This window comes from Vipera ursinii (genome assembly GCF_947247035.1).
Source record: "Vipera ursinii genome assembly, chromosome: 2".
Taxonomy (NCBI): Eukaryota; Metazoa; Chordata; class Lepidosauria; order Squamata; family Viperidae; genus Vipera; species Vipera ursinii.
The window spans coordinates 267,893,063-268,037,241 of NC_139513.1; the positions used below are offsets into that span (position 1 = coordinate 267,893,063).

At 40.5% G+C, this 144,179-nt stretch overlaps 3 protein-coding genes across 8 annotated transcripts in view; all 3 read left to right on the plus strand.

Annotated features, from left to right (window-relative positions):
• The first annotated feature begins 7,014 nt into the window (after positions 1–7,014).
• On the plus strand, positions 7,015–56,393 carry ELOVL7 (ELOVL fatty acid elongase 7). 2 transcript variants are annotated; one of them, XM_083356308.1, is made up of 8 exons: positions 7,015–7,072; positions 30,123–30,246; positions 36,822–37,012; positions 39,208–39,288; positions 39,723–39,779; positions 40,813–40,918; positions 54,294–54,430; positions 55,766–56,393. In XM_083356308.1, the coding sequence occupies exons 2-8, from the start codon at positions 30,183–30,185 to the stop codon at positions 55,973–55,975; spliced, it is 846 nt and encodes a 281-aa protein (XP_083212434.1). In that variant the 5' UTR covers positions 7,015–7,072; positions 30,123–30,182; the 3' UTR covers positions 55,976–56,393. The 2 variants fall into 2 exon arrangements, with proteins under 2 accessions (XP_083212434.1, XP_083212435.1); XM_083356309.1 differs by lacking the exons at positions 7,015–7,072; positions 30,123–30,246 and adding an exon at positions 31,611–31,771.
• Positions 56,394–57,683: 1,290 nt separating this feature from the next.
• On the plus strand, positions 57,684–98,288 carry DEPDC1B (DEP domain containing 1B; the record flags this gene model as incomplete). The annotated part of the gene is made up of 10 exons (XM_083355120.1): positions 57,684–57,731; positions 65,869–66,134; positions 78,454–78,586; positions 78,861–78,988; positions 80,495–80,625; positions 81,969–82,016; positions 82,945–83,085; positions 89,479–89,645; positions 90,337–90,513; positions 98,130–98,288. The coding sequence occupies 10 exons, from the start codon at positions 57,684–57,686 to the stop codon at positions 98,286–98,288; spliced, it is 1,398 nt and encodes a 465-aa protein (XP_083211246.1).
• A 29,213-nt stretch (positions 98,289–127,501) lies between these two features.
• Positions 127,502–144,179, plus strand: part of PDE4D (phosphodiesterase 4D) — a gene marked incomplete at its 5' end in the record, with an annotated part of 752,990 nt that continues 736,312 nt past the window's right edge. For 4 of the 5 annotated variants that reach the window (XM_083356285.1, XM_083356282.1, XM_083356286.1 and 1 more), the window contains one exon: positions 127,527–127,827. Of the gene's footprint in view, positions 127,828–144,179 lie in introns of all 5 variants that reach the window. The other variant, XM_083356283.1, reaches the window with a different exon arrangement.

A 144,179-nucleotide genomic window follows, 5' to 3' on the forward strand; every position in this document is an offset into this window, starting at 1 on the left:
GACCATGAGGATGTCGCAATGGTTGTAAGTATGAAAAATAGTCATAAGTCACTTTTTTTCAGTGCTGTTGTAACTTTTATGACCACTACATCAACCGTTGTAAGTTGAGGACTACCTGTATTCAGCTGAGCAAATCCAGGAGAAAGTCATGCTGCGCTGATCATGCTAGAGTAAACCCAGCTAGTTCCTTTCTTTTCCCTCTCTCCTAATGAGCCCTTAAAGGAGGGAGAGAAGTAGAAAGAAAAAGGGAGGAAGCAGGAGAGCTAAAAAGGGATAGTGTTTAGGAGAGAGACTTAGAAAATCTTATACTGGGCAAACAGTATTTTTTTTTTAATCCCATTTATATCCCGACCTTCTCCGAAGACTCAGGGCAGCTTACAATTTAAGCACAAACCAATGTGCTTAGCAGTAGCCTTCATTCTATGTATATGCCTGCTTATTAGGGGTTTCGCCCCCCCCCCCCAGTGGCATTATTACAAAGTCAGCTTATTGCCCCCAACAATCTGGGTCCTCATTTTACCTACCTCGGAAGGATGGAAGGCTGAGTCAACCTTGAGCCTGGTGGGACTCGAACCTCCACTAATTGCAGGCAGCTGGTGTTACTTAAGGAGGCATTAGCCCACTGCTCCACCAAGGCGGAGTATATAACAGTATATAAACACCAGCTGTAAATAAGTTTACAGTAAAAAGCATAAAAGCTTCTACTGTCTTTCTGTGTCAATTACTACTCTTGCAAAGCAAAAATACACCTTGACTGAATAGATAAAAAGGTATTCACTGTTGCTCTTTCCTTTGCCAACCTGGAGTCCATCTCATTCACCATCTTCTGTCCACACACTAGCTTTCTTTGCTTGTCTACAGGATTTATGAGAGAACAATGGCTGCTGTAGGGCTCTCATTCCAAGCTTAACATGACTGATTCTAGAAAAATCTTTGTCACTCACACCAATTTAGCATTCTTTGGCATTTTCTATTATTAAGCATGAATCAGCAATAAACTTTCTTGTTTATTCTCTTTTTCTGAAACCAGTTTAAAGGTTTTGCATTTCATTTTCCATTTAGGGTCCAAATATACTTTCGGTGACTGTAAGCAATAAAATAATTTATTTATTTATTTTATTAAATTTATATGCCGCCCTTCTCCCTAAGGACTCAGGGCGGCGCACAACAATAAAAATTAAAAACATAAAATAGAAAATTTAAAAAAGAATTAAACAATAAATGCAATAATTATATGACAATTTAAAAACCAGTAAAAAGCTAATTAAAACCGTAGTCAGTCCAGGCCCGCTTGTTGGAACAACCACGTCTTCAGGTCACGGCGGAAGGACCGAAGGTCAGGGGTCATCTGCAGCTCCAGGGGCAATTCATTCCAGAGGGTCGGCACGCCCACAGAGAAGGCTCTCCCCCTGGGGCTCATCAGCTGGCATTGCCTGGCCGATGGCACCCTGAGGAGGCCGACTCTGTGGGAGCAAACCGGGCAATGGGAGGTTGACAATGGCAGCAAGTGGTCTCACAAGTACCCTGGGCCTAAGCCATGTAGGGCTTTAAAGGAGACAGGACGGTAGTTATTCAACGAGGCAGGGTCCAGGGCAGGCTTCTTGAGGAGGGGCCTCACCACCGCCTCTTTCAAGGCAGAGGGGAAGACACCCTCTGTCAAAGAAGCGTTGACCACTGCCTGGAGCCAGCCCCCTGTCACCTTCCAGGCGGCCGAAACCAGCCAGGAGGGACATGGGTCCAATAAACAAGTGGTAGTGCTCAGTTAACGCATGATCCTGTCCACATCATCCAGAGTCACAGGGTCAAACTCACCCCAAATGGTATAAGCAAGGCCTGCCCTCTCCACTCCGCCGGACTCTGCCCAGTCAGAGTCCAAGCCAGTTCGGATCTGAGCAATTTTGTCCTGCTGATACTGCACAAATTCCTCAGCCCTACCCTGCAAGGGGTCATCCCTTGGTCCCTGGTTAAACAGGGAGCGGGTCACTCTAAACAGGGCAGCTGGGCGCTTATCTGTGGATGCAATGAGAGTGGAAAAGTAAACATGCTTTGCCGCTTCCATCGCCACTAGGTAAGACTTAAGGTAAGTTCTTAGCTGTGTTCAATCAGATTTGGATCCGCTGGACTTCCAACAGCTCTCTAGGCATCTTTTCTGGCGCTTCATCTCTCAGAGCCCCTCGGTAAACCAGGGGGCCACCCAGGGTCTGCGCCGGGTCAGAGGCCGCAAAGGCACAACTCGATCCAAGGCCCCAGCAGCTGCCCTCTCCCAGGCTTCTACTAGGGCCTCGGCAGAGTTGTGGGCAAGGGAAGCAGGAAATGTCCTAAGCTCCGTCTGGAACCTCTCAGGGTCCATCAGGCACCTGGGGTGGAACCACCTGGTCGGTTCCACCTCCCAGCGGCGGGGGGTGGTGAACTGAAAGTCTAGCCAAAGAAGAAAATGATCAGACCATGACAGGGGTTGGACAGTTAAATCCCCCCTACCCAGATCATTAATCCACTGCCCAGAGATAAAAACCAGGTCGAGTGTGTGACCTCCATTATGGGTCGGGCCCTGAATTATTTGAGTCAGGTCCATGGCCGACATGGAAGCCATGAACTCCTGGGCCAACTCAGATGCCTCACCCACGGAAGGTAGATTGAAGTCCCCCAGAACTATAAGAAGACCCTTCTTCCTCGGAGCTGCATCCCCCTCCAACTCTGTACTCCCCCCACCATGATCATCCGATGGTCTGGACTGCTGTCCAGGTCAAACTCCCCCAAGTTCACTCTGGATCCCTTGAGCCTCCCCCCCGGATCCCCTTAAAATTTTATTTAAAAATCTTAATAAAAAACCCCTCAAACTCCTCTTTGCGGCATAACAACTCTCGGGGTCCCCAACGCATCATCAAGGGAGATCTTCCATAAAAAAGATGGTCGCTCCTGCGAGAGGGGGGAATCTCGCAGGGAGTAAAGTTCTGCTGCAGTATACGCACGCATACAAAAAGGGAAATGATAACATCAAACAATGAAGGGTGCCAGCAGTTGGAAGCAGTAAGAAAGTTCAGTCAGCCAGTGGCAGATCCCAAAGCCACAGTCATGATAACGATGGTATGGTCGACAGCGAACAGCAGAAGCCATAATAAGAGTGGCGATGACAGCTCCAAAAAAGGGGCACAGCCCCAATGACAGAAACGACGACCCATCACGGGGAACCAAAAACCCAAAACAACGGGTTCAACCACAATGGCAGGAACAGCTGCAGCCTCCGCAGAGGCAAGAGTGAAGGGGGAGCGCTACAGCAGGCACCATAGCCACAGCAATAGGGCCACCAGGTCCACCGCAAATGTAGAGCCAGGCTCGCTGAGTGGCAGAGGGGGGGAGGAGCCACGATAACACGATAACAAAAGCCCCTTTCCACACACACCCCCGCCACAACCCAAAAATACATAACAAAACACACAGGCAGCGTTTGGCTCTGGTTCCAATCCACTCAACTCAGCTCCATTCGACTCAGCTCAGAAAAAGAACAGTCGAGTTGGTCGGCCCCGCCCAGCTGCCAGCGTCCTCTCACCAGTATGTTTGAGTGTCCGGCTTCTCCTCCTCCATCCTCTGCCATTTCCAGGCATATCCCGACAGGGGAGGGCACTAACACTCCACTGATAGTTCAGCTGACTGAATGGGGACCAGACAATGATAAAAAAGGTCCCATGGCCACCTAACAAAGCCGAAATCCGTTTCCTCCCAAGACGCTCAGAAACAGCAGACAGCCATCATGGTCATGCACAGAAGGTTAATAATAACTGACTACTCATTCAGGTTTGAGCAATAGTGTAAATCTTGTACAAATCAGAAATTAAGTCAAAGGGCCACACAGGAGTTGTTTTAATGGTGGAGCTCATTAATCAACAGTTAGGTTTTAGTGTATCATATTAAGTGTAAATATACAATGGCAGAAGTTCACATATTGTGCTAAACCATAATAATCTCTGCTCTGATTTAGCATGCTGTGTAAACCTTAACATAAAGTATGGTTTATGTTTTATTTTGTTTTATTTTAATCAATTTATGATAAAACAAGCCATAATTTATGCAATATATTAACCAAGTTTAATAAATCACAGTTGGCTGGATTCATATAAAATGCTTCAAATCATGATTTGCAAGGCACATTTTAGCTCAGCAGAACATGTGAACTTCAGCAGAGCTATGTAGAGAGCACCAGCAAAGTGCTGGAGTTAGGTGTTTATGACATACAGAAAGAAAGATATGTAACAATTGATCCTTTTATTTTGCAAGTCCTGAAGAGCAGGATTCATCTACTTCTTCTGCCAACCCTGTGGGAGGACAACCTAAACATTTTGATTTAACATTTAATCTCTAATTTTGAGATTAAGAGTAACTCTGAATAAGAGTTAAAGCAAACAGGAAGTATCACATAGCGTAGGACTAAATAGCTATTTGGTGTGCTTGAGGCAGTCATCATTTTCCTTGATAATATGCGTCAGATTGTCTTGTGGAGGTCTGGAGATATGTCATTTCCTTCAGGTTGCCTTGTCACCTCAATCAGCATGTCTAATGGAAAAGGTCCAGAAATAAGACCAAACAAAGCATCGTGCATACTTTGCTTCTAGAAGGCAGGCGGCCACATTACGAACCATTAACAAGGCAACTCCACAAAGCTTCATGTGGGCAAAAAACAATTCTAAATCTAGGACTGTTCTCATCCAACATAGGAAACTATAATTTATAACCATGGTTTAATGAATGGGTTTACAATTAATTACACTATCAGTCACATCATATCATTAACAAATGATAGCTGGATTTGCAATATACAATACTGTATGCTGTGAAACAACAAAAGGAAGCAGATTCCGTTCTTTAAAACTGATTTTGTTAAATGATATGAACCTTGGGGTCATCTAACAGAATGATTAAAATTCCTAAGAGTTTTTTTGTCCTGAATCATTGCCATAGTACCTTCCTCCTTGTTACTTTTTACCCTACCTTGTGCTTATACATAAGTACTCCTACCTGGAGAGTAACACATTAAAGGAAATGGTGATACTCCATAACTAGAAGTTACAAAAATGAGGTTCATTTTCAATATTGATTTCTCTGACTAGACTATACAGTTGGAGTCATACAAATCCAGGCTAAAATGTGTTGACTCTAGTGGGCTGTACAGGTAGCCCTCAACTTATGACTGCAATGGAGCCTGCCCATCACAGTTGTAAATCATGACAGTCATAAAGCAGATCACCCATTTGACCGGCTCAATTTTATGAACTTTTTTTGCAGTGGTCATTAAGTGAATGGCACAATCATTAACGTAAATGTCAGTTTTAGGCAAAAATGTGGTAAAACACAGTCATGTGATTGTGGGATGCATTAAATGGCTTTAAATGTAAACCCCTAGTTGCTGAGCATCTGAAATGCAGTCATGTGCAGTGGGGTGGGGGGCGGGAGGCAACAATCAAAACTGGATTGTAAGTACCCTCAGGGGAAGTCTGTTGTGATTTTCAATGGTTGCTAAGCTACCAGTCATACGTCTATGACTACCCGTATTCTTCCCTAAAAGCAATACTTCAAATGAATCTTATGTCAACTACAACATGGTCTTCAGACAGGTTTTATTTGATCCATTCATTACATGTGTTTTAAAATCAACTCTCATTTGACTAGAATTGATCAGAAGCAATAAGGGAGGCACTGCTACATGAAACAACTGGGAATGATTGTCAGGGCCTGTGGAAGTGGGTGTCATTACAGTGAGGAACCTTCTCCTCTCCAAACCCATCAGATGTACTGGGCAGTGTGGTTGCTCCTCCCTGGCCCAGGCTACAGATTGTACGAGGTACAAGAGATCAAAACTGAGTCCAGACAACTTGTCATTGGGAGACATCTCATCCATTTCCCAGAACAGGACAGTTTTGTTTTGTAGATCCGTTTTGTTTGGGAATCTCCTGTACAGTCCCCGAGTTCAAAGGTAAAGAGTCCCTATGTCCTTTACACATAATTTCCCAGTTGTCAGGATTTTAGCTACCACAATCCATGTGTTAGTTATTTCTGGTTTAATTTTATTTATTTTTCACATTTTTGAACTGCCCATTTCCCTCAGAGAGGGATGGGGGGGGATGTACAATAAAAATCCTGCTATATGGTCTATATGGGGATGCGCCATGAATTAGATTTGGAAGTTACTCATATCCTGCTGGAAATATATCACATCTGTTATAGCTTAGCTCATTGATTTCCAACAGATTTCAGAGTTAAATTCAAAGTGCCTGAATAACATAAGAGCACCCTGAGTGGCTCTTGGGCATTTACTTTGGAGAGAAGGTTTTCTCCATATATACCCATAGTAGTTTAGGAACTGGAAGCTGTGTTCATTGGACAAAGAGACCTGTTAAGTGAGCCACCCTGTGGTTTGATCTGAATTTTCTAGAGCCTGGGACTTTTCAGTGGCAGCATCAATATTATGGAATTTTCTCCCACCCTCCATTCCATTAACTTGTGGATTGGTTGGATTTTAAATATTTTAAATAATTTTTTAAAAAAACTGCCTTTTGGTCATTCCACCAAATGTGGCAGTCATTCTGTTTAACCTGCCAAAGGGTTTTTTTTTCTCCTGTCTTTATGCTGCATATTTATTATATATTATTGATAGTTTTTTTTACAAAATTCGCATTTCTTCACGAGGTACGCTACACGATGGTTCGGAGTAGACCGCAACTTATTTTGGCAGCCGCGTGAATAGCGGAGGGAGGAAAAATACAACGTATCGAAACAATCGCTTAAAAAACTTCGGCGCCCAAAGCTTCCCCTTCTGCCACCTGCCCGAGAGGCCTGAGGCGAGGCTGCTGGTTGCTTGACGTCCAAGAAACACGTGCGGAGGCGACTGAGGTAAAGTAAGCAGAAGGAAAAAAAAAAGAGTCACAACTCACTCCGGCCAAGCCCAATGGGCGGATTCTGCGAGGCAGCGAAAGGCTGGGCTGCGCCAGAGCGGGAAGCACCTCTCCCTCTCTCAGTTGCTGGTTGCCTTCTGGTGCGCCGGGCGCGGGAAGGAGACGTCCGTCTCCTCCAGGGCGGCTAAGTGAGTACAGCGCCTCAATGTTTCAGATCCAGCGTAAACCTTTCGGAACTTGGTGGCAGGTGTCCTTTTCAAGGAGAGCGGGGCGCTGCTAGATTAATTCTTCTCGTTACTTAGGGCGAGACGAGGCAGGCTGTAAAGCGCCGAGTTTCAGGCTGTTCTTCCGAATGCCCAGCTGTTTTTCAGCGTCGGGAGCGCATCGGTGGGACGGTCCTTGTACAAATAAATCAATAAATCAGCCAGCCAGTAGGATGCTGGATCTATGGAGCAGGTGGCAAAAGCCTGGGAGAAGTGAGAGCACAAGGGGTGGGTTCGTTGAATTAGGTTTGGCTCAGTCAGGCACAACTAACTGGATTCTCTTAATAGGCGAAGCCTTAAGTCAACAATCCGCTCTCAAACGAAGGTGATGGCTTAACCTGGTGTGCGGGCTACGTCCCTGACTTGGGGACGCGGGGAGGGGAGACGGAGCTGCTGTGGGATTGAGGGACGTCAGGAAATAGGGATGTGCGCGCTGCCCTGTCCCGGAACCGCTTTCGCGGTACCGTTAGCAAAGCTTTCCTGGCGCTGGTGTCTCCAGGTGTTGCTTTTGCTTCCAGGCTGTTGTTAAAACTGGAGGATGCTAAGAGAAAGACTGGCCCTTACGAGTAACTTAGCGGGTAGAAAAGACACCCTTTTGGGGGGGGGAGAAATTCAGGTTCCAGTGGAGTATTGGGTCTGGCCTCGTTGGTACTGTTGACATGTAAATGATGGAGTCCGGTTGGCCCGGTATGAGCCCTCATTCCTCTCCGCAGGAGAGTGACATTTTGCCTGGATTTACACGGCACGCTAGACTAGGCTATAATGGATAGTTTGTGTTTAAAGGGGTTGCGGCAACCAGGCCTCTTCGTCAGGCAGTAACTTGGTTTAGTGGGGCACAGCGCTCAATCTGCACGCGACAAGTGTGTTTGTTAATCCGTATTTAGTAATTTGCGTGAACTATTGGAAAAAGAATTCGCTGCCTCAAGGCTTCCTGGCGCTGGGCATTATAATCCCAAAGGGACTCCTTTGGAGAGGTTTTTTTTTCCTTTTTTTTTCTCCTTTGGCTCGTGAAATCGCTCGTGCCTTAGGTCAGCGTTTCCCAACCTTAGGAACTTGAAGATGCGTGGACTTCAACTCCCAGAATTCCCCAGCCAGCTATGCTGGCTGGGGAATTCTGGGAGTTGAAGTCCACGCATCTTCAAGTTCCTAAGGTTGGGAAACGCTGCCTTAGGTGCTTTAAATAGTTGTGTGGCCGTTGCTTGGGACCAGCTACTCACACACGACTTGCCCTGACCGGATCAAGAACGTGGCGGCTGCGCTCCCGGGGAAGGGACGCCGCGAGTTCCCCAACCGAGCCGAGCGCTTCGCCGTTATTCCTGCCTGCTAAGGATTGTTCGCCTGTCCGGGAAAGGCGACGAGAGAAACGGGCAGAATTTGCTTGCTTGCTTGCTAGTGGGAGAGCCCCGTTTACGAACGGCGTCCTTTCCTCCTCCAGTTCCTCCAGCCTTGTTTCTTCTGGATCCGTGAGTACCTGGGCTTGTTTTGCGGGAGCCCCGTGCGCCGTGTGAAGGATGACTTTAAAGACGCGCCTCTGCTATCCTAGACTTCCCCGGTGAAGCTTTTGGCCGCGGTCTGCTTCACCTTTTTCTGTACTGGCGTCTCCGGGTTTTAGGTTTTGTCATCTCCCGCTAGGGCGGGAAAAACATCTTTCTGAAACGTTGCTTAGTAAGTGCTGTGTTGGATGACTCAAAGATATGATTCAGTCAAAAGCAGTTTCCTTTCTTTCCTCCTCTTCTTGTCGTGGAGGATGAACCGGTGATGGGGTATTATTTTCTGCATTGCACAAAGATTTCAATGCATGTGATGTTATCTGGTGAGAATTGGGTGGCTCGTTTCACTCCATATCTGTGAAGCATGTCACCTGGGATTTTTGTTGCACTTAGCCAATCAGATACGAGCCAGATGTCACACTAAGGTTGAACTTTAATTAAAAATAATGAAATCTTCTGGAATATTAAAAGGTAATGTGTTTCACTTATTTTTATTGCTGCAGTCTAAAACAACTTTCAGGAAACTAACTTTATTGCCTTTGTGCATACTCTCGTGGTCAGCTCTTCTGTTAGTTCTAAGATTTGCTCAGAAAACTACTAAGGGTTAATTTTTTGTGCCTTCACGAGATTCCACCCATTGTAAATGAAAGTGTGTACTGTATGGGGAGGGGTGAAAACTCTGGCCTGACTAGTTGAGTTACAAGAGAGGAAAATTTTTTAATGAAACAGGTTTGACAAATTCCCCTAGAATTTGTCCTGCTAATGGACAGTTTGAAAAACTCTGCACCTAGCTGAAAGTCTAATTACAAAATTAAAAGAATAATAAAATTGACCAACAAATGTAGTTTGTTCATCTGCTGCTCTTTGTCTTCAGATATTCAGATAAACACTCAGAATTATGCTGGCTGTTAATTCTGGGAGTTGCAATCCCAAGACATCAGGTTTCCCATTTCCCACCCCCCCCACCCCAAATTGTTTCTAATCTAATCTTTGCATCTGCTTTTTTATTATCTACAAAATGCTAGTATGATCTGTTGTTTTGTAACACTTGGTTTTAATTAACTAAGTTAGCCGTGAACTTATCTCATGGTAGGCAAGTCCTCTAATTCCTTCTCACAATGTTTAATAGAAGATATGATTTGATCATGTGGTGTAACTCTTTAGCTAAAGGTTAATGAACAAATTCAAGCTCTTTGAGTAAAACCTGCGCATGTTTTTAAAGACAGGTTCATTATGTGCAATTTATAATTAGAGCAAAAAGTGAGACAATGCCTTCAGTGTACGTCACAAGCCACAGGGGATGATGATTTTTCATTTGGGAGGCAAGCAAGGCAAAGTGGATGCATTGTTTTCCTTGTCACTATTTATATTAAATTCATAATTGAGGGAATGACGAAGTAAATAGAGTGACACAACCTCTGGATTATTGCTACAAGGCTGGAAGTGATACATAGAAAGGCCAAAGGATCACATATTTCAGCAACATTCCTTGTGGCAACTTGCAGTCACAATTGGGACTAGAATCTTGGTCTTTGATGAGAGATGGGAGTTCCAGGTAAAAACTGTGAGGTGCTTGGGGGGAAGGACCTGGAAAGCTCCGGGTGGTGGTGGTGGATCTTTCATTGGGCTGCAGGAACAGGGCTAAAACCCCTGTCCTCTTGGGGGAAATCCTTTGTTGGGTAGCAGGAATGTTTATAAATATTTTGTGTTTTGACACATAATTTCAGTATAGCATACAGATAGTCCGTTCACTTTTTTTTTAAAAGACAAAAGTAGTGATGGGGATGGTTCCTGTTGAAACTCTGCCTACAATGTTGATTCAAAGCCATTTTTGACATTTTATTTCTAGTGGTCTGAACCTTATGAATCATTTTGTCAGGAAAGAAGGGCTGATATTTTTCCCATCAAAGGTTTTTTTTCCACCATATGCAAGCTCTGTCAGAATGGTATAAAGAGCTCACCTTCTCTTAAAGTCTCAGAATGGAATGATGCAGATGTTATATTATGTCATGCCCTCATGTACAATTTTACATGACCATCAAACTCTGCAAGGGGGGGGATTTCTCTATTTTTATATATCCAGTGGTGTTCCCACTTAAGTGACCACCAGGAGGCACCACATAACTAGATTCATCCTTATTGGGAATCTAAAGACAGAGGTAGCCAGATGTTATTCTGTGGGGTTCAAGCCCCTAACGGGAATTGAATTCACAGAGCTTTGAACTTTAGATGGCTATATGCAGTGCAATAGCTTTATCTCAGAGAAAAACTGGGCAAAATATGAAATATTTGGAGGAAGGTTTTTGAAGTTTCATAAAATCAGTCAGATTTACCCCTCTGCTTGTCTCTACCAGGCTGATGTTTCTGCCTTAGTTTCTTAACTGTGAGAGGAATTCCACAATGGAATTAGTGCATATACTTTCCTTCACTGTACCATCTTTCAAACAGAAACTGGAAAACCATTGGTTAGAGATGGTCTATTTCTGGTTTTCTGCATCAAGTCTGGGAATCAACTAAAAGGCCTATATAAGATCTGATCTGATCTTCTGTTAATGGTCCTGATGTACCAGGACTTAGAATTAGTAATCTTATTTGTATTGTTTTCCTAGGGAGAAGAAAATTCAGCTGAAATATCGGTGGGTGTGGAAATCTTGGCCTTATCTTGCTTATCACACAGCCATGTGGGAAGTCTTTTCTTACCATATTATTTTTCCTGTAATCTCAGCCTGTCTGGGTTTCTGTGATTTAAATTAGGGAGCAAATTCTTGAACGTTTGGGAGAACTTCCACCTCTTGAATTTCTGGATGCCCATAGAAGATTTTCTGTGTCATAATGTCAGCAGAAAGGATGAAAAAGTTCAGACTATTCTTCTTTCAGAGACAGACAAGCAGACAAATTGCCCCCATTCATTCTTCAAAGCTCTAAAATGCCCTGGTGGCCCAAATAATGACAACTGAGGACTGTTTTTCTGTTGGTTAGAAGTGGAGTTTTAATCCTAAAGAAGTGCTGAAAAATTGCAGGGCTGAGATTCAGTGACAAAGAATGCTGGGATATTCCATGGGTTGTTCTCTCAAATTAATCCTAGTGGAACCCAACATATGGGAGCTATTTTGAATTAAGGCTTTTTCAAATGAGACAAGTATCCAAAATAACAGCAGCAGCAGTAGCAGCAACAACAACAACATCAAAAACCATAGGAGCATCAGTAATAAAGCTAAAATGTTCCTACAAATATGATTTTACCTTTGAGTATTTTGGATTGTCCAGGATTAATTTCAGCTCAGATCCAAATTGGCTGTTAGTCTAGGATTAGATGTGATGAGTGGGACATAATTAGATTAGGTAATCTTACAACAAGATGGTGCTACATATTACAGTTAAGGTCCGCCAGCTTGATGATAACCTTGATTAAAATTCCAATTCAGTGTCAAGGGACTAAGGGGAAAACATGTCTCCAAAAGAGCCTTGGTGGAGCAGTGGGCTAATGCCTCCTTAAATAACACCAGCTGCCTGCAATTAGTGCAGGTTCGAGTCCCACCAGGCTCAAGGTTGACTCAGCCTTCCATCCTTCCGAGGTAGGTAAAATGAGAACCCAGATTGTTGGGAGCAATAAGCTGACTTTGTAAAAATGCCGCTGGGGGGGGGGCGCGAAAGGCCTAATAAGCAGGCATATACATAGAATGAAGGCTATTGCTAAGCACATTGATTTGTGCTTCTTAGATTGTAAGCTGCCCTGAGTCTTCGGAGAAGGGCAGGATATAAATGGGGTTAAAAAAACAAAGGGACAGAGATTTAGTCTTTTGTAAAAAAAAAAAAAAAAGAGTCCCCTCCCCTCCTTAGGCTTATACAACCCATTCATGTCCTCATGAAAACTTACAGTTGTGTGGAACCAGTTTGAAGAAAACCACCCTAGACTGCAATGCCCAGAACTGGACACACCATTTCAAGCAAGACCTGACTATTAAACAGAATGGCATAATTATATTCAACTTGCTAAGCACATTGGTTTGTGCTTAAATTGTAAGCCGCCCTGAGTCTTCGGAGAAGGGCGGGATATAAATGGGATTAAAACAAAAAACAAAAAACTTGGGGGATAGTAGAACATGGCCGATATTTTTTCCTTCCACAGAAACTAGTACCAAGTTGGATCTCCCCACATCCTGTATTTATGCTTTTTATTTATTTTCCTCAGCTGAAAACCTTTATGTTACTCACTTTAAATCTTTATTTCAACTGGCTATTTAAGCCTGAAGAACTTTTTGAATCTTCTTTTTCTCTTCTAGCTACTACTTTGTGTAATTTGTGAAAGTAGTAAACATTTCTTCGTCCTTTTCATGAATAAGGTTGCCCCATAGCTAAGCAATAATCTACTCAATACTACTCTCCTACCTCCAGTTGTGTAGATCCACTTCTGAGTACTCTCTGGGTACAGTTATTTAGCCAGTTACACATGTATATAATAATCATCCGTCCCTAATAATGTTATTTTTATGGTCCTTGGAGTCTGTTTTAGAGACAATGTGAGGAGGTTAGCACAGTTTTCTTGGTAATATTTTCAAAGATGATTTGCCAGAAATGCCTTCTGAGATGTCACCTGACTTTCCTGTTTTAGGATTGAGAGACCATGGCTGGCCCAAAGTCACCAAGCTGACTTTCATTCCTAGGATAGAATCAGAATTTGGGTTTTCCTGCTCTAACTCAGCACCTTTAATCACAAGACCAAGTTGGGTTTTTCCTATATCAGATTATTTTCTTAATAAACATATCATGAAGTACTTTGTCAGAACCTTTGCTAAGGTCAAGGTACGTTATTTATTTATTTATTTTGTATACTGCCCTTCTCCCGAAGGACTCAGGGCGGTGAACAGGGCAATACATAATAAAAAACAAGATACAAAAATTAAAAAAAAAATTAAACAGCAATGCCTGTAATAAATTAGTACAGATTAAAAAGTTAAGACCGATTCATAAAACCAACCCCATCCCATCAGGCCAGGCCAGCATGTTCAAAAAGGTAGGTTTTAAGATCGCTCCGGAAGGAGCGGAGATCAGGCGCCATCCGGAGCTCGACCGGAAGATGGTTCCATAAATCCGGCGCGCCCACAGAGAACGCCCTCCCCCTGGGGGCCACCAGTCGGCATTCTTTGACCGGTGGCACCCTGAGGAGGCCCTCTCTGTGGGAGCGTACTGGGCGGAGGGAAGTTGACGCCGGCCGCAGGTGCTCCCCAAGGTATTCCGGACCCATGCCATGTAGGGCTTTGTAGGTCATTACTAACACCTTGAATCTCACCCGGAAGACAACTGGTAGCCAATGCAGCTCGCGGAGCAGAGGTGTGACATGGGAGTGTTGGGAAACTCCCAACACAACTCTCGCAGCTGCATTCTGTACCAGTTGGAGCCTCCGAGTGGTCTTCAAGGGTAGCCCCATGTAGAGAGCATTGCAGTAGTCCAGACGAGAGGTCACGAGCGCGTGAGTGACCGTACGTAAGGCATCCTGGTCTAGATAGGGCCGCAACTGGCGCACCAGGCAAACCTGGGCAAAGGCCCCCCTAGTCACAGCTACTATATGGTCTTCTAGGGAAAGCTGTGAATCTAGGAGGACTCCCAAGTTGCGAGCCCTATCTACGGGGGGTAATAACTCAACCCCCATAGAGAGTGGTGGAATATCCTGAATATCCCGAGATGCCGGTACGCACAGCCACTCAGTCTTGTCAGGGTTGAGTCGAAGCCTGTTCCTCCCCATCCAGACCCGAACCGCCTCCAGGCAACGGGACATCACGTCGAGGGCATCACTGGGGTGGTTTGGGGTCGAAATGAAAACCTGGGTATCATCAGCATACTGATGATACCCAACTCCAAAACCACGAATGATCTCACCCAGCGGTTTCATGTAGATGTTGAACAGGAGAGGCGAGAGGACCGACCCCTGAGGGACTCCACAAACGAGAGGCCTCGCGGTCGACCTCTGCCCCCCTGCCAACACCGACTGCGAGCGTCCCAGGAGATAGGAGGAGAACCACTGAAGGACCGTACCTCCCACTCCCAATCCCCTGAGGTGCCACAGCAGGATACCATGGTCGATGGTATTGAAAGCCGCTGAGAGGTCTAATAGAACTAGGACAGAGGAATCTCCCCTGTCCCGAGCCCTCCAGAGATCATTCACCAGCACGACCAATGCTGTCTTTGTGCTGTACCCGGGCCTGACGCCCGATTGGTACGGGTCTAGATAATCCGCTTCATCCAGAACTAGAGGGAGCTGATGCGCCACCACACTCTCAACAACCTTCGCAAGAAAGCGAAGGTTGGAGACCGGACGAAAGTTATTTAACACAGCTGGGTCCAAGGCAGGCTTCTTGAGGAGAGGTCTCATCACCGCCTCTTTAAAGGCGGCAGGGAAACTACCCTCACTCAAAGAGGCAGATATAACCGCCTGGAACCAGCCTCGTGTCCCCTCCCGGGCTGCATAAACCAGCCAGGAAGGGCACGGGTCCAATAAACATGTGGTGGAGCTCAGCCTCCCCATAATCCTGTCCACTTCCTCCGGAGTTACAGGATCGAACTCCTCCCAGATAACATTGACAAGACCGCCCGTGTCCTGATCATCCAACTCTGCCCAGTCGGAGTCCAAACCGGTTCAAATCCGAGCAATTTTGTCCAACAGATGTTGACTAAACTCCTCGGCATGCCCCTGCAAGGGTTCCTCACTCACCTCCTGATTAAGGAGGGAGCGGGTCACCCTAAATAGGGCGGCCGGGCGATTATCTGCGGACGCAATGAGGGTAGTGAAGTAATTAGACCTCGCCACCCTCATCGCTGCGAGATAAGACCTAATATGGGTTCTTAGTCGTTATGTCTGCATTATATCCCCAATTTGTGAAGCTAGTAATTCAATCAGAAAACTGAGAAAAGATTAATCTGGCATGACCTGTTTGAGATAAACCTAGGCTGGCCCCTGTTAATTGTTGCATTCCCATCCAAGTGCTCACAAATCTATTTAATAATCAGGTTTAGGTGCCAAGATAACAGACTTGTAATTTCATGGGTTGCCTTCTTTCCCCCTTTTAAAGATAGGAACAACATTTGCTCTCCTCCAGTCTTCTGGAGCTTTATCCTTTCTCCAGTCAGCAGCACTTCTGTCACCTCTGCTAGTTTCTTCAGTAACCTAGCACAGGGGTTCTCAACCTTTTCTTCACCATGGGCCACCTTTAAATACCTTTAGTGGCCATGGACCACCCAGACTTAACTCAAGATTTAAATCTTAACATTGCTTCAAGCCTTTGCAGAACCCCTCTGACTAAATCATGCCCCCCACCAAAGGTCCGCAGACCACAAGTTGAGAACCACTGAACTAGCATATAATTCATCTGGCACCGGAGACCTGAACTCATTAAAATAAGTTGAGTGTTTGTTAGTGTTTTATTCTTCTCCTCATCTGTCCTGAAATACAACTCTTCTTCTCCATTAATAACACAGTTATCGCCAGGTAAGGTTTCACATTCTTTTTAAAATAAGACAACTCCAAAATAAGAGTTAAGATGACCTGCCTCTCCACCCTTCCCATTACCAAATTACCAAGCAACCAAGGGCCACTAAGGGCAGCACAGTAATATAATAACATTAACTGATGTGGCAAGAGTAAAATTTGAGGAAGGGGCATTTAGCCATAATGGGTTCTGACAAAACAACATATGGAACAAAGTTACTGTCAGCAGTAATCATGTTCATAGCCCCTCCTTTCATGATTCAAAGGATTTCTTAACTCATTCTGAGTTTGAGCAAATATCACCTAAAGGTAAAGTAAAGGTAAAGGTTCCCCCACACATGCGTGCTAGTCGTTTCCAACTCTAGGGGCCGGTGCTCATCTTCGTTTCAAAGCCGAAGAGCCAGCGCTTGTCCGAGGACGTCTCCGTGGTCATGTGGCCGGCATGACTAGACGCCAAAGGCGCACGGAACGCTGTTACCTTCCCACCGGAGTGGTCCCTATTTTTCTACTTGCATTTTTACGTGCTTTCAAACTGCTAGGTTGGCAGAAGCTGGGACGAGTAACAGGAGCTCACTCTGTTATGCGGCACTCGGGATTCGACCCACCAAACTGCCGACCTTCTGATCAACAAGCTCAGCGTCCTAACCCACTGAGCCACCGCATCCCTCTGAAATATCACCTAGTAACTGTTAAAAAGACAATAAAACTGAGAAGGTAATATAGAAAGAAACCAAGGGAAAAACCTATTTCTCTTCACATCTGTAGCCTCTTTATCTTTGCCAAAAAAAAGCATTTGTTCTGGTTTCTGTTATAATCTGTATTTTCTGATGACTACTTTATATCTCTTTCTGATTATACTGCCCTGCTTTAATATAAGTGTGAAGAAAGAAAACACCCCCTTTTCTTTTCATTGTTTTGAGAAAGCTCTTTGTGTATCTTCCAAAGACAGGAGATATTTTTCCTTCTAGAATAGATTGTTTGCAGGTGTGCCATCTATATCTTGGATTGCAGGATAGTCATCCTTCCCTAACTTGTTTTTCTCCTTCAGGATTTCTCACCCTTGGATCATGCCTCTGTGTAGGCTTATCAAAATCTGATCTTCTTACATCCAGTATATCCAGTCTATTCTTTTTGACTTTGATAATCTGGTAATTTTCTTTATGTTGTAAAGTATTAGTGCAATAATAGCAGATCTCCACGTTCCTTGTTCTGCCTTTTGACAATTGGCATTGTTAGTAAGAGAAGACAAGAATTTGTTGGACCTTTTGGCACAGCAAGATTTCCACCACATGTCAGGCCAGCTAAATTCTTTCTGTTGTCATATATATCAGTGGGTTAGGACACTGAGCTTGTCGATCAGAAGGTCGGCAGTTTGGCGGATCGAATCCCGAGTGCCGCGTAGCAGAGTGAGCGCCTGTTACTCGTCCCAGCTTCTGCCAACCTAGCAGTTCTAAAGCACGTAAAAATGCAAGTAGAAAAATAGGGACCACTCCGGTGGGAAGGTAACAGCGTTCCGTGCGCCTTTGGCATCTAGTCATGCCGGCCACATGACCATGGAGACGTCCTCGGACAAACGCTGGCTCTTCGGCTTTGAAACAGAGATGAGCACCGGCCCCTAGAGTCGGAAAACGACTAGCACGCGTGTGCGGGGGAACCTTTACCTTTTTATGTATTTCTTTGAAAGCTATATTACTTGATGTGGAAAGACCTAATCCCCAACTTTTGTCTGCCTAGGTGACTTAGAACTTTTGTTTTGCTGTCCTTTTAGTCTTATTCAAACACTATCAACAGGATTTCCATGTTCAGTTGTGTGATTTGTATTAAGCATATATTTTCTTAACATACAGCACAATACTCCCCCCACACACCTTTTTTTGAATCTATTAAATTCTGGCCTTCCAGGACTATGTTCCAATCATGAGTGTCATGTCTATGGCTCTTTGCCCAATCCTTTGATTAAAGCATCTTTTAGACTATGTGGGTTGTTTTCCTTTATTCCCATCCAGTTTTGTCAATCTGCCGTCTTTACCCTTCTTTGTGCCTCTTGCTGTTTTTCTTCTTGTTAATGTAAATAATGTGTAAATCGTGAAGCATCAGTTTATTGATGTTGAGAATAAGGGATTAAAAATACCAAGACTTGAGTTAATGTGACTTGCCTATGGCAGATTACAAATTTTGTAAATAAATTATACTGTTAATTCAACATCTACATATAAAGGGCAATACTTATGTCTCATTTCACAATAATGTTAGCAAGGTCCAATAATGTTAAATCTGAGAAGAGAAAAAGAAAGTGGGGCATACATCACATACAGCAGGACTATGTGTCTAAATTTAAAACAGTAATTCTCTTCTCCCAGATAAAATGGTTAAGAAAAGATTGCCAAGAGTCACTCTATGAGGGTGAACAAACAAACAAACGAATAAGCAAACAAACAGTTTAAAATCCCTAAACTGAATGACTCAAATGTCTATCTTGATGCATTGTGTAACTTTTATTTTACTTCAGTTTGGGGGATTTGGAGGCTTTGAGTATTCTAGTTTTATTTTAAAAAAAATAATGTATCTGTCCATGTGAGGAGTAGGCCATCCTCTGTTTCTTTTAACTTTATGAATACATATTAATACATTAAACTTTATTAAATAAAATGTACACATATAAATTTAAATATTTCTCTTATAATTAAAAATTAACAAAATAGTAGCATCCTAAACTATATATGACTTCCATTCGTATTATTTTTACTTTATATATTTTTATTCTTTTCAGTAGCCATGGTCAGGTCATCAATAGAAGGCAGAGATATAGGTAAGATTTAGATCATACAAAGTTATACAAATTCATTGAGTAAATCTGGATGTGAGACCAATATTAGCTATTTCTTTCAGAGTCATTAGTTCACATAAGCAGACTTTCTCATTATGAAATTAAAAATGAGCTTGCAGGAAAAAGATTGATGCTTAGTACACTTGATTATTTATTGTTGTTCAATCACTAAGTCATGTCCAACTCTTCCTGACCCCATGGTCCATAACACGCTAAACCTCTTGTCCTCCCAGAGTTTACCAAAATTCATGCTTATTGCATCCATGACACCATCTAACCATCCTCTGTTGTCCCCTTTTTCTTTTGCCCTTAATTTTTCTAGGGTCTTTTCTAATGAGTCCTTCTTGCTAATTAAGACACTTGATTATACTGAGGAAGAATATACAGTTCATCTTTAAATTAATTCACAATTCAGATGTTGGGGAATTTATTTCTTAGTAGTTTTAATTTTAGCAATAGTAACTTCAATACTTGGCGATCTAGGAAATGTATTACTTACCTAGCCAATCAGTTCAACATAGGTTAACAAAATAATCATGTTTTAATAATCATGGGTCTTTGATTCCTTTTTAAAAGTTGATTTCTGACTTTTCATAGCTATTTGCACTGACATAAAGCTCAGCATCCTGGAAAACTCTTCTGAGACTTTTGTACCTGGGATTCAGAAGATTGTAAATATACATATGTATCCAGATTTACTCATATAACACAGTCTTACTATTTTAAAAAAATGTGAGAATGTAACTGAATATGAGAAGTGATAGCCTCCATTCTAACTGCATATTCTGTTCATAAAGGTGCACCTTGAAACTGGGTTAGAAATCCAAGTTTCTTGAATTGCTGTAAATGTTATTCTGTGCAGTACTTGTATGGGTAAAACCAGGGCTTTTTTTCTCATAGAACGCTCAGAATGGAGTTCCGGCACCTTTTTTGGATGGAACCTTGTAGGGTAGGCAAGGTGGGTTGTATGACGTGTGAGTTCCAGCACCTTTTTGTTTTACAAAAAAAGCACTGGGTAAAACTAATTCTTGGAGACAATAGCTTATTCCCCTTTCTGTTGCTTGATGATTGACAAATAGAAACTAGAAGTTCTACCATACTTCTTAGGGCCAGTTAGTCTTTATCAGAAACTTAACCTTTCAGCAAGCAGAGAAAGAGATAAGATGTTGCACAACCACTTGGTAGTAAGAGAAAACCATTTCTGTTTAAACAGTCTTATATGCTTTGCATATGCTCTTCGCATTTGCTCTCACACAGATTTGAGTACCTAAATAGTTTCCTGTATTTTATGTGCACAAAGGAAGAGCAAATTGCATCCAAGGTTTGTATTCTGGACAGATTATTCTGAAAAATATCAAGATTCCTCAGAATATATATATAGCTTAATCTTGATAAATCTTGCTAGTTTATTAATTATTTGGGGTTTGCATTTGGTAGTACTGTTTTTAATTATTTGGGGTTTGCATTTGGTACTACTGTTTTTCCATAGATGCATGTGTATACAGGTGTTTGGAAGCTATTTCGCTTGGCTGCAGTAGTGTAGTATGTAGTTAGACTTATTCCCAAGCATATAATCTGCATAATGAATTTGTGGACACTGAATTTGCACTAAATACAAACTAAAAATCCAAGGTTATTACAAATTAGCTTAACATAATTGAACTTATATTTGATGCATATAACTTATACATACTTGCTTTATTACTTCCTATTAAATTGTTGTTGTTGTTAGTTGCGAAGTCGTGTCCAACCCATCGTGACCCCATGGACAATGTTCCTCCAGGCCTTCCTGTCCTCTACCATATTATGGAGTCTATTTAGGCTCATGCCTAATGCTTCAGTGACTCCATCCAGTCACCTCATTCTCTGTCGTCCCTTTCTTCTCTTGCCCTCAACCTTTCCCAGCATTAGGCTCTTCTCCAGTGAGTCCTTACTTCTCATAAGGTGGCCAAAGTATTTGAGTTTCAACTTCAGGATCTGGTCTTCTAAAGAGCAGTCAGGGTTGATCTCCTCTAGGACTGACCGGTTTGATCGCCTTGCAGTCCAAGGGACTCACAGGAGTCTTCTCCAGCACCATAGTTCAAAGGCTTCAATTCTTTGGCGCTCAGCCTTTCTTATGGTCCAACTTTCACAGCCATACATTGCAACTGGGAAGACCATAGCCTTGACTATATGCACTTTTCTTGGCAAGGTGATGTCTTTGCTTTTTGGTGTGCTGTCTAGGTTTGCCATGGCTTTCCTCCCAAGGAGCAAGCGTCTTTTAATTTCTTGGCTACATTCTCCATCTGCAGTGATCTTGGAGCCCAGGAAAATAAAATCTGTCACTACCTCCATTTCTTCCCCATCTATTTGCCAGGATTTGAGAGGGCCAGATGCCATGATCTTGGTTTTCTTAATGTTCAGTTTCAACCCAACCTTTGCACTCTCCTTTTTCACTCGCAACAAGAGGCTCTTTAGTTCCTCTTCACTTTCTACCATTAGAGTGGTATCATCTGCATATCTTAGGTTGTTGATATTTCTCCCGGCAATCTTAATTCCAACTTTTGATTCACCTAGCCCTGCCTTTCTCATGATGTCCTCTGCATATAAGTTAAACAGGCAGGGCGACAGTATACAGCCTTGCCGGACTCCTTTCCCAGTTTTGAACCAATCAGTGGTTCTGTGTCCAGTTCTCACTGTTGCTTCTTGACCCGCATATAGGTTTCTCAAGAGACAAATAAGATGGTCTGGTACACCCATCTCTTTAAGAACTTGCCACAGTTTGTTATGATCCACACAATCAAAGGCTTTAGCATAGTCAATGAAGCAGAAATAGATGTTTTTCTGGAACTCTCTAGCTTTCTCCATGATCCAGCGTATGTTGGCAATTGGATCTCTAGTTCCTCTGCCTCTTCGAAATCCTGCCTGTACTTCTGGTAGTTCTTGATCCACATACTGCTGGAGTCTAGCTTGTAGGATTTTAAGCATGAGTTTACTAGCATGAGAAATGAGTGCAATGGTGCGATAGTTTGAACATTCTTTGGCACTGCCTTTCTTTGGAATTGGAATGTAAACTGATCTTTTCCAATCCTGTGGCCACTGTTGAGTTTGGCAAACTGAGTGTAGCACTTTTACTGCATTGTCTTTTAAGATTTTGAATAGCTCAGCTGGAATAGTGTCAGCTCCACTAGCTTTGTTATTGCTCAGCTTTCCTAAGGCCCACTTCACTTCACTTTCTAGGATGTCTGGCTCAAGGTCAATGACCACCTTATCATGGTTATCAGGGATATTAAGCTCATTCTTGTATAGTTCTTCTGTGTAATTTTTCCACCTCTTCTTAATCTCTTCTGCCTCTGTTAAGTCCCTGCCATTTTGGTCCTTTTTCATGCCTATTTTTGCATGAAACGTTCCCTTCATCTCTCCAATTTTCTTGAAAAGATCGCTGGTCCTGCCTATTCTATTGTTTTCTTCTATTTCTTTGCACTGTTCATTTAAGAAGGCATTCTTATCTCTTCTAGCTATTCTCTGGAATTCTGCATTCAATTGGGTTTATCTTTCTTTTTCTCCCTTGCCTTTTGCTTCCCTCCTGTCCTCAGCTATTTGCAAAGCTTCCTCAGCCAGCCATTTTGCTTTCTTGCATTTCTTTTTCTTTGGGATGGTTTTAGTTGCTTACTTGTGCAATGTTGCGAACTTCTGTCCATAGTTCTTCAGACACTCTGTCTATCAGATCTAATTCCTTAAATCTATTTGTCACCTCTACTGTGGATTCGTCAGGGATATGATTTAGTTCATACCTGAGTGGCCACTTGTTAACTGATTCACGTTTATAACAGTTGCAGTGTCCCGGGATCATGTGATCACCTTTTGTGACTTTCTGACAAGCAAAGTCAATGGGGGAGCCCTATTAATAACAATTGCCTGATTCACTTAACAACTGTGGCAAGAAGGTCGTAAAATGGAGCAAAACTCACTTAACAAATGTCTCACTTAGCAATATAAATTCTGGGCTCATTCGTGGTTATAAGTCAAGGACTACCTATACATAAAACATGCTTCCTCTAATATCATCTGACCATGCCTAAAATCTACCTAGAGAGGACCAGCTTCTTGTTTCATCTATAACAGCAGTGTTGTGTGGGGATACTACCCATGTGTTGCAAAAATCTAGACAACTATTAGAGATGGAGAAAATTCTTGTTCCTGGTAACATTATGAAACTCAGATACAAATTATAAATAACTTGGCAGGCCATACCTTGTTCCACATCAAGGTATGTATGTATGTATGTATGTATTTTTACAAAATTGTCAGTCGTTGATCTTTCGGCCTAGAGTATGCAGCAAGTTTCAAGGAATCTTTAAAGGGCCTGTTTAAAAACAATAGCTGGTTGACTTCATTTCTTTTGTTGACAGTTTAAATATTTGCTTGCTCCTTCCCCTTGGAAATTTGTCTATTACTTTCACATTTGAAAGTTGCTAGGTTATTGCCTGTTTTATCTGGGCTACTATTTTTTTTTAAAAAAAAATGGCATTATGTCAAGTGGATGGGCCCAGGCCGAGCAATGGCTTCCTTCTGGCCATCCTGGGGCCATCTCCACCCGTGCTGATGGGGCACCGTGGCCAGTTCGCCGTTATGCAGGACATCCAGCAGGCTGTGGCTGCTGATGGACACTGTCGGCCCCCATGTGCTCGCTGGCCTCTGTGTGTGGGGGCCTGTGGTGTCAGGCAGCAGATCCAGAAGTGAAGCAGTGCTGCCCATCCTCGTGTTGGTGAGGGCGGTGGCAGGGGTAGGCAGGATCTGGCGTGCACCCACCCTTTGCTGCTGCTGCCCCACATTGTCCTGCATGCACCTTTGGGATGTGCATGTGGGACAATGTGGGATGGCAGCAGGGAGGGGTGGGTGCGCGCCGTAGCTCACCTTCCCCTGCCACTGCCCCCACCAGCACGAGGATAGGCGGCAGAGCTTTACTTTCAGATCTGCTGCTGGCCAGGCTTGGCAATGCAGAGATCACTGCTGCCGCCTCCTGCTTCCCTATGTGTTTGGCCGGTCAAAGGGCTCGGAGCAGTAGGAGGAGAAGCAGCCACCACCTCCGTCAGAGCCACCGTGTAGAAAGGGCCCACACCAGGTGATGGCTCCTTTCCGGCTGTCCCGGGGTCATCTCTGCCCATGCCAATGGGGCTGCACTGAGGAAAGAAGATGGCGGCTCTGATTCCCCCCTGATGGCCACCCCCAGCCCCCTGCCTGGTGCCCCTTCTATGCAATCCTATGTGACTGTAGTGTGGATGAGAGGCTCGGCTGGTGGGGGGGCAGTTTTCCTCCATGGAGGCATCCTGGCCCTCCTGCTCCCCCTAGCCAGACTCCCTCATCTTCCCCCAGCCAGAACCTGATGACCCCCACCCTCCTGCCCCCATCCCAGCTGACCCCCAAGCAGCCCAGCCTGACCAAGACGGAGGGAAGGCGAGGAAGAGAACTGATTGTTAAATGATTTGAAACCTACCACTGGTTGCTTCCAAAGGCCGCTCACTCATTCTCCTGCCAAAAACTGCTCATTTTATAGGTTCCCTCACCCTGCCCAGCTCTTGCAGCTGTTCCTGGACTCTGTATGCATGGAAAGGGGGAGGGGAGGAGCCCGGCCCTGCGTCCCTCTGTCTGTGGCAATGGTGTGCGTGCCCACAGGGATGGCTCTGCGTGCCACCTGTGGCACGCGTGCCACAGGTTCGTCACCATGGGCTTAAACAATTGTTCCAACTTCACAAAGAGTTGTTCCAGCTCTAGTGGAAATGGGCCAATGCTATTGGAACAACTCCACATATGGTTTAAGTTAAGAATTCTTCTAGAATGATTAGAACATTTCCAGTAACATTGAAATAGCTGTTTTGAATTTAGAACAGAATATTTCAAAACTTGAAATGTTTCAAACTCAAAACATTGTGTACATCTCAGCATGGAAATATAAAAATGCAAGGTGAAACCAATAAGACCATCAGCAAATCAGTAGCAACACATCCTAAAAAAGAATTAAATGTCTAGATAAGAACGTGAAACCTGGGTATCATCCTTATCCCTTCCTAGCCAGCCATATAATGTTAGTACAGGGTTTTAACTCCAGAATGCAATTGCTCAATAAATTTCTTACATTTGCTTACACAGTGATCAAGGATAAAGACAAACACCACATCTTGCAGTCTTATTCTCCTGGGTTTGGTGTTAAGCATCCAAAGTATTTTTTTAAAGGAATGTTCCATTCTGGAACTTGCTAGTGGGGTTTTGTTAGATAAGAATAAACATAAGAAACAATTTAAAAGAGGCATTTTTCCATAACAGCATTAGATGTTACCTATCTTGTGAGCTATTTTATGTTTTCCACAGGAGCATGAGAATATATTAATATGTCACATTTCTTTGTCTCTTTAGTTATTATATGCAAAGTATAATATTTTCTGCAAAGGTTTTCATTTTCTGTGTGCTTTATGAAAAAATACATTTTTACTAAAATATATGCTCTCACTTATTTAGGAAAATAATAAGGAAGGGAAACACCACCAAATTGTGCTGCTGTCTCAGCAGTCCTATGGAATTTTTGAAGCCTATGATTTGGAGACAATACAAAATGTATATTAATAACTGAATTAGTTTCTTGGGAAGAATAGTTTAAATGTTTGGTTTTTCTATTTCAACATAATGAAAAGTTCTATAGCACCTGTTGAAACCCATTTTCATTACTTGTTCAACTAAATTATCTCAAGTTGTTGAGAGAATGAAATTGGGGAAGTGCAGGTAAGTTAAAAACCATACATATCACTGTAACTTTCTTGAAAATTGTTTTCTAACAAAGAGAAGAAGCCATTTCTGAAGATTATAGGATTGTACTCCAAAACTGTGTTTGAATAAGTGCATAACACTGCATTATTGCAATCTTTCAATGTATACAGTCTTATATCTTTAAACCCATAGCTGGTTTAAAAACTCAAGCAGAGTATTATGAGCTTATGAAAATACATTTCTAGTGAGAATCCAATAGAAGACTCATTCAGCTAATGAACAAACCTCTGAGCATTTTGTTATAATCATTTGTCTATGTAAACAGTTGTTCCCTGAAAGATCACAGTGCTCTTTTTGAGCATTATAGCCCTGTCCATTCCCTGTATACCTTAAACTGCCTAAGGGTATAGTGCAACCTAAACAAGAAGAACTGCCTATTTAATTCCTCTTAAAATTCCACATGATTCTTAAGCAAAGCAAAACTTTCTGACTTGAACAACAAGTTTCTAACTTGAACAAAATACTTTACACATTCTGAAGTGTTGTATATATGTTACTAATAATAACATACTGCTTGCAGTAAGCAATGCTATTCTGTAAAGAATCATTTGCTCCCCATTTTTGGAGTTTGGTAACTTCTTTATGTGCCCTCATTAAGATTCAAATATATTCACCAACATACTTTCTGAAAGTAAAGTAGATAAACATCAAGATGCTGACTAGGCAGTCTAAAGATTTTGTCCTGAAATTATGTCTGAAACCTAGCCTAATGTTGACAAGGATGCTTCTGTGAATTGATAGGATTCACCTACACTTGGTAAGAATGGTTCTTATATAAACTGATGATAAAATTAAATGACAATAAAATGGAAAGATTTTGCTAAATTGTAATCTGTGCATGATTATCTGTATGCAGAGCACTACTGTACAAAGTTACTGTGATAGTAATCTGTACTGGACAAACTGCCTAGACAAACTCCTGCAATTTTCTTTCTCAAGAAAGATTTCTCAAACATGATTTGCCAATTGCCACTCCTAGGCCTAAGAAAAAGACAATGATTCAAAGTCACCCAGCAGGCTTCATATCTAAGCCAGGTCTAGAACTCACAGTCTCCAGTTTCTAGTCTAATGCCTTAGCTGCTATACCAAATAGGCTCACAGAGACTACTACTGGATTTAAATTCTTATTTATCAATGAGTAGTAGACAAATCTCCTAGAAGAAGCTAGGATTGGTCACAGCTCATGGAAATGAAGATTTCCACCATGTTTATATTAATCTCAAACCTGCCTGGCATAGGTATATAAGTACATTTATACGCTAAATGTAAGATGTTAAATATTAAAGTTGTCTGGACACAGGTGTTCATCGAGAGAGCTCTGCCAGTTAAGTGACTTGAGGTGATAAAGTCATAATGGTCAGTAGAGTGCTTTTGAGAGAGTGCCATGCAAGATTTGGTCCATCACTGTTGTCCCAACACCTTATTAATATTGCAGAAGAACGTCCCATTGAAGATGAGATCTTTGGAGGGCTTGCCTTGATGACTCCCACAATAAAGTGGTGAGTGTTGGTGTGGATTGGACACCTTCCAAACTGCATTAACTTCACTTGGATCAAGGAGTTAGAAAGCAGAAACCAGATTTGTATGTATTCCTGGGCATACAGACACAGTAGAGGTTTGTGGAAAATTACTGAGGATTTGAAAATTATTGGAGTGCACAAGAATGAAGGTTGTATTTTGGACCAGGCTATAGAGCAGAGGTCTTCAAACTTGGCCCTTTTATGACTTGTGGACTTCAACTCCCAGAATTCCTCAGCCAGGCACACTGGCTGAGGAATTCTGGGAGTTGAAGTCCACAAGTCATAAAAGGGCCAAGTTTGAAGACCCCTGCTATAGAGCATATAATCAGTGGTGTGTCAAGGAGCCTGGCTTTTAAAGGCCTTGAGACAGGGTAACTAAGTTAAGGGAATCTGGTGACCTCAGGCAGGTCTATCATTACAATAACTCCAATTGTGAATGGAACCATAATAGTTGTCTTGGATGAGACAGAAAAATTTATTCATTTTAGGCATAGCCCAACTCCAAACTGATTCTGGGCAGCACACAGTCAGGACAGCAGAATAAAAATAGAATATAGTAATTATTACAAAAACAAAGAAGAACCAGCTAGCCACACCCACATACAATATGACAGGGAATTCAAAGCTGGGGGAGAATCACTAATGAGGGAACTGTAGCTGCATAGACTAGTGACTAGTTAATATGATTATTGGGTGGATTGGGAGTTTGTGGAGGTTGAAAAGTACTTAGTGATATTTGATTGAGTTGGGACGTCACATTTAGTTGTCATCACTAAATTGCTGGTTTCCAGTGGGGCTGGATGTGGCCCTACAATAATAGCCAGAAGAACTGTCAGGTTTAGAGTGTTGGATCATCTTTATTACTATAATAAAATTTAATATTTTACACTTACACTTCTTCTTATTGGCTTCCAGTGCTGCTTTTAACCCATACAGCCTAATACGATTTAACACTCAGGTAGCTGCAAGGCCATTTTCTCCAGTTAGAATCAGTCCAATTTGAGTATCCCAGATACTCCATGGTTTCTGTGTGGTGACACATGCTGAGGTTTGCAACAATTGTCTTGTTATGGATGCACCTTTCTTATGGAAAAGATTCCTTCTAAAAATTAATCTTGTCCCTGTTTCCCCCCCCCCTGCAAATTATGAAAAACAACTATTTGGGAGAGCTTATAATAAATAAGCATGTGCCAGCTGGGTTGGGAGTTTTAATTATTTGTTACAGCAGTGCTGATTTTAGTTTATCATTGATGTTTTAGTGAGCATTATGTTATTGTTGCATTTTGTTGTTGTTGTTAACCACTGAAAGGCCAGATGATTGCAATAGAATTTACAGTGAATGAAATGAGACGAAATACATACACTACCTTACTAGGAGAGCATGTACAGTGAATGGAAATTGTATAGCAACTTATGTGGACTGAGACAGTAGGGCAACTTGCTGGCAAATAGTGCAAAATCTTTAGTTCTCAGAGAATTGTTTTCCCAATAGTGGTAGTTTAAGTAAAAGTATAAAGTATGATACTTCAAAAGGTTTACGAATGAAAGGAGCAAGCTTCTTGTTCCTTATCAAAGCAATATGAAAACTTAGCATTTGCTAAATTGCAAGTGTGCATAAATATGACTAAAGTGTTAGTTTGGCCACATTTTTATGTATTGTGTGATTTTAATACATATTAATACTATAATATTTAATATTGTTTTAATATAATATATTGTAGACTGTGAAGTTAAGTAGCATTGAGATAGTCTATCAATTTCATCCTGTCAATAAACATACTACAGGAGCTTTCAATTTTAATCGCAGTTATGTTTCTGAGCATACTGTTTTACGTTTCGGTTTAATGTAAAAAAAATCAAATATAAGAAAAATGTTTAAATTTTTATAACCTCATTTTCCAACTTCTTTATAACTTCAGAGAAAATAGGAAAGTCAAATTTGATAAACATAGAAACTGCCTTCAGTGCATTGCAGCTGTAGAATTCTAGAATAGAATCAGAACAGAGGAGAACAGAACAGAATAACAGAGTTGGATGGGACGTTGGAGGTCTTCTGGTCCAAGCCCCTGCTCAGGCAGGAAACCCTATACCATTTCGGACAAATGGCTGTCCAGTCTCTTCTTAAAAACTTCCAGTGTTGGAGCACACACCACTTCTGGAGGCAGGTTGTTCCATTGGTTAATTGTTCTAACTGTCAGAAAATTTCTCCTTAGTTCTAGGTTGCTTCTCTCCTTCATTAGTATTAAGTCATGGGCTCTGATGAGCAGGAACGAGAACATGAATGAATGAAGGCTACTGCTAAGCTTGTAAGCTGCCCTGAGTCTTCGGAGAAGGGCGGGATATAAATGGAATTTAAAAAAAAAACATGCAGTGGAGTACAGACAAACACATACTTTATTTAAGCAGAAACTGTACTGAGAGATTGGAGTCACCCTGCCTCAATATATAGCCAGGCCCTATGGTATTAACTAATTGGATTGAAGCTATACTTGCCGCCCAAAGTTGCCCAATAGCAGGACTGGAGACGTCCTGTCTGAGTTACAGGAGAACCATTAGTTCTTCAGCAAAGCACATGGTGATATTCCAAAAGCCCAGTACATAACAATTAGTGTCCATTCATTCCTTCTTGCCCTGCCCTCAGGTGCTTCTAAGTAGCACTACTGGTAATAGTATTATCTGAATATTCAAATTGATCTTTGCTTTAGTTACAGTCTAGGTGCATAAGGACAGAACATAATGTGACTACATTACTTACATGGGGAATGTACTGTTTAAAGCAGAAAACAGTATTATGCAAATATTGTAAATCTGGTTTTCTAAATTCTGAAGACTACCACTCCTTTTTTTCTTACAGATTTCATAACATAAAGTATCCTATTTGCCTTCAGGAAGAATCCTACGTACTTCTGTGAAAATGGCATTTAACAATTTGACTTCGAAGGCTGCACTGATTTATGATGAATGGATTAAAGATGCTGGTATGCTCTTCTTGATAATGTTCCCTTAATTGTGTAATGTATTTCATTATAATTTAAACACTTGCCCATAGCAACGTATGCATAAATAATGCTTGAAGATATTTTTATGGAAACATGTAGACTGAGAGTAGTTGATAGACATTACTAAACTTGGGTCTTCACAAATTTCTTCATTCTTAATATAGTCTATTTTCATATAGTGTAATTTTTTTGAAGATGCTATTTTAGCATATACTTTTAACATTGCTTTTGAGAAAAGGGAGATGGAAATCATACATCTTTAAAAGATCTAGTTACTATAAGAATTGGCTTGTGCATTAAGAGGAACATGTAAGAATGATTAATGTAAGGATGATACAATGATCTAGCTGTCATGTTATAGCAATAGCAATAGAACTTAGATTTATATACGACCCCATAGTCCTTTATAGCAGGGCTTTTCAACCGGTGGTACGTGTACCACAAGTGGTACTTTGGCACGTGGCAGGTGGTATGCGACCCTCCTAGACAAGTGTAATGGAGGAGGGGAATGTGAGCTGAAGTGACCCAAGCCTGAGGGAGAGGCAGCTGGAGCTTCAGAACTGTCTGGGCTCGGCAGAAGACCCAGGAGCGCTGCAGGGCTCCAGCTGATTCCGTAGCTGGAGGTGAATTGAAGAGAAAAGGAGGGGGGAGGAGAGGATATAAAAGGAGATGGTTTGGGTGGGAAAGGGGACGGAGAAGGAACTGTGGAAGGAGAGCTCAGCAGGCAAGGAGGAAAAAGAGACCGGGAAGAAGAAGCTGCTGCTGGAAGAAAAGGTCCCGTGGTTAGTTTTCTCCAGCCAGCAGAATGCAATCAGCACTGATGAAATGAAATGAGCATGTCAGAAAGGAGGTGGGTTTATTTAGTTCTGGATCAGCTGGCAGCTTTATTGGGTCACCATAAGGATTTTTGTGCAGTTTTTACAGCATTTTGCAATTCAGAGGCTCAGTTTGTGTGCTTTGGTTATTGGAATATTTTAGTCTGTTTCAGAAAGGCTAGTAATGAGTCCAAAGTGTTGGCTTCCATAGGTTTAATCCCTTTAAACAAATGTAATGAGTTTTACCCCCTTATCTTGAGTCTGTCTATGGCTTTTAGCAAGATTTTTTTTTTGTAGGTAAGCAGGCTTAATTTAAGGTTATCGCTTTTTGCAATTGCCGCAGTCTTTCAGGTTCGGGTTGCAACATTGTGACACACCTGAGGCAGATTAAAGAACACCACCCACCCCCCTCGTATTTCAGTGTTTCTTTATTTTGTGAGGCTTTTGTGAGCCTTTCTTGCTTTGTGCTTGATTCCTGTGTCTTTAAGGGTACAGTGAAGGGACTGGGTGTGTCTGTGTGCATTCTTACTACACTGTGGAAGGAGAGGAGAGAGAGAGAGAGGAAGAAGGGCTGACCAGCCAGCTGCTAGTGGTTCATATTAATAAATACGGATAAATTCATCATACATTTGTCAGTGCAAAGGGAAAGTGATTCAGCAAAGGAACTGCCACCGAAGAAATTAAAACTGGTACTTTTTTTCCTTTTTTTCTACAGTTTGTAATGTTTTATTAGATTACAGAATAAAATGCAAAAATACAAAAGCAAATAGTAGGACACAGTGGGGAGGGAAAAGGGGGAAAAGTGTGGGGGAGAAGGGAAAAAGAAAAGAAAAGGCATTGACTTCCAACTTCCTTTGTTGCCCTAGAACAGGGGTCGGCAACCTCGGCTCTTTTATGACTCGTGGACTTCAACTCCCAGAATTCCTGAGCCAGCATAGCATAGCTGGCTCAGGAATTCTGGGAGTTGAAGTCCACGAGTCATAAAAGAGCCGAGGTTGCCGACCCCTGCCCTAGAAGGAAGCATTAACACTGAACCTCAATTTTTTCTTTTCCATAATATTATAAACTAGCCATTTCTATAAAAACAAATCAATCTAACCAGTAAAACCCCAAATCCTCTCCCCCCACTTTTTTTTAGTCATCAGGTTTTTGACACCTTGCTAAGCACTGGTGGTAGTCAAATACTGTCATGTCCTAAAAGTGGTACAATCTGTGAAAAGGTTGAAAAGCCCTGCTTTTATAGCACTTTCTGGGCAGTTTACAGAGTCAGCAATCCGGGTCCTTATTTTACCAGCCTCAGAAGGATGGAAGGCTGAGTCAACCTGGAGCCAATCAGGATCGACCTCCTGGATATGGACAGAATTAGCCTGCAATTCTGCATTCTAACCACTGTGCCATCAGGGCTCCCACTGTTATTCCAAGTGAATAAGATAAGGCAGTGTAATATTTGTCCTGTTTACTGTAAAGATAGCTAATGTCCAACAATCTTAAAGTGTTGACTTCTTTCTCATTTCTCACTAGATACCAATAGTATCCTTTAAAGAGCCACATCAAGATGCTGAATCTAATCTGGCATTTTCCAATAGTCTCCACTCATACCCCTCCACTAAACATTCATTCAGAAAATGAGAAAGATGACACAATGGAACAGGGAATTTTTATAACCAAAATATATGGTTTTGTGTTTGGAAGCATGGGGGTTCACATGTTTTAGCAAATAAAATAATGATTATGAATTCTGATATTCCTTGCTATTGTTTTTAAAAGCATCTATCAACTAAATATTGCAATGCTACTGTTGTAATACTTATGCATTATCATATTCTTTCACGAATCAGCCACTGAGTTGATGATTGTTGGTGCATTTGGGAAGGTGGGGATTGAAGTAACAGGTGACCCTCAGTAACTTATCAAAGTTTGTGAAAGAACTGAAAATAGAGAAGCTAATTACATATTGAGGACACATGGCAATTTTTCCCCCTGAACTAGTTTCAAGTCACAATGCAGAACTAAATGTTCCTGCTCATCAAAGGCTTTCTGTCATCGACACATAAAACTTCAAAGAGTAAAGTATTCTAATCTAATAAGCTTTATGGAAGAAACATTGTATATAGGAAAATGTGGTGGCGAACCTATGGCATGGATGCCAGAGGCGGCACTAAGAGCCCTCTCTGTGGGCACCCGCGCCATGCCCCAGAGGTGGCAACTGTCTTTCTTCAACCAGCCGCCTGCTAACTTGCCGAGGTCCCATGTGGCTGAATACATCCCTGCATGGCTGGTTTCCCTCCCCCCCATCCCGTCCCTCCTGGCCTTGCACGCTCTCCTTTTCCCAGGCACGACCCACTGCATTGCCTCCTCAGCTGTTGCTCAACCATCCATCTTGGAGGCAGCTTCTTTGAACTGCTGGCAACGGGCTGCGGAGCCCCAGAGTGCGCCGGTCGAGGGGCCGGCAGGCTGTGGCTACTGACGGACACTGTTGGCCCCCATGCTCTCACTGGCTTCTGAGTGCAGGGGCCAATGGTGTCAGGCAGCAGCTGCTCCAGCCCTTGTCTTGCCCCATGGCAATGGCACCCCCACCCTGCCTCGCCTCACCCCACAGGGTGAGTCTCCTGCCTACTGCCCCACCTGCCAGAGACCTCCTGGATCTCCCCCAACCCTGCCCACCCCCCACAGGTGTCCATCCCCACGAGCAACATTGAGGTGACCACACCCACCTTGGCCACACCCACCCAATCTTCCATGACCACCACAGCCATGCCGACCCAGTGGGCCACACCCACCTGGCACCCAGTGATAAATAAGTGGGTTTTGGGTTGCAGTTTGGGCACTCGGTTTCTATGTTTAAGATTTTCTTGTCCTTGTCCTGGTCATCTTTTCTCCCCTCTAATACCTGACTATTATTTAGGTTGGCTTTTTAAAAATTGCTATGAGCATTTGTATTGTTTACAAATAGTATTGGATTTGAACAGAATGTAGAATTTGTAGCAACTTTGATATCCCATAGTCTGTGTAAGTTAATATTTTCTTAAAATATTTCATTATGGACATTGGGCAGCATATAATTTAATATGGTGGGAAGATTCAGTATTTCCTTCCAAGATTTTCATTGCTCTGTCACAGTGGTGGCAGAGCAGTTGAAAACATGACTATCTGCCATATGATTTCATTTCTATCTACCTGATGTTCTTTAGCTTAATCTTCCATTGATTAAAACCATATTGGCTAGGACAGGCATGTCAAACTCGCAACGTGATGTGATGTTGCACGACATATTGTGACTTTTTCCCCATTGCTGGCAATAGGGAGGGCACGGTTTTGTCATGATGCATCCGGCCCGTTGGCTGGCAGTTTGACATGCCTGGGCTAGGAATTCTGGGATTTGAAATCTAACATATTTGGAGACTCAGCTAGCGAAACATTGGGCTATCCCTTTTCATTCAACATGCCTCCATGACAAACATTGACCTTTTTTTCAACATCTCCAGTATTGCTCTTTTTTACTCTTAAATTCATTTTTGTCTAGCTTGGCCATCTTTTATATGAAAGGAAATTATTAGAAGATTTTCTACAACTGATGACAATTTGTGGTCTGTCATTTACCACAATATAAATGGAGAGATAAAAGTCATGTTTTATTTGAATCTCATCCCAGCATCTATTAAACAGAAGTGAAATTATTTGTATTTTAACTGTTGATAACTTACCTATGCTAGAACACCTCATACATTGACGATATAAATGAATCATTTTTTCCAGTAAAAGAGATGTACCGTAGATTCTGGCATATAAGACAACTTTTTAATCCATGAAAATCTTCTCAAAAGTCAGGGGTCGTCTTATACGCCGGGTGCTGAAACTTTAGGGACAGGGCTGGCTGGAAAACCTGGAGCGAATCTTCCATTTAGTCTGTGCAGGGAAAGCGGGACCAATTGGAGTAGAAGCTGCAGTCTGTGATTTTTTACAGGCTGGGTTCTGGGCTTCTTTCCTTCTAAAGTTGAAGAGCAGCTGTAGGCAGGTGGGGAATGCAAGAGCAATTTGAAAGGCAGGTGGGGAATGCGTAGCAGAGCAGCAGCTTAGCTCTAAGGACACATTTGACTCAAGAACTGGGCAGGCTGGCTGGAAAACCTGGAGCGGATCTCCCATTTGGTCTTTTTTTTTAATCCCATTTATATCCCACCCTTCTCCGAAGACTCAGGGCGGCTTACAATTTAAAGCACAAATCAATGCGCTTAGCAATAGCCTTCATTCTATGTATATGCCTGCCTATTAGAGCTTTCACCCCCCCCCCCAAGCAGCATTATTACAAAGTCAGCTTATTGCTCCCAACAATCTGAGTCCTCATTTTACCTACCTCGGAAGGATGGAAGGCTGACTCAACCTTGAGCCTGGTGGGATGAGAACCTGCGCTAATTGCAGGCAGCTGGTGTTACATAAGGCTCTGCGCAGGGAAATCTTTAGAGTGAATTAGGAAAAGTGAAAAAGTGAATTAGGAAAATAGGAAACGGTTGCTGGAATTGGGTATGTGTAGTTTAACGAAGAGAAGGGTGAGGGGTGACACGATAGCAGTGATCCAATATCTCAGGGGCTGCCACAAAGAAGAGGGAGCCAAACTATTCTCCAAAGCACCTGAAAGCAGGACAAGAAGCAAGGGATGGAAACTAGTCAAGGAGAGAAGCAACCTAGAACTAAAGAGAAACTTCCTGACAGTTAGAACAATTAACCAGTGGAACAACCTGCCTCCAGAAGTGGTGAATGCTCCAACACTGGAAGTTTTTAAGAAGAGACTGGACAGCCATTTGTCTGAAATGGTATAGGGTTTCCTGCCTTAGCAGGGGGTTGGACTAGATGACCTCCAAGGTCCCTTCCAACTTCTTCTTCTTCTTCTTCTTCTTCTTCTTCTTCTTCTTCTTCTTCTTCTTCTTCTTCTTCTTCTTATTATTATTATTATTATTATTATTATTATTATTATTATTATTATTATTATGTTTAATCCACTTGCACTGTTTTATGTTTACATGTTTGATGACAAACAGCCTTATGTTTATAAGTGACAGTTTTCCTACTAAGTACCTGCATGTCATAAGCCTTTGAATTAAAATTACCATATTAAAATCAAATCTGATGTTTTTAAATTTTTATTTGGTGTGCATTGGAAGAGGGGTAGTCTTATACGGCGAGTACAGCCCAAACCCTATAATTTAACAGGAAATGTAGGGGGTCGTCTTATACGCCCAGTCGTCTTATACGCCGGAAAATACGGTAGTTCTTAATGTGCTGATAATGTTATCTAGTTGAGTAGTGAAATGTCTACAAGCAAACATCCAAGCTCAAAGCACACCACGAACACTATGAATTAGTCTTTGTGTTGAAAACTATTGATTAGGCAGAGATGAACTTTTACCTAGATCTTAAAGCAGGAAGCAAATATTGCTAAATTAATAGAATACATTTATGAGGGAAAATATTTAACTACTGTTTCTTCTACTTATAAATCTCATGAACATAGGTAATTTGTAGATTCATATAAATATTTTAATGTTACCAGATATGATTTTAGCTTTGGCATAAATGAAAAGCCTTTGTGTAATGTATGTGTGAAGCAAACAAGAAACTTAAGATAAAAAAAATATGTGCTCTTGAACAGATAAACACCCAGCTTAGGTAGGCAATCATTTAGGTTAAGAATATGCTTATCAAAATCTACAAATATTAAAATACTTTTTAATATCTCTTTTCCAGATCCACGAGTTGATGGCTACCTACTCATGTCTTCACCTTTTCCACAAACACTTATTATTGCAGCTTATATATATTTTGTCACTAATCTGGGGCCAAAGTTCATGAAGAACAGAAAGCCTTTTGATTTGAGGCAAATAATGTTTTTTTACAATTTTGGTGTAGTGGCTCTTTCAATTTATTTGTCATATGAGGTAAGTAGAAGATTGCTAATTTGTTCTAATAGTAAGAAATGTACAAAGGATTTCCTCAAAATATTAATGGCTTTATGATGTGAAGAGAAATGTAACCTAGGTATATAGAAGTACTTTTGAAATCAAAGACTACTTTTTAGTTTCCCAACTTTATAAAAACTTTTATTCATAAAATATGAAACTCAGTCAACTGAACACTCAAATTGACTGGCACTAATGGTTGACACAGGTTGCTGCCAGCATCCTAGGTATCAACCAGGTATCTCCTTAAAATGTAAGGTGTTCCAAGTAGCTGGAGTTATTGTAGGAAGCTGCAATTATTTGATGTATTTTGCAAAGTTTATTTATTTATTAAACATTATTATTATTATTATTATTATTATTATTATTATTATTATTAGTAGTAGTAGTAGTAGTAGTAGTAGTAGTATAGTGTGTGCTGCTATGCACAACCTCCTTGAGATATAATCAGGACTTATAAAATGAGTATTGCCTACTCTTTCTTCTATCACAGTTGTATAATAGGTGTTGTAGATAGCTTTGGGTGTAACATGCTGGGGACTACTCCCAAAAGCGAGGGATGGGACAAAATTTGATTTAATTTCTACCCGAATAAAAAATACAATTTAATGCAATTTATGGGATTCTAACCCAGTCATATAGTTAATTATTTCTCTTTATCAAAGTGATAATATTATACAAACTCTGGAATACCCATTGCTTATAAAGACCGTAAGCAAACTTGGGTCTTTGATATTCTAGGCCAGGGGTGTCAAACTGCTGGCCCATAGGCTGGTTGCATCATACAGAGGCTGCACCCATCCCAGCTCCGGCAATGCAAAAAAAGTCACGATACGTAGTGGCACGTCACATGACATGGCGAGTTTGACACCCATGTTCTAGGCCAGGGGTCAGCAACCTGAAACAGTGAAAGAGCCACTCGGAACCGGTTCCCTCACAAAAGGAAAAACTGGGAGCTGCAAAAAATGTGTGCCCATGTGCGTACATGCGCGCATGCGCAGAACAGGGTTTGACTGAAGAGTTGAGCCAAGGCGAGATATGCACCTACCCTGCATATTTGAATTGATTGGTTGAACTTTTTTAGTCCCACTTTTTTTTTTTTGGACTGCACATGGCAGAGGACTGGGAGCCGCAGGAGATGGCTGAAAGAGCCGCATGTGGCTCCGGAGCCGCGGGTTTCAGACCTGTGTTCTAGGCCAACCCCTTGGAAAAAATATTATGGGACATAACTTAGATAAAATTCTAAGTGTATGAACAATAAAGGTTCCCTAAACGTCTGCTGGCTATATCCATACATTTTCCTTGATAGCAATCTATTGCCTTCTTTTTAGCATTTTTTTTCAACTTCCCAGCTTAAAAAAGGCAAGGTGTCCCGCACCAGGAGCTGAAAGTTTGTTTAAGCAGGTTGCTAGGCAACTTGTTCACACTCGGCCTTCCTTACCCTCCCACTTTTGAATTAGCCCATACAGAATGCGTTTCCTTCTATTTGAGCCATCTGAAGACCCGTCGCTGTGATGCATTCTGCTGCTCTGCAATCTGGCTGCCTCTTTGGTGTGCTGCTGAGGAGAATTTGGCTCTCCGGAACAGTTTCCTTCAGCTTTTTGTGTGTATGTGTGCAAAAAAAGGTGCCGGAATGCGTTCTGAGCGTTCTATGGGAAAAAAAGCCCTGCTTTTAGCAATAAATTATAATAGTTATTTTAAAAAAACTTGGGTTTGTATAGCCATTTAATATGTTCTCTGCTCAGATGCTTCCAGAAATTAGGATACAGCATTACTGACTTGGCAAAGAGAAAGAAAGAGAAAGAGAGAGTATACCAGTTGGTGTCTACCAAGTGCTTTGGACTATAACTCCTGAATTCTCCAACCTGCTCACTATAAAGGCTGTGTTCGCTAGGAAGTTTTGAGAATTAAATTCTACACATTTTGAAGGCATTGTTTGTAAGAAAGTCAGCCTGCTTGTATACATTGAAGCAGTACACTTAGCAATTCAGGCTGAGTATACATGTCACACTAAGCCATGTATAGCTTATCAAATCTCAACATAAAAAGCATTTCCTTGGGGCTATGTAGCATTCATGAATGGTGTGCATGGTGTGGGTCCTCCTTACTGTAATTATGCAATCCAATGTTTTGTAAAAAAATAAATACATAAAATCCTTTTCTTCTCCTTCTAGTTCCTCATGTCTGGCTGGGTTAAAGGCTATACGTTTCGTTGTGATATAGTTGACTATTCCAGGTCACCTATGGCTCTCAGGGTGAGTATTGTAATGATACTATTGTAATCCTAATCAGAACTGTCACTAGTCATTCTACTACGTTGCTCATCCAAAAGTGTTCCAAGAGACTGAATTTTGTAAAACTGAACAATTAGTCATTACTCAAATTTAGTATAAAGCAAGAGATGACTTCTGTTTAGGCTTATGGAAATTTCTAAAAAATAAGTCATGATTGCTAGGAGTCAAAAATGACTTGATAGCACATTATCAGTTAATCAATTATGTAGTTGCTCTTTCCTTTTAGAGGCTTCTCTGTATTCTACTTCTGTCTCAGGAATAATGATATGGGGAAATTTCAGTTCTACAAAAGTGTTGAATGTCAGTTTGACACTGTATACAATATTCACTGTGCTTAATCAAATGGAGAATTTTCATACAGTACTAAGTTTAATCAATGTTTTTGCTGTTTATAGATGGTTCGTGTCTGCTGGTTGTATTATTTTTCCAAATTTATTGAGTTGCTAGACACTGTGAGTATGATTAAATAGTTTAATCAATATGTTCTGGTCTCTGTACATAATCAAATGATTAATAAATAATATCATATTTCAGGCATTCCTTTGTCTACTGAGAATTTTTCATCACTGGAAGAAATGTTAAGTTAATTCTACTGGATGAGTGAAAACTTTCTGAATATTATAGTCTAATTAGTATGGGAAATCAGACAGCTGAGTTTCTCACTTTCTCTCTCTCACTGAGAATGACCTTGTCAAGATCTGCTCATTACTTATTCATAATAATGGTGCTGTGTTTTACCCACATCTATAGATTTGATAGAAAGTTCAGTCCAGTCTTCAAACTTAGCTCTTCAGATATCCTTGGAATGCAAGTTCCACAATTGCAAGCTATGCTAGCTGAGATTTCTGGGAGCTGCATTTTTAATACCTCTAAAAATGATAAAGGAAAAGTACAATATAAAACTGAGATCCAAAGAGTTCCAGAAAACCCTGTGGCTCTTTGTTAGTGGAGACAATCTTCCAATTTTTATTTCCCAGTCCAGTTATCCAATCTTATGAAGTTGGTTTGAAATAGAGTTCTGTAAGATAGATTTATGATTCACATGCACTATTCAAGTGTTTTTAGGAGGACCTATGGCTCTTTAATACAGTATATGACTTACATAATGGACAGAGAATATACTTTATAGGTCAGCAAGAGAGTGGCCACAATTCCCAGTAGCTTCAATGACTGATTGGGGGAAATTCTAGGTATTGTAGATCAACAAAGTTGACGGTTTTTAATAGCTAGTACTGGGAATGACCTCTGCTAGAGATGGTAGAGATGATGATAAGGAGGAAACAATACTTGTTAGAGGGACCAGTAGCCTGACTTGGTCTAAATCAACTTCTTTTATTTTGAACCAATTACTTTGATTTTTGAAAGTGTGCTAAAGTTTTTAATTTATTTTCATCTCTAAAATGTAAATCAGATGACACAAGCTTTTAAATATACTGTATTGGCTTTTCTATTCACAATGCTCATTTTAAATATGATTCATTCCAGATCTTTTTTGTCCTTCGAAAAAAGAATTCCCAGGTGACATTCTTACATGTCTTTCATCATTCAATCATGCCGTGGACCTGGTGGTTTGGAGTCAAATTTGCTCCAGGTAGTCAAAACTTCAGTTTTCAAGTTGAAGGTTGCTTTTAAATAAAGACAGAGTTTTGTGGACAGGGGGAGTTATGTCAACAACTGGCCAAGTCACAAAACTAGTATTCTATTGCTTTGGTGCATTGGGTCTCTAGATAGCTTACTTAGCTGTTGAAAAAAAACCTGTCTTTTTCTTCTAGCTTGTGTCAGGTTATTCTGCAACACTTGAATTCTCTCAGGTGCAAGATCTACCATGAGCCAAATCAGAGCATCAGCAAACCCATAATTAAGCTGAGATCTATAAATCCTTGAAGGTCTCAATAGTGTTAGGGGGAAAAAATGAGAAGAGGACAAGGAACAGATAGGAAAAAAACAAAAACTGTGTGTGATCATACAACATCAAGACTGTTTGAAACCTGCTCTCTCCCCCCCCCATGTTAAACTCATGTGCAAACAAGGTGAACTTCATGTAATGATAATGAATGTTCTTAATGATACCACTGCTTTCTGTTATGAGGAAAGAGATTATTTGGAAGAAAAGATGAAACAAAGAATTACTATTTTCTTTTCATATAGAAGAACTGGAAGAGGCAATTCTGTTAGTCTACTGAAGAATCTATGAAAAATAAGGGAATGGGTGCCCAGCTAGAAAGCTCCTTGAGTTCCTGTCCTCCCTTCCCACTTTTTAATTCTGGCATTTTGAGGAAGGAAGGAAGGGAAAGAGAAAGAAAGAAAGAACTGAAATTAGGCAAGTCAGAAAAGATAATGTTTATGCCTTCCTTTTCCCTTATGGTTTGTCTGTAGTGAATAAAGAGGGGGGGGCTGGATCTTCATGATGCAAACACCAACTGCTACCTATAGAGCACTCCCCCATTCATGTCCCTTGTTCCTTCCTTCCTTTCATAATAGTATTATGATCCTATAGATTTCTAAGCCATTATTTTTGTATTAGCAAAACAGATTATGATATTCAGACAAGGGAATGAGAAAGGTTATTATTTGTTGCCTAAAAGACAATCAACTTGACTCAACTCATACTCTGTCTTTCCTTCAAAATAAATATCAAGTTTACCTTTCCTTATCAAAGCATATTCATATATTTTAATAACTAGTATGGAAAATTTTTGATTTGCAAATCTTTTTGATTGGGATTATGTCACTCAGTAAGCTATTATTTATCCATGGTTTATGAAATAAATCATACTTTAGATTTAACACAATATGAGACATCCACATTATGATACACAATTTCGTAGTGAAGGAAGCAAAGCTTAATGGAAGCAGAAAATCAAATTTATGCAATAAAACTAAAATCTTAAGCATCTTAATGAGTTTCATTTGAAATGTACTATATGAAACCAACACCCATCTTAACTTTAGAAAGCATTAGGCTGAATTAATCTGCCTGAATAAATAATTGTTTGTGGTCAGTAACCAATTAACAGCATAAAATTTAGAAAAGGCTGATATGAGGAAGAGATTGCTTTTAGTTTCTCATCTGTTATCTTGATTGTGATCAAAAACTCATTGAATATAAGTCATCTGAAACTTTATTTTACAGTACAAGGAAATTTAGTAGCATAGATTTTATTAGGAAAGGAATACAATGTATATTCTTTTTTCTACTAGGCAGTTTGAAGAGAGATAAAATTAACACTCTGGTAATAACATAATAAACAGTAGTGCTTCACTGAAAGTGTGGTGGAAACTTGAAACCAACTTCCAGTGCAGGTAGTGTTTAAACATACTTGGGATAAGCATTGGTCTATCAATAATAAAAACATTAAAAAAACAAAAAAAATTAAAATAAAATTAAAATTAAAAATTAATAACAATTAATTAAAGAGAAAACAAAAAAGCAGAACAAAATCTCAAGGGGTAGACTCAATGGACCACTGTGTCTTTTTCTGCCGTCAGTTTTCTATATTTTTCTGTTTTAACATGATCAAAAATGCAGTTTATGAATGCATGTAGCATAGGTTCAAAGTCTGGGGAGATGGCTTTTCAGCAGTATGAATTCTCTGAAACAGAAGCTAATAGCTCATAAATATTTATGGGACTCAGTTAATTAGCATGCCAATAAAGTACTAAATGCCAAACAAATAGAACGGATGTGAGTGTATTGGGTTTCCATTAGATGTGTTCTACAAATTCTGCCTCTGTCAGAGCTAATTAAACATATAAATGAGAGGTGATTATGTCTATATTTGATAATGCACAAAGTTCAGCCACAAAGCAGTAGTTGGCACTGTGGCAGCTGAAGCAGAAAAAAAATAGTGCCTAGACCAGTGATGGTGAAACTTTTAGAGATCGAGTGCCCAAACTGCAACCCAAAACCCACTTATGTATTGTTGGGTGCCGGGTGGGTGTTGCCCATTGGGTGGGTGTGGCCCATTGGGAGGGCGTGGCTGCAGTGGTAACAGCAGACTGGGTGGGACTGAAAAGTTCAATCAATCAATTCCAACTTTGTGAGATCTTTTTTTCCCTGTGAGAAGTTGAAATTGATTGATTGAACCTTTTTTTTTGCACACGGTGGTGGAGACCTAAAATGAAAAGGTTTTATAAAACCCAGCTGAAGGCCTAGGACTGGGGCAACGGCATGTGTGCCTACAGAGAGGGCTCTACATGCCACCTGTGGCATGCGTGTCACAGGTTTGCCACCATGGGCCTAGACTATGCACATTACAGATGTTTATTTCTACATATTTGTTGGGTTTCTAGAATATTGTGTGAACTTAGCTATGTGGCTTATTCAACAAACCATACTTAAGCCAACATGTCTAAATCAAACATCCATCAATAAAAATAATTATTTCATTTTTATATGTTAGTACTGTGAATCCACATTGTTACTCTCTTATAATGAATAAGAGATGTGTTTAACTTAACCTGGAAAAAGCTACAGTATAGTGTCCCAAAGGTGCTTTTTCAAAAGACAACTGGACATTTTTTTTCCTTGAAGACATTTTGCTTCTCATCCATCTTGAATGAGAAGTGAAACGTCTTCAAGGAAAAACAAAATCTACTTGCCTTTGGGGGGGAAAAACACCTTTGGAGCAACCTTGACTTGGATGACTGAGAATCTCCAGAGACAGCTTCAGAATAGTGCTAAACACTTCAAAGTAGCCAAACTATGTGCCTTTTATACCAGATTTCTAGAGGTGCACTTGAAGATGGTATCAAAGCCAGTATTGAAATGGCTACGATTATGTTTAATTTAGTGCAATACTCAGTCCATCCATACATTTTCTAGACTTATACTAGGAGCTAAGTCTCCTTTCTCCACTTTTTTTCCTGACAGATAAGTTGAGAGAGACTGACTGGTCCAAATACTCTCAGTGGGTTTTCATTGCAAACGTGGGCTTGAAGCTGTTTCCTTATTATATTTTAGTCCAGCAATTTAATCACTATACTGTGGTGTAGCATATTACAAAGTATGGCAAAAAGAAACCCATTGAATGCGTAAATTATTTGTAACATATGGCACAGAGGAAGCATTCAACAATGCCTATTTTATTTGACATAGAAGATCATAAAATTAAAAGAGACCTTAGAAATAATCTTCTAGGCCAACTCTTTGCCCAGCACAAGATTCACTAAAGGATCTTTAATGACCCTCCAGGTTTTGTTTGTAGTACTCTGCTTTATGTGGCAGTTTGTTGACTGACACTCAGAAAATTCCTCTTGGCATACAGCCTTGTTTACTTCCTTGTAACTATAACCCCCCCTTCATGGATTACTGCCTTGTCGTGGCAAAGGGGCTTGCATAATTCAATGAAGCTATGAGCTATGCCGTGCAGGGCCACCCAAGACGGACAGGTCATAGCTGAGAGTTCTGACAAAACGTGATCCACTGGAGAAGGAAATGGCAACCCACTCCAGTATCTTTGCCATGAAAACCCTATGGACAGTACCAAAAGGCAAAACGATATGACGCTGGAAGATGAGCCCCTCAGGTCGGAAGGCGTCCAATATGCTACTGGGGAAGAGCAGAGGGCTAGTACTAGTAGCGCCAGAAAGAATGAAGCGACTGGGCCAAAGCCGAAAGGACGCTCAGCTGTGGAGGTGTCTGGTGGTGAAAGGAAAGTCCGATGCTGTAAAGATTTTTTCTCCATAGGAACCTGGAATGTAAGATCCATGAATCAAGGAAAGCTGGACGTGGTCAAACAAGAGATGTCAAGACTGAACATCGACATCTTAGGTATCAGCGTACTAAAATGGACAGGAATGGGTGAATTTAATTCAGATGACCATCAGGTATACTACTGCGGGCTAGAATCCCTCAGAAGAAATGGAGTAGCCTTCATAGTCAATAAAAGAGTAGGAAAAGCAATACTGGGATACAATCCTCAAAATGACAGAATGATCTCAGTTCGAATCCAAGGCAAACCATTCAATATCACAGTAGTCCAAGTCTATGCCCCAACCACCAGTGCTGAAGAGGATGAAATTGACCGGTTCTATGAAGCCCTACAGCACCTTATAGAAGTAACACCCAAAAATGATGTCCTTATCATCATGGGGGATTGGAATGCTAAAGTAGGAAGCCAAAAGATAAGCGGAATAACAGGCAAGTTTGGCCTTGGAGTACAAAATGAAGCAGGGCACAGGCTGATAGAATTTTGTCAAGAGAATATGATGGTCATAGCAAACACTCTTTTCCAACAACCCAAGAGACGGCTCTACACATGGACATCACCAGACGGTCAACACAGAAATCAGATTGACTATATGCTCTGCAGCCAAAGATGGAGAAGCTCTATACAGTCAGTAAAAACAAGACCAGGAGCTGACTGTGGCTCAGACCATGAGCTTCTCCTTGCAAAGTTTAGGCTTAAACTGAAGAAAGTAGGGAAAAGCACTAGGCCACTCAGGTATGAATTAAATCATATCCCTGTTGAATATACAGTAGAGGTGACAAATAGATTTAAGGAATTAGATCTGATAGACAGAGTGCCTGAAGAACTATGGACAGAGGTTCGCGACATTGTACAACAGGTAGCAACCAAAACCATCCCAAATAAAAAGAAATGCAAGAAAGCAAAATGGCTGTCTGAGGAAGCTTTGCAAATAGCTGAGGAAAGGAGGAAAGCGAAAGGCAAGGGAGAAAAACATAGATATGCCCAATTGAATGCAGAATTCCAGAGAATAGCTAGAAGAGATAAGAATGCCTTCTTAAATGAACAGTGCAAAGAAATAGAAGAAAACAATAGAATAGGGAGGACCAGAGATCTTTTCAAGAAAATTGGAGAGATGAAGGGAACATTCCATGCAAAAATGGGCATGATAAAGGACCAAAATGGCAGGGACCTAACAGAGGCAGAAGAGATTAAGAAGAGGTGGCAAAATTACACAGAAGAACTATACAAGAATGAGCTTAACGTCCCAGATAATCACAATGAGGTGGTCACTGACCTCGAGCCAGACATCCTAGAATGTGAAGTGAAGTGGGCCTTAGAAAAGCTGAGCAACAACAAAGCTAGTGGAGGTGACAGTATTCCAGCTGAGCTATTCAAAATCTTAAAAGACGATGCAGTAAAAGTGCTACACTCAATTTGCCAGCAAATTTGGAAAACTCAACAGTGGCGACAGGATTGGAAAAGATCAGTTTACATTCCAATTCCAAAGAAAGGCAGTGCCAAAGAATGTTCAAACTATCACACCATTGCACTCATTTCTCATGCTAGTAAAGTCATGCTTAAAATCCTACAAGCTAGACTTCAGCAGTATGTGGATCGAGAACTACTAGAAGTACAGGCAGGATTTCGAAGAGGCAGAGGAACTAGAGATCAAATTGCCAACATACGCTGGATCATGGAGAAAGCTAGGGAGTTCCAGAAAAACATCTACTTCTGCTTCATTGATTATGCTAAAGCCTTTGATTGTGTGGATCATAACAAACTGTGGCAAGTTCTTAAAGAGATGGGAGTACCAGACCACCTTATTTGTCTCTTGAGAAACCTATATGCGGGCCAAGAAGCAACAGTGAGAACTGGACACGGAACCACTGATTGGTTCAAAATTGGGAAAGGAGTCCGGCAAGGCTGTATACTGTCGCCCTGCCTATTTAACTTATATGCAGAGCACATCATGAGAAAGGCAGGGCTAGATGAATCAAAAGTTGGAATTAAGATTGCTGGAAGAAATATCAACAACCTAAGATACGCAGATGATACCACTCTAATAGCAGAAAGTGAAGAAGAACTAAAGAGCCTCTTGTTGTGGGTGAAGAAGGAGAGTGCAAAACTTGGGTTGAAACTTAACATTAAGAAAACCAAGATCATGGCATCTGGCCCTCTCAATTCCTGGCAAATAGATCTGGAAGAAATGGAGGTAGTGACAGATTTTGTTTTCCTGGGCTCCAAGATCACTGCAGATGGGGACTGTAGCCAAGAAATTAAAAGACGCTTGCTCCTGGGAAGGAAAGCCATGGCAAATCTAGACAGCACACTAAAAAGCAGAGACATCACCCTGTCAACAAAAGTGTGTATAGTCAAGGCTATGGTCTTCCCAGTTGCAATGTATGGCAGTGAAAGTTGGACCATAAGAAAGGCTGAGCGCCAAAGAATTGAGGCCTTTGAACTGTGGTGCTGGAGAAGACTCCTGCGAGTCCCTTGGACTGCAAGGCGATCAAACCGGTCAGTCCTAGAGGAGATCAATCCTGACTGCTCTTTAGAAGGCCAGATCTTGAAGCTAAAACTCAAATACTTTGGCCACCTAATGAGAAGGAAGGACTCACTGGAGAAGAGCCTAATGCTGGGAAAGATCGAGGGCAATAGAAGAATGGGACGACAGAGAATGAGGTGGCTGGATGGAGTCACTGAAGCAGTAGGCGTGAGCTTAAATGGACTCCAGAAGATGGTGGAAGACAGGAAGGCCTGGAGGAACGTTGTCCATAGGGTCGCGATGAGTCGGACACGACTTCGCAGCTAACAACAACAACAAACTATAACCCATTGGTTCTGATTCTGCCCTTTAGGGCCATAGAGAATAAGTTTGTTCCGTTTTCTAAATGCAGTCCTTCATGTATTTAAAGATGGCTATCATATCTTGCCTCTGTTGTCTTTCCTGACTCCAGACCCTTTAACCATTGGGCTTGGTTTCCAGACCCTTCATCATCTTGGTAGCTCTCCTCTGAACTTGCTCCACCTTGTCTTCTGAACTATGGTGCCCAGAATTGTGCCAAGCAGAATCTGACCAGAGCAGAGTTTGATATTTATTCCCTGTGATCTATTCTTCTTAATACAGCCTAGGATAGAAATTGCCTTTTTTATTTGCTGAATCACATTGCTGGCTCATGTTTGACTTTGACATAGATTCTTAGATACCTTCATAAATGTTTCTGCCAAGCTGCTGCTAAGGTTGCTGCAGCAACCTTTTTTTAAAAAAAAGGGATCCTATGTGCCTTTCTTTCTAGTGGCCTTAAATCAGGGGAGTCAAACTATCGGTCTGTGGGCCAGTTGCATCATGCGGCGGCCGCGCCCAACCCAGCTCCAGCAATGTGAAAAAAGCCATGATATGTTGTGACACGTCACGTGATGTGGCGAGTTTGACACCCGTGCCTTAAATCCTTGTTTTAGCCAGCAAGCTGTTAAGCAATGAAAGAGTCTGACTAGAACAGTGGTAAATTTGTCTTTGCTGGAGGTTTTCAAACAGGCTGGTTAATTATCCACCAAGGATAATTAAATTGAATCCTGTACTGAATAGGGGGTTGGACTAGATGACCCAGAAGGTCCCTACCAACTTATATATTCTTTAATTCTTTGAACCCAATGCCTCCCCATCCAATACGTACACCTTTTATTATACCCATTTCTCCCCATTAAATTCTATTCTATTCATTTTAGTTCACAGCTGAAGTCTATTTAAAACATTTTTGCATTTCTTCTCTCTCCCCGCCTCCTGCTTTGTATTATCTGCAGATTTGATAAATCTCCCCTCCCATCTCTCCTCCATGACATTGATCAACATATTGAACAGTACAAGGCCCACTGACATTTCACTTTGGATACTTCCTTGCAAACTGAAGTGAAGCCTTTAATGAGCGCTCATTCAGCCACTTGTGAGTGCCTCTACTACTTTTACCACTGTAGCCCATAATTTACCATTTTACTAAGCAGAATATCATGCAACTTTGATGAAGGCTTTACAAAATGGCTGCAGCTTTTCCCTGACTGCTAAGCTAGAAAATCTGTGAAAGAGGGTCAGCTTCACAGCCTTGCAGGAGATAGTGACTCCTATGTTCCATGGAAGGAGGGGGCTCTACTAAGGCCCATGTATGGGGTTCCTGAAGCAAAGATATTTTGCGGAGTCCCTGCTCACAGTGGGCAGGGAATTCTGTAGGAGATGGCCTTCCAGGCTCAGAGCCACATAGGAGTGTAAAATTAATAACCAGCACTTTGAATTATGCCTGGAAAAGAACTAAGAACAATAATGAGTGTACATGGACGAATTTAGGGATATGTGCATCAAATTCTTTTTCTCTTTAGGTAGAATTCATCCTAAGCTGCTAAAGGCAGCATTCTCTGATGCCCATTAGAAAAAAACTCTCCAGGTGAGATTTGAAGATGCAACCTTGCTTATTCACTAAGAACACAATATAGGAAGTCCTCGACTTATGACCAGGGTTGAGCCCAAAATTTTTGTTGCTAAGTGAAACATTTGTTAAGTGAGTTTTCCTCTATTTTACAACCTTTCTTGCCACAGTGGCTAAGTGAATCACTGCAGGTGTTAAGTCAGTAACACGGTTGTTAAGTGAATCTGGCTTCCCCATTGACTTTGGTTGACAAAAGGTTGCAAAAGGGGATCATATAACCCCGGGAAACTGCAACCATCATAAATATGAGTCAGTTGCCAAATGTCTGAATTTTGATCACACGGCCATGGGGATGCTGCGATGGTCGTAAATGTGAAAAATGGTCATAAGTCACTTTTTTTCAGTGCCGTTGTAACTTTGAATGGTTACTAAATGAACTGTTGTAAATCGAGGACTACCTGTAATTAATTTATGTAATAGGAAATCATTTTCTTTCAATAAAAAAATAAAGCAAGTATGGTGATAAGCAGCTATTGCTCTCCTGTCGAGGGAGATACAGCCAAAACATACGGGCACTGTAATGTGGGCAGCTTCAGTGAGCACCAGTCCTTTTCATCATATTGCTATCCACAATCTGAAACAGATGGCAAAAATTAATTAAAATATGTGCCATAATAGGTTTGTTAGTGATTCAAGACTTTCTTAGGGATCGGGTACAAACAGTGAGGGTTGGGTCTGCTTTGTCCACCCCCCTGAAGCTTTGCACCGGCACGCCACAGGGCTGTGTGCTTAGCCCCTACCTGTACTCTTTATACACTTATGATTGTGTATCATCTGACCCATCCACTGCGATAATCAAGTTCGCAGATGATACAACTGTGGTGGGTCTTATTACAGGTGGGGATGAGACAGCATATAGGGTGGAGGTACAAAAACTATCCATATGGTGTAGTAACAACTTGCACCTAAACATCGGCAAGACAAAAGAGATGGTGTTAGACTTCTGGAGAAAAAAGGAGGAACCTGCCCCACTTTACATCGGGGAGGACTGTGTAGAGAGAGTTTCCTCTTTTAAATTTCTGGGAGTCTACCTCTGTGAAGATCTGACCTGGAAAGTTAATACAACCCAGGTGGCTAGAAAGGCCCAACAGAGGCTTCACTTTCTTAGGATCTTGCGGAAGAACAGGGTAGAACAACAGCTAATAACCCTCTTTTACCGGTCTACCATAGAGAGCGTCCTCTCGTATGGTATTGTGGTTTGGTATGCTGGTCTGACAGCCGCGGACAGGAAAGTATTACAGAGGGTAGTGAGCACAGCACAAGACATTGTGGGCTGTTCCCTGACACCACTGGATGACATCGCCAGGGCTCGTTGCCTTGGAAGAGTGAGGAAGATTCTCAGGGATGACTCACACCCTGGACGGTATCTCTTTACTCTACTACCATCCGGTAGGAGATACAGGAATATACTGTAGCCAGCCGTACCAACAGGCTGAAAAATAGCTTTTATCTGTGGGCTGTTAGGCTTTTAAATGGGACATAATCTTATGCAGAATTGACTTGGGAGACCGGTGTGTGGTGTAGTTGGTTCACATGGTGTGGTAGGATGGAGGGTTTGTTGTCACTGTGTGTTGGGGGGAGAGAGCACGGGGGGAGGCTCAGTTAATCTCAATGTACACATGTTGTACTTTGACAATAAAGGTTTATTATATACCATAATTGGTGATTTTTTTAGCAATGCAATTTCCTTTAACACTATGCATCTAAAATAATTGTTCATGAGCTTGAATGTTATGTTAAGCTGATGCTGCAACAAACTTAAATAATGGTTTGTTTTCAGAGCTGCATTTGGGATTAGAAGAAAATAAATAACTTGCTGAACAAGCCCCATACAAATTATTTAGGCACTGTTGCTTAACACGGCTCCAATTTTAACTTGCTGTAGATTCTGCTATAGGCTTCCGGTTTATTACTTCCCTTAGGCTTGACAGATGATTTAATTAAAAGCTGCACAAAAAGCACTCTATTCAGTTTCCAGTGTTGCAGATTGAGTATAATCTATGTGAATTTTTGTGGACCAAACAGCTGTATTAGATATTTTGAAAAAAATGTCAGACCTACAACAGCCATTCTTTAGGCATAACCATATCCTGTTTAAAACATGTCCAGCCTTAATCACTGATTCCAAACGTTGGCTGTTCTCTGTCTTGATGAAAACTAGTTAATAATTTTCCCTCTTTAAATAACGGCAATGTGATGACAGTTCTCCGTAACTGAGAAGTTACTTCATCCTGGATTCAAAGACTTTCAACAATCACTTCCTAAAACCCCCCCCAAAAAACTGAAATAGCTTCAAATAGAAGTAGCGATTAATTAGATGCATGATAGTGAAAAGAAAATTGATAAAAATATAAAGTTTACTTTTATAGCTTACTGAAAATCAGCTAAAACAGAAATAGAGAACAGTGATGTAAAAATAGGATGGAGGTAGTGGAAGAAGAAGAGACTGAATAGAAAACTGCTTTAAAATGAAATATAAGAGAAATAGTCTGGAAACAAATGCAAATAAGCCTAAATCTATTCCTAACTGTATGCCAGGTTTTTTTTTTAAAAAAATAGCAACCCATTTCTTTGAGCCAGTGCTCAAAAACCTGTCTGCAAAACCTGTCTTGTCCGTTATTGTATATGGAGGTGTGCAAGATATGCTAACCAGCTACAATTAAAGATATACAACCTGCACATTCCGGGAATTGGGATTTTAATCATGTTGTGAGGAAAGTAGAGGAGGAAGTTGTGTTGCATATATTTGCCACCTTGAGTTATTTATAAAAAATATTAAAGATAGCGTATAAGTATGTCATGGTTCCGATAGATGAAACCCTTCAAAAGAAATTCAAGGCAAAAATTCTTCCTTAACGAATTTTTTATTCAGGAAACAAAGTATCGGCACTACATAGTTGAACCCAAAACTAGATTCCCTTCCTCCAGATACAAAGTAACAAATTGTAATTTCCACCCCCAAGCAGCAGTCATAAATCACATTCTCTAATAAACCTGAAACATGGGCTTTCTTCCCAGCTCCTCAGCCCGCCAAAACGTCATCAGTTCATCCTTGGGTTCCCACAGAGCAGTGTTATTATTATGGCTAGCTGAGCTCAAGCATTCACCCAAACCCCCCTTCTGCACCTGATTTCTAAATAGAAGAAAAAGCATGTTAAAAGCAAAGAGAAAATGACTGCGATTTTCATCAGTTGTCAGAGCCGGAACATCCAATGTTTAGTGTTGACAAAGTAAATAAAAACAAAAAATAAAAATCATCTGTTTGTTACTGTATGCCTTTGTTTTTCCATACACTGTGTAATGTGAAGCTGACCCTCTTTCGCAGATTTTCTAGCTTAGCAGTCAGGGAAAAGCTGCAGCCATTTTGTAAAGCCTTCATCAAAGTTGCATGATATTCTGCTTTGTATTATCTGCAGATTTGATAAATCTCCCCTCCCATCTCTCCTCCATGACATTGATCAACATATTGAACAGTACAAGGCCCACTGACATTTCACTTTGGATACTTCCTTGTAAACTGAAGTGAAGCCTTTAATGAGCGCTCATTCAGCCACTTGTGAGTGCCTCTACTACTTTTACCACTGTAGCCCATAATTTTAAATACCACAACTAAACAGTCCCTTTACTTGAATCCACTCTTGATTACCCCCAGCTTTCTTCACTTCATTAGGTGAATGCAAGTTATTTTGCTGCTAAATAAATAGAGAGCCTGATATAGAGAGGCTAATATAGAGGGTGTCCAGCATGGATAATTATTCCTTTTGTTAAGTTCCTTCTTAAGTCTTCCTCCTACTCTTTAGAATTACTCTACAGTGAGTTTGTTTGCAAATGATGGTGGTGTTGGTACAGATTGATCTCTATCCATTCATTTTAACCACTCAACCTCTCTAACCATGTGCCCTCCAAATGCACTGAAACTATAATTCCCAAAATTCCTAATCAGTATCTATGTAGTCACTAGGAGCTGAAAACAGCTTGATGGCAAATAATCACTATGTTGAGTGCAAATTCTGTGTGTTGTGATTGGGCTTCATTTGAAGAGTAGCACTTTGGGAAGTTTGCACTGCAGCACTGCATGTAGCTTTTTGCCATACAGAATTTTTTTTTCTAAATGGTATCCACCCATTGCACCAACATACAGACTAGCTTTATATTAGATACTAGGATAAAATGTGTTTGGTTACTTTATAGCTCAGAATGATATATGAACCCAGACAGCTATGGTAACTGAATAAATTATGTATTATTAGTTAGTCATGCATTAGGTAAAGGTAAAGGTTCCCCCGCACGTGCGTGCTAGTCGTTTCCGACTCTAGGGGCCGGTGCTCATCTCCGTTTCAAAGCCGAAGAGGCAGCGCTTGTCCGAGGACGTCTCCGTGGTCATGTGGCCGGCATGACTAGACGCCAAAGGCGCACGGAACGCTGTTACCTTCCCACCGCAGTGGTCCCTATTTTTCTACTTGCATTTTTACCTGCTTTCGAACTGCTAGGTTGGCAGAAGCTGGGACGAGTCACAGGCGCTCACTCTGTTACGTGGCACTCGGGATTCGACCCGCCAAACTGCCGACCTTCTGATCGACAAGCTCAGCATCCTAACCCACTGAGCCACTGCGTCCCTAGTCATGCATTAGCTGGTCATAAATACTATAGTAGAAATCTATGAAAACAGGATTGAAGTACATTGTTGAATACTTATTATTTCTGTGTTTCTCTGATATGCCTCAACTATGACATGCTTTGGACTGATAATAAAAAATTATTTACATGACTGAGACAGATCTTGCCTCCCTTTCTACAGGAGGTTTAGGAACATTCCACGGTATGCTCAACTCTATGGTTCATGTGATCATGTACTCCTACTATGGACTTTGTACACTGGGGCCAGCATTCCATAAGCATTTGTGGTGGAAAAAATATCTGACAACTGTACAATTGGTAAGTAACTTTGAAAGAAGGTACAGAAAAAAATAGGCTTAGATTTGAATGATTTATACTTACAAAAGATAAATAGGCACATTATAATGTTGTGAGCTAGCTAGATATATCACATTTTCCACTTTGGTGCTTCCATACAGCCTGAGTTCTCTCAAAAAGATGATTACATAGTGAGTATAAGATTATCTGCATTAGCAGATGTTATTTATTTGTGATTTTGGGTATCTTACAAAGATTAAAACAAAATATAGAAAATGATAAAATAAAGCAATGAAATAAAACATGCTGAGGAAAGGCGCAAGATTCATATAATTACAATAGTGTCATATACCATCTTGGGATATAGCACAGAGTTGAAAAAACCAGATCTTCAGAGCTTTCTTAAAGGCCATCAAGGTCAGAACCATCAAAATTTTAGGAGGGGAATGCTGATCCATGTTATTTTAGTTTTTATTGTTACATCTGAGTCTTGATATTTTACAACCAACTGCTTTAAGAAGGATGTAGTTTATCATCTGGCTAACTGCCTGAGCAGATAGGAGCATGTCGCCAACTTTGCCTGGATTCCACAGCTAAGCAGGTTAAGCCTAGTTTGAAATGGGGCAGTTTGTGAATATTATAAAATGGGTGGATAGAATTTGCATTTACACCAACCCAACTCACCACTTTGGCTTGTTGCCCCATCCTAAAAATGCTCCAGGTAAGAAGACTTGATCTCTTGTTGGCATTTCCCTTTCTCTTCCTTATGCCTTCTTCTCTCCAACTGTTGTTCTGTACTAAGGGGACAGAAACTACTTATCACAGCTCTAAAATGCTTTTGTAGACATGTGTCCTGAAATGTAATAATGGGCCTTAAGGAAACTGCAATCCAAATAATTCCATCTTAGTTCTGTCTTAATTCTTCTTCTCTACTTGATTTAAAAGTAATGTCTTTTTACTAATATATTTATTAAATTTCAAAAACAAACATTAAAATACAAGCTAACCTAAAGAGAAAAAGAGGACAAGTTAACAAGTGACAAAAAATATCTTCAGTATAACAAAAATGACCTCCAACTTTTTTTAAAGCAGAGATAATATAATACAACTTTTCTAAGTTTAAATGAATATCAATATTTAAAATACTAATAATACTAATAACATACTAATAATCAGCATTCTAAAAAAATCAATATTTATAATATATTCTTAATTTTAATCTAACTCAATAAATTATCAAATATGAATAACTATGTATTCAAAATCCATAATATTTCTTTAGTCACTTCATATCTAGTTTTCAGGTCCAAAGTCAGAAAGTAAAATTTCTTCAAATCTTTTTTTTTTTTTTTACAGGTGCAGTTCTTCTTGGTGACACTGCATATAGGGCAAATCTACCTCATGGATAATTGTCAGTATCAGTATCCTATTTTCATGTTCATCATTGGGCTCTACGGATTTTTGTTTTTAATCCTGTTTCTAAATTTTTGGTATAATGCTTATACTAAGGGTCGCCGGCTCCCAAAACATTTGCAAAATGGTGTTAGCAGAAACAAAAATGAATGAAGAGCTCAGTTACAAAACAAGATCTTCAACATGCAGTACTTGACAATCAAGAGGCTTCAGTGCACGGCACACTGGATGTTTTGTATATGGTTTTCCTGGACAAAAATATATATTTTATTATAAATTATTTGGAATTTAAATTTGATGTGAGGAAAAATAAAAACTATTACAACCTACAAATATCAGCAATAAAGTACATATTGGGAATTTAGTGGCATATTTAAATTTTAGTGGCACTCTTAAATGCTTATGTATCTTCATTATGAAAATGAAGTGTGTTTGATGAGTATACAACAATACTTTGAGCACTGATGAGGATACATCAACTGGGTCCCAACTTCCTTAGGCTGCTTTTATCTGAAATGGAAACGTTTCGTGGATGGTAACAAAGGGTATGAACCTCACTGTTAAACTATCTATCAACTTTGTTTTATACTAACTGTACTATTGTATATTAAAAACTATGATTCATAAGTCTTCAACTATTTGATTTTTTTTTACGTGTCTTAGGGTTTTAATAATGGGTTGGTTTGAAGGAAACATTTCCCCACCCCCCAAATTTGTAGAACAAAGCCCTTATGCTTGCTAAATTACTATCATGTTTTAAAGTAAAGGCCAGCTTTTTCTGGAATCAGTTCATTAAGATGTTTGTTAGACTGATAGGACCACAGCAAAAGCTCAATATAATTATCTCTGGGAAAGGCTATTAGCAGTTTTATGCATCCCAAGTCAGAGTAAAAGAGAATTTCTTTAGTGGATCTAAAATTCAGTTTTCCATTTACACCAACTCTTTGCCTAAGTTTCAATCTCTCCACTGCTTGATCCAGAAGCCCTGGACCACAAAGGGAGCTGTTTTGACTACAAATGCCAGAATATGTAAACAAGATTTGAGATACCACCTGGAACTTCTGCCCGTTGTAATCACTTCATCTAGAAGGCTCAGTGATTTAGGGAAATCTGAATATAGTCAAGCATGATTTTAGAACAAACAACTGTTAAAAGGATATGCTTATGAAGCAGAAAAACGGAAGAAGCTCCCACATATTAAGCTAAGATTATGCAAACCATGGTTAAGCAAGTGATAATTAGCTCAGTTGCCACCAATGTTAAGAGAGGCTTATAAAGGGCATGGCATGGCATCCTCCATTCTTGGCTAGCCTTTGTGCCACGAAGGTGGGGGAATTTAGGGACCTCAATCCTTGCACCATCCATATAATGGGAAGGGATGGAATTCTCCCAAATTTGGCGATTATGCAGTATCGATTTTAGCAAGAAGCCAGAGCAGCAACGTCACCTGCTTGCGATACAAAGTTGAAACAGCAGAATAAGCTCGCAAAAGCATTGCCTGAAATTATCAGCCCGTTCCTTTTATCTCGCTACCGCCCAGCGATTGGTGACGGAGAAAAGGAGCGGAACAAATCATTGGGCGTTGTCGGTAAAGCACACCTCTGACGTTTCTAGCGGAGAATCCAATCACCTGCTAATCGGGGCAAAGAGCGAACGCATGATTTTTTTTCTTTTTCTATGAGCGGAGTGTTTCTTAAAAGGACTGCCTCCAATCGGCTAATTCTGAGGTGTCATGTGACCTAGATTTGGCCCAATCACAATGCTGTAGTCTCTGATTCAAACTTTCCTTCGAAGACTCGATGCTGTGTCTATCGGTCACCGTGGAGACGGACTGCGGAGTTTTGTGTTTTCGGGGCGACCGATGGAGCCTCGACTCGTGGGTCCCGGGCCCTACCGAGCAACTCGGCTGGTGAGTAAAGCACGGGTTGTAGCTTGTTTACCGAAGGCTTCCTGTCAGCACCTGCCTATTTTTGACCCTGGAGTTAAGCAGGGAATGCACATTCTGCATGTGACCTGGTATCTCCACCCCTTGATAGATTTTGGGTATAGAATTCCCAAATCTTCAATAAAATCCTGCTTGCGTAGAGGTTGTAAATTTAATGTACTATTAGGTAGAATGGTTGGTAATTGAGTTCAGGTTGACAATTCTCAGCAGGGTGAATGATCTTAAATTGCCAAAAAGCGCAAAGTATAATGAAATTCAATTCTCCTAATTTGCGGTCAGTTTTGGAATTAGTCCGGCATATCTGGGCAGGTGCTGCATTGAAGAAAGCCGGTATTTTGAATATGCTGTCTTAGGAACTTTTGCAGTTCTGCATGGTCTCTGATGGAAGTGGGGCTTTTTTATAAATTAACATTTCAGCTGTGGATGCTGGGATTACCTGCTGCATTCATTGCCACTGAATGTGCCTGATTCAGCTGTTCTTCAACTTGGAGTGTACTAATGCATATACAACTTAGCTGGCAGCATGTAACTTGAAAACAGTAAACCTAGTTGAACTGCTTAGTTTGGGATGGGAGACTACCAGAAAAATCATGGGATGAAAGCCTAGACAGGGAAGGTGAATCAAAAAGGAAAACTTCCTGGAAAATGGCACCTGCATACTGATGCAACAAAACTACAAGTTCATGCTGGTGCATTTGGGTATTTTAATACATATTTGGATATCCTATTAATGCATACAGTACAGTTCTTTCTGAGCTGCAGCCAGAGCCTGCATGATTGCTATTTTAACTGCAAGACAAAATCTGCCATATCTCACCCAGTCAGGGTAGCATTCAAATTCTAATCTCTTGAATGATATGTATCTGTAGAGTTTCAGACAGAAACATTAGTCCTGAACATTTCAGAAATTCAATCAGATCTTTTGCAGGCAAATCGGAAATCTACCTAAGAGCTGCTCATCTTTATTTTATGCCTTACCATAATCAAAACAGCTGTATTTTGAGGGGTCCTTGGTGCTCTCTGAGCTTGCTTATTTTCTTGGAGACCTTTCATTACCCTAAGTAGGTAACATCATCAGTGTTAGTGCTTTAAACCATCAAACTCTCCACAGAGGTGCAAGGAAACATTACACAAAACATCATTCCACAGATGAGAAGACGACAGGAACAGAATCAACTTACAGCAGAATCTAGAGCAGCCCTCAGAAAACTAAAAAAGGACCAGAACATCATCATCCTACCTGCAGACAAAGGCCAAACCACAGTGATTATGGACAGAGCACACTACCAACAAAAAATGAAAGAAATACCAGAGGACAAAGAAACATACATCCCTGTGAACGTGAATAGAATACAAAACCTAGGCAACCAGATCAAGAGAACCCTCGGTCACCTCACTAAGAAAGGCCAAATTAGAATAGAAGAACAGTGGCGGACCTATCCTCCCATGCTTCTACGGACACCCCAAAATAGATGAACCTGGCATACCCCTCTGTCCAATCATATCTCTACCAGGGATCCCTACATACAAAATAGCAAAAGAACTAACAAAAAAGCTTGGGCATTTCACAAGAGGAATCCAACACTCCATTAACTCTCCACTACAGTGCCTTTAAACAGGGATGTGACTATAGATGAGGACGAAATCATGGTCTCATTTGATGTCACAGCCCTGTTCACATCTATAGATCCAGAATTAGCCAAAGAACCGATGATTGCATTGCTTCACAATACACCTGACTTAAGTGAATACACGAAGATCAAAACACCAAGGATTTTGGATCTCATAAACCTCTGCTTAACTACCTGTATTTCTCCAAAAATAAGACTGGGTCTTCTTTTTTTTTTTACCTCCAAAAGAGGCACCAGGTCTTATTTTTGGGATGTCTTACCTCCTGCACCGACAGTCCTGCCCAGCAGGTCCAATTCTTCTGCGCCAAAGGATCAGCTTCATTCTGCAGCTGCATTCCAGCCTGCATTTTGCAGTCAGGAAGGCCTCTGCAGCCAAGTACCGAGCTATGGATTGAATCCATAGCTCAGTCCTTGGCTGCAGAGGTCTTGCAGAACCAAGCTATGGATTGAATCTGTAGCTCGATTGTTGGCTGCAGAGGCCTTCCGGAAAGGCCTTTGATGGAGAAATGCAGGCCTGGCTGCAGAACATACCTCAGAAGAAGAGCTGGGTCGGTGAGGAGAGGCCTGGCTGCAAGGTGAATGAGTGCGGAGTGTGTGGGGCAGCTCCACCACCCCCACCCTAGCTTGATTTTTAAGTATGCCTCGCCCCAAAACTAGGGCTTTGGGGGGTAGGGCTTATATTAGGCCCACCCCCAAAATCAAGCTAGGGCTTATTTTTGGGGTAGGCCTTACTTTCAGGGAAACACAGTACATATTTCCAATTTGGTGGCCAAATTTACCAACAAATTTAAAGAGACACCTATGGGATCACCGCTTTCAGGACTTATAGTGGAGGTTGTCATGCAATGTCTAGAAGCCATAGCAATTCCACAAATACAACTGAAAATATGGACCAGTTATGTAGATGACACCTTCACCATAATTTGTTGTTGTTAGCTGTGAAGTCTTGTCCGACCTATTGTGACCCTTTGGACAATGTTCCTCCAGGCCTTCCTGTCCTCTACCATCTTCTGGAGTCCATTTAAGCTCAGGCCTACTGCTTCAGTAACTCCATCCAGCCACCTCATTCTCTGTCGTCCCTTTCTTCTCTTGCCCTCAATCTTTCCCAGCATTAGACTCTTCTCCAGTGAGTCTTTCCTTCTCATTAGGTGGCCAAAGTATTTGAGTTTCAACTTCAGGATCTGGTCTTCTAAAGAGCAGTCAGGGTTGATCTCCTCTAGGACTGACCGGTTTGATCGCCTTGCAGTCCAAGGGACTCGCAGGAGTCTTCTCCAGCACCATAGCTCAAAGGCCTCAATTCCTTGGCCTTTCTTATGGTCCAGCTTTCACTGCCATACATTGCAACTGGGAAGACCATAGCCTTGACTATACACATTTTTGTTGACAGGGTGATGTCTCTGCTTTTTAGTGTGCTGTCTAGATTTGCCATGGCTTTCCTCCCAAGGAGCAACCATCTTTTAATTTCTTGGCTACATTCTCCATCTGCAGTGATCTTGGAGCCCAGGAAAATAAAATCTGTCACTACCTCCATTTCTTCCCCATCTATTTGCCAGGAATTGAGAGAGCTGGATGCCATGATCTTAGTTTTCTTAATGTTCAGTTTCAACCCAACTTTTGCGCTCTCCTTCTTCACCCGCAACAAGAGGCTCTTTAGTTCTTCTTCACTTTCTGCCATTAGAGTGGTATCATCTGCATATCTTAGGTTGTTGATATTTCTTCCGGCAATCTTAATTCCAACTTTTGATTCATCTAGCCCTGCCTTTCTCATGATGTGCTCTGCATATAAGTTAAACAGGCAGGGCGACAGTATACAGCCTTGCCGGACTCCTTTCCCAATTTTGAACCAATCAGTGGTTCCGTGTCCAGTTCTCACTGTTGCTTCTTGGCCCACATATAGGTTTCTCAAGAGACTAAGATGGTCTGGTACGCCCATCTCTTTAAGAACTTGCCACAGTTTGTTATGATCCACACAATCAAAGCATAGTCAATGAAGCAGAAGTAGATGTTTTTCTGGAACTCTCTAGCTTTCTCCATGATCCAGCGTATGTTGGCAATTGGATCTCTAGTTCCTCTGCCTCTTCGAAATCCTGCCTGTACTTCTGGTAGTTCTTGATCCACATACTGCTGGAGTCTAGCTTGTAGGATTTTAAGCATAACTTTACTAGCATGAGAAATGAGTACAATGGTGCGATAGTTTGAACATTCTTTGGCACTGCCTTTCTTTGGAATTGGAATGTAAACTGATCTTTTCCAATCCTGTGGCCACTGTTGAGTTTTCCAAATTTGCTGGCAAATTGAGTGTAGCACTTTTACTGCATCGTCTTTTAAGATTTTGAATAGCTCAGCTGTAATACTGTCACCTCCACTAGCTTTGTTGTTGCTCAGCTTTTCTAAGGCCCACTTCACATTCAAGGATGTCTGGCTCAAGGTCAGTGACCACCTCATTGTGGTTATCAGGGATGTTAAGCTCATTCTTGTATAGTTCTTCAGTGTAATTTTGCCACCTCTTCTTAATCTCTTCTGCCTCTGTTAGGTCCCTGCCGTTTTGGTCCTTTTTCATGCCCATTTTTGCATTAAATGTTCCCTTCATCTTTCCAATTTTCTTGAAAAGATCTCTGGTCCTCCCTATTCTATTGTTTTCTTCTATTTCTTTGCACTGTTCATTTAAGAAGGCATTCTTATCTCTTCTAGCTATTCTCTGGAATTCTGCATTCAATTGGGCGTATCTTTCTTTTTCTCCCTTGCCTTTCGCTTCCCTCCTTTCCTCAGCTATTTGCAAAGCTTCCTCAGACAGCCATTTTGCTTTCTTGCATTTCTTTTTATTTGGGATGGTTTTGGTTGCTACCTGTTGTACAATGTCGCGAACCTCTGTCCATAGTTCTTCAGGCACTCTGTCTATCAGATCTAATTCCTTAAATCTGTTTGTCACCTCTACTGTATATTCAACAGGGATATGATTTAATTCATACCTGAGTGGCCTAGTGCTTTTCCCTACTTTCTTCAGTTTAAGCCTAAACCTTGCAATGAGAAGCTCATGGTCTGAGCCACAGTCAGCTCCTGGTCTTGTTTTTACTGACTGTATTCTTCATCTTTGGCTGCAGAGCACATAGTCAATCTGATTTCTGTGTTGACCGTCTGGTGATGTCAACGTGTAGAGCTGTCTCTTGGGTTGTTGGAAAAGAGTGTTTGCTATGACCATCGTATTCTCTTGACAAAATTCTATCAACCTGTGCCCTGCTTCATTTTGTACTCCAAGGCCAAACTTGCCTGTTATTCCGCTTATCTTTTGGCTTCCTACTTTAGCATTCCAATTCCCCATGATGATAAGGACATCGTTTTTTGGTGTTAGTTCTATAAGGTGCTGTAGGGCTTCATAGAACCGGTCAATTTCATCCTCTTCAGCACTGGTGGTTGGGGCATAGACTTGGACTACTGTGATATTGAATGGTTTGCCTTGGATTCAAACTGAGATCATTCTGTCATTTTGAGGATTGTATCCCAGTATTGCTTTTCCTACTCTTTTATTGACTATGAAAGCTACTCCATTTCTTCTGAGGGATTCTTGCCCACAGTCGTATAACTGATGGTCATCTGAATTAAATTCACCCATTCCTGTCCATTTTAGTTTGCTGATACCTAAGATGTCGATGTTCAGTCTTGTCATCTCTTGTTTGACCATGTCCAGCTTGCCTTGATTCATGGATCTTACATTCCAGGTTCCTATGGAGAAAAAATCTTTACAGCATCGGACTTTCCTTTCACCACCAGACACATCCACAGCTGAATGTCCTTTTGGCTTTGGCCCAGTCGCTTCATTCTTTCTGGCACTACTAGTACTAGCCCTCTGCTCTTCCCCAGTAGCATATTGGACACCTTCTGACCTGAGGGGCTCATCTTCCAGCGTCATATCGTTTTGCCTTTTGGTACTGTCCATAGGGTTTTCATGGCAAAGATACTGGAGTGGTTTGCCATTTTTTTCTCCGGTGGATCACGTTTTGCCAGAACTCTGCTATGACCTGTCTGTCTTGGGTGGCCCTGCACGGCATAGCTCATCGCTTCATTGAATTACGCAAGCCCCTTCGCCACGACAAGGCAGTAATCCATGAAGGGGTTCACCATAATAAAAAAGGACCAATTAGAGAACACCCACAGAACGGCAACACCTGCGGCCGGCGTCAACTTCCCTCCGTCCAGTGCGCTCCCACAGAGAGGGCCTCCTCAGGGTGCCTCCGATCAAAGAATGTCGATTGGTGGCCCCCAGGGGGAGAGCGTTCTCTGTGGGCGCACTAGACCTATGGAACCGCTTGCCGGTTGAGCTCCAGACGGCCCCCGACCTTCGCTCCGTCCGGCGCAATCTAAAAACGTATCTATTTGAGCAGTCTGACCTGGTCTGATGGGTTAGGGTTGGGGTTTTAAATACGTTTTAATTATTGTTTTAACCTTGGGCATTTATTTAATCGTTTTTAACTTTTGTATCCTGTTTTGTATTTATTACCCTGTACACCGCCCTGAGTCCTTTGGGAGAAGGGCGGTATAAAAATATAAATAATAAATAATAATAAATAATAAACCATAAATAACATTTTTAAAGGAATCCAGTTTACTAGAAAAGAAAACAAGTACTCGCTGCCCTTCCTGGGCATCTTGATCAACAGAGACCACAATGACAAACTAGAAACGCAAATCTACAGAAAAACCACCCATATTAACCCGGTGGTCCACTATCAAAGCAACAATCCAACCTCTCACAAGAGAAGCTGTGTAAGGACTTTATTTAAGCGAGCTCAAACACACGGCAGCAATCCAGAACAGCAGAAAAAGGAAATGGAGCATGTGTACAACACATTCCAACAAAATGGATACCAACACCAGCACTGATGATGTTACCTAGTTAGGGTCATGAAACGTGGAAGAATACAAGCAAGCTCAGAGAGCACCAAGGACCCCTCATTTCAACCCCGAGCTACAAATGTTCTCCTTCATTGGTGAATTGTATTTTCTTTATGTACATAGCATCCATAGGTTCATAAATAGACCACTGGTTTACTGTGCAGTAAAGTGTGGTGTTAAAGCTTTGAATAGGATGTGTCATTTAATATATTAGATATGAGAATACATTTTCAACTGTACTACACTACATTATTTTTTTTAAAAAAATGTTAGAAATATATACCACAAATTAAGATAGTCTTTTTTATTAACATGTTGGGAGGGTTTCTTTTAAATTAACACTTAATATTTTGCATCCAGCAAATGGTGATTCCATGTACTAAAACAATGGCCTTGTATAATATTAAACCTAACCAGGGCACTGAATCATTGTTTGCTGAGGTGGTAGTGGTTTTTGGATGTGTTATGCAGTTCCAGCCACTGGGCTTTGTTTATGAACCCATGATTAAAACATTGCAATTTAATACAACGTGTGGAGCCCAGTTTATGAATTTGTACGGGTCCTTGAACAGTTTGAGAAAAAAAGTTCCTAGTTTTCTATAGTGAGACTTTTATGACCAACATTACTCTTGATTTGACCTCCTGCCCCTAATATGAATAAATACACACAGATAGATACACAGTTCATGAAGATAAGTAAAGTAGGGCCACCAGAGCTACAAAGACTGGCAGGAATGATGATTCTAAAAAAAATGCAACTTCATAATTGTCATAAATGTTATTTATATGATGATTTCCATATAAAGTGTAAGGAATAACATTCACTTACAACAACTGACTTTGGGCAGCATACACAATTAAAACAACTATAAACATTACAAAATATTTCAAAATACAAATGTGGTTATTTGGACTTTCCAGATGTTTTGGTCTTCCACTCATATCAGTCCTAAAAGCTTTGGGCAGTGGCTTGGCATTCTGAAAACTTCAGTAAAAAACGTGTTGCATCCTCTGAACTATAGGGAGTGTTATTCTCCCTCTGTAAAAAGAAATCAGCTTTAAGTCTTGCCTGTGATATACAAACAAAGACAGGTGGTGAAGGGAATCAATTTTTCTCCATATTTTATCTCTTGTGAGCAATGGAACAGGATGCAACTTTTTAAAATAAATAAAACAGTGTAAAATGGTCAATATTAAGACAAGCATGATTGAGAATTTAAATGCACAATCACCATACCACAGTTTTGTGCACCTATTTATAGACACCAATCAAGGCAGATTTCTGCTCAAGTAATTCAAAACCTGAATGTAGTCAAGCATGATTTTAGAACAAATAGCTGTTAAAGGGAGTGTGCTTATATTGGAGAACAACCTAAGAAATCATCAGTCATTTCTTAGACTTGCTTATAAGAAATAATATATAAAAACTGGAAAGATCTTGGCTAATATAGAAAAAGCCTAAAAGCTTAAATTACAACATTCAAGTTAGGCTTCTTCATGCAGTCTTTTGTTCCTTCTCAGGTGCTGCCCCAACAAGTACTAACTTGTGCTTAGATAAAGCTTTCCTATTTTCTTTTCAGTGGAATGAAACTGTTGAACTCTTTCGAAATGGAATGCCTTTACGGAAACATCGTTTTCACTTCAAAAGCTATGACTGTTGCTTCACAGCTTCCGAGGCTGTGGAGTGGTTGCATAAACTGCTAAGATGCAACCAAAACTTTAGCCCAGAAGTAACTCGTGCTCAAACAGCTCAGCTTCTCAAAAAGTTCCTGAAGAATCACGTTATTGAAGATATCAAAGGAAGATGGGGCAAGGATGATTTTGAGGATAATGGTAAATTATATAGGTAAATAACTGAATGAATTCTTGGGGTAGAAAATGTGTGTGCGTTCATTTTTAAATGACTGTATTTCAAGCAAGTGTTGAATCCTTAGCTTCCAGAAACAGAAAGAAATGGCATCATTCCTGCAGCAATACCTGTAATCACCATTTAACAATTGTAATTGCAACCTGGAATTCCATCACTAAGTAGTGTGGTTATAAAATGAAAAATCACATGAAGGTTGTTGTGGACGTTAAGCAGATTGTGCTTGGTTATTAAGAATGATGCCATGTCACTGTGACTTGCAACTTTCTGCAAGCTTCCCCATTGACTTTGCTTGTTGAAAGCCATAGTGAAGGTTGCAAATAGTGATTACATGACTCCTGAACGATGCAACCATTGTAATTGTTCACTGGTTGCCAGGCACCTGAGTCACAATCATGTGGCCATGGACATGCTGTAACACCCATAACTTTGAACAGTTGCTGAATGAGCAGTCACTAAGCAAGAACTACTGTACTATGTTGCCAAAACCAACCAAACAATTCTGTTCCCACCATCCACCCTCCATGCAATTGTAGCAGGGCTGGCTGAAAGGCTTTGCAGGAGCCTGTCTGGGGAGATGGAAGTTTGGACAGCTGCTACCGGTTTTGGGGCAGTGGGCATGGATCGGGCCGGAGGAAAGAAAAAGGAGGAAAGAGGGGGTGGGGTGGGGGTTGCTGTTGCTGTTGTTAGAGAGAGACCAGGTGAAGTCGAAGAGGGATTTGAGGTTTTAGCTGATCCCTTTCCATAAAGGGAGAGGGAAGGAGAGAGTGAGAAGGTGGAATTTTATTGCTTTCTTTCACAGGGGGGAAATCCTGAGTGGAGGCAAGAGAGAGAAAGTGAGGAGAGAGAAAGTTGCTGGGGTTGCTAAATTCAGATTTTAACAATAAAGGAAAGGGGGGAAGGGTTTTGACACCAACGAGACCTGAGACTGCGAGTGATGACAGAAGAGAAGGAGAGGCTGGTTGTTACTGCTTGGAGACTAGCAGCCATCCAAACTTTGATTGTTACTTGTGCAAGTTATAGACATTGTGGGGAGTTGCCCTTGTGGGGCGAGCTGTTACTGCAGAACGCTGACTACCTTCATTCGTGTTCCTATCGCTGCCTGGAGCCAGGGTTCTCCACCCCACTTGTTTCCAAACGGCCGCTGTGAAATCATTGACTATTGCTGCTACGACTGCCTGAGGCTGTTAAACACCGTCACGCATTGACTATCGGGGCTAGGGGCTGGTCATCTTTGTTCCTGAAAGCCCCCCCTTTGATGACGAGAGTCTGCCAGCTCCTCACTTTGCGTGAGCTTCTGAAAGAAAAGACTTTACTAACTCCTTAAGAGCGCAGCTTAAGAGCTTGATGGAGGGGAGCGGGGCTGGGAGTGCCTGGGCTTTGGCGGCCTCTGAGGGGGTAACGCTACACAATCTACCTTAAATAGAGTTTCCAGACAACATCTGTGAGAGAATATTAATTATTCATATACATAATTTTAATTATACATACACAGTTTAATATGTGTATTAAACTGAAAATTGCAAAGGACTAGCAATAATGTCCTCTATCTTGAAATAGCAAGCCAACTCCTCTTAAGGGAGGACCAGGCCTTATGTGTAGCTTCCTGTACATGTTGGCTCAAGATTATCCATAGCCAGCCCACAGAGACCTGAACTCTCCTAAAATCTGCTCCTCAGGCTTAGCGATTGAAACCTTTAACATTAGAAGATGAGACCATTTCAACAGTAGTCTTCATCAACGATTACGTTCAGCAGATTCACTGCTTGTCCCTGCATCCTAACTTCCAATATAGTACCCAGAAGGAAAAATCTTGGGCTAGGCCAACTCTCAGTTTTGATAATACAAACCAGATCTACTCATTCATCTAACAAGGGCAATCCTTTTGCAGATGAACCAGGCATTCACCACCATCAGTGTGAGGATAATCACCAACAAGTTGCTTTCCTAGATACCCCACCAAAACAAGACATTTGAGTTGAAGTAGGAACCCAGTACCAAATTATCTGACCTTTACTGAAATGACTAATTCCACTTCCTGTCAAACTTTCCTTTTCCATTACAATTACATTGGCTCTATCCCCTTACTTCCTTTTCCCTCAGCGAATTTTCACATCCATCCTATTGCAATTAGCAGCCTCCAACACAACCCATAACTATTCAGTGCAAATCAGCTGACCCATCTACTCCTGTCCAGCCATGCATGCCTTGACCTGATGCCATTTATTAAACACCCACTTTGATCTAACAAAGCACATTTTCACCAACATAGCCAACCTTAACTACTTCTCATTTGGTGTCCCTCCGCCTCAGAGTCCCCTTTTATCTAGTACTGTATCTTGCTGCAAGAGATTTGTTCCCATATACTCTTATTCAACGGAACCACCATCTTTTATAATAGTTCAAACTCAACCATGTACTATGGGCAACGACTCTCAGCATTTACACTGATGCACAGAGATTCTTCTCATCACAACAGAGCCACCAGTAGTTGCTGGTTAGCATTCCTAAAGCTCCTCAGCAATCTTCTGCCAAGCACACAGGTATCTCCTAGGGTTTAACCTATGTGATGCTATGTGGATGCTACTGTAAGAGACTTGCAGATGTCAATTTTCATCCAGTTTTTGAACTGGATGAAATAGTTTCCAACTATTAGACGTTCAGATTCATTTGTTGTACTTCATATGCTGCCTGATGAGTACTTGAAAAGAGTGAAACAATTATTGGAACAGTACCGTATTTTCCGGCGTATAAGATGACTTTTTAACCCATGAAAATCATCTCAAAAGTTGGGCAGTCGTCTTATACGCCAGAAAATACCTCTCAGATCTTTTCTCTTTTCTGCTGGGCGGCGGGATTGCTGGGTGAATGGAGGTAGGCGATGGCGACCCAGCAATCCCGCCGTTCGGCTGACGGCGAACGGGTGATGGAGGGCAAACTCTCGTCAGCTTCTGGGGAGGCTACTGCAGCTGCCGCCGTTGCTCTCTCTAGGATTGGCCATGCTAGTGCCTCCAATGCTGGCTGTCAGGTCCCCAACGAGAGGAGAGGCAGGCGGTCCCCAGAGGCACCCCGCTCGACCGTAGGAAGGGAGCACCTTTGCTCCTGCCGAGGCACCGCCTGACCCATGCCAACCGGAAGAATTGCTTGCCCGGTCACGGAGTGCGGAACTGAGAGCAGCAGCGCACCAGGCGAGAGAGCTCAGAGGAAAGAAGGTGAGGCGCCCCTTTGGCAGGAAAGGAACAAAGCTGGGCCAATCACAGAGCAGGCGGAGCAGGGAAACATTACGGGAGGAAAGGGAGCGGGATTTAAAAGGCGAGGCAGGTGTGACGTGGGCGTGGAGATGTTCCATTAGAAATACCATAACGGAGGAGGCTCCGGGCGCTTTCCCGGATCGGAACGTGCAAACTGAGGGTGCCACTACAGTCCTCGTGTTTCCCAGGGTTGCCCGTCATGCCAGACATTCCCTATAGCCCGATTCTTTAGCTCCCCACGTTCCTTAATTCGAGTGAATTTTGTCGGTGCCGTGGAGAAACAATACGCAAATGCCGTTTATTTAACCACGCAAAATTCGGGGGAAACCTTGGTATTTGGGAACAAAAAGACTTAAGACTTTTCATTTCTGTTTTATGCATGGGCTGGGTGGGTCACGAAGTTTACCTCTTTTATTTTAGCAACATCGTGGCACTTATAAAAAAAGGGTACTAAAAGAGTTGTTAATATTCAGATTGTGTGCCAGGAAGTGAAATATTGAGTTATTTCTTTTGCTTCTGTGTACTGTAAATATGCATAGAATCTGCATCTCCTACTGGGGTGAATTCTCAATGAAGCACATTAGAGCTACCGGTACTTTATAAAACTGGGATTCTTTACCTTTGCTATAAGGCAGGGTTCCTCAAAGTCTTCAGCTTATTGACTCCCAAACACTCCTGTGACACATTGCATACTACCGCTCAGATCGTCTTGGAGACAGGGAGGGCTGGGCAGGCAGGGAGGGAGAGCTGACCCACCCAATCCAAGCAGATTTTGTATGCAGGAAATACATTGCTTGTTATGATTGGCTGGTTGTTTTATACTGGGAATGGTGATTCTGAGGGAAGGTAATCTGTCTGGTGAGCAGATACATGTGGTGGTGAATACAGTACAGCATAGCACCAGTATCTGTACCGGTTCATAGAACTGGCTAACAGTCAAGGCTCCATCATGGCTCCACCAGTAAGAAGAAAGAAATATGAAGCCAGTTTCAAACTTAAAGTTGTAAACTTTGCCATAGAACATAATAATTATGCTGCTGCAAGACAATATGGAGTAATAGAAAAGATGGTTCGGGACTGGAAAGCAAATGAAAAAGCATTAAAGAGTATGCCAAGGGGTAAGTGTGCATTAAGAAGAGGCACTCCACATTGGCCAGAACTTGAAAAACATGTAATAGACATGGTGAATGAGCATCGCCAAAGCGGTTATATAGTGACACGAAATAAAATATGTTTGTTTGCACTTCAGTGGGCCAAATCTAACCCAGATCACAGCAAAAGATTTAAGGCCACTGTATCCTGGTGTACTAGATTCTTGGAAAGGCATAATCTGGTACTGAGGCAAAAGACAAAAATTTCACAAAAATTACCTGCAGATCTTGATGCCAAAGTAATTAGTTTCCATCGATACGTAATACAACAGCGCAATAAACATGGCTATGCGTTAAGTAGTATCGGAAATATGGATGAAACTCCAATGAGTTTTGATATGGTTGGAAATAAAACTGTCCATCCAAAAGGTGAAAAAACAATTTTAATTAAAACAACAGGACATGAGAAGTCCAATTTTACAGTGGTACTAGCATGCACAGCTGATGGCGCCAGACTGAAACCAATGATTATTTTTAAAAGAAAAACAATGCCGAAATTCAAGTTCCCTGTTGGTTGTTTTGTACATGTGAATGAAAAAGGCTGGATGGATGAAGAAGGGGTAAAGCTATGGCTTGATAATGTATGGAGCAGGCGACCAGGTGGATTTATTCAAAAACGTAGTCTACTGGTGTGGGATATGTTCAGGGCTCATTTAACTCCCAGCACCAAGCAAAGGCTGGCAAGAATGAACACAGATGCGGCAATTATTCCTGCAGGATTGACGTCATTGGTACAGCCACTGGATGTGTGCCTAAATAAGCCATTTAAAGATCGCATTCGAGAACAGTGGAATGAGTGGATGGTTAGCGGCGAAGAGTCATTCACAAAAGGAGGAAACATTCGTGCTCCACAGTTGGATGTTTTGTGCAAGTTTGTCATAAAAGCCTGGAATGATATTGATGCAGAAACAGTAATCAAGTCTTTCAAGAAGTGTGGCATATCAAATTCATTAGATGGTATGGAGGACGACTATTTGTGGCAAGATGAAGAGGAAGCCGAAGCTGAGACCACACCATCTGATACGGAATTAGATCCATACGATGACTGCCTTACAAGTGTATCACAAGATGTCATTGATGTACTAATGAAATCAGATGATGAACAGGAGGATTTTGAAGGCTTTTAAAGGGAAACTGTCACGCCAGCAAATCCTGTAAAAATAGCTTGGAGTTACGATGGGTGTTGCTGACTCGCCAGGGACTTGCCCGGCACTTGCTCTCTCTCTATTGTTTGTTATCTTCCTCCTATCATTATCAGTTCCAGTTTGGTTGACAGCTTAGAAAACAAACAGCATGGCAGCTCCCATGGGTTTATTGTCTTATCCTTCCTTTCAGCTTTAGAGTGAATTAGGAAAAGTTTAATCCACTTGCACTGTTTTATGTTTACATGTTTGATGACACACAGCCTTATGTTTATAAGTGACAGTTTTCCTACTAAGCACCTGCATGTCATAAGCATTTGATAAAATTACCATATTAAAATCAAATCTGATGTTTTTTTAATTTTTATTTGGTGTGCGTTGGAAGAGGGGTAGTCTTATACGGCGAGTATAGCCCAAACCCTATAATTTAACAGGAAAAGTAGGGGGTCGTCTTATACGCCCAGTCGTCTTATACGGCGGAAAATACGGTATCTGAGCTGCTACTTCTCTTATCAGTAAGACAATTAGACTGAATGGTTAATTATTGCAGAATTTACCTATAATAGCTGAATACTTTCCTCCAGAGCCAAGTCTCTTTCAGGCAGTTTGTGGCTACCACCCATATATCTTGCTCTCCAGAATTCTGCTTCTGCTATTCCTTGCAGGCCTGTTCCTCCATAGGCTACTTAGCTACTCTAGAAAAGGAACATCTAGAATCGCCAACAGTTCCATGCAGCATACTGCATTGTGATGGGACACTTGGTATGGCTTTCCACCAATTTTCTGCCCATCTATCTATAAAGCTGGACTCAGTGTTAATGGGCCCTTTCCCAATTATCCAGCAAATTACTTAGAGATTTATTTCATCTGTAAGTGCCTGCTTCTATGAACATCCTTCAATCTTCCCTCAGTCACTGTTTGGCTGCAAGAGGCCCCCAATAGAGTGAGACAGAGATGGCAAGGCAGTGTAAAAGCCATTAACAGATAAAAGACAGTAACAGAACCTGAGCTCTGGGAAGGAAGAAAGGTTTAGGAAATGACTGAAAATAACTACTAAAATAACTACTAAAACTGCCATTTTTATTTCACTGTTTCCACTCCTGTTCTTTCTATCAAATTAATTTTAACAATTAGTTTAACAAATTAGATAGAAACTAATTTCTAAGCAATAAGGAGGAGATGGCCAGAGTAGAATGTTCTTCCCTATAGTTCAGGGGTGTCAAACTGCCAGCCCGCATGCCAGATGCGTCATGCGGAAGCTGCACCCACCCCATTGCCAGCAATGGCAAAACTGTCCCGATACATTGCACGACGTCATGTGATGTCACGAGTTTGACATGTCTGCTGTAGTTGATCCACTGGTGCCTGAATATTGATGTCCATGCTAATGGGCAGAATTAGATCTCATTTATCTCTGGATGAAAATTCAAAATACAGACATACAGGATCATATGCATATTGCCCTGTTCACCGCCCTGAGTCCTCTGGGAGAAGGGTGGTATATAAATAAAATTATTATTATTATTATTATTATTATTATTATTATTATTATTATTATTATTATTATTATTATTATTATATTGTGGGGGCCAAGCCTGTTAAATGTCCAGTGAAGACACCAAACTCCAACATACTCAGAAATGGGCTGCCTTCAGTCTAAGAGGAACTCCTCAATTGGGGAACTATAATCACTGAACTAGTTGCAACTCCCAATTACAAAACCTTGTTGGGCTTTATAGGCATTTGACCTTACCTATAAAGATCCAGACCATTGGTTCTTACTCAAACCATGATTAATTGTGGAGCCACCAGTAATTTCATGGACCTGATACCTTTGAAGGCCTACAGAATTTGTGACATGCCATACAGCCATCTGTGTCTCTCGAAACAATTGATGAGAGATCTTTGCTATTTGAAGTGGCACGGGCCTAGTGGAAATGGGGTTAGAAGGACATGTAGAGGAACTATAATTCTACCTGGGCCCTGCCCTTAATTTTCCAATGATTCTGAGAAATGCCTGACTCTTAAGCATGACTTTCAAATCATCTGTCAAAAGGAATTAATATATTTCAATTCATCCATATGTAAGGAGCATTTCTCAGCAAAAATAAATTAGAGTAAAAGAATCTTCCAGACAAATATGTGACTTCAGCTATGCCTTCAGTGAACACCATCACTACAAACATATTGTCCCTATGAATGCCCTGTTGACATGGTCCCTGGAACCTAGATTCCAGTATAGATCTACTTCCTTTCAGAAACTGAACTTTATCTCTCCATCTGTAGCTGCTTTGAAATGGAGATGAGCACCGCCCCAGCCCCTAGAGTCGGAAACGACTAGCATGCATGTGCAGGGGAACCTTTACCTTTACCTTTATTGTCAAGAAAATATCTGGAGAACTGAGGTTCTACAATGATTGCTTGGTCCTCAACCAAAATCACTACTTTTGGCTTTGATCTCAGAACTTCTGGGGCATATGTGGAAGGCATGAAGTTTTACAAAACTCAGCCTCAGAAGGAGTCACATACAACTTGGCATGAAACTGGGAAGGCAACTAATGAAAAGCTGCCTTTCCCACCTGATATGGGTGTTTTGAGTAAATTTTGATCTCATTTGGTTTGTGCAACATTGCCATAATATTCTAGCACTTGATGAATGACATTTTTACCTTATATTTTACATTTTACCTTAGGGAGCACCTGCTGCCAGCATCAGCTTCCCATCGTCCTGTGCGCTCCCACAGGGAAGGCCTCCTTAGGGTTCCGCTGGTTAGGGATTGCTGGCGGGTGATTCCCAGGGGGAGGGCGTTCTCTGTGGGAGCACCCGCCCTTTGGAATGAACTGCCGATGGAATTTCGGATTGCCCCCGACCTTCGCTCGTTTCGCCGGGACCTGAAAACCTGGTTGTTTGAACTGTCTGGCCTGGACTGAGGGGTTTTAAATTATATTAATTTTAAATTTAAATTTTAACTTTGTCTTAATCCTGTGGGCTAGTATTAATTTAATTCTATTTTATCTTTCCTTTTTGTATTGTTTTAACTTGCCCTGTGAACCGCCCTGAGTCCTTCGGGAATGGGGCGGTATATAAAATAAATAAATAAATAAATAACTTTTTTAGGATTTCACAAACCAATCTGTCATAATCTATTTAGATGACACCTTGATTTATTCATGTTCCCTTCAGCATCACAAATGCCCTGTAAAAGACGCCTTGCAGTGCCTCAGATAACATAATCTGTATGCAACTCCTGAAAAATGCAACTTTGAAGTCAATGTTATTAATATCATGGACATTGCATCTCTACAAAAACAAGGTCCAGAAAGACCCAGCCAAATTAAAAAATACCCTAGACTGACAATTCTCAAAGCGGGTCAGACCTATGCAGAAGCTAATGGCTTTCACAAACTATTAGTATATCTTCATTCCAAACTTTGCAAAACTCACAGCTTCTTCAGCCAACCTGTGCTGGAAATGTACTCCATTCAGATAGAATATCCTGTTCAGTAAAGTTTCAAACAAATAAAAGGATTTCTCCACTCACTCTATTCTCCAACATAACACTGTATTTAGCCATTTGTAGATGAAAGTGACATTTTTGACATTGCAATGTGAGCTATTTTGCTACATGCTACAATAAAGCTAAAAACAGAAGAAAGTTAAATCCGTCAAAACAATTTCATGCTATCTGGAACAAGGAACTGCTGGCTATTAAGGCAGACTTTGAAACTTGGAGGCAGTTGCTGAAAAGAGTTCAACAACCTGAGCAAGCTGAGACCAAGCAGTGTGACCAAGGAAGAGAGGATGAGGTTGAAAGTGCCCTCTATACTTGGGAATGAAGTGCTGCCAAATGGGTAGAAATGCTTCCCCCTTTTGTAAAAGCTAGGCTTAACTCATCCTCTCTCAAGTCAAATGTTTTACAGTGCTGGAAATTGATAGTGGAAATGCTCAATTTCCCCTCATCATCTACTGAGAGGGGAAAGTGGCCCACATAGACTCAGTCCATAGGCATACATGCCAGTGTTACAGCTACTCAATTGGCCATTCTAGCTGACTAGTTTAGCCACACCTAACTTTTTCAAGAGCATCTCATGTCTATAGATAACCAGGTCAGCACCCTGATGGAAGGATTTATTCTCTATGGTTTGTTCCTTGCTCAGGTCAGACACCAGATATCAGAGTTCAAAAGTTTAGTCTGTACACAAGGCAAGAGCACTAAAAGAAGCTGGGTCCGTGCCAGGGATGCAACACCCTTTTATAGTCAAGTACAAATGACGGATTTATGTGTGTCTGCTTTTAAAGTTCTCGGATTCTAACTTTCCTAATAGAGTTTAGCTCAATTTCCTACTTTCTAATGCATTAACCCTGTTGCTAGTGTTGTAATGGTTTCTTCTCATTCATCCCTTATCTGTCCATGTGACATTCTTGCTTCACTAAATAGTGGGTTGCCTTTCCCTTCTAAAATGGTGTTAGTTTGGCTTTCTAATAACTACTGTCTAGCACAGCGATGGCGAATCTTTTAGTGACTAAGTGCCCAAACTGCAACCCAAAACCCACTTATGTATTCTCAGGTGCCGGGTGGTCGTGGCCCATTGGTTGGGTGTGGCCCATTGGGTGGGCATGGCTGCGGTGGTAATGGCAGACTGGGTGGGACTAAAAAGTTCAATCAATTCCAACTTTGCAAGATCTTTTTTTTTCTGCGAGACATTGAAATTGATGGAACCTTTTTTTTTTGCACACGGTGGCAGAGGCCTAAATCAAAAAGGTTTTATAAAACCCAAGTGAAGGCCTAGGACTGGGGCAATGGCGCATGTGCCTACAGAGAGGGCTCTGTGTGCCACCTGTGGCACGCGTGCCATAGGTTTGCCACCACAGGTCTAGCAACACCATACCCTCCATACCCTTAGCCTCAAAGGGGAAAGCCAACCTGGAGGGTTATGGGTGAATAGGAGAACAGGAGACAAAAAAGGAGGTGGTTACATTAAGGCAATGCAACAACCACAGACATTCAATTGTTATAACCACAAGCCATAGTAAACAGCCCATCTTGGCTTGATCCTTGCCTGGAGTTTGGGTTGGATGTTTAATAATAACATTGCTTAAAAACAGAGCTTGAAACAGCCTGGAGCTCAGCAGCAAATTTGTTTTGCAGCTGGTTTTATGAAAGGAGCTAAGGGGCTGAGGCAACATCTAATCCGCAACAAATGCAAGAGCATTTGTAGGGAGCCAAGGATTGTATGTCACTTCAAAAGCTTTTAACTACTATGGGGACTGAGCCCCAAAGACTAAGTTAATTTGGAAAGCCTAGGAGGGTGGAGTTAACCCATTGTTATTGTTGGGGAACATGTGTAAGAAGTAAAGCCTTGTATAACATTTCTATCTAAGCCAGTATTTCTCAAATTTGTCAACTTTAAAATGTGTGGACTTCAACTACCAGAATTCCCTAGCCCACAATTTCAAAATTGCCAAGTTTGAGAAACTGATCTGAACTGTAGTGTGTCCAGACATTGTAAAAGACATTATAATATGCTGGAATATCTTTTAGACAGATATGAAGCCAAATCAAGACCAGATCACTGTTTCCCCATTCATATTTTGAGTGTTATTATGATTTTATTGGCTGAAATTCTTTTGTGTGATGGTAAAAATGCAGTTGCAACTAAAACTTCACAAAAAATGGATCTGATTGGGGATAACATATTCTTGATCATAATGGAACATTTATGGAATAATTTCAGGTTCCTGATTAGATTGTCAGGACTCATACATGATCCTAAATAATCCTGATATTATTTCCTCTGACTGATACCTTGACAGGAAATTTCATAAAAAATAATGATTTGATGGCTACCACCATGAGAACATTCTAGCATCAAAGGCAACCCACTTGATTAATGTTATCCATATATACTTCGGAGATCCAGGAACATCTGCTTGAACATTGGAAGAGGATGATCTATTAAATTACTTGATATAATCCAACATTATTCTTATGTACCTGTGATAGATACTTAATTTATTATTGCCTGTGATAAAAAAAACCACTTCTGGCCAGAAAATACATCATCCAATGATTTGTAACAGTGAATAAACTGAAATATTTGTACAGTTTTATAATACAATAAACAGCTTACATGAAACAATATAAAATAAAACAAAATAGATAACATTGTCAGGTTTCATCATTTGTTTCCTAATAGCACAGGCTTTAAAACAGAATTTGTACTCTTTGAAAATAACATTGTCAATAGAATTTGTGAGAATTGAGATACAAAATGTATCTGTCCTACCAGGAAACATTTAAAATTGGGCCTAAAATAGAAGCAAAATATAAAATTGTAAGTAAAACAGCACATGAATCCTGATTTTAGCGGTTCCCAAATGATAACTTTCTTTGAATAATAGTAAAGGAAAAATATTGGAACAAGTGAAGGTGAAAATACTGCAATATTTTGCAGTAACAAGTTTCTATATTTATAAAGATATTTAGTTTAGATAAAACTTTTTTTGATTTCCCCTCTCAAAGCAAAATGAATTTTTAGCATGATAATGTTATAAATTGATATCATTGTTTGTGTATCTTTAGTTTTGGAGAAATTTTGAAAGCTCTGTATTGGGTTTGTAGTTGTGTTATTTTGTCTCCAAAGTTCTTTCAGCGTAAAGAAAGGTTATCTAGTAGCATCAATGGGGCTAGATTCTCAGGGCAGAATGATAACATTCTTATGAAAATTTTAATAGACTGTTTTTAAATTTTAGGTTTCCTCCTTTCTCACCATTAAAACCGTACCCTAAACGATCTCCTTACCGAAAAGAAATAGTGACATTTCCAAACTGGGACTTTGAAAAAATTGCTTTCCAAGACCACATTCCAGTGAAACCTATCACATTGGTAAGATACCTTCCCATACATTAATGTATAATGTGTTGAGAAATTCAAACACATGATATTATGTCAAGATTATTATCTTTTCTGCCTTCAAAGATATTAAGAAAAATTAAAATTGGTGGATTTATGGAAATTGTTTCATTAAATTTGAATTGTACTTAGTTGTGACTCTTTCCATAGAGTTGGTTAAATATATTGCTGGGGAAATAACATTGCCACGAAAGGGCAAAATTATAGATTAACAGTAATTAGCATTTTTCTCCTCACATTGCTACAGAATTCTGAAATGTGGTTCAAACGTCACAGCATTGCAATTGGAGAAGTACCAGCATGCAAACTCATCCATCATCGACAATTAACAGAGGCAAATGTAGAAGACATATGGAAGTCCAGGACTTTATCATAGTAAGCCTGTTACCTGAGTTGTTTTTTTTACAAAATAAATGTGGTGGAATGTAGTCCAGGAGGGAGGGAGTGCATTCCAGAAGAATAAGAGAATAGGAATAAGCGAGTAAATTTTAGATAGTTTAATTGGCAGGAACAGGATCAAGACAGCTCTTCCCTAGAGTATAACTATAAAGAGGCAAATAGTTTGCTTTAGTTTGGCAATATTTCTGTCTGTAGGTGAAGAACAATAAGGGAAACTGCTTAGAAGAAACACTGCATGTCTTTCTTGGTTTTGACATCAATCTGTCTCTTATTCCTTTGGAATATACTCTGTCTCTCCTGAGAATCTGACTTTTAAGGCTTTTCCTGAAGGCCAGAAGAAACATAGTAGATATCACCTGCTACCAGTATGTCAAGATGTTCCAAAGGGTATAGAAGCATGGCAGAAAACGCTCTTCTGGACCCTACCAGCTACAATTCCTTGGCTGATGAGGTCCAGAGTATGCCCCTTCTGCCAGCACAAGTGGGGCAGGCCAATCCCATTGAAGAAAGAAGGCTCCTCAGATATCCTGGACCCCTACCATAAAGGGCTTTAAAGATAAGTGACCAACATCTTGGATTGCTTCCAGAAGCAGTTCTGCAGCCAGTGCAATTTGCGTAACAATGGTGTTACACTGCCTCCCATCCAGAACTAAAGATGATAAACCCCCAGATCCCAAGGCAATGTGTATCCACAGCCATTCTGTCTTACCAGGCCTCAGTTGAGGGCAGCCACAGCATCACTTGGATCACTGGAGATGGAGATGTAAAGCTGTGTCATAAGCATATTGATGATAAATCATCCCATGGTGTTGGATGATGTCACCCAGCAGTTTCATGTAGATGTTGTATTAAAGAATGCTTCTAGTCTATCGACAATATACACTGCTGGAAAAATGACTACCTTTCCTTTTAGTGAGACATTTTGTTACAGCAATTAAGCAAAGACCTAATTTGGAATGTAGAGTGAAACATTTTCCTGTCTTTTGGGTGTTTTGTTCTTTAATATGTCCCAATTGACCTTGCTTGTTGGAATCTGATTGGGAAGGTCGCAAATCATGAGCACATGACTGCAAAAAGCTGCTCGAATTGCTGTAACATGGCCACATGGGTGGTGCAACAGTCATAAGTTACTTTTTCTAAGGCCAGCATAACTTCAAACTATTGTTAAAGAAATGGTCATAAGTTGAGGACTAGATGTATGAAACACTGAAGAGAAAGTGGTGTAATTCTCTGGTCTGACCTTTCATATCAAAGTAGCATTATCATAAGTAATTTGGTTTGCATCTGAAAGATGCAAATAATTTTTGTTTTAAAACAGCCTGTTTTACTAATGAGGTTTTAGTAAGTAAGATGATTTTATTATGCACACAGGCACATAACCTAGTCATTCATATATACGTACATAATCCAGTGACAATGAGCTATTTAGCTGTAAATTTGCTGCTAGCCTATTTAAATCTGTTTACTTTATATCTTCTATAGCTTGCAAAAAACTTTAGGTTTGCACTCGCTGAATGATATTTTGGACACTAAACTTGTCAATGCAAAGGACATCATTCAGAATGTGTACAGTGTCAACAAACAAGGAACTGTCATTTTGGAAGATAAATCAAGTAAGTGGAACTGTTTAATATGTTATGGTTTTGTTGGAATATATTCAGGAAACAAATATATCTTGATCACTAACCTGCTCATTCAGTGCCAATAAAGTTTTGGGTCAGATCTGTCTAAAGAAATAAAAAAAGAATTTGTGATAATTTGATTCCCCTTGAAATCTAGGAAACTTTGATAAATTCTAATTACTGTTTGCTGTCTTTCCTTGTAATACCACAACTCAAACTAATTCCAGGACTGAACACAGCACACCTACTGTATGTGGGAATGAGGGACGTTTTATAGTCACTCCATTTCTATCTCTGAGGTAGATTTCCTTCAAATGGAAACTGTTACGGGTTGCCGCTCAAAGCTCCATCTGTCCCTAGTATTCCTCAGTGGCTACATAAACCTGCCAGGACAGGTCATCAGGAGATTTGGAACCAGATGTTCTCAAGAAATAATTTTCCATGACCTCTTCTGAAGACAGTTTGGCTTCCCTGATAGTGCAATTATAGTTAAAAATTGGCTGGATGAGGGATAATAAATTGAAACTGAATCCCTTAAGGCAGACATGTCAAACACAAGGCCCGGGGGCCGGATCCGGCCCGTGAAGTGGTTTCATGCGGCCCGCGAAGCCATCCTGGAAACAGTGAGGGAACGGCCCCCACTGCCTTGGCCCAGAGACCCTCCTTCTGCCAGAGAACCTCAGATCTGTCCCACTCCTGCCCAGGCCCCCATAGGCACCCTTGATGCGAACGATGAGCTGGCCACGCCCACCCAGTAGGCCATACACACTTTAGCCACGCCCACCCAGTAGGCCACACCCACCCAGCCCCCTGAGGGCAACCGCAATGCTGATGTGGCCCTCAATGAAATTGAGTTTGACACCCCTGCCTTAAGGGTTGTATGAGTTAACTTTCTGCAAGTATACCCTGTTGAAATAATAAGCCAGCAGCCTTAGCAAAACTGAGTGTATTCATTTGGGTTGTGCTTTTTAAAAATGCTTTATTACATAGAGTTCATCTCTGCACAAAGAAGCAGAATACTTATTATCTTATTCTGTTAAAATTATTGCTTTCTATTGCAACATTACTACTGGTACTGTTTTCTGTACTCTAAAATCATTTTCCTTAATGCCTACATGAAGTCATCCTTAGCTGATAAAAAATGAGCAGCAGCCTATAAAGACACATATAATTCACTTTATAGCTGAGAACTAAAGAGGAGAAATATTAATCGTACTATGGGAATAAGCATAAAATCATTAAATAAATAAATGCCTGCAGTTGTAATTTAAAACCCAATTTCTTTGATCTAATAAGTGCTAACATATTAAACCACTTAACATTCTTTGATGCAGAAGAGGTTCCTCACTGGGTTCTGTCAGCAATGAAATGCTTAGCAAACTGTAAGTATTTTTTATTTCTTACGTTGCTTTTCAAACATATGCTTTCTCACTGACTTCAGTAAAGTGGAAATCCCTCATTATTTTCCTTTTTAACAGACTAATTTTGATTAGATGTTTTCCATCAGTTTTCTTTTAATAATAGTGATACTTTCTTCAACAGAGTTGGGAGGAAATAAATCTGCAACATAGCATGTCTCATTCTCATCACCCATCACCCAATTGCTTCCAATTTGAATGGAATATTTTCTAAGGAGTAGTTTGATGATGGGATTAATACAGGTAGTCCTCAACTTACAACAGTTTGTTTAATGGCTGTTTGAAGTTACACTGAAAAAAGTGACTTATGACCATTTTTCACAGTTATGATTGTTGCAGCATCCTCATGGTCACATGATCAAAATCAAATGCTTGGCAACTGACTCATATTTATGAAGGTTACAGTGTCCTGGGGTCATGTGATCTCCTTTTGCACTCTTCTGACAAGCAAAGTCAATGAGGAAGCGAGATTCACTTAACCATGTTACTGTCTTAACTTCAGTTATTCACTTAAAAACTGGCAAGAAAGGTCGTAAAATGGAGCAAAACTCACTGAACAAATTTCTCACTTAGCAACAGAAATCTTGAGCTCAACTGTGGTCATAGGTCGAGGACTACCTAGAGTCAATCATGTGGTGGATTTGATTGCGTTATTGCTGCCATGGATGTGGGGTGATTATTATTAAATGGGTTTTTATTCTCTGGTGGATTTTTAAAATTTTGTAAGCCACCCAGAGTCACCTATGTGTGAACTGGGCAGCTATACTTTTAATAAATAAAAATAATTTTTTCATTATGACTATACATGTAAATTAGCACTGTTTCTGCTGTCTATGTAATCCAACCAAGAAACTTTTTTCTCTTGTTACTTCCCCCTTTTCCATCCTTTTAGGGCCCAGATGTCCAGATCTGAAACAGCCCACCTATTCAGGATTTGAAAGAGATGTCTTTAGAACCATAGCAGATTATTATGCACACATGAAGGAGCCTCTTCTCACTTTCCAGTTCTTTGATGTCTTTGTCAGTGTGCTAGGTAAGTTATGCTGTGAAACACGTATCTGGCAGGCTGAGTGCACAGTGTTTATGCTGCAGAATGTTAATGCTGTCCTTCAACATCTTTCTTAATGAAAGTGACTCCTTTTAGAACTTGATATTTTGAGAAGAACTGTTGTTTTTCCTCCTTATTAATTTGAACCTTTAGGATTCCCAATTCAGACATTCAACCCTTCTTTAGGAAGACAAGCTTCCTAAAGGCAGACTTCAGCAATGCAAATAAACCTTGAGGCAGTTTATTCAGAGATTTGCCTGGAGTGCCATTAGAGCAGGGGTGTCAAACTGCCGGCCCATGGGCTGGATGTGTCATCAGGAAGCTGCACCCACCCCATTGCTGGCAATGGCAAAACAGTCCCGATATGTTTCGTGACGTCGTGAGTTTGACATGTCTGCATTAAAGGAAGAATCAAACCTACTTGAACAGAGCGGGGTAAGAGCACATAATAGGGATTACTTCCCGGCAGTAAGGGCAATACAATGTTAATATTTCCCCATCCTTATTATGTCTGCTGTTTAGGGTAGGCAGAGCCCCTCCAAATAGCAGGTGCTCCTCTGTGAGGATTATTGAGGCTATCTGATTGAAAAAGTCTTTCAGATTCTCTCTGCCCTGGACTCTGACTTGGCAGAGCAGGCTGAGGTGGCTGATACATGGTCTGCTGGTATGATCTGGAATGAGTTGATGACGCTTGAGGAAGTGGGCAGGGCGCTCTGTGCTATGAACTCTGGCATTTGTTTACTGGGTTTGAGTCCTCCTTGGGTTATGAAAAAAATTAGGAAGGTGACCTGCAGTTAGATTCATGCTATATTAACAGCCCCTTTCATGAGGGAGTGGTGCCCACAGCTCTGAAAGAGGCATGGGGCATTCCTTCCTCAACAGGATGACTTTGGCTCCAATACTTTTGGGGAGGGTCATTGAAAAGGTAGTTAATCTGTAGCTAATGAGAACACTGGAGAAAATGCATTATCTAGATGTCAGATTTCATACTGGAATTTAGCACTGAGACAGCTTTGATTGTGCTGATAGGTGATCTATGGTGGAGCTGGGATAGTGGCAGTGTATCCATTGTGCTACTTGGTAGCTTTCAAAGCCATCAATCATGGTATCCTTCTGAGCTGCCTTCACTTCACAGGTTAGGGATTGGGGCCTTTATGATGGTTCTCTTCTTCTCTCAGACAGTTGCAGTCACTGTTGATTGTGGGTGGAAAGATCAAGCTTTTCCTTTGCTGGTACCACAGATTTATCTTCTCTTTCCCCTTCTTTTCAACCTCTACACAAACTTGCTGATTGAGGTGATCCACCACTTTGGGGTTCAATATTGTTAGTACTCTGATCATACCCATGTATATTTTTCAAGTCCAGACTGACCAAGTAAAACTGTTGAGGTTCCAATGCCTGTGCAAATTTGGGTGGGAAGGAACTGTGTCCAACTCAATCCTACGAAGAGTGACTGGATGTTCAAACAGATCAGATCTGGAAATATTTATATTTGACCTTAGATGGAATGGTATTTCCCCATTAAAGGATGATGTGCAATTTGAGGGTCTTCCTAGATTCACAGCTCTTACTTGATAAGCAGGTGACATCTGTGAGCAAGCTGTAGTGCACAGCTCCATTGATGCCCTTTCCTAAATTTCCTATATTGGAAGACCCTTCAGAAACTTATGCCCTAGTCAGCTCATGACTTGACTAATGTGATATGCTGTACATAGGGCTGTCCTTGAAGATCACCCAGAAGTAATCTTCAACTGGTCCAAAATGCAGGACCATGGGCAGTGATGCTCCTGTAATTTCTCTACTTTGCAAGCTACGCTGGTTGCCATTTTGCATTTTGGTGCTTATGAAGATGCTAGTTGTTACATAAAAAACCCTACTTGGGATATAGCCTGTTACTTGAGAGACCATCTGTCTCCCATAATATCTACCCAGCCAATGTGATCTGGCAAAATTGGCACACTCTGGGTTTCTTCAATTAAACAATGCCATCTACTTGGACCCCAGAAGTACATCTTCACCCAGGCCTTTGTAGAGGGTGATTGAAGCCCCCTCTTTTTTTGTACCACTCCAGTTTTGTCAATTTTGTCTTTGTTTTTTTTCCTTTTTGTTTTCTTGCTTTTGAATAGTTTTAATATTTGTAAACTGCCCAGAGGCTCTGGAATTAGGTGGCAGAGTTTCAGAATAATTACTTCAAAACAATTATCTTCATGCCAGTTACAGTTCGACAATACCATAAAACATAACACCTCAAACATCTTCTTTGACTGTTCTGAGTAACCCTATAATTAGCATACTTAGCATACTAGCAAAAACTATTTTATACCAGTTATATTCACTATTCTTTTCTCAACTTTTCTGTTCTACCACAGCCATGTCCCGCTTCATCCATTGTATTTATTCTTTAAAATGTCATCTCTTTTTTGCTTGAAGACCACAACAAAAATAGACGTTTCTTAGGGTTTTTTTACCTAAGATCTCATGACCTAAGTGGTAGATGCAGCATACTGACACATATTCAAGTGATCTGTGTATTGACATTAATATCATACTTATCAATGGTCTGCATTCAGTTGTGCTGTTGAAGTGATGAAGCAATTGTCATAGAAGTGGCTGTTGCCTGACTGTCATAATTCCCCATGCTACCTTTCCATAGAATTTTGTCTGAAATGTAATACTGAAAGATTCATGTGAGAGATGATGGAAACAATTAATAAATACATTTCAGCAATGGGTGGATAATTTGTCAGTCTTGAAAACATCACCACTGTCTTCAAATGTAAGTTATGTACAGTAGATGATAATTAAATACCAGACAATTTCAGAATGACAAGAGAACCAGTTTTGTTGCCCTCCTTCTTTCTGTACCTATTGCAAAAATATTAGCCATTCTAATTTATGCCTAAAAATGAAAAGCTATCTTGGGATCTTGTTCCATGTAGTGCTTGCTTTTTTTTGCCATCAGCATCACACTAGTTTCATAAGTCAAGCCTTGGCCTCACTTGGATTTGACTCCCTTGCTCCTCTACTAGTTACAGTGGCATTTAAAAGTTTGTGAACCTTTGAATTTTCAATATTTCTGCATAAATGTGACCTAAAACATTCTCCACACAAGTCCTAAAACTTGATAAAGAGAATCCAATTAAACATGAGTCAAAAACATACTTATTCAATGATTTATTGAGGCATATGATCCAAAGTTACATATTTGTGTGTGAGACCAGTATGAGAACCTTTGCTTTCAGTCACTGACATTGCCCCATTGGGCAAAAATAACGGCAACTAAACATTTTTAATGGTTGATCAGTCCTGCTTGGACGATTTTTATTTTTTGTTTGTTTGAAATTTTATTAATTTTATCGAAGTATAAAATACAAGGAAAAAAAGTGTGGAAAACTAAGAGAACGTGGGGGAGGGGAGAATAGTGTAACGGAAGAAGAAGAAAAAAGGCATTGACTTCTGATTCTCTTTAGCACAGTAGAAGGTAACATTACAAGTGCAACTTTTTGCTTTAACACAACAGAAGTACAAGCCATTTCTATAACAATAAGCCTATCTAGTTTACAAAAACAGAATCAAAAGTTTCATATTTTTTTCATTGCAAGCACAAAATCCGGAAGCAATTTCAAAATAGAGACAAGATTAACTATATTCTCTTCTTTGGGTAAAGGAATCAATTTAACCATCTCTGCTTCTCTTTGCAGTGGGGAATAATATATCATTTTTTATTTTATTTTTAAACCCTAAAGGAAGAAGACACCAGTTGTTTTTTTAATGGTAATTTACTAATTCTAGGGAGCACTCAGGTATTATATATAAAGAAGAAAGGAGAAAACCCTTCATTTTATAACCAAAACCCAAAGTTAGCTCATTAAGTTTGAATCTCTCTCTTGAGTTTATGCTTGGAGGAATTTTAGCCCGTTCCTCCTTTCTGACAGCCTTAGTTCAGGGATCCTGGTAGGCTTGCTTCTGCTTTATCCATTTTTGGGGTCATATGACCTTTATATTTTGGGTCATTGTCTTACTGCATGACCCATTTTCTCTTGAGCTTCAGTTTCTGGGGAGATATCCTCATATTTTCTTGCCAAATTTGCTGCTAAAATTCAGAACACATAGTTTCATCTATGATGGCAAGCTATCCTGATCCAGAGGCAGAGTAGCAACACAAACCTGATACTGCCAGCACCATGTTTCACAGAAATCACGCTGGAATCCATTGTTTGCTTTCTGCCAAATGTAATGCTTTTCTTTCAAGCCAAAAAGTTCTAGTTTGGTGTCATTCGCCTACAAAATCTTCTGCTAGCTTTCTAGCTTATCCATGTGGTGTTTCACAAACTGTAGGCAGGCAGCAATGTTCTTTTTGAACAGTTGTGGGTTTCTTCTTGCAACCTGCCATGTGTACCATTGTTGTTCAATGTTCTTCTAATGGGGGGTCTCATAAACAATGACATTTGCCAATGCAAGAGAAGCCTTTAGTTCCTTAGATATTACACTGGGCTTTTGGGGAACCTCTGGAGTATTACATATCTTTTTAGGCTATTGTTTTGATGGTAAGCTATAGCATGGCTTGTTTTATTTTGAAGTTTTTTATTTGTGAATCCATACACTGTGGTTTATTCAGAGAGCAAGGGTTAATGAAATCATGGTTTAGTATAGAAATTAATCAGATCTGTAAATTCCAATACGGTAGGTAACTTAAAAATTGGAGCATAACCACTTACCTTGATATGTACTCTCAGAACAGCTGACTTGTCTAAATTTCCTTATAACGAAACTCCAAATACCTTATGCAGTGGTTATGCTCAAAACAAAATTTGCTGAATGAACATTCTGTTAAAGTTTGCAACACTTGAAATGATCTAACCTGAAGTTGGAACCACCCATTTCACTGCTGTTTTCTGAGACAGGGTTACTCAAAATGACCAAGTTTTGCTTCTAGCTGAGAATAGCACTTCTAAACTCAAAATATTTTGTATAAATCTTTTTCTGTTTTATCGGGTTTCATGAATATAAAAGAAACTCACATGTATGGTTGCTTTAAATGTTTGCATGAAGAACCTCCAGATGAGTCTGGAGATGATAATGATCAAGAACAAACTATGCTAGAATTATTCTTTTATTTCCACACCAGTGAGCATGAATGTCCAATCTCCTCACTTATTCTGAATGTCTATAGGAACAGGATAATCTCCTGCAGATAATTCTTAATCAGCATAAAAATTGAGGACAAAATGGCCCAGATCAGGGTTCTTCAAACTTGGCCCTTTTATGACTTGTGGACTTCAACTCCCAGAATTCCTCAGCCAGGCATGCCTGGCTGAGGAATTCTGGGAGTTGAAGTCCACAAGTCATAAAAGGGCCAAGTTTGAAGAACCCTGGCCTAGATTCTCTTCCTCTTTAGGTTGTCAGAAATTATATTCTTTATTCATTTGTCTATGGCAGGGGTTTCAAACTTGCAACGTATCGTGACTTTTTTGCCATTGCCGGCAATGGGGTGGGTGCGGTTTTGCTATGATGCATCCGGCCCACAGGCCAGCACTTTGACACCCCTGGTCTATGGAGATTCTCAGTCATCCAGGTCATGGTTATCCCGAAGGTGCTTTTTCAGGAGGCAACTGGACTTTCTTGTTTTTCTTTGAAGACGTTTCGCTTCTCGTCCAAGAAGCTTCTTCAGCTCTGACTGAATGGTGGAGAATGGAAGGATTTATATTTCTTGCAGACAGCTGTTCATTTGCATTCTTTTAGAGAGTTGTTGAGGGCCCTTGGAGATTTTCTGTGTCATCAGGGTCACCTGTTGCGTTTGCGCCTGTCTTCAACAATGAGGGGACATGGCAGAAAAGATCTTGCAGCCAAGAAGGCTCCACACATATTTGCTCTACTCAGGTGACCCTGAGGACACAGAAAACCTCCAAAAGCCTCAGCGACTCTCTAAGAAAATGCAAATGACCAGCTGTCTGCAAGGAATATAAATCCTTCCATTCCCCACCATCCACTCAGAGCTGAAATAGCTTCTTGGATGAGAAGGGAAATATCTTCAAACAAAAACAAGAAAGTCCAGCTGCTTCCTTAAAAAACACCTTAATTTATTCACAATATTACAGTGTATTATAGTTATATTACTTACAAATATTACTTTGTAAGCGTAACAAAAAACATTCCCAAGAAAAGATCAGTAGGCATGCCTCAAATGCTTTTGGGTGATTAAAACAGCTCAGCTTGAATCTTTTAATGCTTTTCCTTTTACCTACAGCTCGTATTTGGAATGCCAAAAAATGAATTAACAATATGAATGATAAAATTCTGATTTTCAAAGAAACTCAACACTGAAGTTTCTTTTAAAAAGTACTTAAGAACATCTTTTAAAATCATGTTTTGATTCAGGAATCTTGCAGGAAAAGAAGCTAGCTACTGAAGCTTTGCAGATTTGTTGTCTTCTTCTACCACCAGCAAATCGGCGAAAACTACAGTTATTGATGACGTTGATGGCTAAGATCCAGTCAAATAAAGATCTTCCACCTCTTTCAGATACACTTGGAACAAGAGCAATGGTATGTATCTGCCGGAAATAAAAATACACTATGAAATCATTTTGGAATTGCTCTGGGGGAGATTCTTCTTAGTTACAAAATAATGACTTGTTCTAGAAATAGCAGTAATCTGTGCAAGGCAGGGTGTGGTTTGCAATATTCTCTTGTCGCCTTCTGCCGGTATAACTTGAAGTTAAATCCCCAGGCTGAATTTCCCTGCTAAAGTGGATGAAAGATGTCAGCTGCAGCTCTTCCCACCTATTTCTCACCACAGTCCTTTAACCTTTTTGCATTGCTTGCTCTGTGAATGCCTGGTTTTCTTTAGATTTATAGCGCTGTCTGAATGGGTAAGAGAACCAAAAGAACTTTGGAAAGGGAATTCAGTGTAAGGGAAAATATGTTAATTTTCTTGTTTTTTGTCAGGTGTTCTATCCCTAAGTTGATACAATCTGAATGCGTATATCTGAATCAGTGGGCTACAAAAATTGATGTTGACAAATGTGGTAGCAGGCCTCCAACAGTATCTCATCAGTTTATAAATACTTAAATCATTGGGTTGGGAGGAATCTTGAAAGTCACATAGCCTTTGGCTCAACGCATGATCTGTAGTACAAGATGTAGTAGCAATTTCCATCACTTATGGGACAATAAATAACAAATTCAATATATATTGTGAGACCTGATGTCACTGATTTCCTCTTCTGTGTTTCAGATGGTTCAAACCTTTTCTCACTGCATTCTTTGCTCCAAGGATGAAGTGGATTTGGATGAACTGTTAGCAGCTAAATTGGTTTCATTCATGATGGACAATTATGATGAGATCTTAAATGTTCCTTCAGCCTTAAAAACTGCAGCTGAGGAATATATAGCACATCTCCAAAGAGTCCAGGTGAGTCTTACATGGTTGAATTTTGTTCTCCTGTATATAACTTTTTTACTACATTTTGAAAACCCACCTACTGTAAATAAGCAGATGAAAGTTTCACTTGTAGAAATGCTATTATCCCTTCTTTAGTTAATAGCACATCATATGAATTCACATAAATTAGGTTGTTGTATGTGAGTTTGGAAGTAGCAAATCATAGGATGGTAATAGTTCCATGTTATATTACAGTGAATGGTGATAATGGAAATGCTAAATATGAGTTCTGGGTAAATTATGCAATGTTCTGAATGACTATGAATGAATAATTGTCTAGTTGGCATAGATGTTTGGGTGAGTACACAAGGCATTTTGAAATCCAAGAAAGGGAAAGGTGACACTTTGATGATTATCTGTTTAAGGGAAACAATTTCGTTTCAGGTACGTGATGTAAGCAATAACGTATTCATAGATACACATGGCTAAGAAATGAATATAATTCTAAGAGTAAAATTGACTGTAACAAAAGATTGAGATGATTAGTAAAGGATTCAGTCATGATGAGAATTTTCTAAATTTGGAACAGTCCATGTTTTTGGTAGAATCAAAGGGTGGATCGTGAGGGAAAATGGTCATGACAGAAAAGGAAGCGAAAGAAGCAAAGTAAAGTTACATCAACTTCAGGAAGAAAACATATGAGTCCAATATGAGAAAGTATCACAAGATGGATTAATCTCTCAATGGATGAAATGGAAAATGGATCTAAGAAAAGGGAATGTAACACTGTTAAGTAGAGAGTAAAAAAAACATCTTCAGATTACCAAACAGTTGTGTGGAGTTATGCTAATAGAATATATGAACTCACAAAATATGAAGTGCAGTAATGAAGTGAAGGAAGCCAGGAATTAAGAAAGTGCACACACACAAATAAGAGAATGTTTCTGCACTGTAAAGAATGAGAGAAAGATATAGTAGTAATAATAATAATAATAATAATAATAATAATAATAATAATAAGTTGGAAGGGACCTTGGAGGTCATCTAGCCCAACCCCCTGCTCAGGCAGGAAACCCTATACCATTTCAGTCAAATGGCTGTCCAGTCTCTTCTTAAAAACTTCCAGTGTTGGAGCATTCACCACTTCTGGAGGCAGGTTGTTCCACTGGTTAATTGTTCTAACTGTCAGGAAGTTTCTCCTTAGTTCTAGGTTGCTTCTCTCCTTGACTAGTTTCCATCCATTGCTTCTTGTCCTGCTTTCAGATGCTTTGGAGAATAGCTTGACTGTGTATATTGAAAAAAAGATAGTTGCAAAGAATGTAGTCTCTAAAGGGCATGAAGCAGTTAATATTAAAAGAGCCAGAGAAAATGCATAGCAATTTCAATGGAAATGTACGATTTATAAATAGGTAAGTGATCTAAACAAAAAGCCTCAGGCTAAGTGAATAGAATTTCAACAATTAACCCATTATTTTATTATTATTTTAACAATTATTTTATTGGTGAAATACTTTTGAAATAAAACAATTTGATGACTCTGAATGACAGGAGATCACAATCATACCTATCTCCCATGGAGTGTATTCCAAAATGTGAAGCTATCACCAAGAAGCCCTGATGTCTAGCCTTTACACTTACATCTCACATAGGCGAAAAACTTTCAAAGGGCCTTTTCTAAATATTTGAACTGGATAAATCCTATCCCACACCATAGGATTTTATATGTGAGAGATTGCCGGCGGGTGACACCCAGGGATAGGGCCTTCTCAGTGGGAGCGCCTGCCCTCTGGAACCAGCTGCCGGTGGAGCTGAGGACTGCCCCCGACCTCCGATCATTCCGCCGGGGCCTGAAGACCTGGCTCTTTCAGCTCTCGGGCCCAGACTGAGGAGGAATTTTTAATTTGGGGTTCTTTTTAACTGACTACAGGGTTAATTTAATATTTTTTTAATTTGTTCTTAATTTTTGTATTTTGGATTTTTAATTCCCTGTAAACCGCCCTGAGTCCTCAGGGAATAGGGCGGTATATAAATATAACTAAATAAATAAATAAATATGTAATTATTAGCATTTGTATCTGAAAGCAATAGTGCGGTGATCTCAAGATAACAGCAATTCTGCCAGAACAGGTTTTTCTTGCTAACTAACAGGTCACTGTGTTTTGCATTAATTGCAGCTCATGGCTTATCTTCAAAAGCAACCACATATAATACATTGTAGCAGTTTGATTGTGCAGTGATCAGGGCGTGAGTTGTCGTAAGAATTTCACAATCCAGGTACAGTCTAGTTATAGCTAGACTGGGTAAAGGTCTCCTGGCCATGGGTTCTCTCTGATTACGTGGAATGAGGGAGTACTGGGAAGAATAGTTTAGGGATTTGTATAGAGCTAATAGGGAAGTGTTAAAGAGTGCAGTTAAGATGGATGCTATAAAAGGTTGGTGTCCAAAAAAAAAGTTGTAAAAAGTTGAAATGATGAGTGCAAGAACCTCAGGGTAATGAGCTTGCTAAATAGGCCTATGAAGAATTCTAAAACAAGAGCTGACAGTAATCAAAATCTGGGAAGTTCAGTTGGAAAAATAGTGAATAGTAGTACCTGGTCTGTTGTGCAAAATGAATGTGTGTCAAAAGAAGTAAACTGTATGTTTATAAAACTGCTTCTGCCTACTTTGTTATCTGAAAGTGAAAACAGGATATGCTCAAAGAACCATAAAAGTTGAATGCAGTCAGAATCAGGTAGTTAAGAATGTGTAGGATCAAGAATGAGTATGGGTAGAATGAAAAAGTGAAATGCATGAAGGAGGAATGAATGGACGGAGAGGATGAGAAAGACCAACAAAATCTTGAGTGGATGAGATCCAGCAAAAAAAAAAAAAGGCACGAAGTTTAAAGAACAAAAATCAGTGTATGAGTTGAATGTGAAGGAAGAAGAATCGAAAGGTGTGATAAGATATAGCGAATGTTATTGGTGTAAACTTTTCCTTTTATTTTTATTATCTCATCCCTTTAAATGTATTTGGTTTACTGTTGTGCTATGCCTAGCATGATGGATATTGTTGTTGGTTTTATATTGTTTAATGTGATTTTATACTGTTTTATTGGTTGTAAGCCATCCAGATGTTTTAAGATGAGCAACTCGGTATATACATTTAATTAATTAATTATGCAGGTAGGTATGTAGGAGGTATATTATAAATTAACAAACAGAAGAAAGCCAGTTAGAAAACATGATCTGATCATTAACAGTTACTTTATGAGCCCCTTGACAGATTGCAATTTCTCTTTACAAGTATTTTGTGATCCATCCTTCCCTCCCTCCCTTCCTTTTTCTAAAAAAAACTTTTTATAACTGAATGAGGATTACTATTACAATTAAAATATAAACATGCCCTCCCCTCTTTCCATCACATTTATTATTTATTATTAATTTTATTTATATACCGCCCTTCTCCCGAAGGACTCAGGGCGGTGTACAGGGCAAACATATAAAAATATAAAAATACAAAAGTTAAAAAAGGATTAAATACAATGCCCAAGCTAAAACAGTAAATACATATATTAAAAGCAACAGTAAAAAATCCCCCCCAACCCCCATCAGGCCAGGCCGGCTTGTTTGAATAAGTGCGTTTTCAGATCGCGTCGGAAGGAGTGAAGGTCGGGCGCCATCCGGAGCTCGACCGGCAACCGATTCCATAAATCCGGGGCGCCCACAGAGAAGGACCTCCCCCTGGGGGCCACCAGACGACATTCTCTGACCGGTGGCACCCTGAGGAGGCCCTCTCTGTGGGAACGCACGGGGCGGAGGGAAGTTGATGCCGGCATCAGGTGGTCCCTAAGGTACTCCGGACCCATGCCATGTAGGGCCTTGAACACCATTACCAGTACCTTGAATCTCACCTGGAAGACAACTGGGAGCCAATGCAGCTCACGGAGCAGAGGTGTAACATGGGAGTATCGGGAGACTCCCAACACAACTCTCGCGGCTGCATTCTGTACCAGTTGGAGCCTCCGAGTGGTCCTCAAGGGGAGCCCCATGTAGAGAGCGTTGCAGTAGTCCAGCCAAGAGGTCACGAGCGCATGAGTATGTATGTATGTAGTATGTCTCCTATAACAATGAATTTTAAAACAAGGCTTATCATTCAAAGCCTTTCAGTGGTCAATTTTCCTTTAGGTGATGATAGCATATTTCACCTGACTTCAATTCATAATGTTAATTAAACATAGAGACAAGCAAAAACAAATTCTAAATGTCTTCTTGCATTTCTTTTGTGTGTATGTGTAAAATTCAGATGAAATATCCAGAATCGGATACAGATGCTATTTTGCCTGTGCCATCATTTGGTCATCAAATCAGAACTGATGAGTTTGAACACCAAAAAACAAATTGTCGTCAAGAACCACTGGCAAATTTGTTGGAAGAAATCACAATGAATATGAAAATGTCCATCAAAGAAAAGAAGAAAAAGTTGAAACAGGTAAATGAAATTGTTGAATTTTTCTACAGTTTTTTCTTCATTTTTGCTGAAACGTTTAAGTAATTCCCTTTTTTATAGATAAGTGGGAAAATGGATTAATATTAATTAGGTTCTTTGATTTATATTTATTATTTTTATTTATAAAATATGGTTCCTATTTCATGGAAAGTGCCTCTGGGCAGCATACAAACAATAACAAAAACAATAAATATAACAATATAAAATAATAATAATAATCCAACCATTATTTGTGAAAAGAACATGGTTTACAAATAAGAAGGCAAACATATCCAAAATAATAATTATGAAAAATCATTAAACACTATAAAAGCAGAACCAAACAAGAAAAGAAAAGAATGTTAATAATAATGGAACCACCTCAGAAGTTGATCCATCCCCAGGGTCTCAAGCCTACTGGCAGTATACAGGTAGTCCTCGACTTACAACAGTTCATTTAGTGACCATTTGAAGTTACAACAGCACTGAAAAAGGGCATATGACCGTTTTACACACTTATGACCGTTGTAGTATCCCCATGGTTATGTGATCAAAATTCAGATGCTTGACAACTGACTCATATTTTTGACAGGAGCAGCGTCCCAGGGTCATGTGATCACCTTTTGCACCCTTCTCACTGACAAAATCAATGGGGAAACCAGATTCACTTAACAACCATATATCTAACTTCACACGGTTAAGTGATTCACTTAACAACTGTGGCAAGAAAGGTCATAAAATGGGGCAAGACTCACTTAGCAAATGTCTTACTTAGCAACAGAAATTTTGGGGTCAATTGTGGTCGTAAATTGATGACTACCTGTATACATCCTTTGCACCCAGCTTGAGCGCAGGATACAGTCATTCATGATTCAAAATTCAAGACAAAACCAATGCAAACAAACAATAAGAATGGATGAGAGATGTGTTGAGTCTCCTCTAAAGGAAGAGATGGTGGATGCCAAATATAATTCATCTTCTTTGCCATTAGCTTGTAGAGAAAAGGCAAGCTGTAAATTCTGAGCATTTTTTTAAATAGCAAATATGTTGACACATTTGAGAATAAATATAATGAAGGTATAAATAATTGCTGCTAAATCTGACCAGCTGACAAATGGTTGAAGTTGGTACACCAACCATAATTGCGCAAATGCATTTCTTGTCATCATCTCACACCCTAATCCAATGATAGCTGATATCAGCAAGCATTCTCAGAAGTGAAATTGCTCTTTCAATAGAAGAACTACCTGGGGGGGGGGGAATGGCTAAACCACAGATTTGCTGTTGACTAGCATCACCTTCATCTATTCTGAGTTCAATTTCAAAACCTGTTCTTCATCCAACCATAGCTTCTTTTTCTGTTCCAATGTAGGCTTTTTATTTGCTCCAGAAAGTAGTTATACCAACTCATTGGGTGTGCTAAGTATTCTTCTTCCCCCCCCCCCCCCTGAAATTTCAGATGACGTTTTGGAGGCTTTCACAATTCAGAACCCTGATGGAATTCTGGATTGTGTGAAAGGCTCCAAGATATAAAGAACCTCTTTAGAGGTTCTTAAGCATGGGTCTTCAAACTCGGCCCTTTTATGACTCATGGACTTCAACTCCCAGAATTCCTCAGCCAGGCACTCTGGCTGAGGAATTCTGGAAATTGAAGTCCATGAGTCATAAAAGGGCCGAGTTTGAAGACCCATGTTCTTAAGGGACTGATAAGGAGAGATGCTTGTGGGTTCCTCAGAGATGGGCTACAGTTCAGTTCAGCAGAGCTTTGCTGATGTTGTAACTGCTTACTACTATAATAGAACTCACACTAGGATCTTTTTAAATATATGTTGTATAAATCTTAATTCTGATCCTGCAGTTTACCAGTTTTTTCCACAGGGCTATTCCTTTGGAAACATCTGTAGCACTGAGACTATAAATACTATATTCTACAGCTGGGGCATTACATTTATGCCATATGTAAATATTTTTGTTCTGTCAAAAACCTTGAGGGAGATGGACAATCTAGATCGGCGGCCCCCAACCTTTTGAGTACCAGGGACTGGTTCCATGGAGAGAGGTTTTTCCACGGGACAGAGGGGGTGTGGTTTCGTCGTGCTGACTGCATCCCGTGAATGGGGCTTTGCCTGTTTGCCAGTTTCTGGCATGCTGTGGACTGGTACCAGTCCATGGACCAGGAGTTGGGGACCCCTGGTATAGATACATGATATATAAATCACAAACATTGCCAAAGCAACAGAGGAGAATTTAATAAACTTAAATCCTGACCTGATCAAGAGAGAACTGATATCCTGCCTTTGTAGAATCTTACAGTTTCCTTCTACGGGTACACAATGCACATGGAGACAACCATTTACCTCAAACTCAACTCAATTGCAAAGCCTTAAGTGTATTAAAACATTTCTCCCATTTAATGCATAATACAAAAACTTGACGGCTGTTCAGGCTTGCCAAATCAGAAATTGCCCAATATGTATTTTAATTTCAACAATATCAACAGCAAGACAGGTGCATCAATAAGGGAAATCTTTTAAAATTGTTGGTTCTTAGGATTTTCCTTAATATTTAAATATAAATGTTTTTTCTAGAATCTAGAAATATTTACAATTTGTATACATTGCAGTCTTATTACAGATGCTCATAGCTTCTAAACGATTGTAAAGAATCAAATATATCTTATTTGTTATTTTATTTTATTAAGTTTATATGCTGCCCATCTCACTGAGAAGTGACTCTGGGTGACTTACAAGCATATTCTTAAATGTGAGGCAGGAACCTATAAATATGAATTTGATTACCAAATTATGTTTTATTGTTTAAAATATGGTTATTTTAAATAATATAGTCTCATCATGGCTTAACCATTTTAACTGAACTTACAGCAGTGAAATAATCACAGTATTTCTGTTTCAAAACAAAATGAATATATATAAGCGTATATTTGGATTGTGGAGATAACAAAAACATCAGGGTTGTTGTTGCAGGGAAAATTAAGAGTTATTTGTAAAAATAATATAGGCGGGATACAAATAAATAACTTATTAAGTACTATAGATTGTGCCATACTGTTTGACAAAATATATGTCAAATATTTCTTATAGTGAGAGGTCAGAATTCTACGGTCTGATTTTAGTGAACAAACTAAAACAATTTCCTTAACCCTGGTTATTCCTTTTCAGTTTCAGAAATCTTATCCTGATGTATATAAGGAACGCTTTCCTACTCCTGAAAGTGAAGCAGTTCTTTTTTCAGAGAACAGTAAACAGAAACCACTGTTGATGTGGGCATTTAAAAGGCCTTTCCAGCCATTTCAAAGAACAAGAAGCTTACGCATGTAAGACTGTGAATGAGATGAATGTCTGTAATGGTCAGAATTAATCCTTTGGAGCATCTGGAATTCTACGTAGGTTCTGAAGCATGTTTAACAAAGGAGAAAATCAAGGCAGAACACTGCTAACCTGAGCCATTATCACTATTTGGGGGGAAATCCCTTGGTGCTTTTCCATTTTGTATATTTGTTTAAGTCGTGGCTGGGAAATAATGAACGGGTTCAAATGATTGTATCATAGCATGTGAGAAACTAAACAGAAAGCAAAAGAATTCATTTGCTTACACCTGTAGCCTCATTGTGCAAGTTGCAGTTAAACCAAGAAGTCTCTGAAAATCCTTGTTTTTAGTATCGTCTAAATTGAATAGTTATTAAAATAATATCAAAAACATTGGAGATATTCTAATATTATCCCAGTGATTGGGCAACTGTGATGGGTGAAACATGTTGCTATGGCTTGCTGAGTAATCTACAGTATATTTAAAATAAACATTAGAGGAATTTGTGAATCCAGTAGCCATCCCTAGAGAGAAGATAAATAGTAAATTTCTATTCCTTCTGTTGAGGTCTGAGGTTACATGAGATCCTGAGCAGTTGTGGAGGGGCACAGAACCTGGATTGAGTTCACAGAATGGAACTCTCTTAAAGATAGTCCTTGACATATAATAACAATTGAGCCCAAAATGTCCATTGCTAAGCAAGACAGTTATTGAGCATGCTTTGCCCATTTTACAACCTTTCTTGCCACAGTTGTTAAGTGAATCACCAGAGTTATTAAATTAGTAACACAGTTGTTAAGTGAATCTGCCTTAAGAGAGCCAGGACAAACAGGGCTGAGCCTATGCTAGGCTTCCAACATTCTCCCCCAACCCTGAGGCACCCCTTGCTCCACTTACGACATGTACATTCATTTAATGATTCATTGGGAGAGCTGGGAAGGGAGAGTCATTACTTGAATTCTTCATTTAATGACTGTTGCAACGTGTAAATGTAATGGGCAGGCTCTATTACAGTCATATAGTCTTATGGCAGTCATATCGTAAGATATGAGCCCTGGTGGCATAATGGTTAGAATGCAATATTGTAGGCTAATTCTGCTAACTATCCACACTTTTCCCTTCCGCATAACTTTCTATTAATGTGCTTTGATACAGCACTTTGGGAACATCCAACTTCTTTTGCAATTACCTTTTGAGGCTTTCCCTCCTTATGGAGGGTGTCAATGATGGTTTTCTGCACAACTGTCAGGTCAGCAGTCTTCCCCATGATTGTGATTCCTACTGAACCAGACTGAGAGACCATTTAAAGGCTCAGGAACCCTTTGCAGGTGTTATGGCTTAATTAGCTGATTAGAGTGGGACACTTTGAGCCTAGAATATTGCACCTTTTCACAATATTCTAATTTTCTGAGATTGTGGATTTGGGGTTTTCATGAGCTGTAAGCCATAATCACAATTATGACAAATCATGGCTTGAACTATCTTGCTTTACATGTAATGAGTCTATCTCATATATTAGTTTCCCCTTTTAAGTTGCATTACTGAAATAAATGAACTTTTGCATGATATTCTAATTTTTCGAGTTTCACCTGTATATACGTTCTTAATCAGATTCCTAAGTAAGAAGTTCAGAAAAGAACTTTAGACAATGAAGCCTTTTAAGACATTTCCTGTATGATATTTCTGATGTAATACCATGCTGACTTATGGGAAGCAGTCTGACTGTCTCTAAAGCAAGGGTCCCCAATCCCCAGGCATGGCCCACTACTCAGACATGGCCCATTTGCAACCGGGCCATGTGAGCACATGCGTAATGAACAGCTTGACTTGTGTGAGCAGTGGAAGCTCAACTTGTGCAAGTCATGCTGTGTGCACATGTGCCTGCTCACCGGCCTGCTGCTCTTGTAAGTTGAGTGGCATGCTTGTGTGGCCCGTTTCCCCTCTCCCCCCCCACTGGGTCACCAAGCTGCAAAGGGCAGATCTAAAGGGCAGAAACAAGAAGTTCATTAATCATGTCTCACATCCTTACAAAATGTGTATATGGTTTATTCATATTATGTACACTTTATTCAGAGATATTATTTTACATAATAGTTGTTTAATCCGGGGTGTAAGTTTTGAATTGGAAAATAGAAGTCTATTTAGTCTTTTGTAGGTCCTAAAGTGATTTCCTCTAGTATATGCCTTTGTTAAGGCAAGCCCAGCTTAACTGTGCTTTCATTAATAGGATTACCCCTTAAGTATATAATAATGTTCCATTTCTGTAATATTATCATCACTTTTCAGCAGCAATTTTTGAATGAACTCTGTGGAAATAGACTCAAGTCTTTGAAGAATGATGGATGCATAGGTTTTACATCTTTGCCATGATAGCATAGCACCTAAAAACCACCATCTCCAAACCAGGGAGTGCGGTAGCTTACAAAGTTGGGACATTGGGCTGATGATCGGCAGAATTGCGTTCAAGACCTGGTTGCTACTACAAGATGGGTGAGCTCCTGCCCACCCAACAGTTTGAAAGCAGGCAAGTGCAAGTAAATAAATGGGTACCACTTCGGTGAACAACTTAACAGGACATAAAAGGACCCCCAAATTGGGCATCACCCATGCAATGGTGATGCCACTAGTCAATCATTTCAACCCAGAAGCACTTTGGCGCTCCCAACACAATTGTAGTAGTACAGTATCTCCAAATCCAGTTGTGTCAAACTTCCTTTGTCATCACAGAATAATTCAGAAATGGAGAAGAAAGTTAATGTCTTTTACCAAGTGAACAAACTACTGGGGTATTTCCTTAGGCAGAAGTTAAACTCTTATAACCCAAGTGGCTGTCTTACTTGTTGCATCAGATTCAGTTTGCCAAATTCTGTAATTTAGAATTACAGGAACTGCATTTATAAAATTACTGCTGCTGCTCAGTTCCAGTAAGGCAGAGTCAAAATTTAAAATAATGGTTCTCAAGGATATGCCTTCCCGATTTTAACTTTGAATTGTTGATTCAGTTTGTAAAAAGTGCATTTGTATACAGTATGCACAAAGAAACAGATATGTTCAAAGGCACACAATTTAACACTGGAGTTAAAGTTTTGGTTTGAAAAAGGGAGTTGACTCAACTTGCCTTCATAATGAATTTCTGAATCAGATTCATTGAACTTAGCATTTGTTTTAAAAACAAAGAATTTTCCATGCAAATGGGAAAACTGGAAATTTGTGCCCTGTTCATCTGCATGATTCATTCTATCACCTATCTGCTGATTTTGCTAGCTATCCCCAAACTGTTAAGTATGGTTGCTATCCATTTTTTTTTCATATTCTAAATGTGGATAAGTATGTGTAAAAGTAAGCATAATTTAAGAAAAGGGCATAACAAAAGACAAGGCACTGGATTGTCATATGAATTTCACTGTTGTACAATGATAGGCAAACAAATGTATGTATTGGGTGTTCCCCAACCTACTGTACCCCTAAAGTATTTCCGAAAATAAAATACTGTTTTTAAGATCTTTGCTTTAAATAAGATTTTTATTGAGTATTAACATAAGTATTAACATGTGGCAAGGGGAAATGCTCATTTGTGTGGTTGACTCATTTAAACAAAGCATAATATGATTCAAGAAACAGACATACAGTATTCATAGGGGAAAGTTCACAGCCCTGAGTCTTCGGAGAAGGGCGGGATATAAATGGAATTAAAATAAAAAATAAAAAATTTGAATTCAGAGTTTACTTCCAAGTAAATATTCTTATGACTTGAGTTACTGAAGGAGATGTAAGAATCAACTAGTTACATTTTCTTATACATTACATTGTATAAAAAGTAGTAGTTTTACTGCTTTTAGCATAGTAATTTAATGAAATTTTTAAAAAATCTTTACAATAATAAAAAGTTAGTCATTTTAACTCTTTTCTGCCTAGCCCTTTAGTTCCCTCTAGTGTTCATTTACAATCTTCATCAAGCCTCAATTCCTAACATTGGTTTAATTCTGTTTCAGTCATTTTCTACAAGTGTATTATTTGATTATATACTTGTTTTTCAAATTCTACCCCCAAATTAATCAAGGTTTCAAATCTTTCTAGTCTCTGATTTTTCTTAAGGGGCTTTTTTGAAACATGAACTGTAATATTAGTAAGTAGTATCTCAGAAAGGATACTGATTTCAATGAATAAAATTTTAAACGATGAGAAAAACTTTTTTAAAAAATGTTTACCTTCCATAGGTATTATAGATTTGAAAGCATGGAACACAACAAGATTGAGATTACCAAAATTGGAATACAAAAGACAAATGAAGAAAAGGGTCTGGACATGGAACATCTCTGACAAAAAAAAAGATGATGGTGTCCCTTTATGGGATTTACAAAGTAGTCTTTGAAAATTCCTTTCAGATGCCAGAGTGCTGGGGAAAAAATCCCATGATGTCACAGATGATTTAGAGGTCAGGACTGCGCAAAGCAAAAAAAAGGAACATAAAAATGAACTGTTTGATATTTCTGGTAACTCCTATTGGACTTTTTGCCTAACAAGATTTGAAATGAGGATGATTTTTGGATAGAGTCAGGTTATGTTTCATAAATTCGTGAAAGACAACATTTTTTTATATCTGAAGAACAACTGGATGTAGTAGACCACTATATATACCTTGGCCAATGAATCTCAGTGGTATTTGATACAATAAAGGAAACTGAACAGCATGTTAAATGTGGTTGGTAGGCATTCAGCAAGCTAAGCATGATTTTCAAGAACAACCTCCCGCTATGCCTGAAAAGTTTTCAATCAGTGTCTGCTACCTGGTCTAACATTCCGGTGAAACATGGGCACTCACCTCACAATCAATACAAAAACTATGAGTGGCGTAAACAGCCATGAAAAGATACATGCTCAGCATTACAAAACAAGATAGAAAGTCATGATTTGTTCAGCAAGCCATCATTCAAATTGAGCTGAAGCCTATTGCAGTTGCTATCCCCAAATCTACTTTTGTTTTGATGTGATGACATATTTTATTTAACTTATTGAAGTTAATATATTACCTTATAGAAGTTAATTTCCAAGATCTCAGTTGCTATGTCAAGAATTGTTTAACTAGGGACTCATTTTAGTTTCCATAATTCCTAATGTGGGAAAAGTAAGTTTCAAAGATGTCCCCTTCCTTACCTGTTATGATGTAAAAACATAATTCCAATGATATTGTGATGCTTAATGCTATTCTATCACCTTTGAAGATCTCTTTGTTAAATGTCTTCATAGGCAACATGTTCTAATTAGAATACTAATGATGCTGAAACATAATAAGTAGATGCTCTCTTATGTCAGTACTATTCCATCAACACCAATGGTAATTGCTGTTTCTCCATTTTATTCCACATCTTCTGGTCTGGGAGATAAGAGGCTCTTGTCTTGTGAACTGGCACACCGACCTTGAAAAGGATGCTTTTTCATTTCCATCTGGGCAAGCTCCCCATTCTTAATGTATCATCTGTTCTTTGGTTGAATGAAACACCATGAAGTCTTTCCAGCAAAAATCAGTCTTTGGTGACTGTAAGAAGCTTGCACAACTCCTAAGACAGAGAAGAATGTTAAATAGCAGCCTTCACACTTTATTTTCTGAGCAATTAATACACCATGAGTTCTAAAATTAACAACTGCAGGTGGGTGGGAGGCTATTTGTTGCCATTTTTTTTGTTGGTCTTCATTGGTACATTTCAGCTTATGTTTCACTCCTAACCATTATATATCACAAAACCTTTAAAATAAAATCTAAAAGAAAAACAAAAATGCATTCTCCTCTGACAAAGTAATAACAGATGTTCTAATGTTTGAGGAGCAGCAGTTCAACTGCATTTAGGTTTTCTTACCATGTAGCTATGTGGGAGAGTGGAGAAAAAGGACAGGAACTTTCCAGACATATGTTTCTTCTCTAAATTACAGTGGTGTTTATTTTGACAGGACTTTTCAAGTAAACAATCTATGCTTATTTCTAATATATACACTCCCAGGCACTTGTCTCACTCCCTTCTTCCCCAATTCCTACAGGTGTTTCTTCTCAGAATTTTGATATGCTCATTTACCTAGAAGGTTTCAGTGGGCTCACTTCTTGGGCTTGCTTTTAACCTGAAGGGGTGAATGGAAAGAGGTGTTTTTTTTAAAAAAAAAATCTTTTTGGAATTCTGGAACCTTTACAAAGCTGTCTCTATTGATGTCTGATTTGTTTGTTTGCAGGGAGGAAGTTAAAAAAAGTCAGCTTGGTGACCACAACGATGTGATCAAAGCCCCATTTTTTTAAATGTGTGTCACATAAAAAATAAAGACAAGCCTGGGACAACCCCCCCCCCAAATAGTGTATTTTGCAGATTTCTCTTTTGGATTCTGCTTGTTCTTGTGGGGTCCTAGCTGAAAATTCCTTGTCCAAACTATCCCTTGATCCAAACAGTTTCTCCAATCCACACAGCACCAATACAACTTTTAACAGTATCCAGTATCCTCCATTGCCCACAGATCTGCCTTCTTATGTTTTCACTAGAAGGCAGATGCACCTCTTTTCAGTTTTATACACTGGGGAAGGAGTAGGAGAAAGAACAAAGAAGGAAGAAGGTTTAATCTTTCAGATGATTTTACAGCCTAATTCCAGATATGGCATCTTACCCTGCCACAAGCTGAAAAAAAGAGCCATTTCAGTTTTCATTAATATGTTATAACTTTGAAATCACTGAAACAATGTACGGTAGTTGTTCTGTTTTCTTCTACACTAATCATATGTCAGGCTCTGGGCATTATCCTCAAAGAATATTTATTTATTTATTTAATTTTTTTTAATTTTTATTAAATTTATATACCGCCTGAAGGGGAATATGGGTTTTTAAATTGGTTTTATTATTTTACTATTGCTGTATTTTAAATGGGCATGGTTTAATTTTCTTTTAATTTTTGTATACCTATTTATATATGCCCTGTGAACCGCCCTGAGTCCCTAGGGAGAAGGGCGGTATAGAAATCCAATAAATGAAATGAAATGAAATGAAATTTCCCAAAGGACTCAGGGCGGTTTACAGGGCATTTGCTATTCTCTTTTTAGTGCTACCATATCAACTTTCCTATAGTTATCATTGCACTATCCTGCTTCTTAGGGTGAAAAATACTTGTCTTTTTTTTGAAGTGTCACTGCATTCTGCATTCACATAAACATAATTATCTCTAAACATTTTTAAGAAGATGCTATTGCTGTTTGACATGATAACACACAGCTTTAGGAAGGATGAACAAGCTCTGATGTTCATGACCTGGATTGTTAATAATGGGTTCGATTGACGGGACAAATTGAAGGAACCCTCATTTCATTGTGATAGTGCCACAGTTGTGGAGGAGTAGACTTCCTCATTCCTCCTTAGTTGTATTGATTTGTTCAGTCTCAATACTTTCCAGAAACAAATCCTACAATTGAAGCATGGACAATTTTCTGCAGACTTATTTATTTGAGCGTTTTCTTTCTCCTGTCTTTCTCAAATAAAATCAGGTTCAGGGCTGCTGCAGACATATTAAAATAGAGATCCCACTATTTACAATAAAAACAAACACGAAACAATAAAAATGAATATAGTAGTGAAACCACATAATATCTAACATAGTATACATGTTCAATTTCTTTCCCATGTCTGTATATCAAATACACATTGGAAACTTCAACATTCACTTTAAAATAGTGGTTGTCCAATATATTACCAATGTACACATGTACTCCACTGAACCTATCAAACAAAATTGTGTTAAGAGAAAAATAGAATAACAGAGTTGGAAGGGACTTTGGAGGTCTTGTAATCCAACCTTCTGCTCAAGCAGGAAACCCTATACAATTTCAGACAAATGGTTGTCCAATCTCTTCTTTAAAACTAGTGTTGGAGCACCCACAAATTCTGGAGGCAAATCATTCCACTGATTAATTGTTTAACTGTCAGAAAATTTCTTCTTAGTCCTAGCTTGGTTTTCTTTTTGATTAGTTTCTATCTGTTGCTTCTTGTTCTGCCTTCAGGTGCTTTGGAGAACAGTTTGACTCCCTCTACTTTGGGCAGCCCCTTAGATATTGGAACACGGCTATCATGTCAAACCTAGTCCTTCCCTTCATTAAACTAGACTTGCCCAATTCCTGGAACCAATCTTCACGTTTTATCCTCCAGTCTCCTAATCATCTTTTCTCTGAACATTTTCTAGAATCTCAACTTCTTTTTTATTTCGTAATGACCAAAACCGGATGCAATATTCCAACTGTACGGTCTTACCAAGGCATTATAAAGTGGTATTAGCACTTCATGTGATCTTGATTCTTTCTATTAATGCAGCCTAGGACTGTGTTGACTTTTTCGGCAGCTGCAATATACTGCTGGCTCATATTTAAGAGATTGTCCACTAGGATTCAAAGATCTCTCTTGCAGTTGCTACTATTGAGCCAGGTACCACCTATTCTAGTGTTGACAACATTGGATACCATTTTCTTTCTCTCTCTCTCTCTCTCTCTCTTTTTACACACACACACACACACACACACAGAGCAACCTGTTATGGGTAAGAAAGGAGGAGAATATCCTGATAGTATGAAAAGCTGCAGCAAAGTTTGTTACTGTAAATTTTAAACACAAAAGTGTAAATGATTTCTGAACAACACAGGGCAACATGGAACTGTAAAAATGCCTGGAGAATTTTGGTAATTAACATTGCAAAAGTTTTCATCCCTATAAATCCAAAGGAGCATGCTAAATTTCCTGTTCTACTTTAAATCATATTTCCCATCATCGTCTTTCATTTGTTGAATCAGTGCCTCATTCCTCTATATCAGTATACCAAACTGTCTCTTCATTCTGATTTGCATTAGCCTCTCCCTCCAAAACACTCATGTGTATAATAATGTCATATATACATATAGGTATTTATTTACCTTTATAATTATATATGATAGCTATGATTACTATTATTCAAGTACAAATTTACAACATCTTATCAGGTAATATGCTTAGTGTGATTAGTGTGCTTGCTTCATTTGATACAGGCAATAACTGTTGCTGATGGAAGAATTATTAATTCTTCCCACATCACATCCTGCTTCTGCTAAGGTGATGCAGACACTGAAATACTTGGAGTATTTCATCAACCAAGTGCTCCACTATCAAAGTAACAATCCAACCTCCCACAAGAGAAGCTGTGTAAGAACACTATTTAGAATTTTAGATGAGCACAAAAGCACTGAAGCAAACCCTGAACGTCAGAAAAATAAATAGATATCTGCACAACATCTTCCAACAAAATGGATATCCATGCCACTTCATCAACTACTCAATCCAATATAGCACAATCAACACAAGCTGGGACCAGGATAATATTACCGTGCATCAAAAACATCTCAGAAACCATCAACAGACTATTACAACCACATAGCATCACTGTAGCACATAAACCAACTAAAACCCTCTAAAACATCCTAAGTAAACCAAAAGACCCAGCAGGTTCCCAGAAGAAAAAACAGGAATCATCTACAAAATACAGTGTAAGGAACCTAACAGTTACTATATAGGACAGACAAGCAGAAAATTAGTAGAGCGCGTCCATGAGTGCCAACTAGCATCAGAAGACATGACAAAACCTCTTAATTTCAGAACACATGGACAGGCTTAACCATAGTTTAAAGTGGGAAACCATGAGTCTCCTACACCAAGCAAAGTCCAAAAGTGCTAGAGAATTCTGAAACCCTGACGTTCAGACAAATCGGCCACAAACAGGTATACAGAGATAAATAACATCTACATATCATATGAATCAAAAAGCCAAAAAGGAAACAAAAGGACCAAGTTACCTACTCACCAGCAATCAAAACCCAGATGAGCAGAGATTAACACCAAGATTTAACATTAGACCAACAATCAAAAAGCAAATAGAGGAACTACCAATTCAGAAATACAAGCTAACAGTAAACAACAGTCCAAAGAACTACCATTCCCACCAATACTGACAGGGCAAGCCATCAGTATATAAAATCCCATTTTCTACTACCACTGATAATGTTACCTAGTTTGGTAATGAAATGTATGCAAGAAAACAATCAAACTCAGAGAGCACCAAGGACTCCACACTAAAGTACTTTTTGTAAATGTTTCCCCATCTCTTTAAAAGAGCCTTGGTGGAGCAGTGGGCTAATGCCTCCTTATATAACACCAGATGCATACAATTAGTGCAGGTTCGCATCCCACCAGGCTCAAGGTTGACTCAGCCTTCCATCCTTCCGAGGTAGGTAAAATGAGGACCCAGATTGTTGGGGGCAATAAGCTGACTTTGTAATAATGCCACTGGGGGGGGGGGCGAAAGCCCTAATAAGCAGGCATATACATAGAATGAAGGCTATTGCTAAGCACATTGGTTTGTGCTTAAGTTGTAAGCCGCCCTGAGTCTTCAGAGGAGGGCGGGATATAAATGGGATTAAAATAAATAAATAAATAAATAAATAAAAAATAAAAATAAAAATAAAAAGCAAGAAAGATTATGGTTTTCCAACTCAGTTAAAAATAAAAGCTATTTATATCCCATCTTTATTATTTTTATCAATAACTCATGATGGTGTAGATATCTAATATATCTTCCTCCTCCTATTTTCCCCACAACAGACACAATCCTGTCTGGTGGATTGGGCTGAGAAAGAATGACTGGCTCAAAGTCACTCGGCGGCTTTAATGCTTATGGCAGAATTAGAACCCACAGACTCTAATGCCTTAACCAGTAGACCAAACAGGTCTCTAACTGAAAAAGCTGAAGATGTCATTTAAAAAAAAATTGAGCTGACTGCAGGAGGCAGGGTATTTATGTATGTAAGTATGTATGTATGTATGTATGTTATTAAATTTATATGCCGCCTATCTTGCCAAGAGGTGACTCCAGGTGGCTTACAACCAAGTAAAAACAAGATAAAACATTAAATATTAAAATAAATATTTAAATTAAAATTCCCCTAAAATTAACAATGATGGCAAGAAAGGGAGTAAGATGGACACTGAGTGGAAGTGGAATATTATCTCAGTCCATTAACTGCCTCTAATATGACTTCCCCCATTGAAGTGCCAAGCCAGTTGGCAGAACCAGGGTTTGAAGCCCTTTTGGAAGGCCTAAAGGGTGGATGCAGATCTCACCTCAGCGACATGATATTCCAGAGGGCAGGAGCTGTCTTACCCAAGAGGATAAGGTCCTCTTTGAGTCAAGCGTATTTCATTTTATTGGCAGCAATATGGAAATTATTTGTCATTAATTTCTAGGTTTCTTTCTAGATGTTCCAATCTAGCCTAATGCCCTGGAGTTTACTGGGAGTCTCTCACTGAACTCTACTCCTGCTTAGCTTTGTGATATCAGTCAATTTTTGGCGAGATGCTGTCACTTGTTGTAATATGTCTGTAGTTGTAGAAGCATGTATATGTGAACAAGATTATAGTCCTAGAATAACCTATAATAAATAAAAGTTAGTCAGAGGTGTTATTTGACTGATCTGGTCCAGTCCATGAAAACTAGTTGTTAAATTGTCACACATATTACAGCTAAGCCAAAACTTCATCACTTACCTGTTCTATCCAGACAAGCTGGCTTATCCAGGCAAAGTGGCAAGGAAAATGCAGAGCACATCTGGCAGAGATTGGAGGTTTTATGCACACAGAGTCACAGCCCAGATGGAACTAAGCTACCAACTTTCCAGAGACATAGCTCGTCCAGGCAGAATGAAAAGAAACACCCTTATATTAATTCTAATTGTATTGAAAATACAATCAAACAAATAAAATCTATCAAATAACTTCTATTGATTTATTTTAAAAATCAATTTTTAAATTTAAAAACTCAGTGTGCATAATTGTGATTTATTGATTAAAAATTCTCCCCAATTTTATATGTTCATAAGACTATTGAATTCTATATTAACCCAGTACTAAGCAATAGTATGGTTTGTGAACAGCTTATGCATACCTAACAAATACTTTTTTTAAAAAAAATGCTTTAGTTATCTAAAAATGTGTGATATCAGGTATATTAAGAAGGGAAAAGTTAAGTAATGAAGAAAGAAGTCTCGCTCTAACCACTCAGCATCTACAGCGAGGATGGATGTCGAGCTATTTCTTCTGATGTTCTCAGTTCTCCAAGTAAAGCAACCTGATCAAACTTTTTGAACTTTGCATTATCAAAAATTGCCATTGCAAGTCAAAGCAAATTTTTATATGGAACATTTCTTCTGTCAGTCCTATAGTCCCAAACTAAAAGTGGCTACTTAATTGTAAATGGGTTGTGTTGTTTAAAAGACATACTGTATGTGCTGTTCACTCACTTGCTATTTATCTACTTGTGTTTTGCATGCTTTGAACAGCTGGATCGACAGAAGCTGGAGTGAATGACAGCAGCTCGCTCTGTCATGCAGCAACACTCGGGTCTCAAATGGAGGCTTGCTGATTGTCAAGCCAGAACCCTAACCACGTGAGCTACCGCGCTCCATATGTGCTGTTACTGTAATGATAAAGGTCACACCTATTTGTATAGTTTTCTAGCACTGCAAGGTTTGAGAATTCCTGCCTCACTACTGCAGTTATGACTCACTCTATTTCTGACCTTTGTTGAAATAAGAAAGCCTTTAAAGAAGGTGTAGGTATGTACCGTTCATTAAATATTTTGATATTTCCCATGCTGAGAGGCTGATGTGATGAATTATTGTCAGAACCAGTTGTTGCCTTATTTAAATAATACCTCTGAGGTTAGTTTGATCTTAGAGGGGTTACGGCAGGGGTGTCAAACTGCCGGTCCGCAGGCCAGATGCTTCATGCCGAAACCGCACCTATCCCATTGCTGGCAATGGAAAAAAGTCACGATACGTTGCGACACATCATGTGACATTGTGAGTCTGACACCCCTGGGTTAAGGTGTTTCTCAAAATGAAGGAAATTTACATTTACATCAGCACAAAAGCTGAAAATTACTCATCCTTGGTGGTTGCTTTTAAATTTAGGTTTTCTACAACAATGTAATAGAAGAAGAAAGATGAAGATGGGCCACATAACATCAAAATGTCTCTAAACACCGCAAAGCTTTGTTTTACGTGTAGTTTTGACACTGAAGAATTTAGAAAGACTGGGCAAGAATCTGAAAAGTTTAAGGATATTCCTACCCCAAAAGAGTTACAGTGAGAAACATCTAGGATACAATTTTCAGAGTGCAGCTGGTCTTGGTGATCTAGGGCATTAAGATTTCTCTGGGAGGTCAAAAAATCAAGATGTCATCCATGATTGCAAAGTCCCCTCCCTTTTAAAATATGTGTTGTGCATGCAGGGCATGTTAAAAAGGGCAAGACTTTGGGTGTGCAGTCATGTCATCATCTTGATTTTTTTTTGTTTCTCCCTGCAAACCCACCAGAACCTGCTTTAAACTAGAGCATTGCTTTATTTAATGAAAGATGCCCCAGATAGGATACTTCTTACAAACTAATTTACCTTTTTCTTTTTTCTGGGCAGGTAATTAGACACACTTTTGTATAATTGTGAACCCCCCTGCCCTTCTATTTTCTAAGAATTGCTTATGTGGGTTCAGAAACATTTGTGAAAATAAAGAACTGTTGTATGGAAGTTTTTAGCTTCCAGCATGGAAGCTCCCCATGTACTATATATTGTGATTAAAATAATCTAAAAACTGGGTGGATAGCAGAACAAGCTTTCTTGTTTCCCTTCTGGTAACAGCCAAACGTTTTGCAGCTACCCATCACAACTGCTTCGTCATTAAGCCAAGTTGCATGCACACAAAATGCTCCCTGGATTTTCATGATGGCCACTGGCTGAACAGGGTGGCTTTTCTGGATTTATACCAATTTGATTCACAGACTACACATGATGTATTGTAAACATGGCTTACTAAACAAATAAATTGGCTGGGTTTCATATATCACCTTAAGGTACTATAGGGCAGGGATCCCCAACCTATGGTCCACAGCCTGGTACCAGATTGTGGCCTGTTGGCCACTGGGCCCTGGGAATACCTGGCAAGATCCCCCACTTGTTTGCACATATGGGGGGATGCTAGCACCGCCACCAATGTCACGCAGGTGCCAGCACACATGCAGTGCGTGCGCGCAGCTCATTTGTGCATGCACGCGGGAGCTAGCTCACATGCACACACTAGCGCTACCATCATGCACACACCCATTTGCATATGCGAGCAGGGGGTTGCGTGTATGCATATTTCCCTGCTGCTCCCTCTCCTTCTGGGCCATCAAGTCAGAAAGGTTGGGGAGCTGTGCTATAGGGTTTCACTGGGTTTGGTTTGACATGCATGGACTGCTCTTCAGAGGTCCTAGCAAGAGTCTTCCTTAAACCTTCTGAATGAATCTTGTGACTTTTATCATGCAGTGAATGTGTGCTAATCTTGAACTTTGGCCTTTTTGCAATAAATAGTCTTTACTGTCTCTGTTGCCTAGCAGAGGCAAGAGAAAATGAACAATTGGGAAGTGATGCTTTATGCAGCAGAACCATTCCCCTAAAAGAAGTGTTTGTTGACTTTTTTTAAAAAAAATAATAATAATAAATTGGCTGCAGAGCTCAGTCAAGCAAGTTATGGCAATGAAATAAAAATTTTGTAACTATACCTTTTTCTAGGTTTAGGATCACTGTATAAAGAAACAAACTATGAAAATCAACTGCCCAGATATTTTTCTTTTTTCTTTCTTTTTTTAATAAAGTAACTTAACTGAATGTTTACTTTAAAGAGAAAAGGTTGCATTTGTTTCATTGCAATAGGTGCAATACCTACAACGTTACAACACATACAAGACTACGTGTGCACCCAGGACAGCATATGTGGCCTTAAAACTTCCCTTCCAGGTTCCATCTCTTATTGTCCTCTTCTCCAAAAGCCATTTTTAGAGAACCAAGATTCTGTAAGGACTTCTACAGAAGATCTTAGCAATTTGACAGGCTCATGTGGACAAGTTAGCTTTAACCATTTAACTAGTTAAATGTATTTGTAGGGCTACTAGCTCTGAGAAGCATAAATCTATGAGACCGCAGCAAAAAGTTATTTCTGTAACTCTTTGTTGACATTTAATAGTTATTTGGATTTTTGCTGCCCAGATTTGGTAGCCTTCACAAAGGTCCATTTTTCTTCTCTTCTTGAACTTCTATCTGAGTATGGAAACCTCTAAATCTATTCAGCTGCTTCATGGTGAGCACCTCATATGTCCCTACACAAATCCAGATAAGTGTAAATCCCCAAAATTGCTCTTTAGCCCAAAATTAAACCATGCCAGCAAATGCAAGAATAAATATTTTTCTATTACAGGTAGTCCTAGACTTACAACAGTTCATTTAGTGACTGTTCAAAATTACAACAGCACTGAAAAAGTGATTTATGACCGTTTTTCATACTTATGACCATTGCAGCATCCTCATGGTCACCTGATCAAAATTCAGAATGCTTGGCAACTGGTTCATATTTATGACAGTTGCAGTGTTTTGTGGTCATGTGATCAGCTTTTGTGATCTTCTGACAAGCAAAGTTAATAGGGATGCCAGATTCACTTAACAACCTGTTACTACCTTAACAACTGCAGTGACTCACTTAATAACTATGGCAAGAAAGGTCATAAAATAGGGCAAAACTCACTTAACAAATGTTTCACTTAGCAACATAAATTTTGAGCTCAACTCGAGGATTACCTGTACTAATTACCTAAGAAAGGATATCGAGAAATTCTGGTCTTAAGCTGTTCAGGGCTATAAAGCTAATGCCAAATCTTGGACTGATCCTGAAATCAAGGTCTATGTCACCACAGTGGGATCAGACAAGATGCAGTCTGCATCTGTGGTCTTGGTTATTTTTTGAGTTGAGCTTGACCTCTAGTGAATTTACGAGCATATCCATGTACCTTTCTTGGCAAAGTCAGACATGATTTGCCACTGCTGTCTACTGAGGTATATTTTAATCTCCCTGATCTAATCAACAGCCTTGGTATTTCCTGGACGCCTCCCTTTCAAGTATTAACCACCTCCAGCCTGATTCAATTTCCAGCCCAAACAAGGACACCCAAGAGTTGCCTCCGGCTGAAATATCTATAATGTTTTCATATCTACTTGTACATTTTCAGAGAATAAACCACACTGATTGAAACATAAGGTTTGGCTCCATCTCTTGTCTGCTGGAAATAATAGCACCTAAACCCTTAGTTTTCCTGAACTCTAGTAAACAATTTTTCCTAACAAATTCCATTTCACTGGTAGTAATAGGATTGTCACTCAAAGTTCTACCAACAATGACACCTATCTTTTCTCAAATTGCTTTTGGTTCCTTCCTTTTCGAGCTGTTATACGATGAAAAACACTTCCATTCATTTTCTCCTAATAATTTTAACCATCTGAGTGCAAACTCCAGTATGAACATATGGATATTGGATACAAATAGTAGGTAGATACAAATAGTATTTATACTTCAAATGTGCATTTACCCAGAGGACAGCTTTCAGGAGTAAATGAATTGCTAAGAAAGGGAGGAATAAAAGGTAAGCTGTGATCCTGACACATTCTTATTGTAAGGTACGAAGAGATTGCTTTTTTAAAGAAGGTATCTGTTATGTACTGGGCTTGTGGTGATACACCATGTGCGTTGCTGGAGCAGCTAACGGCTCTCCAGTAACCCAGACTAGCTGTCTCCTGTCCTGCAATTGGCTAGCCCCAGGCGGCAAGAGTGGGTTCAAACCTATTGGCTGCTGCCTAGGGGCTAGACTATATATTGAGCCTGGTTGCAGGCAAGTTTCAGTACAGTTCTAGCAAGAATAAAGTATGTGTTATCCTGTACTCAGCCTCGTGTCTTCCTTCCTGCACCAAAGACCCCACTACTTAACAGTGGCGACGAAGGTGGGAACCTGCTTCACCGATTAAGAGCTGAAGTCAACGAGGGATCGGCAGCACATGCTGGAGGGAAGAGGCATTTCCCTCCCCTCTAGGCCGGCTAGCAAGCCACACTAGCGGCCTCACGCTCAGCGGACGCATTCCCTGAGCCTAGAAGCAGGATCCGAAGATCGCAGGAATCTGAAGGAAGAATGCCGAAGGTCAGCAAATTAAGAGAATTTGACGTGAAGAATGGCCATCTTACCTTTCGCAAGTAGAAAACTATCTGAGAGCAAATCAGATCGCGGAGGAAGGTCTGAAGGCCGCAACGTTGTTTTGTGTGTGCGGCCCAGCAACCTTCAACTTGGCAGAGAATCTTTTCGCACCGATGCCCATCAAAGCAGTCTCATACGCAGATCTTAAGAAGAAGCTCACCAGGCACTTCCAGCCCAAGATGTCTGAGATGGCTTGGAGATTCAAATTTGACCAAAGAGTGCAGCTACCTGGGGAGACAGCTTTGGAGTTCATTGCAGGCCTAAGACAGGCCTTTGCAAGTTCTCAAACTTAGAAGAACGACTAAGAGACCGGCTCGTCTGTGGCGTTCAGGACAGAACACTTCAGCAGAGACTGTTTGCTAGACCCAACTTAATGTTTTCCGAGGCACAGGATGAGGTGATGGCCAACGAAGCTGCCGGGGGTGCAGTGCAGACAGTTCAGCCTACCAAACCTTCAAAAGTTGAAGTATATGTCCATCTTAAGGTCGCCAAATGCACCGGAGAATCGTCAGAGGAAGAAGAACCTGAAATCAACAGACTTCAAAGGGGTGCAGAGGCAACCATCTTCGCGCCAATTGCAGATTTCGTTCGGCCACATATAGAGCTTGTGGAAGAACAGGCCACATCGTGGTGGTTTGCAGAGCCCGCCAGAGAGACCGGCCACCCAAACACCAGGCGGAAGAACTGACTAGGAGAGGTACTGGGGCCCAGGGTCCAGTTAGTGTGGGATTCTTCAGAAGCCTTAGAAGCGTATGCCGCACCGGGGCTCGACGCCCCCTCAAACCCAAACTTAAGGTCTTGGTAGAGCTACAAGGAGTTCCATGTAAGATGGAATTGGACTCTGGCTCTGCAGTCTCAATCATTTCGCAAGACACATTTGACCGTGTGTCGGTACAGTAACAATTGGGCTAAACTAAGACCCTCAGATATCATTTTAATGGATTTTCAAAACACGTTGAAATTAAGGGTGAAGCCACGTTATTGGCAAAATTTAAAGGGTTTTGGGGGCACCTGGATGTAATAGTAGTATGGAGCCAAAGAACGAGTCTTATTGGACTTGATTGGTTTGATGCCTTAGGTATTCAGATTACTGGCATAAACTGGACACAAACTGCAGACCTCATGTAAGTGTGCGAAGAATACGTGGATGTTTTTGATTCAACCCTAGGGACATACACAGGCCCGCCTATTTATTTTAAGTTAGATCCTAACGTTGTTCCAATTAGGGTTAAACCTCGCAGGGTCCCCTTTGCCTTAAAGCAGAAAATTGATTCTGAAATCAATAAGCTTGTAGAACAGGGTGTGTTACAGCCTGTTGATGGGGGGGGGAAATGGGAAACTCCTATTGTCACCCCACTGAAGGCCAATGGGGAAGTTCGCATTTGCGCTGATTATAAATGCACATTAAATAAGGCCCTCAAGCAACACGCTTACCCGGTCCCTGTGGTCAACCATATTTTAGCCTCCTTGCAAGGGGGAACCATTTTTGCTAAACTTGATTTAGCACAGGCCTAACAGCAATTGCCAGTTGATGAGGCCACAGCCACGGCTCAAACGATCGTGACTCACAGAGGGGCATTCAAAGTTAAACGCTTACAGTTTGGAGTCAGTGTTGCACTGGGTATTTTCCAAGGGATTATGGAATGTACACTTAAGGGCATCCACCCTTATTTTGATGATGTTCTTATTGCAGGGGAATCCCCAGAAGTGTTGGCCAGAAGGCTCAGGGCTGTTTTGCAGAGGCTTTGCGAAGCAGACCTCAAATTAAAAAAGAACAAGTGTATTATTGGGGTTTCATCAACAGAATTCTTGGGGTTCCAAATTGATGCTAACGGCATTCACCCCACTGATTCTAAAGTGAAGGCCATTAAGATGGCTCCTAGGCCCAAATCAAAAGCAGAGCTTTAAGCATTTTTGGGTCTCCTAATTTTTTATCATACATTCCTACCACATAAGGCAGTAATAGCAGAGCCCCTCCACAGGCTACTTGACAAAAAAGCTCCTTGGAAATGGACTAATTTACATGAAAAAAGTTTCCAGGACTTGAAAGCAGTACTGTCTGAAAAATCCACTGTAACTCATTACATAGAGTCTAAACCTATATGTCTTGCATGTGATGCATCTCCCTATGGGGTGGGGGCAGTCTTAAGCCACATAGAGAAAAATGGGAAACAGGTTCCTATTGCATTTTACTCAAGGACCTTGTCCTCTGCTGAGTGCAACTATGCCCAGATTGACAAAGAGGCCCTGGCCATAGTTGCTGGAATTAAAAAATTTCATGATTACTTATATGGCAGGGATTTCACTGTCTACACTGACCACAAACCTCTGTTGGGACTGTTCACAACAGACAAACAAACCTCCCACATACTATCTCCAAGAATGTTGAGATGGTCTATTTTTCTGTCTGCATACATTTTTAACTAAGTCACAAACCAGGGAAGGAAATGGGCCATGCTGATTGCCTCAGCAGACTACTACTGCCACTAATGGATCCAGATCCAGCTCCTGCTGCTAGAATACTGTCCATACAGGACATACCTGAGTTTCCCCTCCATACAGGAGACATTGCTGCTAAAACTGCCACAGATAAAATACTTAGTAGAGTGTTGTCATGGGTGTACATGGGCTGGTTGGAAAAAAGTCCAGGCTCTGAATTTCAAAGTTTGTTTTTCAGGAGACATGAGTTGTCTGCACATATAGGGTGCATTTCATGGGGGGACAGAGTCATAATTCCCACTTCCCTAAGAGACAGGGTTTTATACTCATTACATCAAGGCCATCCAGGCATTGTCAGAATGAAAGCTTTGGCTAGAAGCTACCTTTGGTGGCCTGGCCTTGATAAGGCCATTGAGAGTCAAGTACATGGTTGTTATACATGCCAGCAATCTAGGCCTGAAATGCCACAGGTCCCAGTTCACAGGTGGGAGGAAATGCACACTCCCTGGTCTAAGATTCACATAGACTACACTGGGCCTTTTCAAGGGCAACTCTTCCTGATAGTAGTGGATAGCCACTCAAAATGGCTGGAAGTAATTCCAGTTCCTAACATGACTACTGCTAGGACCATCCAGGTGCTGAGAAAACTCTTTGCAACACATGGGTTGCCTGATGTCTTAGTTTCTGACAATGGGGCCCAATTCACTGCTGCTGAGTTTCAGGCTTTTCTTAGAGCTAATCTCATCAGACATGCAACTTCTGCACCTTTTCATCCATCTTCTAATGGTCAAGCTGAACGCACGGTGAGGACAATGAAGGAGGCACTCAAGTGCATTGTCACAGGTGACTGGCATCACAGATTGGCAGATATTTTACTCTGCCAGCATTCTACAACCTTCACGGTCACAGGAAAAAGTCCTGCAGAACTACATTGGGGGAGGCGTTTGATTACTAAACTGGACAGGTTGCATCCAGACAGAGTGGCAGCAGAAGCCTCTTGACCAAAGCCTCCGAGGGTGCTGCACATGGGCGATTGGGTTTGGGCCAGGAACTATGGTCAAGGGAATTTATGGGTTCCTGGTCAAATAACAAAGGCATCCAGACCCCTATCTTATGAAGTGGGGTTGGAGGGAGGGAGAGTTGTCAGAAGACACATTGATCAACTCAGGAAAAGGTTTCCAGAATGGCCACTAAGTGAGGAGTGCATCATAAGTCCCTCCCAAGGTCTTCAAAGTTGCGGCCAAGCCAGCCCTCACTTGGACCACCAGGGTTTTTCCTTCTAAGCGGAGATGGAATCTGAGGAAGAACCGAGTAGCACGGGAGTGCAACATGGAACCCCTGACGAAGCGAGCCAGCTGAACTTCAGCAACTGCTGTGCCTACTCTGCCGAACAGACTGACTCTGGGGTGGGCCAACCTGGTGAGGCCAGCCAGAGTGTTTCAATTCCCTTTGACATAGGAGCACAAAGGGACATGGGTCTACCCAGCCCACTGGGTAAGCTGGTAGACCACAAAGTGATGGGAACTCCAAGATGTTCCTCTAGGCCACACAAGCCTCCTGCGTACCTCACAGATTACATTGTAAAATAAAGTGATGTATTGTGTTGTAAAACTTGTTACCATTAACTTCAGAAACTTGTGCATTGTGAAACTGCCATTACTGCAATGTAAGCCTGTTCATTAGACATTGTTTAATCTCATTGTAGCCACAGTGAATTTATTATTTATTATTTTTATTATTATCAATACAGTTGTATGTGAGTTGATTAATAAGTCTTGACAGATGTCAAGACTAATCACGGTTGTCATAGTCTGATCTAAGAGGGGAGGGGTGTTATGTACTAGGCTTGTGGTGATACACCATGTGTGTTACTGGAGCAGCTAATGGCTCTCCAGTAACCCAGACTAGCTGTCTCCTGTCCTGCAATTGGCTAGCTCCAGGCGGCAAGAGTGGGTTCAAACCTATTGGCTGCTGCCTAGGGGCTAGACTATATATTGTGGCTGGTTGCAGCCAAGTTTCAGTACAGTTCTAGCAAGAATAAAGTATGTGTTATCCTGTACTCAGCCTCGTGTCTCCCTTCCTGCGCCAAAGAGCCCACGACTTAACAGTATCCTTACGAGATGATCTGGAAATACCATTGAAGTTTGAAATATTGATAAAGGTTTATAAATGTTTATAAAGGTTGTGCCAAAGGGTGATTGATAGATTCTTTTTGCTCATATCTATACTTATATAGAATTTGCTCACATGGTTTGATATGCCTTTTTGCTTGTTAGTTAACTAGCAGCACAGGCTGAGTTTTAAACTCTGTTTTGCTAGAATGTAAAGGTGTAGCCTTGTGTTGCATTTGTTGTTAAGCCATCATTTTTCTTCTTTGACGGAGAAACAAAAGTACTTAATCGGCCCTCCAGGTGGGTTAATTTACATTGTCCACTATCAAAATGAATTACTATAGTCACTTTTAAGCAGGTTGCAGGGTTCAACAGCTGTATAAGGACACATTTATACTGGGTAAGTAGTACTGACTTTGAGATATATTGTTCTGCTATTCTAAGCATGTTCTCTTCCTCTTTCTCTAATGCATCATCTCAGTTGCCCCAAGTTTGTTAGTGAACACTGTTGTTTTTGGCAAAACCAAGTGTTTGGCAAGTCAGACTTACAAAAATATATGTAACTGGTTTGACTGGTTATGCCTGGGTCAGTTAAACTCCCTTCTTTCCAGAATGAAACTTCCTTTCATTCCAGTCCTGACTGTTTCAGATTTTGTAAACAACAGAAGAAGATAAATCAATAAGAGTTGCAAGGATACATTTACTTTAGGAGACAAACATTTCCCCATCTGTTAAAAGAAAATGGATCTTGTTCCCCCCCCCCGGGACATTATTATTGCACCAATCATATTTTATTATTTTCTACCTATAACAGAGGTCCCCAACCTTTTGGGCATCAGGGACCGGTTACATGGAGAGAGGTTTTTTCACGGACCAGAGGGGATGTGGTTTTGTGTGCTGCCTGCATCCCGCAGTTGGGGTTTTGCTTGTTTCTGCGGCCCAGTTGCTGGCATGCCACAGCCCAGTACTGGGGGTTGGGGGCTCTGGACCTATAATGTAATAATAATTTCCAAAAGCTGAGTGAAAAGAGTGGAAAAAGAAGTCCTGTTGTATTCCTTATTGGTGATCATATTGATGTTGTCATACTTGATTATGTGCTGTACTTTGCGGGTGTTACTTTCAAAGCTTGGATGATGTATAAGTAGCCATTCTCAGTAGGAAAACAGACAACCAAAGTCAAGTGTCAGCTGAACATTTCAGAACATGAACTATAGAGCAATTAAGTTAAAAGGTATGGTAACTAAGCCAAGGCTACCCAACTTGCAATCACTTAGACCTCTCCTAAAGTTGCCATCAAAATGTATGCTATAATGAGATAGAAAAGGGACATCATGAAATAATTAGGAGTAATCATATTCCATTAATTTAAATCATTTTGTTTTGACTAGGCTGGCATGTCATTTCTCAGCATACATTTGAAAGCCAATTATTGACCTGAAAAAGGTTCCATTTCCCTTTGGATAAGATTCTGCACTAGTTGTAGCGCCTTTCTCCTTTTCTAATAACACTTTCATACATGTAGTCATTGAAAAAGAACCTGAGTTTTAGAAAGACAGCTCTACATAGAAATTACCGTATGTTTGAAACAAGCCCAAAATATAGCAAGAACTGATGGCAGGTGGACCAAGGCAGTCATAGAATAGATCCCACTTGATAAAAAGCATCCATGAAAGAGACCTAAAACAAGATGGATCAATGACATCAACTATTGTGGGCCCAGTTGGCAAAAGAAGGCTCTTTACCATACTGATTGGAAACAAGCAGAAGAGGCCTTCATCCTGCAGTGGATAGACAATGGCTAAAAGGATGATTATGACTGTGATGATAATGATGATGATGATCACTATCAGCCTCTTGTATTCTCATAGGACCCTTGGTATGTGTGTCAACAAGTGCATCTTTGTGACCGAAACCCTGCTTTTTTCACATACAAAAAAGGATAAGGCTTCAATCACTTGGTATGCTATTCTGTTGACATTTTTACTTCTCTGCAGACACCTCACAACCTCCCACAACTATTGGATACTGAGAGGCCAAGTAAAGCCCTCTTTGCCAGGCATTTGTGTCTTCCAACTGCTATGTTCACATTTCCTATAAGGTCCCTGAGAAGAATTCTCCAAAGTATTTTGGGACAATTATACAACCTTGAATGGCTACTCGGGAACACCTGATACGTTGAAGACTCCTGTCGGGATCATTAGAGGCAATGGTGCCACTGTGGTGTCATTTCTTGTGATAGAAGCCCTGGTTCCTACTCAGTAGTATAAGCAGGGGAATCCCAATGCAAATAAATGAGCCACACATATTGCAATAATATATGTTACCATCTAGAACTCCTCCAGGAAAGCCTACAGGCTTAAAGTGCTCATTTCCCAATTATCTAAACATGTATAAATGCAAATGAAAGAAAGAGAAAATAATGTGTATATTAGCATTTATGCTTATATATACTGTACATTACCATGTAGTTTGCAATAAAAAAGTAATGAATAGAATTCACAATTTCTGGAGGCAGGTTATTCCACTGATTAATTGTTCTAACTGTCTAGAAATTTCTCCTTAGTTCTAGGTTGCTTCTCTCTTTGGTTAGTTTCCATCTGTTGCTTCTTGTCCTGCCTTCAGGTGCTTTGTAGAATAGCTTGACTCTCTCTTCTTTGTGGCAGCCCCTGAGATATTGGAACACTGCTATCATGTCCCCCCTCGTCCTTCTCTTTATTAGACTAGACCAGGGGTAGGCAACCTCGGCTCTTTTATAACTCCCAGAATTCCTGAGTCAGCATAGCTATGCTGACTCAGGAATTCTGGGAGTTGAAGTCCATCAGTCATAAAAGAGCCGAGGTTAGCTACCCCTGGACTAGACATACCCAATTCCAGCAACCATTCCTTATATGTTTTAGCCTCCAGTCCACTTTGTTGTTCTTCTCTGGATTCTAGAAAGTTATGAATGCTCCAACACTGGAAGTTTTTAAGAAAAGACTGGACTACCATTTGTCTGAAATCCCCTCCTCCTCCTCCTCATTATTATTATTATTATTATTATTATTATTATTATTATTATTATTATTATATCATTTGTATTGGGGTTTTTACTATGTATCAATTGTATTTTAATCGGGCATGTATTTAATCATCTTTTAGTTTTTGTAAATTTCTGTGTTTTATTCTTGCCCTGTACACCGCCCTGAGTCCTCCGGGAGAAGGGCGGTATAGAAATATTAATAAATTAAATTAAATTAAATTAAATTAAATTAAATTATTATTATTATTATTATTATTATTATTATTATTATTATTAATATAGAATCATAGCTCTGGAGGGACAACTTTGCCTAAGCTGTACCTGCTCAATCAGATCAAAGGTAACAAATGGATGGGCACCTTCAGGATGTGGAGTCTTCTATATCATTAAAGTATGGTTTGACTGAAAAGCTTAAAAGGGAGGTCTCTGTGGAAATCAGAACCCAAAACTACTTACCTTTTGGCTTAGAGTTTTTAAAAGTGTGTTAACATGTGCACACATATGGTGGAAAGCTCTTGGTTTTTTCCATTTCCTAGTAATAAATGATGCTGAATATGTTGACTAGATGTATTGTGAGATTAAACATTCTGTTAAACTGTTCTGTGTCTCTTTTCAGAAAAAGGAAATGGTGCTGATCCATTTATAAACACAGTTGTTGCAGAAGATGTCTATGATGAAGGACAGACTGTAACTGTATGAATAGTGAGGATCTGAATAGTGAGGATTTGAATATTCTTATTTTGGATTATAAATGTACAAGTTTTACAAGAGTTTAGCAGATTCCAGTTAGCTAAACAAAAAATTCTTGGATAAGGTTAAGACAATGCAGTGAAAAAGCTTTCTGTCTGTCTGTCTATCTACTTCTTTTTTTTCTTTTCATCTACAATCTATTAACTTGAATATATCTCCAGTTGATTTACTGTAAATGCCAGAGTTTATAAAAACAGCAAAATGATAAAAAATAAATTAAAAGCTAAAGGAATAATAATAAAGACAACACATTGGAAAAAAGATAGCCTTCTCAATTACAAAAATAAAAAAAATCCAAATTTACAGGATGAAGACAGTTTGTGGTTAGCTTTACCTTTTATGTTAAGCTATAGTTAACAATGATTTATTACATAAAATGCAATTATATGGATTTGCAAAGCTAAATCATGTGTTACAAACCACAATATCAGGGTTCAAATAGTTTAATCTACAATCAGCTCAGGTGGACTGTCTGGTTTTCAGCGGTCAACCTATGATGCAGATCAGAAGAAGTACTCACACAGATGGGATGGTGAGAACTGGATGTACCTTGGCAGTGTATGCAATATCATGACCACAGGACTAAATCTAAACCAAGGACGCCCATGTTTTAAGTACTTGGTCAGACCCAGAGATAAAAGAGTACTCAATTCTTACTCCAATGTTTCTGCAGTTATAAAAGTGTATTTGTAAGCTACAATTGATCCAGATTGTTGAGCCCATTTAGATTACTTCTGCAGGAGCTGTGCTATTTACAAATGGCTTCTAGGTACAATTCACGGTTTTGCTTGTCACTTTCATGGTTCAGGGCTTGGATATCTGTGGGATTGCCTTCTCCAAATAACATCTGCCCACCTCATCATCACATCATATAGGCTGGTCTTTCTCCATATAAACTTGCTTAAGGAATGCCATGTCCGAGGGTGCAGAAGCATGCCTTTTCTATTGCTTCTTCCTCTTGTGGAATGGCTTTTCCTTTGGACATTGTCAGGCAAGTTTCCCTTTTAATATCTTCCTTGTTGTTTAGACTGTTAACAGCCTCCTTCTAGCAGATATAAATTTGTAATATATGGTATTAGTGGCTGTAGGATCTAATGATATCACTATTAACTTGGATTTTCTGTTCCCAGATGCTCAGGATAGATTACTCTTGCTGATGGAAGTGTATATCCTCTAATCTTCCAGATTACAAGGATGACTCAGACAAAAAATAGAGACAAGGGTGTGTTATGCAAAAGGTGCCTCCAGGACAAGGATTTTGTTTTTAATTGGGAAGTCCAAGCCGCGCTGATAATATGCCATAAAAGGGGTGATTTCTAGAAAAAGATTTTCTGGGTGCAGGCACCCCTTTGTGCATTCTCAAAGTACAGAGGTTATAAAATCTGCTTTGTGATTTTAGGTTAGAATATTTTTATATGCAATGCACATGGAAAAGAGACCGAACTTCAGTCAAAAAATGTTGTGGCCACCATCTTGACATTTTGATCACACTCTGTGGACACTTCAATACTTTTAAGTGAAATATTAGTGATTTAATAAGAAAGTCCAGTTAGCTTTCTGTAGCTGCCCTAGGAACCTTTTCCCTTACGTAGCTTTATACAGAAATGAGCCAGGCACAAAGAGGAAATAAATAACATCCTTTACAAAAGTGAGAAAATACTGATCACCACGTTATGAGTTGTTGCACCCATAAGGTTTGGTGTGGCATTGGGCCCAGATTCTAAATCATGCATTGGCAGCCCCCTCCAATGAACCCTAATCTAAGACAGACAGTAGGTGCAGTATGGCTTCATGTGAAGAAGGCTCTTTTTCCTGCCCTCAGTAGATATGGGGAGGGGCACAGCTAGTCCTCAATCCAAACTGGACAGGGGTGCCTTTTCCAGAGACTTCCTCCTGCCTAGTATCACTCATGCTCCACTTACCAATACTGATCAGCAGTGCTTTTTTTGTAAAAAAAAAAAAAAGTGCCGGAACTCACACACGTCACACAACCCGCCTTGCCTACTCTACAAGGTTCCATCCAAAAAAGGTGCCAGAACTCTGTTCTGGGCGTTCTATGACAAAAACAGCCCTGCTGATCAGAATGTTGTGATAAAAGTACTTTTCGATCAGAAAACAAAGGATGGGAATGGGAAATCCCTCTGCTGGACCAACAGAAAACGGGAAGCCAACTTTACCTCCCCTTTAAATAGGCAAAGCCCACCAACGTTGATGTTGCTTAACCGCTAGTTGACCTTACCATGACCTAATTTTTTGGTATGTGCTAGAAAAGTGGGGACTCCCTCTCTGGACCAGGGATATGTTCTCCCTGCCTGTCCCCCCCCCCACTTCCCGGCAACACCTGCCCAAAACTGGACGCTGAGTGAGTTGAGTTAGGACTTGCTCACAAGCAAGAGTGTTTCATGTTTCTACTTTCCTTGAATTTTGGGGTGATTCTGGTGTAGAGTGGCTCTTGCAACCAATGAGCAAAGTGTGGCTTTCCTATCTAGAATAATGGCCATAGAAAAAGTATCTCTTGGAGCACCTAGCAGTTAAAGGAAACGAACAACAGAACTCATTAAATCATCTGGATCTGCTTAATAAGCTTCATGAGCTGCTCATATGGAAGTAATGAATGGCTAAAACAGCCACCACCATGTCCAATATCCCAGGTTGCAGGGGGGCATGGGAGGTCAAAAACAGTGGTTGCATCTACACAGTGAAAGATCCCTCTATTTTTTACATAAGTCCGTCAGAGTCCCAGCTGTCTCTGGACTTTTTTGACCCCAATGTTCCTGTTAAGTTTTCATAATTAGGAAGTGCAGGTAGTCCTCAACTTACAACCATTTGTTGAGTGACCGTTCGAAGTTACAAAAGCACTGGAGGAGTGACTTATGACCATTTTTCACACTTACAACCGTTGCAGCATTCCCATGGTCATGTGATTGAAATTCAGACACACCTGGCAACTGGTTCCTATTAATGGCAGTTGCAGTGTCCCATGGTCATGCGATCACCTTTTGCGACCTTCTGACAAGCAAAATCAATGGGGAAGCCAGATTCACTTAACAACTGTGTTACCAACTGCAATGATTCATTGAACAACTCTGGCAAGAAAGGTCATAAAATTGGGCAAAACTCACTTTTAAACTAACAAAATTTGGGGTGTCAGTCATGGTCATAAGTGGACGACTACCTGTATTGTCATTAAATGGAGTGCTAGAGAAATCTGTTGGTTGGCCCTGAAAGAGGAAGCTGATTCCCCTTGGGGCGGGGCTTGTGTGCCCCAGAGCCAGTGTGGGGAAGGAAACTAACACAGAGGTGTCGGTTTTACTTAAGGGGCAGTAAAATTCACGTGGGGGGGCAGCTCTAAAGAGAAATGGCACCCCACAAAAGATGCCACTGCAACCGATTCTTACGGAAATCCTTTCGTTGGCTGGTTCACTCAATGCCTCTCTGAACTGCAGGCTGACTTCGCCCTAGAGAATTACTCTAGAAACTCCTGCTTGAGTTGGCTCTTTTCTGAAAACGCCAAAGGCCTCGTGCGCTGCTCCCCTGCGCGGCATGCTCCGGCCCAAGGCAGAAGGCTTCAGTCCTCCTGGGGGAGGCAGGCGTGATCCGGGTGCAACGTGGAGCGCCGGCTTGACTAATTTGGTTACATCAAAGCAAGTCACCTGTTGCTCTGAAAACCTTCAGACAAACTCTGCCTGTGCGATTCCATCTCCCGGGGCTGCCAGAGCCCCGCCCACCCTAACACACGCCTGCCTGCCTGCCTGCCTGCCTGAAAAAGGAGCGTTAGCCCCAGCAAGCCGAGCGTACGGGGAGAGGTTGGCTTCCCTTCCCTTCTTTTTTATTTGGGTTGTTGGGAGTGTTTTCTGCTTGTCCGAGCCAGTTAGACTTGCCGCGCGGAGAGGATAACCAAGTGGCTGATTAAAGTGAGCTCACTTTCCTCACTGACCGCTCAGCCTGCACAAGCACGAGTCCCGGGGCTTCTGGTAATTCCGGGGGCCTGCCTTGCTCCCTGACCCGAGCTCTTGTTTCTCCGGCATAGTGAGTGATGTTGCGCTGGAATTTCCTGTCCTAAATCGCTGTCTCTTCGGGAGAACCCTGTGAGTAAACCCTGCTTTTTTGAACTCGGTGTGGGAACCTCACCCTTTAAATGCCAGCTGCGCTCTCTCTCTCTCTCTCTCTCTCTCTCTCTCTCTCTCTCTCTCTCTCTCTCTCTCTCTCTCTCTCTCTCTCTCTCTCTCTCTCTCTCTCTCTCTCTCTCTCTCTCTCTCTCCCCCCCCCCCCCTTGAAAGGCTGAGTTAATGTACAGGAGCGCTTTCAAGGCTGCTCCCATCAGCCTGCCAAGTTTAACTTGCTTGGTGCCTTTGAACTTCGGTGCCCTGGAGCATTCCGAATTAAGGAATATCGCTGTTTCCAAGGAATGCTGCTCGGTTCTTTCTCTGCCTGCTCTTGTTAAAAATGAGTACAAGAATTAGGAGATGTGGGCATTATCCATTTTAATACCAGTTTCGATCCGAGGAACATGCTGCGTTTGGGTTACAACGTGTCTTTTTTTTAAATATTACAGTGGCTGGATGGGATGTATGATATTAAGCTGTGTTAAGAGCCCTTTTATGTTTTTAACTTTCTTTCGTGGTTTGTATTTGAATTTGTAAGTCGCCCAATGTCTGTGGAAATGGGCAGTCGCAATACATTTAAATAGATAATTAAATAATCATCTTTTTTTAGTGATGCATCCAGTGTGACTTTTAGCAGCTTTGCTAAGTAAGTCCCACTGTGTCCACTTATTATGGAAACATGCTTGGAACAAATACCCACAATTTAATTGGTGCATTCAAGTCTTGGATTAGAGAAATGGTACTTTATCCTGTCCTGTCTGTTAGAAGTTGGTCTGTAATTATCCATAAGCTTCTTTAGAAACAAGTCATTGAATTTAGTGGGATTTATTTCTGGCTAAAGAGGCCCAAGGTCAGATGGCAAAGCTTTTAGAGGGAAGCAGTTAAATGAAAGGCTGCAGGTAGGGAACAGGAGCCTTGATTTCTATCTGTCACCTGGTTTGTAGGGATAAGTACCGGTAAATCATCAATGAAATGCTGCCTTAAATTGTGGGTATTTGTTCCAAGCATGTTTCCATAATAAGTGGACACAATGGGACTTAGTAAAGTTGCTAAAATTCACAGTGGATTCAAAGCCTTTATTTTTGATGTTATTGTTTTTATGTAGCAAAAGTATTTCATTGATATTCAGTATTTCCTCCACTATCTTAAGGCAGCTTGTAGGAAAGTCTTTAAAATTAATTCTTGTAATAACTATCCAGGGAGGGAAGCAGAGCTCTTCCTGCATAGAAAGCTGATTTTTTTTTGCTCTGAATGGCCATAGGGTCCTTGGTACCAATATAATGAAAACTCATTAATTTTAGTAAAGATACAAGGTTGTGGAAGGCTTCAGATATTCAAGTTTACATGAGCTTTCTATCAAGAAAAATAGCTGCCTATAAACACTTTCTAAGAAATGTAGAGAAAAAGGTTGTTTGTTGTAGTATGACTTGCCTTCTTTTGCTTTAATTTACATTAGGCTGTGGGTGGTTTCTGGATTAGTGCATCTCTTCTTTCATCCTGATGAGTCTGTGGAACTGAAAATATCTCCTCTATGCCCTCTCCTCAAACCATGGTTAAAAGTAAAGCAGAGCCACTGAAACCCAGTGCTCAAATTATGTAGTGTGCAAGAGTGCCATGTGGCTGTGGTGCAAATTGCAATGTTAAAAATAATGCTGGGCAAGGGCATATAGAATATTATAAAAGAATTGGGGATGCTAAATGGAATTTTTCATCAGTATTCCCTGAATACCAACAGGGTCACTGGTTAAAAGTGAAACTTGAACATTTCTGAGGGGTCTTTGGTGCCTTCTGAGCTTGGTTGTTTTGTTGAGGACATCTCATTACCCAAACTAGTTAATATCAGTGCTCCTAGCACAAACAGAACTTCCACATATTTTTTTAAATTGATAATTATAGAATAGAAATATATATATATTCTGAATTGTCCCATGTAACAATTTGTAAAACTACATTTGTAGTTTTTCCTACAGTGCCTCTGTGTCTAGTTTTCTGATTTAGAGATTTTATAATGCAGTGAAATAAGTGATGCAAAGAGGCATGTAAAAAAATATTCTGTGAATCAGCCTGACATGTAGTGTGTAACTTTACAATTCCTCTTATAACTTCCCTATAACTGCTTCCTCTACAGGGGGGGGGGACTGTGGCAACTTTATGACCTATGGACTTCAATTCCCACAATTCCTGAGCCCACTATGGTGACTGAGAGGAATTGCCATAGTTGCCCACCCTTGTTCTACAACCTAGTGCCTTCTAGGGGTGTCTGGCACTGAGACTGTCATCCATTTTGAAGAGATCAGGTTGGGAAAAGTGCATTTAAATTATTGGTTCATATAATGGCCTCTGCTTCACTTAAGCCCTTTCAGGATAATTTTTTCAATATTCCATTGAAAAATAATAGGCAACACTAGGTCTATTGTATCTATCTCTACCAATAATGCATAGGTTATGAACAACTTGCATGGAAGTTGAAATTGACTAGACATTGGGAAAACAACATACTCAAGTTTATTTCTTCCTAAAACTACTATACGAAGTTCTTCTCTGAATAAAATTAGAATTTTGACTCATGCCTATAAGATTTACATTTCTGCCTGAACATTATATTCCTGAAAAATAAAATCACACAAATCATTAAACCTGAAATTGCTTATCACAGGAAGCAAATTGCCATCTAGGCTGAAGTAATATTACAGTGAAATTCAGAAAACTAGTTTTTTATATTGACAAAAGCACAATCAACATGTTTTACCTAATTACTGAATTAAGTTATTTTCTAGGATTACCCAACACGTTGAACCATAAACTAGTTAATGTGTTGGGTTTGTAAGCCATAGAAAAATACTAAGTGCACATTAATTAAGCTTAGCATGGATTAAGATAGCCCCAATTATAGCTGAGTTAATTTTCTCTCCACTTTTTACTTAAAAGTCTTACAGTTGATAGGGTAAGCGCTTCTACCATTTCTAGATAATATGGTCATCCAAAATATTTTTACCTCCTTCCCTTTCTTTAAATAGATAAACGCATTCCTCTTTTTCCTGAAGATGTTTCCAGTCCACTTACATTGCCTCTCTTATGCCATTAAAACCTAAAGGACCTTAGTTGTTCCAAATTGCTTTATAGTTTTTCTTCTGCATCTCTCTGCTCTTCATTTAGCAAATTGTGCTACACGTTGGACTCCTTGCTATGCCAAACCATTTCAAATCACATCTTAAATAAATTAGGTTTGCATGTTATGCTTTGGCCTATTGCAGACCTAATGGGATTGTGGAAAGAAAAATCTTCATCAGGTCCAGACCAAGCTGGGAATAAACAAAATGGAGACTGCCTTAGAAAGAAGGTTGTAGTTTATTGAAGAGCAAAGCCAGACAGACGTGTGGCTCTGGGAAAGCTGACCACATGTAGTAGGGAGTGGTGGGTTTTTATACTTTCTTGAGCTTTTGTTTGAGTTGTTCTTGTGGCATGAACTTTGACCTGAGTCTGAGTGTGCCTTTCTGGTATTCTGATGATGGTGGGTTAATCATGTTATATCCCAAAGGTCATATCCTGCTTCCCTGGGGCTGTGGCTGATGATTGTTGGATTTTTTGGTGTGGGGGATTGTTTATTCTAGAGATCTTTGTCTTTCTAATCCAGCTTCCTTGCTCCAATCTTTCTGAAAAGATTATCACATCTTCATTTCTGCAGACCTGATTTCTGTTTGGGCAGATAGACTTGGGGAGGGATTTCTGCCTTTAAGATCCTTTGGGGAAATATAATATTCTGCCTTTTAATATTCCCCAAAATATTTATTTCTCGGGGGGGGGAGGGGAGGGGCTGACTTCCCACAGGATGATAGCCTATAAAACCCATTTCCTTTTTGTGAATATGTGCGACTTGAATGGCAACCTTTTTTGACCTAATGGGCACACAGTTATGAAATTAATGAGTGGGGGATGCTTGTGCATTAAGTGTTATTCAATCATTAGTTTATAGTCTGCAGGAACTCAAGATGGCAGACATTAGCAAGCAATAGCATTTAAACTTACATACTGTTTCATAATGCTTTATGAATGCCTCCTTTAGAAGAACAGCCTTCAAATTCCTGGTTTCCTTTGTCATTGTTTGCAGGAAAACTACAATTCATGCCCTGCCACTCAGCCATTCACCTAACTGAGTAGCCAGTGGACCAATGAGTCCATATTGCTTGGTTTCCTGAACTTCATAGAACCATAGAACTGGGAAGGACCTTGGAGGTCTAGTTGGAGTCCAAATTAACAGCAACAGGAAAAGGGCAGGTGTGATCTTTCAGTGTCCAAGATGCATATGTAGCCCTTCTGGTCTAGGACTTGTTTGTATAATATGCTTAACAGGGTTATGGATGGTGGATGGCAGAAGCACGGCGAGCAAACTCTCTAACTCAAGGAAACGACCTGCTTAATGAACTTAGAGGGGATCAGATTTAGCCCCAAACAGCTCTGAGGTTGTTTGGATCCAAACTAACTTACCTTCTGTTGTTCAAGCTATTTATCAACATGGGGCCTTTCAGGGAACTTAGCTTAACAGTTTTAATACCCAATGGCTTTACAGGTAAAGTACTGACAAAAGGACAGGAAAAAAAATTAATCAAGTCCTTTCAAATATCTGTAGGGAGATGTTCCTGAGTGCAACCCTGCAGATTCCCCCCATACAGTGTTGAAGAAGAAGCCAAATAATAATAATAATAATAATAATAATAATAATAATAATAATAATAAGAAGAAGAAGAAGAAGAAGAAGAAGAAGAAGAAGAAGTTGTTGTTGGAAGGGACCTTGGAGGTCATCTAGTCCAACCCCCTGCTCAGGCAGGAAACCCTATACCATTTCAGACAAATGGCTGACCAGTCTCTTCTTAAAAACTTCCAGTGTTGAAGCATTCACCACTTCTGGAGGCAGGTTGTTCCACTGGTTAGTTGTTCTAACTGTCAGGAAGTTTCTCCTTAGTTCTAGGTTGCTTCTCTCCTTGACTAGTTTCCATCCGTTGCTTCTTGTCCTGCTTTCAGGTGCTTTGGGGAATAGCTTGACTCCCTCTTCTTTGTGGCAGCCCCTGAGATATCGGAACACTGCTATCATGTCACCCCTCACCCTTCTCTTTATTAAACTACACATACCCAATTCCAGCAACCGTTCCCTATATGTTTTAGCCTCCAGTCCCCCAATCATCTTTGTTGCTCTTCTCTGTACTCTTTCTAGAGTCTCAACATCTTTTTTACATCATCGTGACCAAAACTGGATGCAGTATTCCAGGTGTGGCCTTACTAAGGCATTGTAAAGTGGTATTAGTACTTCACGTGATCTTGATTCTATCGCTCTGTTAATGCAGCCTAGCACTGTGTTGGCTTTTTTGGCAGCTGCAGCATACTGCTGGCTCATATTTAAGTGATTGTCCACTAGGACTCCGAGATCTCTCTCACAGTTACTACTATCGAGCAAGGTACCACCTATACTATACCTGTGCATTTGATTTTTCCTGTCTAAATGTAGAACCTTACTTTTTTCACAATTGAATTTCATTTTGTCAGATAGTGCCCAGTGTTCGAGTCTGTCCAGATCCTCCTGTATCTTAAGCCTATCTTCTGGAGTATTGGCTATTCCTGCCAGCTTGGTGTCGTCTGCAAATTTGATGAGTTCCTCATCTATCCCCTCATCCAAATCGTTGATGAAGATGTTGAAGAGCACTGGGCTCAGAACAGCCCTGGGGCACCCCACTACACACTTCCTTCCATGTAGATGCCATTCCATTGAGGACCACACACTGAGTACGGCCTGTCAGCCAGCTACGAATCCATCTGGTGGTGATGCTATCTAACCCACATTTTTCTATCTTATCAAGTAGTAGGTTGTGATCTACTTTATCAAATGCCTTACTGAAGTCCAAGTAAATTATATCTACAGCATTCCTCTGGTCCACTAGTTTTGTCACTTGGTCAAAGAATGCAATAAGATTTGTCTGGCATGATCTGTTTTTGACAAACCCATGTTGATTTTTGTGATAACTTTGTTCGCATCAAGGTGTTCGCTGATTTGTTGTTTGATTATCTTTTCCAGAATCTTCCCAGGTATTGAGGTCAGGCTTATAGGTCTGTAGTTTCCTGGATCTATTTTTTTCCCTTTTTTGAAGATGGGAACTACATCAGCTCTCTTCCAGTCCTCTGGTAGTTCCCCAGTGCTCCAGGATCTTTGAAAAATATAGTTCAGTGGTTTTGAGATCACATCTGCCAGTTCCTTGAGCACCTTGGGGTGTAATCCATCTGGTCCTGGTGATTTGAACTCGTTTAGGCTGGACAGGTGGGGAAGAAAATGTAAGTTTCTCTGTTTTTCTTGCAAATGATGGAAGGATTTTTTTTAAATGGCCACCATCAGCAGCCCTCTTATGTTGGGTATTGCAGGAGGACAAAAGTAAATCTTTTCACTGGGAGAGTAAATGATTTGGTCACGCATGCTGAGCAAGCACATTTTATAATTGGGATATTTATCCAGGTTGGCTGAAATGCTGTGGACAATCTGTGACCATTCCTATTGGTTCCAACCTCAGGTGGAAATGTATTAATACAAGTTGCATTTACTTTTTCCCTCCCTATTATTGTAATAAATTCCTTCACAGGAATTCTACCCAGTCACTGGTATAGGTAATGTGGATGATACTTGGGTCAAGGTCAAAACACAGGAATTGGAAGCATTCACCAAATGTATCAACTCAGTGGACAAATACATCAAATTCACATGTGAAGATGTTAAGGAAAATAGTCTAGCCCTCCTGGACTGTTCACTATACATTAAGGAAGACAGAAGCCTTAACATCAAAGTTTACAGAAAACCCCCACATATACAGATCAATATTTACATTTTGATTCTTACCACCCACTGGAGCACAAAATGGGGGTTATCAGAACCCTACATCACCAAGCTAAAGGCCTGCCTACCAGCAAAGATGGGAAAGAAGAAGACCTAAAACACATCAAGGAAGCCCTCAGAACTTGTAGCTATCCCAAGTGGGCCATCATCAAATCCCCAAAAATACCTAGCAGGAGCTTCTCCGCAACAGACAAAGAAAAAAGCAATAAAAGAAGCAATGTAGTCAGTCCATATGTTGCAGGAATATCAGAAAAGCTCAGGAGGATCTTCAGCCAACGTAACATACTTGTACACCTCAAACCCAAGAATACACTAAGGCAGAAGCTTGTCCACCCCAAGGGTAAAACACCCAGACACAAACTGAGCAACATGGTATATGCAGTACAATGGAGTGAGCCATGTACAGATCTGTACATTGGGGAAACAAAACAACCACTTCACAAGTGCACGGCACAACACAGGAGAACAAAACCATCAGGACAAGATTCAGCAGTCCATCTGCATTTAAAAAACAAAGGCCACTCTTTCAAAGACAGCAAAGTCCATATTTTGGACAGAGAGGACTGCTGGTTTGAAAGAGGGGTCAAAGAGGCCATTTTTGTCAAAATTGAACAGCCCTCTCTCAACAGAAGGGGAGGCATATGACATCATTTATCTCCAGTCTACAACACAGTCGCTCCACACCCATTTGCACTACTCAGGTGACCCTGATGACACAGATAAAACTCCAGGTGGCCTCAGTGACTCTCTAAAAGAATGTAAATGACCATCTGTCTACAAGGAGTATAAATCCTTCCATTCCCCACCATTCAGTCAGAGCTGAAGAAGCTTCTTGGATGAGAAGCGAAATGTCTTCAAAGAAAATCAAAGTCCAGTTGCCTCTTGAAAAAAGCATCTTTGGGAGAACCATGACCTGGATGACTGAGAATCTCCATAGACATCTAGTTACTTAAAACTGACATATAATTATAATATTGTGTTACTTAATATTCATATATGTACATGTGTATGTTTGTAGGTTGATAAAAGAAAATAAAAGATAGACAAAGCAAATTTAACAGAAGTTAAAATACTTAAAAAATTGCTGTAGTTCAAAAGGAGATGATCATTAAGCTTTGAATACCTGCTTTCAGGCTAATTGGTGAATTGTCAGTGCAGATGTTCATCTCAGCCACTTGAATAGACAGATCAAATTTCTTTGAAAGAGGAAAAGGCACTAAATTTGCTTCTAGGAATAGAATTTTTGCCAAAACCCTGCAAAGGAAATTAATTGAATCGGGAAACTCTGAAAAAAACATGAATATGTTTATCTCAGAATTAATTAATTTTGAAAGTTTGCAGAAGTTTAATGTTACTTTGAGATAGGCCTGCTTCTCTCTTTGTCTAACAGCTCATCTGAAAACAGAGCATTATAAATTGATTATTTCAACACTCCCATATCCAAAAAGAAAGGATTGCAGCAAAAGAGAATTCTGTGATATTTTTGCTCTTCTGAAAAGGGAAACACAATGGAGCAATACTTTCAAAATTATCTGGCATAGTTTTCGGATCATTCAACATGAATGGGTTTCTGAAATGTATTGTCTATGTCTGGGCAGCCAACCGCAGAGATTCTTCTTGATAAACAGGATAGATTGTGAACCAAGTTTTAATTCATGAGCATGTCAACTGTTTCTTGTTTAAGATAAAATGAAAAACATCAGATGACACTGAATGCATAATTATTTCAAAGTGAGAGGTATAGTACTAATAATGGGAAATAACAGTGGGAAATGTGGTATTTTCTTGGCTAGAAACCAATGTATTTACAAAAACAAAGCTTGTTCTGGAAACTTATTATATGAAATGTTCTTGGACCTACAAACACCAAAATCTATTTTGATACATTATAGGGGTTACAGTATTTCAATATTTTACCCAGAGCTTCATCTCATTTAATGGTTGCAGTCTCTCTCCAAAATACTTGTGCCCTCTTGTAACTAGCAGAAACAAGCATTTTGTTCTTTCAGATATAAAAAGTGCACTGGCGACGTTACCTAGTTTGATAATGAAGTATCTGCAAGAAAACCAAAGAGCACCAAGGATCCTGCAGTTCAACCTAACTTGCAAATATTCTATCGGTATATTTCAGCACCAAGGACCCCGCAAATTGAAAAGTGCCAGAAAGCTGGCAGGAATTAGTAATGTTGCCCCCTTAAGGTGAGATGGGCAGCAAATCCAATGAGTAAATAAAATAAAAATTTTGGAACTGAGCTCAGAGCAAGAGAGAAAGAAAACTGGCTAGCAAGATAAGACAGCATTAGGCAAACTACAGCAATAGGCAAACTCAGCCTGTTGAAGAGATGCAGTTTCTAGGGTGATCCCTGAAGATGAGTCAACATAAAAATCATGATCCAGGGAAGAGAATGATGCAGGATAGGAAGAGAGAAAGAAGAGGATCCAGAGACACTGAGAAGATGACCAAAGTTACACTGAGAGATGTTTGTCAGTAAGCTTTGATTTGAAGTCCTTGATTTAATTCTTGGAGACTATAGTAGTTTTCGATACTGTGTCATACGGCAGCAGAAGCAAACGTTTTTCAAGTACAAAGATAGTTAATCTCAGCATAATAGAGCAATTAGGCCATAAAGCAATTTACTGCATTCCTTTGAAGGCAGAAATGCAAGGGGAGAGGGGGGGAAATGATGTTCGGCTTGAATGCATTAGCTGAAGGCTGCCGGAATAATTATATACCGTATATACTTGAATATAAGCCGACTCGAATATAAGCCGAGACCCCTAATTTCACCCCCCAAAAATGGAAAAAGTTGGTGACTCGAGTATAAGCCGAGGCTGGGAAATGCAGCAGCTCACCTTATGCTCCTCTCCAGAGATCTTCCCTCAGCAGCGGCCGGCAAAGTAGCTCGCACGCGAAACAAGCCCGGCAGAGGAGCCGGAGCGGCGAGCAGAGGCGCCCGGCCCAGATCCTGCAAGGCCCGGCCGAGACGCGCCCCCAGCAGCGGAGCTGCTCTGGCTCCTCTGCCGGGCTTGTTTTGCATGTGAGCTACTTTGCCTGACGCTGAGAAGACCCGCTTGGGCACTCGGGTTGTTGTCAGTCTCTGCAGGCCCTTCTCATTTCCAGGAACGTCAAGCGCGCTTGGCTCCCCACCCCCACGGCAGGGCAGGGCAGGGCAGAGACTTGCTCGCCCTTCTGACGGCCCTGAAGAGAAACGAAGGGCTTGCAAACTCCCCGCGAGAAGCTGGGCGAAGCGCGCGGCTGGGCGAGTGTGTGCCTGCGCGCGTATTTACGAAAGAAATGCTCCGAGAGTTCTTCTTTCTCCGCCCCCTTGGGGGGAACTCTAGCGACTGCTGTAGCCGCGCTTCTCTTCTCGGCTCCGAAAATAGGGATTTCTACTCTCTCTCTCTCTCTCTCTCCCCTCCCCACCCCGCATTCTCCTGCCTCTTCGATTGCGACAATAAAAGGGCGAAGGGTGTGCTGGTTTCTTCCTCCTTCCTCCCCCCCTCCCCTCCCCTCCCCGATTGTCAGGTGAGGCAGCTGGAGGTCTGGCCGGGAGATTGTAGCCGTTTTGAAACGCCGCGTCTTGAAACGCCCGATCAGCTGATTTTCGGGTGGAAGAGCCGCGGCTTGAATCTGTTTGCATCTGCCTGAATTAGACCGAAACGGCCTGAATTTGACCAGAGTTACTTTGTAATGGCTGGAGGAACTGCAGAGGAGGTCTTGCCAGGAGATTGTGGCCGTTTTGAAATGCCGCGGCTTGAAACGCCCGATCAGCTGATTTTCGGGACGGAAAGAGCCACGGCTTGAATCTGCTTGTATTTGTTTGAACTTAACCAGAAACGGCTCGTAATGGCTGGAGGAACTGCGGAGGGAGTGAATGCTCCAGCCTGGAATATTTGGAAAGGCTGGGGGAACCGGATGAACTGCAGCTTAAGCGACTGTTGCCGGAGGAGCCATGGCTTGAAACGCCCCAGTTTTGGGGCAGCGTTTGCTTGTTCCGGGTAGAAAAAACGCTGTCGACCCCGGCATCTTTTGCGGGGATTTCCCATTTCCCGTTGCGAAACCAGCCGAGCCCAAGTCCACCCTTTCTTTTTTTTCCACGGCACGCTCGGTGCCTTTCCCACGATCGTGTCTCCTTCAGATCTTATGCAAGCTTCCTCGATTTCCTGGTGTGTGTGTGTGTGTGTGTGTGTGTGTGTGTGTGTGTTTCTTATTCCTCCCTTCTCTGGTGGTTGGAAAGGCGTGTGACGCGCTTCGACAACAACTCTGCTGGCTCTCTCGGTGGGAACCTCCCATCCTCTATATACCCCCATTTCGGCTGCTTCGCAAACTGCTTCCTCCACCCCACCCCACCCCGCAAAAGATGCCGGGGTCGACAGCGTTTTTTCTACCCGGAACAAGCAAACATGCAGGCAACCCTGCACTATTCAGCTCAGTGAAGCACACACTCGCCCAGCCGCGCGCTTCGCCCAGCTTCTCGCGGGGAGTTTGCAAGCCCTTCGTTTCTCTTCAGGGCCGTCAGAAGGGCGAGCAAGTCTCTGCCCTGCGCTGCCCTGCCGTGGGGGTGGGGAGCCAAGCGCGCTTGATGTTCCTGGAAATGAGAAGGGCCTGCGGAGACTGACAACAACCCGAGTGCCCAAGCGGGTCTTCTCAGCGTCAGGCAAAGTAGCTCACATGCAAAACAAGCCCGGCAGAGGAGCCGGAGCAGCTCCGCTGCTGGGGGCGCGTCTCGGCCGGGCCTTGCAGGATCTGGGCCGGGCGCCTCTGCTCGCCGCTCCGGCTCCTCTGCCGGGCTTGTTTCACATGTGATTCCGGGCCAGGTGCTGCTGAGGGCGAGCAGAGGCGCCTGGGCGACCCCAGCAGCGTCAGGCAAAGTAGCTCGGCCGCGCGCAAGTCCTCGGTAAGTTCTTTTTTTGTTGACTGGAGTATAAGCCGAAGTGGATTTTTTCAGCCCAAAAAGTGGGCTGAAAAATTCGGCTTATACTCAAGTATATACGGTATTAATTGTAATTACTCTTTCAGACTAATGTCTTTCTTTCCTTGATAACCTAAAGCAAAATGAACTAACACAAACCTGGAATGGTTTGCAAAAAGGTCTTTGTGTGTCATTGTCTAAACAATCCCAAGAATTCAGGACAATTCTTCCGTTATTAGGAAAACAAAAATATAGAGAAAATAAACTTCTTTGACTTCATTAATTTTGTAAGGAGATTACTCATTAAACCAGGGGTCTTCAAACTTGGCAACTTTTCAAACTTGTGGACTTCAACTCCCAGAATTCTGAGAGTTGAAGTCCACAAGCTGGCTGAGGAATTCTGGGAGTTGAAGTCCACAAGTCTTTAAAGTTGCCAAGTTTGAACACCCCTGCATTAAACACTGTCTCATGTATAACACTATGTTCTCTCTTGTTTTCCAAGACTGGCACAAGAGATAGCTGTGCTTTGTCTTGCTTTGCAGCATTGGCAACCAATCATACAACCCACCTTGTGCCAGAAATATTCAAGTTCTGTATTTCTTTGTTTTGATCAGAAAGCCTCATCCTTCCTCCTTTTCCTAGAACTAGGCTGGGGAGAACTAAGGTAGAAGAACCAAGCAACTGGAGAGACTAATGTAAGGATCTTCAGACTTGGCCCTTTTATGACTTGTGGACTTCAACTCTCAGAATTCCTCAGCCAGTGTAGCCAACTGAGGAAATCTGGGAGTTGAAGTCCACAAGTCATAAAAGGACCAGGTTTGAAGATCCCTGGACTAATGGATATAAGAAAATTATTAGGAACACTTGGAAGAAAGCATTTGCCACGGAGATTTCAATTTCTCCTTCCATCTCCTATATAAACCTATAACTCTAAACATCCCGCACCATAACTGTCTGTGAAATACAGCAGGTTTTCTCTCAATATCACAACAGTGGCAGCATTAGCCAACATCAGCTAATCTTGAAAAGGTGAACTGGATTCAGCTTAGTTATCAGTCAGATGTCATGGCACTAGGAAAACCCATGACTTTAAATTAGATTGGGAAGTTTTAAAAAAGTCTTGAAAAAAGGCCATGGGAAATTACTTCTGTAACTTCTGTGTTACCAAGGAAACCGAATCATACAGGAAAATTGACTTATGACCAAAATGGGGAGCAGAAAAAGGGAATTAAGTGAGGCATCATGTGACTGCATGAAACTTCACAACCTTTTTGCCATGGTCATTAAGCAAGTCACTGTGGTTAAGTGATGTGATAGTCATTTAATTTGACTGTTTTAACTGGGCTATTATTTAATTCTTTTTTTAATTTTTGTATCTCGTATTTTTTTTGTATGCCCTGTTCACCGCCCCGAGTCCTTCGGGAGAAGGGCGGTATACAAATACAATACAATACAATACAATACAATAAGTACAAGGACCAGGCCGTAAGTCACTTTTTTGAGCATCGTGGTAACTCCAAATGGTTACTAAATGAATACTTGTGAGCCTGTAAAGTTATCAGGAGACGTGACTGTGTGTTATAGCTTATATTTATTTATTTTTATTTTATTTTATTGGATTTTTATACCGCCCTTCTCCCGAAGGACTCAGGGCGGTGAACAGGGCATATAATAAAAATACAGAAATACAAAAGTTAAAAAAAGAATTAAATTAATGCCCACAATAAAAGAATAGAAATATACAAATAATTAAAACCCTAAAATGACTCCCCATCAGGCCAGGCCAGCTTGTTCGAATAAGTGGGTCTTTAACCCGCACCGGAAGGAGCGGAGATCTGGTGCCATCCGGAGCTCCACCGGCAGTTGATTGGACAGGGCCGGGGCGCCCACAGAGAAGGACCTCCCCCTGGGGGCCACCAGCCGGCATTCTCTATATGCAAATTATGTCCTATTTTTTATATTAAAAAGGTATCATTGTTTGTTTTCTCCATGGTAGAGAGTAGGAGAGTTCCAATTTCCCCCAGTAATGCTCCAGAATCAGAGACAACTTGGGATGATATGTTCTCTAGAAGAGCACAAGCTAAGGATGCAGCTGTAAATCAAGGTAATCATTCTTCACTCAGTCCTGACATTTATGCACCGGACTGCTAGCAAAATAGGAAAGCTTTGCAAGGAAACCATTTTTAGTGCTGATTAAGCTTCCTATTAATAGTCCATATTTTTTTTGGCAATGCATTTTCTAGGGCAACCAGAAAACAAGCCATCCATACAAATCCTCCCAACAAAATAGAGCTGGTATTTTCAGAAAATTGAGGCACTACCATTGAGGGTACTTATTTGCCCTGTCTATGTAACGTCAGACCAATCCCCAGGCTGCAATCCATTCAAATAGAAAGTTACTAAGGAGCTATGTTGAGCCTGTCAATTAGCACATTTGAAACATTACTTGGTCTAACGTTTATTAAAGAACCTACTTTGTAAACACAGTAGACAAACTGTCAGTTTGCAAACCACTCATTTCATAATCTGTAGCTAGTGCTTGATCAGGAAATGAATGGATCTTATGTAAACCAACGTTACAATAATGGGTAACTTTAAAAAATTTCAACATACCTAATGGCACCTTAGCTCTGCAATTTTGTGGGTTAGCAAGGACAGGAAACTTTGAAGAGCACAAAACCTCCCTGAATTGTTTCCAACTCCTTTAGCAGCAATAGCCATAAGAACAGTCTGTATTTTCTTCTGTATAACATAGTAATGTGTGGCACTGATATACAGGTAGTCCTTGACTTACACTCATTCAAAGTTATAACAGCAGAGAAAAAAGTGACTTATGAACATTTTTCACACTTATGAACATTGCAGCATCCCCATGATCAGAATTTGGGCGCTTGGCAACTGGCATGTATTTATGATGACTGCAATGTCCCGGGGTCATTTGATTACTGTTTGTAACCTTCTCAGCTAGTTTCTGACAAGCAAAGTCAATGGGGGAAGCCAGATGTACTTAACAACTGCATGATTCACTTAATAACAGTAGCAATTAGCTTAACAAGTGCGGCTCTGTGTGTATGTGTATGTGTGCGTATATGTAGGTATGTATGTCATCCCCATCCCCATCCTAATGGACTGTGAAACAATCAAATTTGCAGTTATATATAGAAAAGCCAACTCCACTTTAATCCTGAAGGCTTCTTACATGGCCTTCATGAATTCCAAAAGGAATGGAGTCATTCTAATCACAAGGTAAATACTATTCCATAGAGAGGCAACAGTTATTTGCTGATGGACAGTCTGATCTGGATTTCTTTGTGACAATCCCTTGGATTAGAATGAATAAAACTATCTTCCTTATAGAAAGTTACCTTAATTCATATTGTGGTTTTTTTTTGAGGCCAAATATAGAATTATTTTATTTCCATAAGCTTTTCACTAATAAGAGTTCATGGATCATATCAAAACATGGTTATTAACCACAGTGGCCCTCTTCATCCTTACTGTTAACCCAAAACCCATGGCTTATAAGTTACGGTGACTGAATTCACACTTCACATTTTGGAGGGGGGGCTTCAAGTCAGTGTTGACTCCTGACAACTGCCTGGATAGGTCCCTGCAGTTTTCTTGGCAAGATTTCAGAGGTGGTTTGAGAGAGAGAGAGAGAGAGAATGACTGACCCAAGATGATCCAGCTGGGTTTATGCCTTAGACTGGACCTGATCTCATCTCTGGTTTCTATTACTCTGCTCTCTCTGTCACATCAATATCACATTAAATCAGAACCAAATGAAATGCATTTTCAGTTACTGTAATTATGAATATGGTGTCATTAAACTTAAGATTTACCACATCTATGTATGCTATGACTGGTTTGTGATATTTTTGTTCATCCCTTTTACTGTTTGTTCATATATCTGATGTTAATATAAGCTGTCCTGGGTGTAAAGTTGAAATGCAGACTCATCCATAAATGTTTGTAATAACTTGCTAGGAGTGAGTCATATGCAAAAAGGTTTCCATTTGATCTTATTCAGTTTTTTCCCCCAATTCTAATATAAAGGCTGATCAATTTGTGTTTCAAAATTATCACAGAAGAAGTCAGTTTTTTTATTGTTATCTTTCTTAATTTTGTTCTGCATGTAGGGAATATTTTTTATTACGACAGCATCTGTTCTCCAGAAATATGGCTGGCTGTATTCCCCCTATTTGGAGATAAACAATTTATTGTACAAAGAAAATGTTTTGTCATATTTTTGACATAGTGCTGGCAAAACCATTTCTGGGTTTGCTTTAAGCACCTACAGCTGAATTTTGTTTGTAGGTTGAAATAAATATCCCTCCAAATAATAAATGGAATCACTATTCAATTGCTAGGTCCATTATTGACCTCCAGATGGTTGATGAATTACAAATCCCAAAAGGGAGTTCAAATAGTTGGGCCCTATCCAACAAAATGAACTTTAATGTGGAGAAAAGCAAAGTTTTACATTTGGGCAGGAAAAATCAAAGGTATAAGTACAGATTAGGCGAGTCCTGGCTCAAAACAGTAACTGT

Excerpts from the sequence above, each read along its gene's own strand:
- ELOVL7 (XM_083356308.1), top strand. The coding sequence starts at position 30,183 with ATGGCATTTAACAATTTGACTTCGAAGGCTGCACTGATTTATGATGAA. Across the intron at positions 39,780-40,812 it reads TTATTGAGTTGCTAGACACT|ATCTTTTTTGTCCTTCGAAA; the intron begins GTGAGTATGATT and ends GATTCATTCCAG. Across the intron at positions 40,919-54,293 it reads TGGAGTCAAATTTGCTCCAG|GAGGTTTAGGAACATTCCAC; the intron begins GTAGTCAAAACT and ends CCCTTTCTACAG.